General features: G+C 45.0%; 1 protein-coding gene across 1 annotated transcript; it reads left to right on the top strand.

The window, feature by feature from the left end:
- Positions 1 to 17,358: 17,358 nt before the first annotated feature.
- AQP3 (aquaporin 3 (Gill blood group)) lies at positions 17,359 to 90,796 on the top strand. Its single transcript, XM_082256900.1, has 6 exons — positions 17,359 to 17,521; positions 60,080 to 60,206; positions 60,387 to 60,524; positions 77,986 to 78,104; positions 84,415 to 84,632; positions 90,092 to 90,796. The coding sequence occupies exons 1-6, from the start codon at positions 17,414 to 17,416 to the stop codon at positions 90,258 to 90,260; spliced, it is 879 nt and encodes a 292-aa protein (XP_082113026.1). The 5' UTR covers positions 17,359 to 17,413; the 3' UTR covers positions 90,261 to 90,796.
- Positions 90,797 to 144,179: the final 53,383 nt, after the last annotated feature.

The raw sequence follows: 144,179 nt of genomic DNA on the forward strand, positions 1-144,179 counted from the left end.
TGACTGAAATTTTTGACACTTTTGGGGTTACCAGTGACATTACTACAGTAATCAGTGCTATACATATGCACTGTTACTGTAAAAATGACACTGGCAGGGAAGGGGTTAACTTTATTGGAGAAGGAGGGGTTAAGTGTGTCCCTAGGGGCGTGCTTCTGTTATGGGATGTGGCTGTTTGTGTAGCTACAGAGATATACGATCCTGCATAGCAGGACCGTATGATCTCTGCACTTACACAGGGGATAATGACAGGCGGCTTTGTTTACATTAGCCACCTGCCTTTCTCCCTCTGCAGTGGACGATCGCGGGTGGCCTACGGACATCGGGTCCGCCGGTCACACGCGCGGGGGGGTCCGTGAACGAGCAGGGGTGGGAGCTCGCCTCCAGGCGCGCACTCGCCCCCTAGAGCCTCACAGGCTAGCGACGTCACTTTGCCTGTGAGGGGCTGACTGCCGCAGTAAATGGACTGTGGGCGGTCGGCAAGTGGTTAAAGCGGAGTTCCGGCCTCAAAATTGAAAAAAAAACGATTTTGGGCCATCCGCTTGCTGAGTGCAACCTGAAAGAGAAATGGATGCTGACGATTTTTTTTTTGGTCACTTACCTTATTATAGAAGAAAATATACTCACCTTCCTTCCACTTCCTCCCTCTGCTCTGCGGCCGCGGCCCGCGCCGTCTCTTGCGGTTTGCGATGACTCCTGGGAGCTGAACGTCATCGCTCCCAGGAATCAATGCTCCTGCACCGGCCCCACTGGTCACTTCCGGTGCAGGTGCGGAATTCCCTGCTAAATAGCTTCTGGGCATGCCCAGAAGCTGTGCAGGGATGCCGCGCCTGCACCGGAAGTGACGAGCGGGGTTGGTGCAGTGCATTGTGGGACTCCGACGTCACGGAAGAGGACACGAAGAGGGACGCTGCGGCTTCAGCTGCCCACACCTGAGATGGCAGCGCTGGAGAAGAACTTTTCAAGGTAAGTATTTCTTCTTACAGGTAAGTGCAACCCGGGACAGTTCAGAGGCTATCCATTGTGGAATGCACTAGCCCTGACTGTCCCGGGGGTATTTTTAGCTAAAATTGGCCCCCAAGGCCGGAACTCCACTTTAACTCTTTACACTCTGGATAACAGTCCCTGATTAAGCTTCATAACACTTTTCTCTTTAGCGGTGGTGCAGCCAGTGCCACAAAGTTTCCACCGGACTCTACCTGGCTAGTTGATGTCACCTCATCCCAATGATATTGATTCATATATTAACCCTGGAATTCTAGGAAGCCCAACTTTGTACATAATCCATGCTTATCCTTCCCCTGAGGCCTCACTACATCTTCTGTGACTTCCAGGCTGGGTCCCTAGGATACCCCGTGCCACGAGTCAGACCTAGTATTGGGGTTCTGGTCACTAGGGATGGAGCCTAAGCCCACAAGCTCCTTCGCTACCAGGGTCCTTCATACCCTATGCCAAGTCACCACCGCTTCCTGACCGGCTGGCTACTTATGCCCATAGACACAAGTAATGTAGTCACTGGCAATGGCAATATAGCCTCCTCTGAATTGTCTCACAGCTAATGTACTGCACTTTCTCTATCTTGTCTTGTCCCCGGGTGTGAACCCTGTTCTGCTATATGCCAAGCATGCATGCACCACTGTACAGTTGTCCTCAAGTGACTTCAGACCAGGCAAAGTTATGTAACAACAAAGTTCTTTACTAAAAGCTATTTAGATATAACCAATGTACAAGGAATTCTTTATACATATCTTTCCTACCACAAAGTGCTTCTTGGTGCCCATTAGGTGTTTTTCTGCTGCCCCTAACCAGGCCCAGATTGGGACAATAATAGACCCGGGCATTTTAGACTGAGCAGCCCTGAGCCCTGGGGGCCCTTCCTTTGGAGCCTGATTCTGAAACGCCCAGTTTCACCACTGGTGTCAGTTATTTTTATTATTATTATTTTTTTTAGGAGGCCCCTTTGGTGAGATATCAGGGGTTTAAACAGACCAGGCCTTCTCATCCAACATCAGTGCCTGACCTCAAAAATGCGCTTCTGGAAGAACGGTCAAACATTCCCATAGACACACTCCTAACCCCTGTGGACAGCCTTACCAGAAGAGTTAAAGCTGTTATAGCTGCAAAGGGTGGGCCAACTCAATATTGCACCAGTGGCGGCTCGTTCATTAGGGGCGCAGGGGCGTCAACCCCCTATACATGCGTCCGGCCCCCTAATCTACATGCAGGGCGCCGGACGCATGAATTCCAATGGGGTTTTTTTTTTTTTTTGAAGCACGTGATTAGAGCCAGAGGCTCTAATAGGCTTCAAAAAAGGGTGGGCTCGGGCGCAGAGTACTGCGCCCTGAGCCCATCCAGTTGTGTGACAATAGCAAATTAATATTCGCTATTGCCACACTGATTCTCCTTCTGGCCAATCAGGAAGCGGGTCCTGAGACCCGTTTCCCGCTTAGCAGGAAAAAGAGGCCAAGCTATTGACTGAGGAGGAGGAGGGAGGAGATGCAGGGGAAGCCCACGGAGGAGACTGAGGGGGAAGCCTCCGCCGCCGCTGCTGTCTGCCCAGGGTGAGTGAGCCGGCAACCGGGGAGGTTAGGTGTGCGGGCTGGAGCTGGTGTGGTCGGGGGGTATGGTGTGGTCCGTCTTCCGCCCCCCCGGCCTATGGGGCACCAGCCGTCACTCTATTGAACCCTTCGGACTAAGACTGGGATGCCAAATAAAGTTAATGCGTGTGTAATAGCAGGTGTCCCAAAACTTTTGGTAATATAGTATATTTCAAATTTATACTTTATTGCTATCACAAGTGGGCTAAGAAGTCCCCTATTTGATAGCATTGGGTAGGTGATTGGTCTTCTTTATGAAGACATCAGTGGTCTATCAGACCCCCCTCATCTCTCCTGCCTTCCCCTTGAGCTAGTCAAGCATAGATTGGGCTTGATTAGCTATAACCTTAGTTACAGTAGCGTGAGGAGTAACAGCTGTGACCCCTGAAAGGATATAATACACAATATGCATATCAAAAAGGGGGGGGGGGGGGAAGATGTCCCATGGCACCTCCTGCCAGCTGGCTGAGCAAAAAAAAAAAAACTGAGTCACATATGGCCAGTCTTCCTTTATAGCAATGTTATGAGGATTGTATCTCGGATCCTTCTCTTTATATGCTATCAAGGATTGTAAACTTTACTGTATGTTTGTTGTATGGTGAAGCACTCGGGAAAACGTTGAGCAATGCGCTTTTATAAGGTTTTTTCCACTCTCATGTTGGCTTAGGAAGAATGTCAAGCACGGATCATTGCACAATGTAACAATTCAGAATAATGAATGTAAAGCAGCTTTATATGTTTGGGTCAATCCTTCTCTAAGATAGTACTAGTATGGCCAGCATTTACAAGTGTGCAAGGGGCACATCATAACGTATACGGAGCATGACAGCATGTACTTTATTATGTGCAGGACGGTCCCGAAATTTCTATTGTTCTATTATAAATATCTGACATATTATTTACACGTTGGATTTCTTTTAGATTAACCACTTCTGGACTGGGCCTTTTTCTGACACTTGTTGTTTACAAGTTAAAATCACTTTATTTTTGCTAGAAAACTGCTTAGAACCCTCAAAGATTATAGATTTTTTTTTTTTTTTTAAGAAGAGACCCTAAAGTCAGAATTCTGAGTTTCAAAGTCAGAATTCTGAGATTAACCACTTGCCGACCGCCGCAAGTACATATACTGCGACGGTCAGCCCCTCACAGGCAAAGTGACGTAGGGGTACGTCACTAGCCTGTGAGGCTCTGGGGAGCGAGCGCGCGCCGCCGGATGCGTGCTCCTGCTTGGTCACGGACCCCCCCCCCGCGCGTGTGCCCGGCGGACCTGATGTCCGCCGGGCACTCTCGATCATCCGTTACACCGGGAGAAAGGCAGGCGGCAAATGTAAACAAGCCGCCTGTCATTCTCCCCTGTGTAAGAATAGTGATCATACGGTTCTACTATGTAGGACCGTTGATCACTGTTCTTATAGCTCAAGCCACAGCCAATCACAGTTAGAAACACGCCCCTAGGGACACACTTAACCCCTCCCTCTCAAAAAAAAGTTAACTACTTCACTGCCAGTGTCATTTTTACAGTAACAGTGCATATGTATAGCACTGATTACTGTAGTAATGTCACTGGTAATCCCAAAAGTGTCAAAAATGTCAGTCAAGGGTCCGATCTGTCCGCCGCAATGTCGCAGTCCCGCAAAAAAAAATCGCAGATCGCCGCCATTACGCGTTAAAAAAAAAACAACAAAAATGACAAAAATCTTTCCCTTAGTTAGTAAATGCAATAACTTTTGCGCAAACCAATCAAAATACGCTTTTTGTGATTTTTTTTACCAAAAATATGTAGCATAAAACAAATTGGCCTAAAATGTTAAAACATTTTGATTTTTAATTTTTTTTTTTTGGGAATTTCATATAAAAAATGTGAAAAATATTGTTATTTTTGCAAAATTGACGCTCTTTTTTTGTTTATAGCGCATGATCAAATACATCCAAAAGAAAGCTCTGTTTGTGGGAAAAAAAGGACGTCAAATTCGTTTAGGTACAGCGTCGCACGACGGCGCAATTGTCCGTTAAATAGGCCCTGGTCAGGAAGAGGGTAAAATCTTCCGGGGCTTAAGTGGTTAAAAGTCAGAATTCTGACTTTTAAACTCAGAATTCTGACTTTCAAACTCAGAATTCTGTAAAAAATAAAAAAAAAATTTCAAACTTAGAAATCTTTGAAATGTTTTTTATGATGGCCCCAGGGCTCTTCCATAGAGAATAAAATGGAGATGATTGCAATATTTTTTTATCAAACCATATTTGCGCAGCGGTCTTACAAATGCAATTTTTTGGGAAAAAATACAGAAAACAGTAAAGTGAGCCTAATTTTTTTCTATAATTTGAAAGATAAATGATACACCGAGTAAATAGATACCCAACATGTCCAGCTTCAAAATTACGCATGCTCATGGAACAATTTCTACAGGTTACCAGTTTAGACTTAGGGCTCTTTCACACGGTCCGCCTCTGTAGGCGGATCCGTGCTGCTCAGCAGGGATCGATCCGCGATCCCCGCTGAGCCGGCGGATGACAGCTCCGTCTCCGCTTGCAGTGCGGAGAGGGAGGTGTCACAGCCCCTGCTGCTCTCTATGGGGGATCGGATGAGAGCGGACCGCCTGTCCGCTCTCATCCGATCCGATCCGATACCTGAACGGATGGAAAAATAGGGTTTCCATCCGTCCAGATTTCACGGACAGGATCGGATACGGGTGTCAGCGGGTGTCAGCGGAGGTGTCTCCACTGACATCGGCTGCCCCATAGAGCTGCACGGAGGATCCGATCAGATCCGCCTAAAAAACTGACAGGCGGATCTGATTGGACCGCCCGTGTGAAAGAGCCCTTACTGAGAAGGTCTAGGGCTCAAATTTTTTCTCTCACTCTAACGATCGCGGCGATACTTCACATGTGTGGTTTGAACACCGTTTAGATATGTGGGCGCGACTTGCGTATGCGTTCGCTTCTGCGCGCAAGCTAACGGGAACGGGGCATTTTAATTTTTTTTCCTATTTATTTTATCTTTTATTTTTTATTTTTACACTGTTTAAAAAAAAAAAAAAGTTCTAATCCCTTTTATTCCTGTTGCAAGGAATGTAAACATCCCTTGTAATAGAAATAAGCAGGACAGGACCTCTTTAATGTGAGATCTGGGGTCAAAAAGACCTCACATCTACACTTAGAAAGAAAAAAAAAAGTCATTTTTTTTTTCCATGATGAAAAAAAATGGGCTCTTTAAATCTGTTGCTAGGAAGCAACGTATGATGTCGCTTCGGTCCTCCAAGGCCATAGAGTTCAGTGGGGGCCATCTTTCCCTCCGTCGACTTCCACCCTTATGTTAAAGCGGACCGCCTCTCACTCTCTAAAGAACTAAAATCTAGTAGAACCAATTGGCTTTAAAAGTTACTTAATTAGTAAATAGAGTCCACCTGTGTGTAATGTAATCTCTGTATAATTACAGCTGTTCTGTGAAGTCCTCAGAGGTTTGTTAGAGAACCTTAGTGAACAAACTGCATCATGAAGGCCAAGGGACACACCAGGGATCAGGGATAAAGTTGTGGAGAAGTTTAAAGCAGGTTTAGGTTATAAAATAATATTCCAAGCTTTGAACATCTCACGGAGCACTGTTCTATCCATCATCTGAAAATGGAAAGAGTATGGCACAACTGCAAACCTACCAAGACATGGCCGTCCACCTAAACTGACAGGCCGTGCAAGGAGAGCATTCATCAGAGAAGCAGCCAAGAGGCCCATGGTAACTCTGGAGGAGCTGCAGAGATCCACAGCTCAGGTGGGAGAATCTGTCCACAGGACAACTATTAGTCGGCACTCCACAAATCTGCCCTTTATAGAAGAGTGGCAAGAAGAAAACCATTGTTGAAATAAAGCCATAATAAGTCCCATTTGCAGTTTACGAGAAGCCATGTGGGGGACACAGCAAACATGTGGAAGGTGCTCTGGTCAGATGAGACCAAAATTGAACTTTTTGGCCTAAAAGCAAAACGCTATGTGTGGAGGAAAACCAACACCACACATCACGCTGAACACACCATCCCCACCATGAAACATGGTGGTGGCAGCATCATGTTGTAGGGATTCTTTTCTTCCACAGGGACAGGGAAGCTGGTCAGAGTTAATGGGAAGATGGATGGAGCCAAATACAGGTCAATCTTAGCAGTGGCGTACCAAGGGGTTGGCCAGATTGGCGCCCGCCAGGGGCGTAGGCCGAGGCGCGGCGCAAAAAAATTGGAAATGTTAGCAGTGATTGTTGCGCCCTCCCCACAGCCTGCGCCCCCGGTGCCCCCAGGCAGCATGCGGCTCCAATCCCGGAGCCCTGTGTCCACTCCAGGCGGCGTCCGTGCGGGCTCTCCGGAGCTCTGTCTCCACCCACACATGAGGCCGGTCAGCGGTCACATGACCGTGACATCATCAATCGGCTCCAGCGCGCGGCAGGCTGGGGATGGAGATTACACTGAGGCTGTCAGAGGAGCCCATACCGCCGACCAGCACCTTCAACCTCCTTTCCACTCCCAGGACAAGCTGACCAGGGGACACCTCTCTTTCTCCCTGTCACCCCCACTCTCTCTATCTCTCCCTGTCACCCCCCTCTCTCTCTATCCCTGTCACCCCCCTCTCTATCTCTGTCACACCCCCCCTCTCTCTCTCTGTCACCCCCCCTCTCTCACTGTCACCCCCCCTCTCACTCTCCCTGTCACCCCCCCTCTCTCCCTGGATCCCCACTCTCTCCCTGGATCCCCCATCTCTCCCTGCCACCCCTTCTCTTTCTCTCCATGTCACCCCCTCTCTCTCTCTCTCTCCCTGTCACCCCCCTCTCTCCCTTTCACCCCCCCCTCTCTCGCTCTCCCTCTCTCTCTCCCTGTCACCCTCTCTCTCTTTCCGTCACCCTCCCCCTCTCTCTCCCTGTCAACCCCCTCTCTCTCCCTGTCACCACCCCTCTCTGTCACCCCCATCTCTGTCACCCCCTCTCTGTCACCCCCCATCTATGTCACCCCCTCTCTCTGTCACCCCCCCATCTCTGTCACCCCCCATCTCTGTCACCCCCTCTCTGTCTCTCTGTCACCCCCCTCTCTCTCTCTGTCACCCACCCCTATCTCTCTCTCTCTCTCTCTCTCTGTCTGTCACCCCCTCTCTCTCTCTGTCACCCTCCCTCTGTCTGTCTGTCACCCCCCTCTCTCTCTCTCTCTGTCACCCCCCTCTCTCTCTCTCTGTCACCCCTCTCTCTCTTTCACTACCCCTCTCTCTCTCCCTGTCACCCCTCTCTCTCTCTCACCCCCTCTCTCCCCCCTCTCTCTCTCCCTGTCACCCCCCTCTCTCTCTTTCCCTGTCACCCCCCCTCTCTATCTCCCTGTCACCCTCCCCCCCCCTCTCTCTCTCCCTGTCACCCCCCTCTCTCTCTTTCCCTGTCTGCCCCCCTCTCTCTCCCTGTCACCCTCCCCCTCTCTCTCTCTCCCTGTCACCCCCCTCTCTCTCTTTCCCTGTCTGCCCCCCTCTCTCTCCCTGTCACCCTCCCCCCTCTCTCTCTCTCTCCCTGTCACCCTCCCCCCTCTCTCTCTCTCTCCCTGTCACCCCCCCTCTCTCTCTCTCTGTCTGTCACCCCCTCTCTCTCTTTCCCTGTCTGCCCCCCTCTCTCTCCCTGTCACCCTCCCCCCCCTCTCTCTCTCTCTCTCTCCCTGTCACCCTCCCCCCTCTCTCTCTCTCTCCCTGTCACCCCCCCCCTCTCTCTCTCTGTCTGTCACCCCCCTCTCTCTCTCTGTCTGTCACCCCCCCTCTCTCTCTCACCCCCCTCTCTCTCTGTCACCCTCTCTCTCTGTCACCCCCCTCTCTCTACCTATCACCCTCCCCCCTCTGTGTCACCCCCCCTCTCCCTATCACCCTCCCCCCTCTCTCTCTCCCTGTCACCTCCCTCTCTCTCCCCGTCACCCCTCATCTCTGTCACCCCTCATCTCTGTCAAACCCCATCTCTGTCACCCCCCATCTCTGTCTCTCTGTCACCCCCCTCTCTGTCACCCCCCCTCTCTGTCACCCCCCCTCTGTCTCTCTGTCACCCCCCTCTCTGTCTCTCTGTCACCCCCTCTCTGTCTCTTTGTCACCCCCTCTCTGTCTCTCTGTCACCCCCCTCTCTCTCTGTGTCTGTCACCCCCCTTTCTGTCTCTCTGTCACCCCCCTCTCTCTCTGTGTCTGTCACCCCCCCTCTCTCTCTCTGTCTGTCACCCCCTCTCTCTCTGTGTCTGTCACCCCCCCTCTCTCTCTCTGTCTGTCACCCCCCTCTCTCTCTCTCTGTCTGTCACCCCCCTCTCTCTCTCTGTCACCCCCTCTATCTCTGTCAAACCCACTCTCGGGGGGGGGGGGGCAATACAGCTCCCTGCCAAGGGTGCTGGAGACCCTAGGTACGCCTCTGAATTTTAGAAAAAAACCTTTTAGAGTCTGCAAAAAGCTTGAGACTGGGGCGGAGATTCCTTCCAGCAGGACAGTGACCCTAAACATACAGTCAGATCTACAATGGAATGGTTTAGATCAGGGGTCTTCAAACTATGGCCTTTAAGTTGTTCAGGAACTACAATTCCCATCATGCCTAGTCATGTCTGGGGATGTCAGAGTTTTACAATGCCTCATGGGACGTGTAGTTCCGCAACAGCTGGAGGGCCGTAGTTTGAGGATTCCTGGTTTACATCAAAGCATATTCAGGTGTTAGAACGGTCCAGACAAAGTCCAGACCTAAATCAAATTGAGAATCTGTGGCAAGACTTGAAGATTGCTGTTCACAGACACTCTCCATCCAATTTGACAGAGCTTGAGCTATTTTGTAAAGAGGAACGGGCAGAAATATCACTCTCTAGATGTGCAAAGCTGGTAGAGACATCCCCAAAAATACTTGCAGCTGTAATTGCAGAGAAATGCGGTTCTACAAAGTATTGACTCCAGGGGGTGAATACAAATGCTCGCCACATTTTTCACATTTATTTGTACGAAATTTTGAAAACCATTTATCATTTTTCTTCCACTTCATAATTATGTGCCACTTTGTGTTGGTCTATCACATAAAATCCCAATAAAATACATTAACGTTTTTGGTTGTAACATGACAAAATGTGGAAAATTTCAAGGGGGTATGAATACTTTTTCAAGGCACTGTTCCTACATCGTCCACAGACTTTGAGTATTTCTACACGAAGGAATGTCTAATAAACCATCAGCTGCCCCCCCCACCAGAAACTGTCCGGGGGATGGGGACGAAATTGTCTTCATGTCAGGACAAGTGCGGTAGTCTTCAGAGTGGCGGTGAAGGAATTCCCAGTTGACACGTACGGTAGCAAGGTGCGATCGATGGTAATAAAAGCACTTGTGACAGATGGAACTGCTTTCACTTCTGTTCACTCCATGGAGGTGCGACTCAGCGAGTGTGCTTTTTTTGCGCATTCCTGCACGTCGTGTTTTAGGGCATCTCATCACTTTCAATGGCCTGCCCTATGTGCGAGATACATGTAAAAAAAGGGGCCTGCACCCATGCACGGACGTTAGCAAGAGGGGGGGGGGGGGGGCGGTTAGGGGTGTCATCAAGATAAAATGTCAGTGCCAAGTGTCTGTGAAAGCTCATTTTTGTGCGTTGCGGAGAAGCTCATGATTGTACGCACATTACCGCAATGCAAAAAGTGTAAACAAAGTCTCCATCCAGCCGGCCAAAATGGAAAATTAAAGACCCAGTTGGCTAAAAAAATGATATCCTATGTATGGATGAGTCAAGCTGTGGCTACTAATTTTGGATTCTCCAAGATTTCCCTGCCAAGCTGAACTCTGGTCAGAAAAAAAGACTTTTGTAGCACCCTCCTAGGTAGGTGCTAGGCAGTGAGTATAGTTTTGGCTCTGCCTGCCTATCAGAGGAGCAGCAGGGAAATCTATATTGCTTTCTGCTTACCAGAGAGCAGGATCTGTGATTTCGGTAGGCTCATGGTGCTCAGTGTGTGATTCATTTGGTCTGGGGAATGTTCCGCACTGGTCCAATGGGGAGGCACATTGGACAGTGGAGGAAACCCGACCAATGGGTACACAGGCTGCAGTGATTGGCACAGACTGGTGGTCTCTGTGCATTGTGGGGTGTGGTATAAAAGCGAGGAGCACGTCTTTGGCTGGTGAGCAGAGTTCCGGGGGCAGGGTAGCGGCTGCCTCCTCTTCTGCATTGGTGGCACGTGGTCACAGGCAGATGACCTGGGGACCAGTAGGAAAGGAGCTGAACTCGGGGGTCCAGAGGAGCTGACTGGAGGGGGTTGAGACACAGTAAACCCCCCCCCCCGAAAAACAGTATTGTGAGTACAGGGGATCGTGTCTAAGGGCCTGACCTGAGAGGGGGTCACCCAGGAGTAGGATAGTCAAAGCACGGGTGTCAGTCTGTGTCGAGTGGAAAGGGGAGACTAGGTGGGTATCCCGAAGATAGTCTTCCTTACAAGTGATCTTACAGAAACGTAATCCTGATATATCTAGTGATATGGTGGATCTGCAGCCTGGCTGCATCTTCAGACAGGAGTCCTCGTCCATTGTGTATAGTTCAATTTGAAATATCCCACTATTCCCTTCTTCCATCCCTAAATTAAATAAAAACCACAAAAACAACTACAACCCCCTAGACCAGTGATGGTGAACCTTGGCACCCCAGATGTTTTGGAACTACATTTCCCATGATGCTTAACTACACTGCAGAGTGCATGAGCATTATGGGAAATGTAGTTCCAAAACATCTGGGGTGCCAAGGTTCACCATCACTCCCCTAGACTGTTTATTGACTGAGCCAAGGAGTAAAGAGTTAAATGTGCATGCTGCAGTTGTTAAAGGTAACCCAGGGGGACCCAGAAGTGTAATATCCAGCAGTGGTCAAGGGGGCAGTGCTACACTTTTATTCAAATATATTCCTCAATAGCCAGAAAGGATATAAATCCACTTTGTATGCACCAGATACCTTTTCAAACCCAGATATTACCTTGTTAGGAGTAGCAGTGACATCATCAGTGTACTGTACAATAAAGAGAGGCAGTGCAGAGCTGTGCCAACAGGCTCCACCCACTACAGGCTGCCTGCAGAAAACTACAGGAGGGGGCGGAGACAAGACCAGTCACCCTGCACAAGGAGAGAGAGCAGCAGTAAGCGGTCTTTATTTCAGGAAGTCTCACACTGAATCTCTGCACAGATCTGGAAGAAATACACAAAGCACATCAAGACTCAAGAAGAATACAGCCGTTGCCAAAAGTTTTCAGAATGACACAAATATTAATTTTCAGAAAGTCTGCTACCTCAGTGCTTTTAGATCTTTTTGTCAGATAGTACTACGATATACTGAAGTATAATTACAAGCATTTCTTGAAGTAATTGTAAACGTTTGTTTGTTTTTTTATTTTTAAATAACAAACACGTTCTACTTACCTGCTCTGTGCAAGGGTTTTGCACAGAGCAGCCCCGTTCCTCCTCTTCTGGGGTGCCCCAGCGTCGCTGCTGGCTCTTCATTAGGTGCCCCCGAGAGTCATTTTCCATGGGGGCACACGTGCGGGCACGTTCACGAGTCCCGCTGCTGCATCCATTGACACAGAGGGCAGGACTCAGCCCCGCCCCCGCTCTTGTGTCACTGGATTTGATTGACAGCAGCAGGAGCCAATGGGTATCAATCTATCCTATGAGGACCCGAGACATGGCTGCTGGGCTCATGCTCATCGGGTTCAAGTAAGAATAACATCGGGGGGGGGGGGGGGGCAGCTGCAACCAAGAAAGTTTTTCACCTTAATGCAAAGAATGCATTAAGGTGCAAAAACCTTAAGACTTTACAATTACTTTAAGTGTCAAAAGCTTTTAAAGACAATTACATGAAATTTATGCAAAGAGTTAATATTTGCAGTGTTGACCCTTCTTTTTCAAGACCTCTGCAATTCTCCCTGGCATGCTGTGAATCAGCTTTTCGGCCACATCCTGACTGATGGCCGCCCATTCTTACACAATCAATGCTTGGGGTTTGTCAGAATCTGTGGGGTTTTTTTTTGTTCACCCGCCTCTTGAGGATTGACCACAAGTTCTCAATAGAATTAAGGTCTGGGGAGTTTGCTGGTCATGGACCCAAAATTTCAAGGTTCTGTTCCCCAAGCCACTTAGTTATCACTTTTACTTTATGGCAAGGTGCGCCATCATGCTGGAAAAGGCATTGTTCCTCACCAAACTGTTCTTGGGTGGTTGGGAGAAGTTGTTCTCGGAGGTTGTTTTTGTATCATTCTTTATTCATGGTGTTCTTAGGCAAAATTGTGAGTGAGTCCACTGTTATGTAACGGAATCAGCCAAATGATCAGACCAGTGGTGATATGCAATTTCTACTTTACTTAACAATGAAAATCAACTTAGATTACACAGGAGATCATGTGAACAGGGATTTGCAGTACAAAACGGTAATATGAGCAGTAGGAAAGCAGGGTTAGAACATATGAAAACAATTCTATTGCAGTTCTACTAATGGTCACTGGATGGCAGCAGAGTTCAGTTTGCTGATAGAATAGAGAGCTAAAGAAATCTCACGTGTCCAAGATAGTAATCGTTCATTCAACAGACTGTGAGCTGAGGGAATTTCCTGCTGGCACAGACTTCACACTGGCACTGCTGATGCTGACTTCAGTCAGGAGGCTCTGGGGGCTGCAGATAGGACAACCCCATTGCATGGACAGCTTCTCCGAATGGACTGTAACAGAGTCCTCTCCAGTGACTGGGGCTTGGACAGACACTGCATGCTCTTGTGCTCATTGCTGGTGGCCCGCACACCAGACTTAACAGGGGAGGACCCAGCACCTGGGGACACCTCACTTGCCCAGTCACTGCTGTCCCATTAGGCAGGATCTCTCTGAGCACAGGAAGCTGGGAGGAGCTGCCATTTATACCCCCTGGGGATGCTGGGAGCCCAGAGGATTGTGGGGAGTTGAGTTAAAGGGACTTGCACCTGAATCTGGATAAAGGGGCACCCCACTACACCACCACCTTGGTTGAGAAGCAACCCCACACATTAATGGTTTTAGGATGCTTTACTGTTGGCATGACACCGGACTGATGGTAGCGCTCACCTTTTCTTCTCCGGACAAGGTTTTTTCTGGATGCCCCAAACAATCGGAAAGGGGATTCATGAGAGAAAAATGTCCTCATCACTCCATTCCCTGTACCTATTGCAGATTATCAGTCTGCCCCTGATGTTTTCTCCTGGAGAGAAGTGTCTTCTTTGCTGCCCTTCCTGACACCAGGCTATCCTCCAAAAGTCCTATCCTCAAAGTACATGCAGATGCACTCACACCTGCCTGCTGCCATTCCTGAGCAAGCTCTGCACTGGTGGTGCCCCAATCCCATCAGCTGTAAAAGACGGTCCTGGCGCTTGCTGGAATTTCTTGGGCACCCTGAAGCCTTCTTCACAAATGCAGTGGGAATGTTTTTTGTGGGATTAAGTTCATTTTTATGGCAAAGAGGGACTTTTCAATTAATTCCAATTCATCTGAACACTCTTCATAACATTCTGGAGTATATGTAAATTGCCATCACAAAAAATGGAAGCAGCAGACTTTGTGAAAATTAAAATTTGTGTCATTCTCAAAATGTTTTGCTACGGCTGTACACATCATGTATAGATTTAGACCAGCGTTTCTCAACTAGTGTGCCGCAGCACCCTGGGGTTCTGTCTGAGGTTGTCAGGGGTGCCGCGGCATCCTGGTTGAGAGAGGCTGTCAGACTTGACTAAGCTCCCACTTGGCTGAACTGTACAATCGGCACAGCAGGCACTCGCAGCAGACAGTGCTGCAATGAAGGGCAGTGGAAGGGGGGGACGGCTTCCTGTGTCCTGAGATCTCTACCTACCCCCATAGGGCAGTATTCAGTGCCAGTGCAAGGCTGTATGAGTGAATGTAGGTCTGGTAAAGGGGTGGGGAGCAGCAGAGGTAAATGGTAAAAGCTCTGGGTTCTGATTCTGCAACCTGCTACTGATGCAGAGCTTCATCTGACAGCCAGCAATATGCCGTTGCAGTTCACTATCCTGGCCACATGCTCCTTACTCCAGCACTGCTCACATTCTTGTGGTTTGTAGTGAAAGAAATGGTCCTGCCCTGGGGCTCTGGTGAGAGGAAGTAGGGCACAGAGAGGATCTGAAGGAAGGGTGGGAATTGGCCTACAGAGGTTAGCAGAAAGAGTGGGGTACAAAGGTGTGCTGACATGGGATTTTGGGGTACAGAAGTGAGCAGAGAGGGGATTTGGGGTACAGAGGTGAGTAGGGGTCAGCAGTACAAGGGTGAATAGAGAGGAGGAATTTGAGGTGCAGAGATGAGCAGAGAGAGGTGTTTGGGGTACAGAGGTGAGCAGAGAGGAGGGATTTGGGGTACAGAGGTGAGCTTAGAGTACAGAAGTAGGGAGAGAGTGGGGAGCTTTAGGTACAGAGGTGAGCAGAGAGCATGGAGTTTGGGGTAAAGAGGTGAGCAGAGAGCGCAGAGTTTGGGGTACAGAGGTGAGCAGAGAGCGTGGAGTTTGGGGTACAGAGGTGAGCAGAGAGTGTGGAGTTTGGGGTACAGAGGTGAGCAGAGAGTGGGGAGTTTGGGGTACAGAGGTGAGCAGAGAGTGGGGGGGGGGGGGGTTGGGGTACAGAGGTGAGCAGACAGGATTCTGGAATAGAGGTGAGCAGAGGGGGTTTGAGGTGTGGAGGTGAGCAGAGATGGGGGTTTGAGGTGTGGAGGTATGCACCCCAAAGTGAACCTTCACAGGTGTGCTGCTGCATGTAGGCCAGTCCATTTTTTCAATGGATTTTCCCACCCACAGAATCACAGATGTTGAAAAATACGGATTTAGACAATATTTGATCATCTTTAAAGCTGAGCCCCGGTCTTATCTTATTTCCCACATTTGTAGCAGGGATTTGTGCTAGAAGGGGAAATTTGGGGGAGTATTTGTGTTAGGATGGGGTATTGGGGAGAGTTTGTGCTGGGGGGGGGGGTATTTGGATTGGGGGAGAGGATTTGTGTTTAGATGGGAGATTTGAGGGGTAGTAGATTTGTACTAGGAGGGGGGATTTTTTTATTGGGTGGGGGGGCGGATCTGTGCTGGGGGCATATGGAGAATGAGAGTATTTGAGAAGTGGGGGTTGGAGGGGGGGCAAGGATTCGGGCTGGGAGGGGGGATTTCAGTAGAAGGCGGATTTGTATTGGGAGGAGGGGGAATTTATGCTTATGGGGTAAGCATGCAAATTATTTCTCAATTATTTTTTTGGGGGGGGGGGGGACTTTTGCATATGTAGAGACAAGAACAATTGGCAGGACTTTAACAACTTTTGGACCGGAAGGTTTTACCCCGTAATGACCAGGCCATTTTTTTGCGATTCGGCACTGCGTTACTTTAACTGACAATTTTGCGGTCGTGCGACGCTGTACCTAAATAAAATTGATGCCCTTTTTTTCCAACAAATAGAGCTTTCTTTTGGTGGTATTTGATCACCTGTGATGCTAAAGATTTGCACTGTTACTGTAATAATGACACTGGCAGGGAAGGGGTTAACACCAGGGGCGATCAAAGGGTTAAATGTTTTCCTAGGGGGTGTTTTCTAACTGTGAGGGGGACGGGCTTATGGAATCAATACAGAGACCTGTGTTCCTAAATAGGAGGAACACAGGATCCCTGTGTTCATTACTGACATAACAGCTGTTCTGTCTCCATGGAGAGCAATCGCTGGTGCCCGGCGGCAACCGCAGCCGCAACCGCGGCCGCCGGACCCGCTGCTTGGACCCCCTATAGCCAATCGCCGCGTGCCCCCACTAGCGATTCTGCGAAATGAGGTACAGTTACGTCATTTCGTGGGACAAAGCCGACTTGTCGCAGTATATGTACTGCTGGCGGTCGCCAAGTGGTTAGAAACCCCTCCAGTGAGCACAAAAGTACAAATATGTATAAAAAAATACAACATTTTGGTATTTCCTACAAATAAAATATATCAAAACATACAAAATTGTGGTAAAGCTTGCATATAAATCCCAACAAACTTCAACTACTGCTAGAAATCCGCGATTTTTTATCGAGAGGGAAATTTCAGGTTTACGCGTTTCGCCAAAAAAGACCGCTTCTTCGGTACCTCCTATCCCGCCACTGACCATACAATTTGTTTTTAAGAGACCAAAAAAGCATAAAATAAAAATGTCAATGATTTACAACATACTCTATAAAATAATCATGTCTGCTCATGATATTCGTTATCATAAAAAAATGTCACTGAAAATAAATAATGTGTGGATACATTGTATAACTATTCCTTAAGGCGGAGATGGAAGAGGAGAACAAAGAGAAGAAATAGAAAAAAAAAAAAAAAAAACGATATATAATTTTGCTGACACATAATCCTCATACATCCTGGGGGGGGGGGGGGCAATTTTGGAGTGTTCACCCTGATGACCCTTCTGCCCTACTGCTGCAGTTTCTGTTGTGTAAGTGAAGGAAAATCCTCAACATTTATGTATCTAAAAAAAAAAAAATTGGGCTTTGGATACATTGTAAGAAAAGATCAGACAATGGATACAATTTCCATGGCTCAGTATTTGTCACCCAGGCGGAGTTCTCATTTATTTCATCCTTCTCAGGGATCCTTATAATTCCAGAGGCCAACAAGTGTATGGTGGAAAATCATTCTTGACGTGTGTGATAGAGAGGGAGGCTGGGTGGGGAGAGGAGTGTCAGTGTACAGTATATGGGAGGTGGCTGCCACTAAATTTATAAAGCTCACACACATGATCCCAGCACACTGACACTCCAGCATCTCATCTCCTCTCTGGACGCACAGCAGGCGCTTCACCATGGGACGACAGAAGGAATTTATCAACAGCATCAATTCTATGCTTAGACTCAGGAACAAACTGATGAGGCAAGCCCTTGCTGAATGCCTGGGAACGCTCATTTTGGTGGTAAGTGCTTTAAAAAAAAACTTTTTTTAACTTGCAAAAAAAAAAAAACAACTTTTTTTAAAACAACCAATTTGTAAAAAAAAAAAAAAATATTTAACATTTTTTTTATTGATATTGTATTCATTTGTGTAAAAATACTTATTTTTTTTCGATTTTTAATGGTTGATTAATATTATACAAATTTTTTAAAAATGGACTTACTACTTTTTTATTTTATTAATTCTTTAATTGATTTATTAATATTGTAAAAAAAAAAAATTGACTTACTACTTTTTAATTGTATTCATTTTTTTAAATTGATTTAATATTATTGTAAAAAATTGACTACTTTTTTATTTTATTCATTTTTTTAAATTGATTTATTAATATTGTAAAAAATGGACTTCCTATTTTTTTTATTTTATTCATTCTTTAATTGATTTATTAATATTGTAAAAAAATTGACTTACTACTTTTTTATTTTATTCATTGTTTTAATTGATTTATTAATATTGTAAAAAAAAAAATGGACTTACTCCTTTTTATTTTATTCTTTTTTTTAATTGATTTATTAATATTCTAAAAAATAGACTTTCTACTTTTTTATTTTATTCATTTTTTTAATTGAATTAATATTATTGTAAAAAAATTGACTACTTTTTTTATTTTATTCATTTTTTTTAAATTGATTTATTAATAATTTAAAAAATGGACTTCCTACTTTTTTATTTTATTAATTTTTATAATTGATTTATTAATATTGTAAAAAATGGACTTCCTACTTTTTTATTTTATTAATTTTTATAATTGATTTATTAATATTGTAAAAAATGGACTTACTCCTTTTTATTTTATTCATTTTTTTTATTGATTTATTAATATTGTAAAAAAATCAACTTACTACTTTTTTTATTTTATTCATTTTTATAATTGATTTATTAATATTGTAAAAAATGGACTTACTACTTTTTTATTTTATTCATTTTTATAATTGATTTATTAATATTGTAAAAAATGGACTTACTCCTTTTTATTTTATGAATTTTTTTAAATTGATTTACTATTATTTTAAAATTGACTACTTTTTTTATTGTATTCATTTTTTTTATTAATTTATTAATATTGTAAAAAATTGACTTCTTTTTTATTTTAGTCTCTTTTTTTAATTGATTTATTAATATTGTAAAAAAAACTTGATTTATTGTTTTTTATTTTATTCTTTTTTTATTGACTTAATCATTTTGTATTAACTTAAAAAAAAAAATTGAAACATTTTTTTTTATTATTGTTATTATTCTTCGATTATTTTATTTTATTGATTTCTTTTTTTTTTTTTTTTACCAATTTGTAAAAAATTGACTTATTAATGCACTGCAAGCAGCAGTAAGGTCTCGTTTCCACTGCGCTTAGTGTGGGGTTCCTCCTGCATGCGTTTGCAGTGCGTTCACATGCATTCCAGCGCAAAAAAATGCAGGATGCTGTACTTTGTTGTAAACTAAGCTCATTGACATTTTTTTTTTTTGCAAATGCATTAAACAGTGTTCAGCTGCATATGATGTAAACGAGCCCTAAAAGGGATGAAAAAAAAAAAATATTGGGGAAACAATGAATTCCAGCAAGGATATCTAGCATAGAAGTCCTTGGTGGAAGTGACAGCAGAGGAGCTTCTTGGCTTTGAGATTACTCCCAGGTGGATGGTGCAAATTTGGTTGGAGTCACTTCATGCAAATTAAACAACCGGTTTTTCGATCCTGTCTATAATCTGTGAATTACGGCCTGAACTGACCCTCTATAATTAAGGGGGTCTGTTCATTCCGGTAAGCATTTTTGTGCACACCGGGTGGTCCTGTGTCTTGGTGGAGGTGCTGGAGATTATAAGAAGTGCAACTATAGGATCTATCAGAGACTCTATCCCAACATTAGGACGGAGTTATTTGGACTGATTTTATTTTAGGATCCCATTTATCATCAGCTGTTTGGATTAAGAGCCGGTTCACATTGGAGCGACCCGACTTGCCGGGGCGATCTGTGAAGTCGCGGTGCACAGCGCGCACCGCGACCTCGGAGCGGCATGCACAGACTTCATATCATTGAAGTCAATGCAGGTCGCTCCAGGTCACCCCAAAGTAGTACAGGACCCTTTTTCTAAGTCGGAGCGACTTGTGTCGCTCCTATTAGAACGGGTCCTGTGCCAATCTATGGCAGGCGACCCACGGCGACTTGTCAGGCGAACTTTATTTATTTATTTACTTATTTATTTAGTTATTTACTCTGCACCTTAGGACCAATCATTTATTTTATTATTTGAACACACATCGTATGTGATTGATGTTATTTGAGTTTCTATAACTTTTTGCGCCTGATTTACTTATATGTGATAACGATATTAATTCTAGATATTCATATATTCAATTTCGTAATTTGCCCATACCATTTATGCACGTGCATAATTCCACATGCACTTGGTTATTAGTTTGTGTTAATGCATCACAAGGTTTAAACTTGTTAATTATTTGAGTATTAATTCACTTATTAAAGCAGTTGTAAACCCGAAAAAAAAAAAAAAAAACCTGCAAGACAAAGGCATAATGAGCTAGTACTAGCTCATTATGTATTACTTACCTTAGAACGAAGCCCCGACACGGACCCCCGGACACCGCTGCGGGCGCTGCCATGATCCGGGAGTGATGCGCGCACGGGAGTGATTTTCCGGCAAGCTCCCTGCAAGGAAAGCTGAAGGTCCCCCCGGACCTTCAGAGCGCATGCGCCGCTCACGTGAGCGGCTGCATGCGCTGCAAATATCTCCTAAACCGTGCCGGTTTAGGAGATATTAATTGTACCTACAGGTAAGTCTTATTATAGGCTTACCTGTAGTTAAAGGTTTCAAAAAGCGGGATACTACCGCTTTAATTAACTCTATATGAATCCACTAGATTGGTTGGACGCAGCCATTATATATTACTATATCATTTTTCGAAAAAAAAATATAAGGCATGTTGCATTTTTGCACAGCGAATAGAATTACATAGATATTTAACCACTTCAGCCCCTGAGGATTTGGCTGCTCAAAGACCAGGGCCAATTTTGCGATTTGGCGCTGCGTGACTTTAATGGACAATTGCGCGGTCGTGCGACGCTGTACCCAAATGAAATTGACATCCTTTTTTTTCCCCACAAACAGAACTTTCTTTTGGTGGTATTTGATCACCTGTGCGATTTTTGTTTTTTGCGCTATAATCAAAAAAAGAGCGACAATTCGGAAAAAATAACAATATTTTTCACATTTTTTTATATGAAATTCCCCCCAAAAAAAATGTAAAAATCAAAATTTTTTAACATTTTTGGCCAATTTGTTTTGTAAAAAAAAATTGCAATTAGCATATTTTGATTGGTTTGCGCAAAAGTTATTGCATTTACTAACTAAGGGAAAGATTTATGTCATTTTTTATTGTTTTTTTTTACTAGTAATGGCGGCGATCTGCGTTTTTTTTGCGGGACTGCGACATTGCGGCGGACAGATTGGACTCCTAACTGACATTTTTGACACTTTTGGGGGTACCAGTGACATTACTACAGTAATCAGTGCTATACATATGCACTGTTACTGTAAAAATGACACTGGCAGGGAAGGGGTTAACTTTATTGGTGATCAAGGGGTTAAATGTATCCCTAGGGGCGTGATTCTAACTGTGGGGGCGTGGCTTGTGATGTAACCACCGCAGAGACATACGATCCTACATAGCAGGATCGTATGATCTCTGCAGTTACACCAGGGAGAATGACAGGCGGCTTTGTTTATATCAGCCACTTGCCTTTCTCCCTCTCCAGTGGGAGATCGCGAGTGGCCGGTGGACATCGGAGCCGCTGGTCATTTGCGCGGGGATGTTAGTGAACGAGCAGGGGCGGGAGCGTGCCTCCGGCGGTGCGCACTCGTCCCCTAGAGGCTCATGGGCGAGCGACGTAGCCCTACGTCGTTTTGCCCAGTAGGGGCTGACTGCCGCAGTAAATTGTCGTGCGGCGGTCGGCAAGTGGTTAAAAAGTAAAAAAAAAAGAAAACAAGCACCTATGCATTTTGCTTTTGAGCGTTTCAGCGGCGCTTTTTGTGGTGCTTTCCGCGTTTTCGGACACACGTTTTTAACGCATTTCTCATGCGTTTTTGACGCGTTTCTCATGCGTTTTTGATTATTTATTTTTTTTAAATGGCCAATTTGTTGTTGGGCAGATTAAACAATGCAAAACACGTCCAAAACGCGTCAAAAATGTATCAAAAACGCAGGACCTGCATTTTTATTGCATGCCCCATGAAGTCTATTACATGCAAAATGTTGCATTTTGCAGGGGAAGAAATCTCCATCCCAAATCGAATGAAAAGGCCAAAAATCAATATTTCAGTGACAGGTGGTCCCTGGTCCCTAAGCTGGCTTTTTACATCCCTTAGGGATTCCAGCAATCAGATCTTCCAATAGGAGTTGTCCATTCTAACCAAGAGTCTCGCTCCTCCTGCTTAATTTTTTGTTGCAACATAAGATACATTACAGGTTCAGCGAGCCTCTGATATTAGCCAAGACAGGTGAGCTGACATTTAAAATAGGATCTCGGTGCACACATACCATAGCTGCCAGTGCACCTGCCCTATGTGCCCCACCCTGCAGTGTGCTGCAGTGCCCAAGTGGGCTGCAGTACAGGTGGAGTTCTTTGTACATTGAGGTGCATTGCCAGTCCATTCCAGTCCAGTCCACTAGTCCATTCCAGTATACGGACTGCCTTATCGCACCGCCCATCAATACGCAAGCAAGCCTGAACGCATTACCTGCAGGTTTGCTCATGCAGTGTTGTGTGTAGAGGAGTGAAGAGGTGCTTAAGTTTAAAATTACCTAAAATACCGAACAAAAAAATACCAGGAATGTACAGCTATAGTACATGGGGGGGGGGGGGGAGAGTAAACACTGTATATAGTGGTATATATTGCAGTTAAGTTTAGCATATAGCAGGGTTAAGTACAGTATATAGCGGAGTTCAATATAGTATATGGTGGGATTATGTATGGTATGGTATAGAATGGGGTTATGTATAGTATATAGTGGGGTTATATATAGTATACAGTTGGGTTATATATAGTATACGGTGGGGCTATGTATAGTATATAGTGGGGTTATGTATAGTATATAGTGGGGTTATGTATAGTATATAGTGGGGTTATATATAGTATACAGTTGGGTTATATATAGTATACGGTGGGGCTATGTATAGTATATAGTGGGGTTATGTATAGTATATAGTGGGGTTATGTATAGTATAGAGTGGGGTTATATATTGTATATAGTGGGGTCTGTATAATATAGAGTGGGGTTATATATAGTATACGGTGGGGTTAGTATATAGTGGGGTTATGTATAGTATATAGTGGGGTTATATATATATATATATATATATATATATATATATATATATATATATATATATATATATATATATATATACTATATGGTGGGGCTATGTGTAGTTTATAGTGGGATTATGTATAGTATATAGTGGGGTTATATATAGTATATAGTGGGGTTATGTATAGTATATATTGGGGTTATGTATAGTATATAGAGGGGTTATATATAGTATATAGTGGGGTTATGTATAGTATATATTGGGGTTAGGTATAGTATAGTACATAGTGGGGTTATGTATGGCATGGTATAGAGTGGGGTTAAGTATAGTATATGGTGGGGTTAAATAGAGTATAGTGGATTATAACATGGTATATAACAGGGTTAAAAAATAATATTTAGTGGGGTTAAATATAGTATATAGTGAGGTTATGTATAGTATATAGTGGGGTTATGTATAGTATATAGTGAGGTTATGTATAGTATATTGTGGGGTTATGTATGGTACATAATGAGGTTAATTATAGTATATAGTGGGGTTATATATAGTATATGGAGGGGTTAAGTATAGTATATAATTGGGTTATGTATGGTATATATAGGGGTTAAATGTAGTATATAGTGGGGTTATGTAGAGTATAGTATATAGTGGGGTTATGTAGAGTATAGTATATAGTGGGGTTATGTAGAGTATAGTATATAGTGGGGTTATGTATATTATATAGTGGGGTTATGTTTAAAATAAAGTGGGGTTATGTATAGTATATAGTGGGGTTATGTATATTATATAGTGGGGTTATGTATATTATATAGTGGGGTTATGTATATTATATAGTGGGGTTATGTATAGTATATAGTGGGGTTATGTATATTATATAGTGGGGTTATGTATGGTATGGTATAGAGTGGGGTTAAATAAAGTATATAGTGGGGTTATGTAGAGTATAGTATATAGTGAGGTTATATACAGTATACGGTGGGGTTATGTATAGTATATAGTGGGGTTATGTATAGTATATAGCGGGGTTATGTATGGTATATAGAGTGGGGTTAAATAAAGTATATAGTGGGGTTATGTAGAGTATAGTATATAGTGGGGTTATATACAGTATACGGTGGGGTTATGTATAGTATATAGCGGGGTTATGTATGGAATATAGAGTGGGGTTAAATAAAGTATATAGTGGGGTTATATACAGTATACGGTGGGGTTATATACAGTATATGGTGGGGTTATGTATGGTATGGTATAGAGTGGGGTTAAATAAAGTATATAGTGGGGTTATATACAGTATATGGTGGGGTTAAGTATAGTACTGTATATATTGGGGTTACATAAAGTATAGAGTGGGGTTAGGTTTAGTATATGGAGGGGTTAAACATAGTGAATAGCAGGGTTAATTTAAATAAGAATATAGCAGAGTGGGATAATCTAGTATATAATTGGTTTATATATAGTATATAGTGGGGATTAGTATAGTAAAGAATGGGGTTAAATATAGAATAAAGTGCAGTTAAATATGGGTACAAATATAGGTCACCCCACATTTAACCCTTGGAGTCCCAGGTGGCAGAAATTATTGTTGCTAAAAAAATTATCATCTATTATTATTATTATTATTATTATTGCTGTTATTGCTATTATTAAAAAATAAAAATTCAAACTCCTTAGAATAAAAAGTAAAGAGTGAACGGATGAACACAGAGCATACAGAGGATGTAACACCCAATGTATTGGGGGTTGTAATGTATTGGGGAGGGGGGGGGATTATCTTCCAATGGGGACACCTGTTCTGGTGACAACTTATGGGGGAAACTTTCCTGCTTTGCCTTATGAGGTCCCTTTAGTTAGATTTGCGCTGTGCGGTGGCGTGCTGATAGTTATGGCGGCGGCTCTGCGTGTGAATGGATCGCGTGCTTCCAGCCCGGCTCTGCTTATCAATGGGTTTATTTCCCGCTGGGTCAGAGCTGGCAGAGGACGGAGGAGATGGAACAGGAAACTTTGCATGGAAATGATTGATATTATGAAGGACAGGGAAAGGATTTTCCAGCTGTTGCGTTCCGGGATCTCCTAGCGCTGCCAATGTAAGCTAAAGCCGCCCTCCCTTCACTCTTCCTCTTCTGGACTAAAATCCCTTACTCTGATTGAGCTGCTCACATTGTGCATTAGAAGCTGCAGCAAGTCAGATAGAGCCCGCTTCATTCCCTGGCTGGAGGACGTCCAGCATCATCTAGTCCTTTCTTCCAGCCTGACTGTCCCTGGCCCGCCTCTTTTATGGCCCACCTCTTTTATGGCCCGCTTCTTTTATGGCCCACCTCTTTTATGGCCCACCTATTTTATGGCCCGAATCTTTTATGGCCCACCTCTTTTATGGCCCACCTATTTTATGGCCCGAATCTTTTATGGCCCCCCTTCTTTTATGGCCCACCTCTTTTATGGCCCACCTCTTTTATGGCCCACCTCTTTAATGGCCCACCTCTTTTTTGGCCCACCTCTTTTTTGCCCTGCCTCTTTTATGGCCCACCTCTTTTATGACCCACCTCTTTTATGGCCCGCTTCTTTTATGGCCCGCCACTTTTATGGCCCACCTCTTTTAGACCCACTTCTTTCATGGCCCGCCTCTTTTATGGCCCACCTCTTTTATGGCCTGAATCTTTTATGGCCCACCTCTTTTATGGCTCGCTTCTTTTATGGTCCTCCTTTTTTATGGCCCACCTCTTTTATGGCCCACCTCTTTTATGGCCCGAATCTTTTATGACCCGCTTCTTTCATGGCTCGCCTCTTTTATGGCCTGCTTCTTTTATGGCCCGTTTCTTTTATGGCCCACCTCTTTTATGGCCCGCCTATTTTATGGCCCACCTCTTTTATGGCCCAGCTCTTTTATGGCCCGCCTCTTTTATGGTCCACCTCTTTTATGGCCCACCTCTTTTATGGCCCACCTCTTTTATGGCTCGCTTCTTTTATGGTCCTCCTTTTTTATGGCCCACCTCTTTTATGGCCCACCTCTTTTATGGCCCACCTCTTTTATGGCCCACCTCTTTTATGGCCCGAATCTTTTATGACCCGCTTCTTTCATGGCTCGCCTCTTTTATGGCCTGCTTCTTTTATGGCCCGTTTCTTTTATGGCCCACCTCTTTTATGGCCCGCCTATTTTATGGCCCACCTCTTTTATGGCCCAGCTCTTTTATGGCCCGCCTCTTTTATGGTCCGCCTCTTTTATGGCCCACCTCTTTTATGGCTCGCTTCTTTTATGGTCCTCCTTTTTTATGGCCCACCTCTTTTATTGCCCACCTCTTTTATGGCCCACCTCTTTTATGACCCACCTCTTTTATGGCCCACCTCTTTTGTGGCCCGCTTCTTTTGTGGTCCGCCTCTTTTATGGCCCACCTCTTTTATGGCCCGCCTCTTTCATGGCCCACACCTTTTATTCATTGGATTTCAGTTTCTTCAATCATGGAGGCTCAGCATCACATGTGGGCATTGCCATGCAAATCCAGCCTGCCTAATAATGCCCACCCCTCCACACTCACATCTACCCAGGGGAGGACTGGGCCAGGGCGCAGGGGGGCATTTGCCCCCCTGGGCTGCTCTGACTCCCCATAAAATGACTGCACTGCTTCTGCCACAGACATTCCTAAACAATTCCTGGTGAAGGGAAGTAAAGTATGGAATGGGGGTCAGGAGGAGGCCAGGAAGTGGGAGAGTGGGGGGGGGGGGGCGAGTCGCTGCACCATGGGCCTATGGTTTGTACTTGCCCCCCTGGGCTGAAAGTTGCCAGTCAGCCCCTGAATCTACCCATCAAGGCATTTGCATAACTCCTCCCAAGAGCCAGCCCGACTTCTTGCACCTGGGCTGAGGGCTCCTGAGAGGAGTACGGAGGGAGAGTGCTGAGATGTTTTCTGGAATCTATGTACAGCACCCTGCCAGCCCCTCCCACCAGCCCCTCCCACCAGCCATGATCTGCCTTGATTGCATAGAGAAGCACAGAGACCCAGCGATGACATCACGGGCTCTAAAATAAGGTATATAATGAAACAGAAAGGTAATATTAAAAAAAAAAAAAAAAAAAAAAAAAAAAAAATTACCACATTGATAATGGGAGGAGCGAGGAACCAGAGAAGACTTCGGCTTTAAGGATAATGTAAAAGATAGCATAAAAAAAACGTTGGCAGTTACAATTTTTTCTCATTGAAGAAAAACAGATATCTCCAAATCCTGCAGTAAAAGATAAAAACATGCTGGTAACGGATACAGTTTTCACTGATTATACATCACCCTGCTCTGTCTATTTATCACACATCAGTTGTTATCAGCAGGGCTGGATTGTGAGACTCTTCATATGGCCAAAAACCTCTCCTTCTCTTTCTACCAAATACCCTTTCTACATTCGGTCTATCGTCACACCTTTCTTATAATAACTGCATGCTTGCTAAGCAATACCGACACAAATGTTCACAAATGTTTGACACAGATCAGCCCCTGCTGCAGCCTCTCACCTTGTGACTTCCTACAAAGTTACAATATACAGTCTGGGGAGAGCAGACAGAGGGAATGCTTCCTCCTGCCTGCAGCAGACTAATGATATCATCTCAGTCTAGCAAAGTCACTGAACTGGAGTTCATTTTTGGCAAACTAATGATAAACGGTGGCGTTTCTCTGACCTCCTCTGATCCCTGTTGCTGTATATTGTGACATTCCAAGAATGTATTCATGAGGACCTATTGAGTTGCTGAAAGCTCCTCTATAGGTTGTGTAATGCATGTTAGTTAATGGGTAAAAAGGAGTTATAGGGAATCCCTATGGTGCTCACACATCACAGGAAAGAGGGGGGGGGGTCAACTTCTCCAATTCAAAATCAACCAGACATATCCTGAACAGGGGTGCACAAACTGTAGCACACAACTGTATCATTAATTATTCCCCCCCCCCCGTCCCTTGGAAAAGGCGGTGCCCTAGGCAGGTGCCTAATTTGGCTGTTTGGCAAATCCTCCTAATCAGTCTGTGCCTGGGCGGAAAAAAAATGCAGCAACCGAGATATCAGTTTTTGACTCGGCGGCTCTGTGTCATATCAGTCTTATTTCAGGTCTGTATAACAGGGCAGTCAGCCAATGAAGGGGGCGTAGGTGTGGTTGTTGTTTAATATACAGGCAAGATAGACTTCAATGGCTTCCTTTTACAATTTTTGTAAACACACACACAAAAAATTGCCATTACATATAGAAATAATATTAAATATTAATTATAATAAATCTTAATAATATTTATTTACTATCTTATATACACTCATATATATACTGTAACTGTATATGTGTATATATATATATATATATATATATATATATATATACTGTGTGTGTATATATATATATATATTTATATACACACAGTATATGAGTATATAGAAAATAATTAAATATTAAATAATAATATTTAATAATAATATTTAATATAGTATAATATAGTATTAAATAATATATACAGTATATATATATATATATATATATATATATATATATATATATATATATTGCAAAAATAACAATATTTTTCACATTTTTTTATATGAAATTCCCCAAAAAAATGTAAAAATCAAAATTCTTTAACATTTTAGGCCAATTTGTTTTCTGCTACATATGTTTGGTAGAAAAAAATCGCAAAAAGCGTATTTTGATTGGTTTGCGCAAAAGTTATTGCGTTTACTAACTAAGGGAAAGATTTTTTTGCGGGACTAAGACATTGCGGCGGACAGATCGGACCCCTGACTGACATTTTTGACACTTTTGGGGGTACCAGTGACATTACTGCAGTAATCAGTGCTCTACATATGCACTGTTACTGTAAAAATGACACTGGCAGGGAAGGGGTTAACTTTATTAGAGATCCAGGGGTTAAGTGTGTCCCTAGGGGCGTGCTTCTAACTGTCAAGGGGCGTGGCTTTTGATGTAACCACAGAGATGTATGATCCTACATAGCAGGATCGTATTATCTCTGCTGTTACACCAGGGAGAATGACAGACGGCTTTGTTTACATCAGCCGCCTGCCTTTCTCCCTCTCCAGCGGGAGATCGCGAGTGACCGGCGGACATCGGAGCCACCAGTCACTTGTGCGGGGACCTCAGTGAGCGCGCTCGCCCCCTACAGGCTCCTGGGCGAGCGACGTAGTACTACGTCACTTTGCCCAGGAGGGGCTGACCGCCGCAGTAAATGTACTTGCGGCGGTCGGCAAGTGGTTAATGCACACCCGCCAACTTACGTCATGTCACGGATTAATGTATTTTGCTTTAAGGCAGCCCAGTCATTAAATCGTCCATGACCCTTTTTTTTAATGCAGCACACCACAATGTTTGTGCATTGCGGTGTGCTTCCATGTGGTCGCGTTGCCCACTACTGTTTTAGTAGGCTGGGCAACCTTTTCAAAAGTGAATGGCCCCACAATGCAGTGCGGTAGTCTAAATGGGCTCTCAGTAGGCTACGGAAGACTCGTGTACACGCGTTCCAAGGAGGTTTCACAACTTTGGGGACACAAGGAGCAGGTGACTGGTGGCTCTCCAGGACAAAGTCTCACCGCCAAGGTAAACAAGACTTCCCTCCACACTTTCCTAACTCATTCAGAGCGAGGAGAGTTTGCGTCTCCTTCCCGCTCTCACATGCTGCTACTGTAAAGAGAATACTGGCAGCATGCTTCTTCCAGATGGATGGATAGTGCTGGGACTTTAGGACTATCCTGTTGCCTATTGGAGTTTTCTGGATCTTCTTTGTGCCAAATGATTTCCACTGTTCCTTTGGTTTGAAACTGAGAAAGTCTAAAACTGAAGCAACAATTGGTGGTCCAAATGCAAATTTATTCCAAAACAGGATAAAAGACTTTGTTACAGAGCCAACGCGTTTTGGAGATCAGAAGAAACCACCTTCATCAGGGCTTAAAAATATAGATGTATGTACTATGCAGTATAGAGACTTTTTGAACTGGGCTGGTGTTGAAGCACAATATCTGGCAGTGGCCTTTTATTCGGTTGTGGGATAAATCTATATCTGGACAATCAACTTCCAGTTCAATAACTCGCTAGGTAGAAAATCCAGTGTTGTGTAGGTTCCCCTTTACATTGCATTGCCCTTCATATCTCAGTGCCCCTTTCAATGTAAGCCTCCCCTGCACTGTTCTACCTTCGGCAGGGTAGAGGCACAGTCAGCCGTGTGAGCTCTCCTGAGTATCCCACCCGGCCGCCGCTGTCATCCTCACAGCAGGTGGGGCGGGAGGAGCTGCAGATCTGGACTGAGGGCGGGAGCTGCCCAACTTACTATGTTACATCTGGGTGATAACCTGCTTGTTCATTTGAAAAGACTCCCACTCTATGTCCCCACTACTCCCACTCTACGTCCCCTCTACTCCCACTCTACGTCCCATCTACTCCCACTCTACGTCCCCTCTACTCCCACTCTACGTCCCCTCTACTCCCACTCTCTACGTCCCATCTACTCCCACTCTACGTGCCCTCTACTCCCACTCTACGTCCCCTCTACTCCCACTCTATGTCCCCTCTACTCCCACTCTCTACGTCCCATCTACTCCCACTCTACGTCCCCTCTACTCCCACTCTACGTCCCCTCTACTCCCACTCTACGTGCCCTCTACTCCCACTCTACGTCCCCTCTACTCCCACTCTATGTCCCCTCTACTCCCACTCTCTACGTCCCATCTACTCCCACTCTACGTCCCCTCTACTCCCACTCTACGTCGCCTCTACTCCCACTCTACGTCCCCTCTACTCCCACTCTACGTCCCCTCTACTCCCACTCTCTACATCCCATCTACTCCCACTCTACGTCCCCTCTACTCCCACTCTCTACGTCCCATCTACTCCCACTCTACGTCCCCTCTACTCCCACTCTCTACGTCCCATCTACTCCCACTCTACGTCCCCTCTACTCCCACTCTACGTCCCCTCTACTCCCATTCTACGTCCCCTCTACTCCCACTCTCTACGTCCCATCTACTCCCACTCTACGTCCCCTCTACTCCCACTCTCTACGTCCCATCTACTCCCACTCTACGTCCCCTCTACTCCCACTCTACGTCCCCTCTACTCCCACTCTACGTCCCCTCTACTCCCACTCTATGTCCCCTCTACTCCCACTCTACTCCACTCTGCATCACCTCCTGCCCCAGCTTGCTGTGAGGATGACAGTGGCGACCGGGTGGTAGACTCAGGATAGCTCAGACAGTGGATAAGTGGCGACCGTGGTCCAGACAGGACTGTCACTCGCTCCGGACCGCAGTCTACATTTAGTGATCCCTGCTCTAGAGGAACCCATGAAATAATTTTCAGGACTTATGGAACCGTAGCTAAAATTAATTCATGAGGACTGAGTGAGAATGACTCTTACATCGGTGGCAAGTACAAAAAATTCCCCCTGTTACAGTGGTGGTCAGAATGTTCCCGTTATGGACAGCTAAAAGATGGGCCATATGGCTTTGGCCCTGGAACTATGCTGGGCCCATCAGATGGCAGGGCAATCAGCCACAGCTCAAAGAATATGTAAAAAAATATACAAAGTATATTCCCCGCGCCAAGGATTAAAAAATATAATAAATGGATAATTACAGCAGCCGCTATAGGTAATACAGGAGATGGATAGAATTAGCTTTAAAGAAAGCTAACTACAGCGCTTGCCGGTGAATAGTATAGGAATGATACCAGGTGTATATTTCAATGATTCAGGTAGTGGTAAAAATAAATAAATATCATACAGTAATAAGGATATAGCAATATTAAAAATAACAAAAATAAATAAATAAATCGTGACTGTCGGTATAAAAAAGTCTAATATATATATAAAGTGACTTGGTGCTCAAGAAGATCAAAAATAAGTCCTTAAATAGTTCAAATGCAATTCAAGGTGCAGGTGCTTTAAACGTGATTGTCCTTAATATTCCTTGACATCAATCCATTTCGCAGTGATTTGTGGCTAGATAAAATCCCTTACCAGAACCAGTGGGTCCTATGTGTTTTACAGCACTAGGACCATTCGCGCTTAGGTGCCCCCTGGGCTGGGATGGATTTCCCCTTTTTTCCTCCTATAGGCTGGTCTGGATTAGTAAGCTGGTTCCTCCTCACATCATGGTAGTATGACCATTTTAAAGGAAACAAAAGGCTCCATATAGTGCAGTATGTTCAAAATAAGTTTATTACTACAATAGGTTAAAAGGCAAGGAATTTGTATAAAAAGTAAAACCGTGGTGGTCAGTGGTCGGCTTGTGCGGGCTGCGCGTCCCCTTTGCAGAGTGGCGAGCGGTGCTTCTGGCTTGCGTTCCAACTGACCCAACGTGATGACGCTATGCGTTCCAAACTGACGCGTTTCGTCACTTGCGGTGACGTCTTCGGGGAGTTAAAGAACCCCTAGAAACCTCTTGAGGAACCCTGGTTGAGAATGGCTGGCTTAGTATCTCCTAAACAACAGTTCAATTGAGTGTAAGCACTGGTGTGGTTGGTCAGGAATTGGTGCAGTTGGTCGAAAGTCATCAGTAGCATTTGGAACAGATTTAAGCTGTGACCGCTTATGCATTATATCACACTTGCCGGGAAAGTGGTTGGAACATAGGTCTACTGCCACTTCATCAACATGGACGTGGGAGGCTTCTTCTACATCTAGTGACCATTGTATTCAGCCTGTGAAAACCAGGCGAACACTATAGCTTATGGCACTTTTCCACTGCAAGTACTGGCTTGGCTCCACTCGGCCCTGCTTGGCCCTGCTTGGCTCTGTTTGGTTTTCCACTGCATGGTACCGCATGGTACGGTGTTGGAACAGTTTGGTACGGTTTGGTACGGTTTGGTACGGTTTGCTTTTCCACTAAGGTAAAGTGGGTGGGATAACAACGATTCTCTGACCAATCAGTGGCTAGTATTGACAAACAGTCAAGGCTGCATGCAAAGGATTGAGGGATATGGTACCGGTACGGCCCTCTTGGAACCACAACCGCGGTGGTACTGTTTAAGCCAGCCGTACCGTTTGGTTCCATGTAGTGGAAAAGCGCCGCCGTACCGTACCGAACCGTTCCAACACCGTACCATGCGGTACCAGCAGTGGAAAAGCGCAAAAGCGAGCCGAACCGTTCGGTTCCATGCAGCGGGAACGCGGGGGAACGCAGTTCCGGCACCTCCAGTCTGAATGTATGCAATGGCAATGGGGTGCTGGGGTCAGTGGGTGGAGCTGAATAGCCTATTAATGCTGGCTGCTGGGGGATCTATTGTTGCTGGGGGGAATCTATTGTTTCTGGAGGGCATTTTGTTGTTGGGGGGAGGGGCTATTTTTGCAGTGGAGGATTTATTGTTGCTTGGGGGAACTATTGTTGCTGGGGGGGGTCTATTGTTGCAGGGGAGGATTTATTGGAGGGGGGGAGACTGTTGCAGGGGAGGATTTATTGTTGCTGGGGGGCTATTGTTGTTGGGTGTCTATTGTTGCTGATTGCAGGGGATCTATTTGACTGTTTTTTCTATTGATGCAGGGGAAGATTTATTGTTGCTGGGGGGATCTGTTGTTGGGGGGTCTATTGTTGCTGATTCCAGGGGATCTATTTTACTGCTTTTCTATCATTATCATTAACAAATTCTATACAAATTACCAAGAACCACAACATGATACTTGGTTCTGTATTCTCTAAAAGGGGGGGGGGGGGGTACTGGGAGGTGGGTATAGGGTGGAACCAAAGGACAGTGCTCAGAGGTGGGTAGAGGGTGGAGAGAAGGGGTGACTCAGAAGAGGGGAGTACCTGCACCTATTCTCTGAAAAAAAAAGCCCTGGGCACAGCTATAGTGGAACAGAGAAGGACTTTCCCGAAACTGTTACCACAAGGTTAGCAAAGTACAATTGTCTACAATGTCTTTGTTTGCTTTGTGTAGGAGTCATTGTCAGATTTCCCAAACTTTCGGGCTCACAGAGTCCTTGGGTGACCTCACACTGCAATGACAATTCACTACTTCTAAGACACTTTCCGCGTCATTGTCCCATGGAGATCAATTGTGCAAACAACTTTCCAAACCTTTCTAAATCCACCATGAAGTAGAACTGTCACTTCGGAAATATTTTAATCATTGACCCATTGAAGGAAATATGATTCTGACTGTGTGTATACTTTGTTTTGCCAAAGTGTCTTCTAGTCACCGCTTCTGATGGCATCAATGAACCCATTGTACGGATAATAGCGTGAATGGTGCCCTCCTAAGTCACATTTCACAATACATTAGTTCCCGGTGCTGGGAGTCCCGTGCTGTGAACAAATTGTTTTTATATTATAAAACAGGATTTATATAGTGCCAACAGTTTGTGCGGCACTGTGCAATATAAAGGGATACTGTATAGACAGAATACATTCTAATACAAGAGTGTTTGGAGGGATCCTGGAATCAGGGCCATCTTAACGTACAGGTATTGCTGGGCACTGCCCCCGCAGCTTTCAGCACTTTTCTGGTGCTTTTCTGAGGTTAAGGGAGAACTCCAGAGGTGGAGCATTTTAAGAATTGCTGCTGCTGGTGTGGGCAAGATGTTGTGATCCTTGCCATCCCACCTCTCCTATTTATCCCATATAATCAGAGCAGTACACATCCTGCCCACACAAGCAAGAGCAGTAACATTATCCACCTCAAGGGTTCTCCCTTAACCCATGCAAAGTGCTAGAAGAGCGCCAAAAAGTTTGGGGGAAAGGTAAAATGGGAGATGTCAATTGTATTTCAGATTTAGCCCAGTGACAGAGTACCAGAACAAGTAAGATCTGTGACAGCTGCTTCCCTGTGCTGCTCTGCTTGATTAGACCATCTTTGTGTTACAAATTACTGCACCCTATACTGTACCCTCCTGTCCCTCATGCCCTTCTGCTCTCTGTACTATACCCTCCTGACCCCCCTGTACTTTACCCTCCTGACCCCCCCTGTACTGTACCCTTCTGCCCCCCCCGTACTGTGCTCTCCTGACCGCAGTACTGTGCCCTCCTGACCCCCCTGTACTATAACCGCCTACCCCACCCATAATGTGCCCCCTTGACTGCTGTATTGTACCCTCCTGTGCCCCTGTACTATACTCTCCTGTCCCCTGTACTGTGCCCTCCTGCTCCCTGTAATGTACCCTCCTGCCCCCCCTGTACTGTACCCTCCTGCCCCCTGTACTGTACCCTCCTGTCCCCTGTACTGTACCTTCCTGCCCCCTGCACTGTGCCCTCCTGTCCCCTGTACTGTACCCTCCTGCCCCCTGTACTTCACCCTCCTGTCCCATGTACTGTACCCTCCTGCCCCCTGTACTGTACCCTTCTGCCCCCTGTACTGTACCCTCCTGTTCTCTGTACTGTGCCCTCCTGCCCCCTGTACTGTACCCTCCTGCCCCCTGTACTGTGTCCTCCTGCCCCCCCGTACTGTACCCTCCTGTCCCCTGTACTGTCCCCCTCCTGTCCCCTGTACGGTACCCTCCTGCCCCCTGTACTGTACCCTCCTGCCCCCTGTACTGTGCCCTCCTGCCCCTTTGTACTGTACCCTCCTGCCCCCTGCACTGTGCCCTTGTGCCCCCTGTACTGTGCCCTCCTGCCCCCTGTACTGTGCCCTCCTGCCCCCTGTACTGTATCCTCCTGCCCTCTGTACTGTACCCTCCTGACCCCCCTGTACTGTTCCCTCCTGTACTCTCCTGCCCACTTGTATTTTGCCCCCCCCCCGACTACTGTAGTGTACCATCCTGATCCCCCCTGTACTGTACCATCCTGACCCATGTACTGTGCCTCTCTGACCGCTGTATACGAGATAGGGACTTTAGATCATAAGCTCCTTGACCTCAGGGACTGATGCGAATGTACAATATGGAATACATTGCATAAATTGTAGGCACTATAAAAGTTTGTAATAATAATAAAATTAATGATTCATTAATTTACTGTCATTTGCGTAAACGAGCTCCGTCAATAATCGTGTATTATACCGGAACCTGTAAATGTTTTATTGGTCCTTCCTTTGTATAAGAAATGGGATTAGACAGATTTACTGGGAAGTGATGACCGGCTCAGACTGCGGATGGGTTGGGTGGGTCACTCAGGTCTGTTTGTGACTGGTGGTGATGAGGACGGTGACTCAGTTTAGGGTTCTATATATAATTGTGTGACAATACAACCGCACAGAATAGATTGTGCAATTGGTGGAAGGGGTGGAGGGGGGGGGGTGATAATTTGTAAATTGTTGAATCTTAGGTTTTAGCCTGTTTACAAGACAATTTGTAAATTTTTATTCCATAGTTAAAAAAAAAAAAAAGAAAGCTAAACCTAAAGTTTAATCTGCTTATATTTTCCCTTTTTTGGTACATCCCTCATCAGCATTCCGATGAATTAAAAAAAAAATCTTTCTGTTTTTATCCTGATGCAAGCAGCAAGCTCCTCTTGGGAGGAGTTATGCAAATATCAAAATACCTTGATATCAATCTGGAGGGGTGGGTGCTCCTAGGCAGGGTGCATTTGCATGCAGACCACCCTAGGTAACTCCCACATCTGATGCTGAACCACAGCCCTGGGACATGTTCTTCTAGCGCCTAGGCCAAGGGTGCGGAGCTGCACCCTTTCCCCCCCCTGTTAATGCATGCTTTAGAATGGGTTTATTGCTCGGTGTCCATTCTCTGTCCCCTTGCTCTAGTGTGCCAAAGGCGGCCTCCCGGCTTTCCCCTTTTGTCCATCACTTGTCCTAGCTCTGTCTGTAGTAGGGTTGCCACCTCATCCCTTTAATCCAGGACACATATTAATTACTCAGGTTCTGAGGCTAATATAATGCACTTAAGGCATTAAGTGAGTTTAATTACCACCTTAATCAGCCACAGAACCTGTGTAATTAATATGTGTCCTGGTTTAAAGGGATAAGGGGGTAACCCTAGTCTGTAGTCAGTCTGCACATTAAACCAAGTAAGTGCCTATCTTGACCAAATTAAGGGTTACTGTCTTTCTTACCTTCATCCACTGGCCCTGGGACTGCATGAGAAGCAGGACACATGGGTCAAACTTGTTGAGCCCAGAGCACCTTCCCCTCCTGCCCACCCCTTGTCCCGGCCCTGTCTGTAGTCAGTGTACACATTAAACCAAGTAAGCTCCTATCTTGACCAAATTATAGGGTCACTGTTTCTCCTACCTCCATTCACTGGCCCTGAGACTGCATGAGAAGCAGGACACATGGGTCAAACTTGTTGAGCCCAGGGCAACTTCCTTTCCTGCCCACCCCTTGTCCTGACCCTGTCTGTAGTCAGTGTGCACATTAAAGCAAGTAAGCACCTATCTAGACTAAATTAAGGGTTAATGTCTCTCTTACCTCCACCCACTGGACCTGGGACTGCATGAGAAGCAGGACATATGGGTCAGACTTGTTGAGCCCCGAGCACCTGTCCCTCCTTCCCACCCCTTGTCCCGGCCCTGTCTGTAGTCCGTCTGCACATTAAACCAAGTGAGTTCCTACCCTGACCAAATTAAGGCTTAACGCCTCTCTGACCTCCATCCACTGCATGAGAAGCAGGATACATGGGTCAGACTTGTTGAGCCTTTCCTGCCCACCACTTGTCCTGTCCCTGTCTGTAGTCAGTGTGCACATTAAAGCAAGTAAGCACCTATCTAGACCAAATTAAGGGTTAATGTCTCTCTTACCTCCACCCACTGGACCTGGGACTGCATGAGAAGCAGGACATATGGGTCAGACTTGTTGAGCCCAGGCTAGCTTCCCTTCCTGCCCACCCCTTGTCCTGACCCTGTCTGTAGTCAGTGTGCCCATTAAACCAAGTAAGCTCCTATCTTGACCAAATCAGGGGTTACTGTCTCTCTTACCTCCATCCACTGGACCTTGGACTGCATAAGAAGCAGGACATATGGGTCAGACTTGTTGATCCCAGGGCAGCTGTCCCTCCTGCCCACCCCTTGTCCTGGCCCTGTCTGTGGTCAGTCTGCACATTAAACCAAGTGAGTTCCTACCCTGACCAAATTAAGGGTTAATGCCTCTCTGACCTCCATCCACTGCATGAGAAGCATGGGTCAGACTTGTTGAGCCTTTCCTGCCCACCGCTTGTCCTGGCCCTGTCTGGAGTCAGTGTGCCCATTAAACCAAGTAAGCTCCTATCTTGACCAAATTAGGGATTACTCTCTCTCTTACCTCCATCCACTGGACCTGAGACTGCATGAGAAGCAGGACACATGGGTCAGACTTGTTGAACCCAGGGCAGCCATCCCTCCTGCCCACCCCTTGTCCCGGCCCTGCTAAACCACTGTGTTTGAAAGGGATTAACTTCAAAGAATGAAAGGGCCAGACCAGGGACAGTCCAACTAGGGAGGAAAGATCTAGATCAAGGGTCTTCAAACTATGGCCCTCCAGTGGTTCAGGTACTACAATTCCCATCATGCCTAATCATGTCTGTGAAGGTCAGAGTTTTACAATGCCTCATGGGATGTGTAGTTTCGCAACAGCTGGAGGGCCGTAGTTTGAGGATCCCTGATCTAGATGGTGCTGGATGTCCTCTGGCCAGGAAATGAGGAGGGTTCTATCTGACTTGCACTGTGGTGTGTCATCAGGAGGCTGGCTGTCTCTTTTGAGTTCTTGCAGCCAGCCCCCTGGTATGTGCCATGATGCGTCCTCAGGAGGCAGGCTGCAAGAACCAGCAAGAGAGAGCCGGCCTCCTGATGGTGCAAAGTGGCGCATGCCTGGCAGGGTACTCTGAGTCCTCTCGGGATGCACAACTTCGGTACCCAAGGAGGCTGTGGGTGACTTGGACATCATTCTCAAAGATCCCAGAGTTACTGGGAGGGGACCAATATATATATATATATATATAAAAATATATATATATATATATACATATATATATTTATATATATATATATATATATATATATATATATATATATATATATATATAGAATAAACAAAAAATAATATATATAGAAGTACAGTATAATGATGGAAAGTGGGTGGAGGTCCGCTTTAAGATGACCTAATCAAGTGACACCTTGATAGCACATTTCACTTCTGTTTGACCTCCATGGTTTCCTAATTAGAGGTTCTGTTTCTTCGTTTTTATGTAATCCTCATCAGTGGTCTGTGAAAATCTATTGCTGGAAGTGATGGAATAAATAACCAGGAGGCACAAGTGAAACAATGTTGTGTATACAGGGAGTTCCTATTTATGGAACAATTTATTGTCAAGTACAGAGAAATTAAATGATGAATTATTACTATCCTGGGAATTACCCACAATCCTGTTCATGGTGGTTGCCCTGACCACAGCCTACCATAGAGTCATAAGATTATTTAATACGTAAGTGTAAAAAAAGTGCAGCGAGGGCGTGCAGCAACCCCCATAGCATTACAATCAGGTGACAGACTAAAAAAAAAGATTTTACTGCTAGACGTCTATATAATTATATTGAAGTACAGTACAGGGGGCAGGAGGGTACAGTACAGGGGGCACTGGGCAGTATGGTACAATACAGGGGCAGGAGGGTACAACACAGGGGGCCAGGAGGGTACAGTACAGGGGGCAGGATGGTACAATACAGAGGTGCAAAGGAGTACAATACAGGGGGCAGGAGGGTACAGTACAGGGGGCAGGAGGATATAATATAGGGGGCAAGAGAATACACTACAGGGGGGCATAAAAGTGCAGTACAGGGGGCAGTAGGGTACAGTAAAGGGGGGCAGGGGGTACAGTATAGGGGACAGGAGGGTACAATACAGGGGGCAGGAGAGTACAGTACAGGGGGGCAGGAGAGTACAGTACAAGGGGGCAGGAGGGTACAGTACAGGGGGGCAGGAGAATACAGTACAAGGGCCAGGAGGGTACAGTACAGGGGGTAGAAGGGCACAATACGGGGGGGAGGAGAGTACAGTAAAGGGTGCAGTGATGTATAACACAAAGATGGTCTAATCAAGCAGAGCAGCACAGGGAAGCTGCTGTCACAGATCTTACTTGTTGTGGCCCTCTGCCACCGGGCTAAATCTGCATTTTAGATACCAAAATTTTACCTGGTATCCACTCTTACAGTCCCTGTACAGCAAAGCTCGGAAAAACAGCAGTTGCAACCAAGCAATTGTGCTGCAGTGCAAAAAGCATGCTGATGGTAGGAGAGAGCAGAGGAATGAACTCATCATTCTGCTACTCCTCCTTTCACTGTCCAATCACATGCCGGGGGAAGGGGGGGGGGAGGGACAAGACCTGTAAGTGTTACTGAACTGCAGCAGAGAAAAATCATGTCCCGTCCTGTCCTACTTATGCTGTGTAAAGGTCAAAACCAGACAGCCAGAAATACAAATTCTTTGTCAGGAAACACGGCTCCCATGTATGTATTTCGTGGTTTGCCCGGAGTTCACCTTTAAGGTCACACAAGGTTTCTGTAGCTCAGACGGAGGGTCTCAATCAAGGGATTCCTCCACATTGGGATTCTGATAGCGGGGGGGGGAGTCTGGTGTGATCGGAGCCCTCTCCTGCCAAGGCGCGGTGTGTGGGGGCTGTGACGGCGGGGTGCCCAGGAAGTTTCTGTTTACACTGCGGAGGAAATGATAAGTCCAAAATCCTTCCTGCATCATACAGAGCGTGCCAGACCTACGGGGGGCCCCGGGGGCCACAGGCCAACCACATCTGCAATGCAAAGACTCTGCACTATGAAAGGGGGATTTATACAACAATAGACAGACTAACAGATAAAATTCCTCCTTTCTACTCCGTATAATAGAAGGCGAAAGAGTGAGGCCAGGCTTCAATACAAAAAGGATGTTTGTAATCTATTTTAATCTTCTATTTATACATCATATTATCTATTTATACATCATATTATCTATTTATACATCATATTGTACCTAAATGTATCAATTGTGTCAATTCATTTTTTTGATTACTGATGCGACCTAAGAATCACATGACAAGAGAAAACACATTATTATTATTATTATTATTTTTAAGGATTTCTATAGCGCCAGCAGTTTACGCAGCGCTTTACAATATTAGAGGGAGACAATACATATACAACACAATAAAATACAAGAGGATTAAGAGGGCCCTGCTCAGAAGAGCTTACAATCTAACATTATATTCAATGGTGTCCGTTCTCACCAATGCGATTCAGCATGGCAGGGCCAGGACAAGGGGTGGGCAGGAGGGACGGTTGCCCTGGGCACAATGGTTTATTGCAGGGATAAGGGGGGCACCTTGACCCTAAACCGAAGGAAGGGGGGGGGGGGGGGCGCAGTTTGGCATCCTTGCCCTGGGCGCTGAGTGACCTTGTCCCGGTGGTTCTTTGGAAAAGGTTCCTGTGTCACTTTGGTGGGATTTTAGTACGGTTTGGCCCAAAAGTTGCATCAATGTTGCACTAACATAATTGCACTGAAAATCCTATTAAAATCGCATCGCAGCAGTGTGAACTGAGCCTCAGTGATCAGACAGGAACATTGTAACTTTGCAGCAAGTCACAAGGGGAGAGGCTGCAGCAGGGGCTGATCTGTGTCAGACATTTGAGAACACAGCCAACCGCACATACACCAGGATATACATGACAGGTCATCTCTGAGCCGGCATCTCAGTCCAGGAAGGAGGTGGTGATCCTGGATGATGCCTGATCACAGATGACAGCATAGAGGAAAAAGCAGCGGAAGGCACACTGATACAATATTTATCATACACAGGGCCAGCACTGAATGGTAAAGGAGATGTAATAAGAGTGATCTCTAGCAGTCTTTTGCAATGTGTCTCAAGGCTATGGCTGTCGTCTAAAGCATGTCCACAGTCTCCAACAACTCTTCAGTCTTTGAACAGCTCTTTTAGCATTCTTGCAGTCTCTGACCATCTCCTGTAGCGTGTCTGCAGTCTCTGACCATCTCCTCTAATGCACCTGCAGTCTCTGACCATCTCCTGTACTGTGTCAGCAGTCTCTGACCATCTCCTGTACTGTGTCTGCAGTCTCTGACCATCTCCTGTACTGTGTCTGCAGTCTCTGACTATCTCCACTAATATATCTGCAGTCTCTGACCATCTCCTCTAATCAAGGCTGGGACAAGGGGTGAACAGGAGGGACGGCTGCCTTGGGTGCAATGGGTTATTGCAGGGATGGGGCACCTTGACCCTAACTCTAAGGATAGGGGGGGGGGGGGGGCGCAATTTGGTATATTTGCCCTTGGTGCTGGATGACCTTGTCCCAGCACTGCCTCTAATATAGCTGCAGTCTTTGACCATCTCCTGTAGTGTGTCTGCAGTCTGTAATCATCAGCTTTAGCATGTCTGCAGTCTCTGACCATCTCCTGTAGTGTGTCTGCAGTCTCTGACCATCTCCTGTAGTATGTCTGCAGTCTCTGACCATCTCTTGTATCATGTCTGCAGTCTCGGACCATCTCTTGTATCATGTCTGCAGTCTCTGACCATCTCCTGTATCATGTCTGCAGTCTCTGACCATCTCTTGTATCATGTCCTCAGTCTCTGACCATCTCTTGTATCATGTCCTCAGTCTCTGACCATCTCTTGTATCACGTCTGCAGTCTCTGACCATCTCCTATATCAGGTCTGCAGTCTCTGACCATCTCCTGTATCATGTCTGCAGTCTCTGACCATCTCTTGTATCATGTCTGCAGTCTCTGACCATCTCCTGTATCATGACTGCAGTCTCTGACCATCTCTTGTATCATGTCTGCAGTCTCTGACCATCTCTTGTATCATGTCTGCAGTCTCTGACCATCTCTTGTATCATGTCTGCAGTCTCTGACCATCTCCTGTATGATGTCTGCAGTCTCTGACCATCTCTTGTATCATGTCTGCAGTCTCTGACCATCTCTTGTATCATGTCTGCAGTCTCTGACCATTTCTTGTATCATGTCTGCAGTCTCTGACCATCTCTTGTATCATGTCTGCAGTCCCTGACCATCTCCTATATCATGTGTGCAGTCTCTGACCATCTCCTGTATCATGTCTGCAGTCTCTGACCACCTCCTGTATCATGTCTTCAGTCTTTGACCATCTCTTGTATCATGTCTTCAGTCTCTGACCATCTCCTGTATCATGTCTTCAGTCTCTGACCATCTCTTGTATCATGTCTTCAGTCTCTGACCATCTCCTGTATCATGTCTGCAGTCTCTGACCATCTCCTGTATCATGTCTGCAGTCTCTGACCATCTCCTGTATCATGTCTGCAGTCTCTGACCATCTCCTCTATCATGTCTGCAGTCTCTGACCACCTCCTGTATCATGTCTGCAGTCTCTGACCATCTCCTGTATAATCTCCTCAGTCTCTGACCATCTCCTGTATCATGTCTGCAGTCTCTGACCATCTAATGTATCATTCCTGCAATTTCCTCTCTCTGGGCAAAAAATCGAACCTTTAGGTGGAGTTCTCCTTTAAGGCTTGTCCCGATGTCTCCCCAGATTTGGACGGGCCGTGTGTATTGAACACCCAGCTATTTGTCTGTCCTGTGTGCACAGAGATGGGAATGGATTAAAAGATAATGGTGGCCATGTGCCCAGACCAAAAACAATTATAGGAATTAACTCTTCGTGGTCTCAGCGCTGTACATGACTAAACATGAGCAACCGCTGACTGCTGCCAGGTGCTGTAAAGGCCGGTATCACAATTATATCCCCCCCCTCCCATCCCTCATCGTCATGCTAATGTAACACGCTAACTTTTTAAAATAAAAACTTTCCATTATTATTGCATACCTTATTTTAGACCCAGCAATGTCACCACCAGGTCTCTGTGCTTCTCTAGGCAATACAAACAGTTCACGGCTGTTGGGAGGGGCCAGCAGGGGGCTCCACATAGCATCCTGAAGCCATCACAGCCCCCTGCCTCAGTACTCCTGTTTAGGAAAAAAAATGCATCCTACAGCTTTCAGAGTTGCACTGACAGAGAGGAACAGTAAAGTAAAGTCACTGTACTGCATAGGCATAAAGCCGTGACTGTAAATCTATTAGGCCAATATGGCTGCCCTTATGTATAGAGCGTATAGAGGGTGACACTGCTCCTCCAGAGATACAGTATGCTGAGCGAACGTTGTCACCCTAGGACAGGAAGTGCGTTACTGGCAGGATCACCAGGTGAACGCAAAAGGAAATAAGCCTAAAAAAATGAATAAAAACAATAAAATTATATATATAGTTGTTATATATGTCTTATATATATATATATATAACATATATAACTACAGAGGATAGCCCACAAATACAAAAGAAGCAACTTTAAAATATTACAAGGTTACTGAGTAGGGATGCACCGAATATTCGGCGGCTGAACATTATTCGGCCGAAAATAGAAAAAATAGCACTTTCGGTGTTCGGCCGAATAAGTCAAAAGGCCGAATAATTTTGTGCCGAACAATAGGGCTGAATGATAATCGATATGATATCGACTATCGTTCTGTGGCCGTAGGCGATATTCATATCGCCGAGGTCACGATATTTACATAGGCAGGGGGAAGGGACTCGGAGGAGGACAGGAGGACTCACAGACTTCCGTGAAGCCGGGACACTTCAGCGGTGAGCATACATACATTACTCACTCGTGCACTGCAGCCCGCCCCACACATTCAGTGAGTCTTACTCTCCTCCCTAGTTTTTTCAATGGCACCATAAGGGAGCCAATCACGCCGTGATTAGCTGCACAGCGAACCAATCACGCGTGCCTGCACACCTGATTGGTTCCGCTGTGCCGCTACTCACGGCGTGATTGGCTTCCTGAATGTGCCATTGAAAAAACTAGGGAGGAGAGTAAGACTCACTGAATGTGTGGGGCGGGCTGCAGTGCACGAGTGAGTAATGTATGTATGCGGCTGTGCTCCTTTCCAGGCTCCTACTAGTCCACCTCCAGCCTCCTACTACCACCACTATGAGAGACTGTCTGTCACTGTATAATCTGATCGAGTCCACACTGACACTGACTGACTGTCACTGAGTAATTGATGTTACCACATTAACCCTGACCTGCCCAGTGCCCTGTATCTGCAATTAAAATTTACAAGGCTGCCTGCATGCTTCCTGATTTCCATTCCCAGCATCCTTCCCAATCCCTACAGTGTCACTAACATTAACCCTATGGTACAAGGCTGCAGTGTGCACTGAATCCCATTCCCTACAGTAACATTTAGGGAGAGAGACATGAGAGGACAAGAGAGAGAGAGAGAGAGAGAGAGAGAGAGAGAGAGAGACATGAGAGGACAAGAGAGAGAGAGACATGAGAGGACAAGAGAGAGAGAGAGAGAGAGAGAGACATGAGAGGACAAGAGAGAGAGAGACATGAGAGGACAAGAGAGAGAGACATGAGAGGACAAAATAAATGGAAAAAATGCGAAACACTGCGTTCGGTATTCGGCCTTCGGCCAAACATTTCATTATTATTCGGCTTCGGCTTCGGCCAAGAATTTCATTTCGGTGCATCCCTATTACTGAGGAATGATCAAAATGAGTATAAATGAGGATTTGGTCACACCATAAGGCCATATATTGCTTAAGCCCACCACTGCGTCAAAGTACCCCATTATCAGGGGGTCCTACACTATCCATAAAATGAAGGATGAATAAAAAATAAGTTATAATGAATAAATTATAATAAATATATAATATAATAATATATAATTTTTATATATATATATATATATATATATATATATATCTTTTTTTCCCCTAATTTTTTAAATTATTTATTTATTTATCCTACACTATGCATAAAATGAAGGATAAATAAAAAATACATTATAATGAATAAATTATAATAAATATATAATATAATAATATATATATATATATATATATATATATATATATATATATATATTTTTTTTTTTTTTTTTCCCCTAATTTTTTAAATTATTTATTTATTTTATTCCCAGGACAGGATGAATTTTTCATTTCATGTAGTTTGTCTCTGAGAACATTTAAAGACCCCGCAGGGGCTTCCTAGTACAAGTAGAGGCCCGTCAGCCAGGCTCAGGAGTTATTGGCCTTTATCCCATCAACCTGAGTGTAAATATATCTTTGTGTCTGCCATACGTGGGATGTCAGAGTCACATTACGTGGGCTCAGGTTGTCTTCCATGGGGTGAAGGACACACGGAGGTCAGACAACATACACACTTCAGACAGACCCGCCACAGATGACAGGTCCCCTGATCAATCGTGGAAAGACTATAAATACCATCAGAACTGATGGAAAAACCCAACGCGTTCAGAAACCTCAAATTTCAACCTGTTGGCTTGGCTGGTAAATGGTATATTTAAAATATATAATTTTATACCCACTTTTAATTCATATTTATACTGCACTAACATACTGTGATTTCTGTAGTTTCACTGAACACATAGAATCAATGACATGAGCTTACGATCTAATGACTACCGCAACATTTTTTTTTCAAAGGACAATGTATATATTTTTATGCTAATTATTATTATATGCTTTGATTAAAAAAATAATTTTTTTTTGTTTTTTGTTTTCTAGACAAAGCACATACCAATAATTGACATAATATGAAAATAAAAAAGATAAAATAGCAGTCCAATTTTTTTTACTGAACATGTGTATACATGTGTATATACAAACTATATATATATATATATATATATAGTTTAATATATATATATATATTTATATATATATATATATATATATTAACATACATATAAGAAAGTCTTTATTTTTCAAATAAATTGTAATACAGGATACATCCATGACATTGGTTTTGTAAAGTCATCTGGGTTTTTTAAAGAGAGAGTACAGCAGTAGCTTTTCCAATGTTTTCCCTTTTTTTTAAAGCAGGCTGGCACTCAGTTGTGCGTGTAGAGTGAGCTTCAGGTATTTAGCCCATAGACATTTTTTTTTTTTCTTTAAGCCAATTAAATAAGATGGAGATCCTGATGTAAGGGAATACTCTGATAGGAACCCTGATGTAAGGGGACACTCTGTTGAGGATCCTGATGTAAGGGGGGACTCTAATAGGGACCCTGATGTAAGGGGGGACTCTGATAGGGACCCTGATATAAGGGGGCACTCTGATGGGAATTCTGATGTAAGGGGGGACTCTGATATGGACCCTGATATAAGGGGACACTCTGATGGGGATCCTGATGTAAGGGGGCAATCTGATGGAGACCCTGATGTAAGGGGAGACTCTGATAGGGACCCTGATGTAAGGGGACACTCTGATGGGGATCCTGATGTAAGAGGGAACTCTGATAGGCACCCTGATGTAAGGGGGAACTCTGATAGAGACCCTGATATAAGGGGGCACTCTGATGGGGATCCTGATGTAAGGGGGCACTCTGATGGGGATTGCGATGTAAGAGGGAACTCTGATAGGCACCCTGATGTAAGGGGGAACTCTGATAGAGACCCTGATATAAGAGGGCACTCTGATGGGGATCCTGATGTAAGGGGGAACTCTGATAGGGACCCTGATATAAGGGGACACTCTGATGGGGATCCTGATGTAAGGGGGAACTCTGATAGGGACCCTGATATAAGGGGGCACTCTGATTGGGATTCTGATGTAAGGGATGCTCTGATAAGGATTCTGATGTATGGGGGGGGGACTCTGATGGGGACCCTGATCCCTGATGTAAGGGACTCTGATTAGGACCCTGATGTAAGGGGGCACTCTGATGAGGATCCGGAAGTAAGGGGGGAACTCTGATAGGGACCCTGATGTAAGGGAGGACTATGATAGAGACCATGATGTAAGCGGGACTGTGATGGGGATTCTGATGTAAGGAAGGACTTTGATGGGGACCCAGATATAAGGGGGGGGGCTCTAAAGTAAGGGGGGCACAGATAGGGATTCCGGTGTAAAGGGGGACTCATTCATTTATAAAGGTTATTTTTTCATCCCCTGAACATTTGTAAAAGAAACAATGTGGTCCTCATACTGAGAAGTTTGGAGACCCCTGGTCTGGAGTACCGGTACTGATACACTGCGTCCTGTATACCACTATAGTCAGCCTATATATTCACAGAGAGACACGCCCCATTGCCCGCCCATAGATTGACAGCGACACCCCGCATCCTTTTCAGACTCCGCCCCCAGTCCTCAGAGCTTGGGGAAGAAGAAGGGAGATAGCGCTCACATGACTGCCACTAAAAACGAGTAAAAAAAAGGTGATTTTGGCCATTTTCTGGGATTTGTTTAATGCAGCGTGTTTAGGGAATGGAAGAAGAATATTCCTGTGCTTTCTTACACTCACACTGTACAGATCCTTGAAGGGTTCCTCTGTGTGGAGTCTGCCATCGGCCAGCTGTGAGCACTCCTGCGTTCATGTGAACCTTGTCCCAACAGGAACCTGGCAGTGTACGCCCAGACCGGATCCTCCGCCTGGCGCTGCCAGTTGGCCTGACAGCCAAGAAACGTTCCATTAAAAATTCACTTCAAACAAAGGAACCTCTCTGCAGACTTCATGTATAGCAGGCGGGAGAGGTCCGGGGACAGTTCACTCCTTATAATAACCTGAGCTGCCTGTACAGGGTTCAACTGAGGAAATGCTCCATGATGCCAAGTGCAGGGTATAAAAGGGTGACCATTCTTGCATTTATATTAGGTGCAGCATATTCTGCAGAACCCTGCCATAAAACCTTAAAGTGGTTGTAAACCCCCATCTCTGACTTGTACCTATAGGTTAGCCTATAATAAGACTTGCTGTACCTGTAGGTACTGTAAATATCTCCTAAACTTGCACCGTTTAGAATTTACTGATATTTATTATAATAGGCCTTACCTAGAAGTACTAAAAAGATCTTCTAAACTTGCACCATTTAGGAGATATTACTGTATAGTGGGCTGATGAAGTCATCAGCACATGCGCTCTGCAGGACCGGCGTCTCCTGCGCATGCGCGGGAGTGACGTCACGCGCTTCCGGCCTGTAGCACAGCCGGAGTCCGCGGACCCGGAAGGAAGACAGGCGAAGATGGATGCGGTCTCCAGCGGGGGCGACGAGGGCTTAGTGTGGAGGTAAGTGTCACGTAATGTGCTAGTATGTGATGCATACAAGCCATTATGCCTTTAGGCAAAAAAAAAAAAAAACACTGACTTTACTTCCTCTTTAAACTGACAAAAAAGTTCATTTAAAAAAAAAACAGAAAAAAAAAAAAACATTATATTTACCTGCTCTGTGCAGTGATTTTGCACAGAGCAGCCCCAATCCTCCTCTTTTCGGGTCCTCCCGCTGGAACTCTTGGCTCCTCCTCTTCAGCCAGTGCCCCCAAAAGCAAGCCGCTTGCTACGGGGGCACTGGTGCATGCTCACTCCTGAGCACTGCTCTAAGCGTCCATAAGACACAGAGAGCTGTGGCTAGGCTCCACCCCCACTCTCTCCTCATTGGCTCACTGACTGTGATTGAATGGCTCCCGCTGCTGTCTTAGCCAAAGAGGAATAAGAGGGGGGGGGGGCACTGCACACAGAAGTTTTTGTACCTTCATGCATACAATACATGAAGGTCAGGCCCGGACTGACCATAGGGCACACCAGGAATTTGCCCAGTGGGCCAGGCCACATGTCCTAACATTCTCAAGATTTTAGTCCCTGCTACGACCCGCCCACTACAGTCACATGATTGAGCATACCTCCCAGTATCATCGCATTGCTAAGTACAGGTCCCACCCCCTATGTGTACATGCCTGGCCGGTCACAGTTGGGGGGGGGGGGGGTATGGTGCTTTCAGTACAGATTATTAGGTTGGGCTGGGCGATCTGGGTATATACGGGAGTGTAAGATGAAGACCTGGCAACTCGTCCTCCTGATAAAAATACTTTATTGATAAAGAGTACAGTGTGCAAATTACAGCATCTTACGCATTTCTGCAAAATACCTTATTCAAAACCAGGTTTTTATTTGGGGGGGGGGGGGGGGTCTGTTCCCATTTAGTTTTGTCAAGGTTTTCAAATATAGAAAAATATAGAATATTATAGAATATTGAAAAAAACATTTACAAAGAAGTTTCATTACATATATATAAAAAAAAAAAAAAAAAACGGTTCCATAAATTTAAGATATCATGTCTACTCAATGATCACCGAGGGTATACAAAATACTATTAAAGTGAGTACACCCCTAAGTGAAAATGTCCAAATTGGGCCCAAAGTGTCAATATTTTGTGTGGGCACCATTATTTTCCAGCACTGCCTTAACCCTCTTGGGCATGGAGTTCACCAGAGCTTCACAGGTTGCCACTGGACTCCTCTTCCACTCCTCCATGATGACGTCACAGAGCTGGTGGATGTTAGAGACCTTGCGCTCTTCCACCTTCCATTTAAAGATGCACCACAGATGCTCAATAGGGTTTAGGTCTGGAGACATGCTTGGCCAGTCCATCACCTTTACCCTCAGTTTTTTTAATCAAGGCAGTGGTCATCTGATCTTGGAGGTGTGTTTGGGGTCTTTATCATGTTGGAATACTGCCCTGCGGCCCAATCTCTGAAGGGAGGGGATCATGCTCTGCTTCAGTATGTCACAGTACATGTTGGCATTCATGGTTCCCTCAATGAACTGTAGCGCCCCAGTGCCGGCAGCACTCATGCAGCCCCAGACCATGACACTCCCACCACCATGCTTGACTGTAGGCAAGACACGCTTGTCTTTGTACTCCTCACCTGGTTGCCGCCACACACGCTTGACACCATCTGAACCAAATAAGTTTATCTTGGTCTCATCAGACCACAGGACATGGTTTGAGTAATCCATCTCCTTAGTCTGCTTGTCTTCAGCAAACTGTTTGCAGGCTTTCTTTACATCATCTTTAGAAGAGGCTTCCTTCTGGGACGACAGCCATGCAGACCAATTTGATGCAGTGTGCGGCGTATGGTCTGAGCACTGACAGGCTGACCCCCCCCACCCCTTCAACCTCTGCAGCAATGCTGGCAGCACTCATTCATCTATTTCCCAAAGACAACCTCTGGACATGACGCTGAACACATGCACTCAACTTCTTTGGTCCCCAATGGCAAGGCCTGTTCTGAGTGGAACCTGTCCTGTTAAACCGCTGTATGGTCTTGGCCACCGTGCTGCAGCTCAGTTTCAGGATCTTGGCAATCGTCTTATAGCCTAGGCCATCTTTATGTAGAGCAACAATTCTTTTTTTCCAGATCCTCAGAGAGTTCATTGCCATGAGGTGCCATGTTGAACTTCCAGTGTGACCAGTATGAGAGAGTGAGAGCGATAACACCAAATTTAACACACCTGCTCCCTATTCACACCTGAGACCTTGTAACACTAATGAGTCACATGACACCGGGGAAGGGAAAATGGCTAGCTGGGCCACATTTGGACATTTTCACTTAGGGGTGTACTCACTTATGTTTCCAGCGATTTAGACATTAATGGCTGTGTGTTGAGTTATTTTGAGGGGACAGCAAATTTACACTGTTATACAAGCTGTACACTCACTACTTTACATTGTAGCAAAGTGTCATTTCTTCAGTGTTGTCACATGAAAAGTTAGAATAAAATATTTACAGAAATGTGAGGGGTGTACTCACTTTTGAGAGATACCGTGTATATATATGTATATATATATATATATATATATATATATATATATACACACACACCTTTTCTTTTTTCCCCCTCAACCAGGTTTTTTTTATCAAAACGCGTAAGCGGCTGTAACTTGCACTCTGTACCCTTTATCAGTAAAGTACATTTGTCGGGCGGACGAGTTCTTCAGTTCTGCAGATCTTTAGTTTATACTCTCATGTAGTTGTAAGTGCCAGGAAGACACCATGATCTTTGGAGCACTGTTGGCCTAACTCCAGGTTGATTTAACCTTGGCGTATGTCTTCGTTTGTGGGCTACGGGGGAAGTGGCTGCTTTATCCCATAGGTTTCCGGGCTCTACACATGCCGGCGGTCAACTTCCGGAGCAGAGCTGGCTTCTTGGCCCTGCTGTGGGTGGCGGTGGTGGCAAGGATAGGGTTGCAGAATTCTCTCAGCTACAGCGGGCGGAGATGACGGCCTTGGTGTCGGAGGAGAACCAGGTGGCCTGGAGGTGTCAGACGTTCATGGTGGCCCCGGTGCTGCAACTTCTAATGCACATTGTAAGGAGCTCACAGTGTGCAGGGAAATCAGTGTTCTTCACAGAGCTCTCTGGCCATGGCAGTGTAGGTACCTGACATTGTATTGTGCAATGCTCCAGGAACAGGACCTCACACATCATCTCATGTTTGCACTCTCCTGCTACGTACGGAATTTTCCACTATCCATTCTCTGACTCTATTTACCTACTTAAACTTTTGCACTTCTCAACCGGTTTGTGCAAACAATGCCTCCAAAACAATTCAATCTTTAGCCAGAAAGTGGACACAGGTCCGCATGTGATCCCCTCCCCCATCACCCACTGGTGGGAATCCCAATATTTTGCTGACTTGAAAAATAGGACCTATCATCGTATACAATTTGTTCCTATGTTAAGTGCATGGGCTGAGATGTCAGAGCAGGGATGACACAACCGGGTAAATCCTGGTCCCTGTGTTCTCAAACGTCTGACGCAGAACAGTCCTTGAAAATAAATACAATGTATCAATATATTGTTTTATTTTATTTTCTATTTTTTTTTTTTATATGTAGATCTGAGAGTCGGTTCACACTGAGACGACACGACTCCTTACTACTTCGTGGGCGACTTGTGCATTCCCATGCACCACGACTTCGGGGCGACTTGCAGGGACTTGACATGATGGAAGTCTATGCAAGTCGCTCCGAGGTCGCCCCGGAGTAGTACAGGACCCTTTTTCTAAGTCGGAGCGACTTGTGTCGCTCCTATTAGAACGGGTCCTGTAGCGGTCAATGGACCGCGAGGGAGCGCGACTTTTCAGGCTGACCAGTCGCCTGACAAGTCGCGCTAGTGTGAACCGACTCTTAGACCTGCATATGACATCAGTTAAAAAAATGTATATTATCATTTTTTTTTAAATTAAACATTTAATATATTAAACTATTAAATGTATTTATTAAATATTTTGTTAATAAATATATATATATTATAAAAATTAGATAGATAGATAGCTAGACAGACAGACAGACAGACAGACAGACAGACAGACAGATAGATAGATAGATAGATAGATAGACAGACAGACAGACAGACAGACAGACAGACAGACAGACAGACAGATAGACAGACAGACAGATAGATAGATAGATAGATAGATAGATAGATAGACAGACAGACAGACAGACAGACAGACAGACAGACAGACAGACAGATAGATAGACAGACAGATAGATAGATAGATAGATAGATAGATAGATAGATAGATAGATAGATAGATAGATAGATAGATAGATAGATAGATAGATAGATAGATAGATAGATAGATAGATAGATAGACAGATAGACAGATAGATAGATAGATAGATAGATAGATAGATAGATAGATAGATAGATAGATAGATAGATAGATAGATAGATAGATAGATAGATAGATAGACGGATAGACGGATAGACGGACAGACGGACAGACGGACAGACAGACAGATAGATAGACAGACAGACAGACAGACAGGCAGACAGACAGACAGACAGACAGACAGATAGACAGATAGATAGATAGATAGATAGATAGATAGATAGATAGATAGACAGACAGACAGACAGACAGACAGACAGACAGACAGACAGACAGACAGACAGACAGACAGACAGACAGACAGACAGACAGACAGATAGATAGATAGATAGATAGATAGATAGATAGATAGATAGATAGAAAATATTGTCAAACGTATTGGGACGCCTGCCTTTACACACACATTATTATTATTATTATGGATTTCTATAGCGCCAGCAATTTACGCAACTCTTTACAATATTAATATAAGAACTTTAATGGCATCCCAGTCTTAGTCCGTAGGGTTCAATATTGAGTTGGCCCACCCTTTGCAGCTATAACAGCTTCAACTCTTCTGGGAAGGCTGTCCACAAGGTTTAGGAGTGTCTATGGGAATGTTTGACCATTCTTCCAGAAGCACATTTGTGAGGTCAGGCACTGATCTTGGAGAGAAGACCTGGCTCACTGGTTCCCAAAAACACCCCAACACCAAATAATTTAGACCAGTGCACAAAGCAAGGTCCATAAAGGTCCGTTAAAGCAGTTGTATACTCATAAAAAAACAAAAAAAAAAAAAAAAAACCCTGCAGGACAAAGGCATAATGAGCTAGTATGCATTGCATACTAGCTCATTATGAAATACTTACCTTAGAACGAAGCCCCCGCACGGTCATCTGGACAACACTGAGGGAGCTGATATGCTCCCTCGGCGTCTCTTCCTGGTTCGGCGGCACCGGCGCTGTGAGTGGCCGGAGCCGCGATGACGTCACTCCCGCGAATGCGCTCAGGAATTTCACTTTCCGGCAAGATCTGGCAAGGAGCTCCGCCGGACCTTCAGAGCGCATGCTCCGCTGGTGTCAGCGGCTGCATGCAGGGTGAATATCTCCTAAACCTGTAATTCTCCAATCCCTAATTGTACCTACAGGTAGGCCTTATTATAGGCCTTATTATAGGCTTACCTGTAGGTAAAAGTCATATAGCGGAGTAAACTACCGCTTTAAGACATGGATGAGGGAGTTTGGGGTGGAGGAACTTGAGATAGAACACCTTTAGGATAAATTAGAGCGGAGACTGCGAGCCAGGGCTTCTCTCCAACTAGATAGATAGATAGACATATTATAGATAGATAGATAGATAGATAGATAGATAGATAGATAGATAGATAGATAGATAGATAGATAGATAGATAGATAGATAGATAGATAGATAGATAGATAGATAGATAGATTTACATTTTTTAAAAAAATGTATACTTATTTATCCCCTTATTAATAGATTTTTTTAAATAAAATGTTTTCCTATTTAACCCTAATCAGTCCTAATTAACTCCTTGTTCCCCTTCTCTCTTAAAGCGTTTGTTACCCCAACATTTCATATACGTGATATGTGTCTGCCGTACCATGTACTTCTATGATCGGTTACAATCACTTTAAGCCATTATTTTAAAAAAAAAGTTAAAAAAATATATACTTTTTATTTGCAAATATCTTTGCCATGCTTTGTACCAGAAACATCCTTTGAAACCAGACAAATTACAGAATTAATTATATTATTATATTATTATATATTACAGAATTAGATATATATATATTTTTTTACACTTTTTTTTTCATTTTAATTACTTTTATTTGTTAGTTTAGTGTCACGTATAAAAAAAAAAAAAAAAAAGTGCAAAAAATTTTTTTTTTTAAAATTTGTAAATATCTTTGCCATGCTTTGTACCAGAAACATACTTTGAAACCAGACAAATTACAGAACTGAATATATATATTTTTTAACTAACACTGGTCAAAATAGAAAAAAAAAAACACATCTTTGTAATGTCTTTTGGTCTATAGATTTCATAGAAAATAAAATATTTTTTTGCAAAGTATTGATATCTTAATAATCTGTTATCTTAATTGAGGAGGATGCTGAATGAACAAGCCCATACTGTAGTGAAAATGTAAAAAATTGTTCTGGGTCAGTGAGGGTTTACAAGCCTGCGATCTAAAGTGGGTAAACTTTTGACTTCTGCAAGATGCTGCTCCTTGGACGTCAGAAATTGATGTCATTAAATGGAAGGCAGCTGGGAAAGTGTAATAAAGATTTGCAATGCTCTATATATTTTATGAGCCCCATTGCATGTCGCTGTGTAGTGCACGGACCGCAGTGAATGTGCAGCAATTAGAGCGCAGTGTGTAAATACGATCCGGTCAGGGAAGTGGCTCCACACTTCATAAAACATGTTTCTCCTCCGAAACCTACATAACCCCGTATTTCTAAACAGAACCTGTGTCTTCAAAATCTGGGTCACAGAGCTTACACTCAATACACACTTTTAAAAAACCAGAATACTTTTTTTATTTTTATTAGTGAGCAAACAAAACAACAAACAAGTGAGTCAACTGTGCAGCTGTGAGCTATTAAATATGACAGATGTTAGCAGCAGATAAACATTCACCTAATATCAGAAACACCCAGATCCTCTGTGTATACAGGGCTGGAGGCTGTCTGTAATCAGAGGTAAAATAAGGAAACTGCGTTAAAAAGACAAATAAATAAATTCACAAAAACCATCTTACTTCTAAGCGCCGGTTCACATTACCGCGACGCTACTTGCAGGGGCGACCTCCGAGATCGCGGTGCGAGCAGCGCGCCGCGACCTCGGAGCGGCCGCCACGGACTTCATAACATTGAAGTCTATGGCGGTCGCCTCCTGGTCGCCCCAAAGAAGCTCCGGACCCTTTTTCTAGGTCGGAGCGACTTGTGTCGCTCCTATTAGAACGGGTCCGCAGCTTCCCTATGGGAGGCGACCTGCGGCGACCTGTGAGGTGACCAGGTCGCCTCACAGGTCGCCCCAGTGTGAACCGGCACTAAGTGTTTCAAGTAAATTGCTTGCTTACATTGATGCTCAGTGGAAAGGTTCCTCCTTACACTTGTGGTCACTAAGAGTTCCCAGTACATTGGTGATCAGAGAAATGCCCCTTTCATTGGTGGTAAGTGGGAAAACACCCCAATAAACCATTGATTAGTAAGCGAAGGGCCCCCATTACACTGGTAGTTAATGGGAGAATGCTCCTTACTTTGGGGGGTCCGTGGGAAGAATGTTCCTTGCATTGGTGATCAGTGGGAAGAATGTTCCTTACATTGGTGGTCAGTGGGAAGAATGTTCCTTACATTGGTGATCAGTGGGAAGAATGTTCCTTACATTGGTGGTCAGTGGGAAGAATGTTCCTTACATTGGTGATCAGTGGGGAGAATGTCTCCTTACATTGGTGGTCAGTGGGAAGAATGTTCCTTACATTGGTGGTCAGTGGGAAGAATGTTCCTTACATTGGTGGTCAGTGGGGAGAATGCTCCTTATATTGAACGTTATGCTGCCTGAAACATCGTTCAGCACGACCAGTTTGGTGGTGGGTCAGTGATGGTCTGGGGAGGCAAATCCATGGAGGGACTCACAGACCTCTACAGGCTAGACAATGGCACCCTGACTGCCATTAGGTATTGGGATGAAATCTTTGGACCCATTGTCAGACCCTACATTGGTGCAGTGGGTCCTGGGTTCCTCCTGGTGCACGACAATGCCCGGTCTCATGTGGTGAGAGTATGCAGCCAGTTCCTGGAGGATGAAGGAATTGATACCATTGAATGGTCCCCATGCTCGCCTGACCTAAATCCAATAGAACACCTCTGGGACATTATGTTTCAGTCCATCTGATGCCGCCAGGATGCACCTCAATCGGTTCAGGAGCTCAGTGATGCCCTGGTCCAGAACTGGGAGGAAATACCCCAGGACACCATCCGTCAACTCATTAGGAGCATGTCCCGACATTGTCAGGCATGCATACAAGCACATGGGGGCCATACAAACTACTGAGGACCATTCTGAGTTGCTGCAATGAAATTTCAGCAAAATAGACTCGCCTGCTGCATCATTTTTTCACTTTGATTTTCGGGGGGTCTTTGAATTCAGCCCTCTGTAGGGTGATAGTTTTTATTTCCATCAAACGATGTGGCATCCTTTCCCTCCTAACACATTACCCAGTTCATACCAGTATAGATCCTAACACATTACCCAGTTCATACCAGTATAGATCCTAACACATTACTCAGTCCATACCAGTATAGATCCTAACACATTACCCAGTTCATACCAGTATAGATCCTAACACATTACTCAGTCCATACCAGTATAGATCCTAACACATTACCCAGTCCATATCAGTATAGATCCTAACACATTACCCAGTCCATACCAGTATAGATCCTAACACATTACCCAGTCCATACCAGTATAGATCCTAACACATTACCCAGTCCATACCAGTATAGATCCTAACACATTACCCAGTCCATATCAGTATAGATCCTAACACATTACCCAGTCCATACCAGTATAGATCCTAACACATTACCCAGTCCATACCAGTATAGATCCTAACACATTACCCAGTCCATACCAGTATAGATCCTAACACATTACCCAGTCCATATCAGTATAGATCCTAACACATTACCCAGTCCATACCAGTATAGATATCCAGCATGATATTTTTCCCCATTCAGATCTGATGTGTTTTCAAAGTGTTCCTTTAATTTTTTTGAGCAGTGTATGTGTATATACTGTATATATATGTATATATATATATATATATATATATATATATATATATATATACATATATATAATTTGGTATGTTGTAGTTTTAAAAGTTTGTGCTATATGTTGGATTTGGCATTTAAATTCTAGCAGACCCCAAATTTAGGTGGATTCTGGAAGCCATTTTGGATCATTATTCATTGTTTCAACTAAACCTAAACGATATCTCACAGTTTTTCTGAGATGTCCTTTAGGACCAAACTTTTTAGACCAAGAAAACATCCTCAACCCAAACCCCAAACACATTGCCATCCTTTCATCACTTGGGAGACGTATTTTTATGTGTTTTATATACCAGCAATGTTCAATATAAAAAAAAAAAAAGTTCTACAAAAAATATAAAAGACAATAATTTAACACATTAATGCTTGCTCTAAGATAAATGTACTGCCTATAACAGCCAAATTAGTCTTTCATGGTGTCACTAACAATGGTCATATTAAAAAAACATACAAAAAATATTAACCACTTGCCGACCGCCGCACGACTATTTACTGCGGCGGTCAGCCCCTCACAGGCAGAGTGATGTAGTACTACGTTACTCGCCTGTGAGGGTCTAGGGAGCGAGCGCGCGCTGCCGGAGGCGCGCTCCCGCGTGGTCACGGACCCCCCCCCCCGCGTGTGTGACCGGCGGACCCGAAATCCGCCGGTCACTCGTGATCGTCGGGTGGAGAGGGAGAAAGGCAGGCGGCCGATGTAAACAAGCCGCCTGTCATTCTCCCCGGTGTAGAAACAGTGATCATACAGTTCTACTATGTAGGACCGTTGATCACTGTTCCTACACCTCAAGCCACAGCCAATCACAGTTAGAATCACGCCCCTAGGGACACACATAACCCCTCCATCTCAAAAAAAAGTTAACCCCTTCACTGCCACTGATTACTGTAGAAATGTCACTGGTAACCCCAAAAGTGTCAAAAATGTCAGTCAAGGGTCCGATCTGTCCGCCGCAAAGTCGCAGTCCCGCAAAACAAATCGCAGATCGCCGCCATTACGTGTTAAAAAAAAAAACAACAAAAATGACAAAAATCTTTCCCTTTGTTAGTAACTTTTGCGCAAACCAATCAAAATATGCTTTTTGCGATTTTTTTTACCAAACATATGTAGCATAAAACAAATTGGCCGAAAATGTTAAAAAATTTTGATTTTTACATTTTTTTTTGGGGAATTTCATATAAAAAATGTGAAAAATATTGTTATTTTTGCAAAATTGACGCTCTTTTTTTGTTTATAGCGCATGATCAAAAAAATCGCACAGGTGATCAAATACCACCAAAAGAAAGCTCTGTTTGTGGGAAAAAAAAGGAAGTCAAATTCTTTTAGGTACAGCATCGCACGACCGCGCAATTGTCCGTTAAAGTCACGCAGTGCCGAATCGCAAAATAGGCCCTGGTCAGGAAGGGGGTAAAATCTTCCGGGGGTTTAAGTGGTTAACATACCGGTGCTACAAATATACTGTTTAGGTATCATTACATGGGTTGGTGTAAATAAGAGAAAACAAACATTTGGATGGTATGGAACGCTTTGTCTTTAGACTTTGGTTTGGAAAACAGAAACACAATGATTTATACACAGGGTTAAAATGGACATTACGTTAAAATTGCCTTAGCAGAACACATTTTGGAGAAAAAAAGTGCCCCTTTCTTGCCATGAATAGAAAGGTGTTGTTCTTGATCACCCTATCCAAGGTGGGGGTTTAGTGTCTTTAAAGACTGGAGAGAGTCTGCTCGGTTTTTTGTTAGATATAACATAACATTTTAAAGGTTTGGAAGACCTCAATTTGAGTGATCTTTCTTTTAAAAATACATTTTGCCAGAAAAAAATCCTTTTGTAACGCATTTTTTGGCCATTTTTATTTATTTATTTATTTATTTATTTTATGGCTTTTTGTCCATCTTGAGATAATTTCTTGCATATAATAATTATGTGTGTACAGATTTGTAAGCACAGGTTGTATAGCTCCTTGAACATCTCTAATAACAACTCCTCTTCTTCCTCTGCAGATGTTTGGTTGTGGCTCCGTGGCTCAGGTGGTCCTTAGTAAAGGCTCTCATGGTCAGTTCTTGACTGTTAATCTGGCTTTTGGTTTCGCTGTCATGCTGGGTATTCTGATTGCCGGACAAGTTTCAGGTAAGGTTGAACCCTTTTAAAATACGATAGGCAGGAACAGAGTATGTACCATAAAATATTTCCAGTGAAACAGAATGAACTTAGCTTGAATATAAAATAAAAAAAAAAATCCCCACCATGCTACATTTAAAAGAATTAATAATAATTATATTGTTTTATCATGTCACTTTTAATTTATAGGTGGGCATTTGAACCCAGCTGTGACCTTTGCCCTGTGTATCATAGCACGGGAACCGTGGATCAAGTTTCCTGTATACACCTTGGCACAGACCCTAGGTGCCTTCCTTGGAGCGGGCATAGTTTATGGCTTGTATTATGGTAGGTACCTTTAAGCATGTTTTTGTTTTCCAAAAAGATTTGTGTTTTAGACTTAGACCCCATTCACACTAGCGCGACTTGTCAGGCGACTTGGTCGCCTGCCATAGATTAGCACAGGACCCGTTCTAATAGGAGCGACACAAGTAGCTCCGACTTAGAAAAAGGGTCCTGTACTACTTTGGGGCGACCTGGAGGCGACTTGCATTGACTTCAATTATATGAAGTCCGTGCATGTCGCGCCGAGGTCACGGTGCACGCTGTGCACCGCGACTTCACAGGTCGCCCCAGCAAGTCGTGTCGCCCCTGTGTGAATGGGCGCTGAAGCTCAATGTGGGACTGTTGTTTCTCTGAATTAAATCATCATCAATCTTCAGAAAGTATCTTCATATATAATAGGACATTGACAGTTCAAGGATTCGGTATTTATTGTGTTTTGAAAACAAATTATACAGCGCTTAATACAATCAATCTCAGCCAAAGCTTAAGATAAATGCAAATCCATATGGACAATATTATCATACATAAAAGTCCATGAAGAGAGGAGTCCTATAAAAAGAGCCCATAGACCAGGTGATGAAATAAAGAGACAGCCTCCACCAAACACCAATGAGTGTGGCCTCTTACCAAGAGCAAATGATCCCCATTACAGGGATCTAAATTTGCGTCAATGGAAATCCTCACAACTAGGGTTGAGCGAACACCTAGATGTCCGTGTTCGACGGGTTCGGCCGAACTTTAAAAAAAAGTCCGGGTCCGTGTCCCGGACTTTTACCGAACTTTTCCCGGACACCGAACCCCATTGAAGTCAATGGGGACCCGAACTTTAAGGCACTAAAATGGCTCTAAAACACCAAAGGAAAGGGCTAGAGTGCTGCAAATGGCAGCAAAACGTAATTAAGAGCATGGCAAGTGCTCTGCAAACAAATGTGGATAGGGAAATAACTTAAAACAACAACAAAAAAAACAGAAAAATAAAACAATGTTCTTCTTCATCTCTGAAGGACGAGGCCCATATGGAGTAGGAGGGAGGTTGAGGTGGTGGTGGATGTGGCGGTGACATAGGCGTGCGCACAGGGTGTGCTGGGTGTGCCTGGGCACACCCTAATCACCTAGGGCACATAGCATTGCCAGTGAGGAGATGGGAAAGATCTCCCTGGGACCTGCTCTGCTCTATTTCTCCTTGCCTACAGGTACATGGCCCCGATACATTACTCTCCCTGCTGGCAAACACATGCATGTGTATTTCAACTTTGGGGTGCACACCTTAATGCAATAGGCTGCGCACACCTATGGGCGGTGTAGGTGGAAGCGGCGGTGGAGGAGGACCAGGGCCGGATTAACAGCATCATGGGCTTGGTGCTGAGGATTTTGAAGGGCCTTAAGGGCCGTGCCTTGCCATGCACCCAGAGGAGGAAGGGTGCAGCCATGCATGCCTAATTCAACATGGGATGCTGTCTCTGAAGCCCATAAACACATCCATGCATCGCCAACTGTCCCTCCTTGTCCGGCCTTCACGCTGTGTGGGGAGGTTCTGAGGGTGCTGCCTGGGGAAGCGAGCATAGAAGCCAGACTTCTGTGTTTACAAGTGACAGAAGAGCGGTAACAGTGAATATGGCCAACCCGGGGCCTATATAAAAGGTAGGGGCCTGGAGCTGCAGCTCCAATAGCCCCTACATTAATCTGGCCCTGAGGAGGAGGACGAGGTAGCCAACACTGCTTCTTTTCAAAAATTTTAAATGAGGGTACACCCCAAAAGAGTGAGAAAGAGCAAAAATGGAACAATGGGTGGGTAAGGTCGGTATCCATTGCTATTCTGCATAAGGTACGGAAAAGTCCCGTGGGATCCATGCCTGGTTCATTTTAATGAACGTGAGCTTGTCCACATTGTCTCTGGACAGGCGGCTGCGCTTGTCTGTTATAACGCCCCCAGCCGTGCTAAATACCCGTTCAGATAATACACTGGCTGCAGGGCACGCCAGCACCTCCAAGGCGTAAAGGGCAAGCTCAGGCCATGTGCCCAATTTGGAGACCCAGAAGTTGAAGGGGGCAGACCCGTCATTCACTACATGTAGGCGTGTGCACACATACTGCTCCACCATGTTGGTAAAATGCTGCCTCCTGCTAAGACGTTCCATCTGAGCTGCTGGTGCTGCTGTTTGTTGTGGCGTGCTGACAAAGCTTTTCCACATTTCGGCCATGCTAACCCTGCCTTCTGAGGTGCTGGCGGTGCCCTGGTTGCGTTGGCGACCTCCTCCTCCTCCTCCTCTGCCTTGTGCTTCCACTGTGGCCCCGCTGTCAGATGGGAATGCCAGCAGCATGGCGTCTACCAGCGTGCGCTTGTACTTGCGCATCTTGCGATCGCGCTCGAGTGAGTGAATTAAGGACGGTACGTTGTCCTTGTAACGGGGATCCAGCAGCGTGGCCACCCAGTAATCAGCACAAGTTAGAATGTGGGCAACTCGGCGGTCGTTGTGGAGACACTGCAGCATGTAATCGCTCATGTGTGCCAGGCTGCCCAGAGGCAACGAAAGGCTGTCCTCTGTGGGAGGTGTATCGTCCGTGTCCTCTGTATCCCCCCAGCCACGCACCAGTGATGGCCATGAGCTGGCCTGGGTGCCACCCTGCTGTGAACATGGTTCCATCTCCTCCTCCAGCTCCTCCTCCTCCTCATCCTCCTCATCCTCCAGAACTGTGCCCCTGCTGGACAATTGCGTCCCTGGCGTTTGCGTGTGCAGGAACCCACCCTCGGAGCCCCTTGCGAATGACTGCCCTGAAAGCCTTGGAAATGTTACCTCTTCATCCTCCTCCTCCTCCTCATCCTGTGCCACATCCTCTTCCATCATCGCCCGAATTGTTTTTTCAAGGAGGCATAGAAGTGGGATAGTTAAGCTGAGAACGGCGTCATTGCCACTGGCCATGTTGGTGGAGTACTCAAAACAGCGCAACAAGGCACACAGGTCTCGCATGGAGGCCCAGTTAAATTAAATAGCGGAATAGAAAATATGATCCAAAAAAAGTGTATGTATATCACACGTACACAACCACACTGGGCCCCAATTACTATTGTTTGTACCCCTAAAAGGCTAGATGAGGAGTAGGGGGGGTATGGAACAGGCAGCACCCTCAAACCTTCAGAAGTATGAGATGAACCCCAACAACTTGGAAAGGTGGATCTCTCTCACACGTACCGACACAGACTATCCCGCAATTCAATTGATCCTCAAAGGTTTTTATTGAATAGCGGAATAGGAAATATGATCAAAAAAAGTGTATGTATCTCGCACGTACACAACCACACTAGGCCCCAATTACTATTGTTTGTACCCCTAAAAGGCTAGATGAGGAGTAGGGGGGGTATGGAACAGGCAGCACCCTCAAACCTTCAGAAGTATGAGATGAACCCCAACAACTTGGAAAGGTGGATCTCTCTCACACGTACCGACACAGACTATCCCCCAATTTAACTGATCCCCAAAGGTTTTTGATTAAATAGCGGAATAGAAAATATGATCCCAAAAAAGTGTTTGTATATCACACGTACACAACCACACTGGGCCCCAATTACTATTGTTTGTACCCCTAAAAGGCTAGATGAGGAGTAGGGGGAGTATGGAACAGGCAGCACCCTCAAACCTTCAGAAGTATGAGATGAACCCCAACAACTTGGAAAGGTGGATCTCTCTCACACGTACCAACACAGACTATCCCCCAATTTAACTGATCCCCAAAGGTTTTTGATTAAATAGCGGAATAGAAAATATGATCCAAAAAAAGTGTATGTATATCACACGTACACAACCACACTAGGCCCCAATTACTATTGTTTGTACCCCTAAAAGGCTAGATGAGGAGTAGGGGGAGTATGGAACAGGCAGCACCCTCAAACCTTCAGAAGTATGAGATGAACCCCAACAACTTGGAAAGGTGGATCTCTCTCACACGTACCGACACAGACTATCCCGCAATTCAATTGATCCTCAAAGGTTTTTATTGAATAGCGGAATAGGAAATATGATCAAAAAAAGTGTATGTATCTCGCACGTACACAACCACACTAGGCCCCAATTACTATTGTTTGTACCCCTAAAAGGCTAGATGAGGAGTAGGGGGGGTATGGAACAGGCAGCACCCTCAAACCTTCAGAAGTATGAGATGAACCCCAACAACTTGGAAAGGTGGATCTCTCTCACACGTACCGACACAGACTATCCCCCAATTTAACTGATCCCCAAAGGTTTTTGATTAAATAGCGGAATAGAAAATATGATCCAAAAAAAGTGTATGTATATCACACGTACACAACCACACTGGGCCCCAATTACTATTGTTTGTACCCCTAAAAGGCTAGATGAGGAGTAGGGGGAGTATGGAACAGGCAGCACCCTCAAACCTTCAGAAGTATGAGATGAACCCCAACAACTTGGAAAGGTGGATCTCTCTCACACGTACCGACACAGACTATCCCGCAATTCAATTGATCCTCAAAGGTTTTTATTGAATAGCGGAATAGGAAATATGATCAAAAAAAGTGTATGTATCTCGCACGTACACAACCACACTAGGCCCCAATTACTATTGTTTGTACCCCTAAAAGGCTAGATGAGGAGTAGGGGGGGTATGGAACAGGCAGCACCCTCAAACCTTCAGAAGTATGAGATGAACCCCAACAACTTGGAAAGGTGGATCTCTCTCACACGTACCGACACAGACTATCCCCCAATTTAACTGATCCCCAAAGGTTTTTGATTAAATAGCGGAATAGAAAATATGATCCCAAAAAAGTGTATGTATATCACACGTACACAACCACACTGGGCCCCAATTACTATTGTTTGTACCCCTAAAAGGCTAGATGAGGAGTAGGGGGAGTATGGAACAGGCAGCACCCTCAAACCTTCAGAAGTATGAGATGAACCCCAACAACTTGGAAAGGTGGATCTCTCTCACACGTACCAACACAGACTATCCCCCAATTTAACTGATCCCCAAAGGTTTTTGATTAAATAGCGGAATAGAAAATATGATCCAAAAAAAGTGTATGTATATCACACGTACACAACCACACTAGGCCCCAATTACTATTGTTTGTACCCCTAAAAGGCTAGGAGTAGGGGGAGTATGGAACAGGCAGCACCCTCAAACCTTCAGAAGTATGAGATGAACCCCAACAACTTGGAAAGGTGGATCTCTCTCACACGTACCAACACAGACTATCCCCCAATTTAACTGATCCCCAAAGGTTTTTGATTAAATAGCGGAATAGAAAATATGATCCCAAAAAAGTGTATGTATATCACACGTACACAACCACACTAGGCCCCAATTACTATTGTTTGTACCCCTAAAAGGCTAGGAGTAGGGGGAGTATGGAACAGGCAGCACCCTCAAACCTTCAGAAGTATGAGATGAACCCCAACAACTTGGAAAGGTGGATCTCTCTCACACGTACCAACACAGACTATCCCCCAATTTAACTGATCCCCAAAGGTTTTTGATTAAATAGCGGAATAGAAAATATGATCCCAAAAAAGTGTATGTATATCACACGTACACAACCACACTAGGCCCCAATTACTATTGTTTGTACCCCTAAAAGGCTAGGAGTAGGGGGAGTATGGAACAGGCAGCACCCTCAAACCTTCAGAAGTATGAGATGAACCCCAACAACTTGGAAAGGTGGATCTCTCTCACACGTACCAACACAGACTATCCCCCAATTTAACTGATCCCCAAAGGTTTTTGATTAAATAGCGGAATAGAAAATATGATCCCAAAAAAGTGTATGTATATCACACGTACACAACCACACTAGGCCCCAATTACTATTGTTTGTACCCCTAAAAGGCTAGGAGTAGGGGGAGTATGGAACAGGCAGCACCCTCAAACCTTCAGAAGTATGAGATGAACCCCAACAACTTGGAAAGGTGGATCTCTCTCACACGTACCAACACAGACTATCCCCCAATTTAACTGATCCCCAAAGGTTTTTGATTAAATAGCGGAATAGAAAATATGATCCCAAAAAAGTGTATGTATATCACACGTACACAACCACACTAGGCCCCAATTACTATTGTTTGTACCCCTAAAAGGCTAGATGAGGAGTAGGGGGAGTATGGAACAGGCAGCACCCTCAAACCTTCAGAAGTATGAGATGAACCCCAACAACTTGGAAAGGTGGATCTCTCTCACACGTACCAACACAGACTATCCCCCAATTTAACTGATCCCCAAAGGTTTTTGATTAAATAGCGGAATAGAAAATATGATCCCAAAAAAGTGTATGTATATCACACGTACACAACCACACTAGGCCCCAATTACTATTGTTTGTACCCCTAAAAGGCTAGGAGTAGGGGGAGTATGGAACAGGCAGCACCCTCAAACCTTCAGAAGTATGAGATGAACCCCAACAACTTGGAAAGGTGGATCTCTCTCACACGTACCAACACAGACTATCCCCCAATTTAACTGATCCCCAAAGGTTTTTGATTAAATAGCGGAATAGAAAATATGATCCCAAAAAAGTGTATGTATATCACACGTACACAACCACACTAGGCCCCAATTACTATTGTTTGTACCCCTAAAAGGCTAGGAGTAGGGGGAGTATGGAACAGGCAGCACCCTCAAACCTTCAGAAGTATGAGATGAACCCCAACAACTTGGAAAGGTGGATCTCTCTCACACGTACCAACACAGACTATCCCCCAATTTAACTGATCCCCAAAGGTTTTTGATTAAATAGCGGAATAGAAAATATGATCCCAAAAAAGTGTATGTATATCACACGTACACAACCACACTAGGCCCCAATTACTATTGTTTGTACCCCTAAAAGGCTAGATGAGGAGTAGGGGGAGTATGGAACAGGCAGCACCCTCAAACCTTCAGAAGTATGAGATTGTGTTCACTGTACCCCACAAAGATTGAGTTCACTGCACCCCACAATGATTGTGTTCACTGCACCCCACAAAGATTGTGTTCACTGCACCTCACAAAGATTGTGTTCACTGTACCCCCCAAAGATTGTGTTCACTGCACCCCACAAAGATTCTGTTCACTGTACCCCACAAAGATTGTGTTCACTGCACCCCAAAAAGATTGTGTTCACTGCACCCCAAAAAGGATGTTGTTCACTGCACCCCAAAAAGGATGTTGTTCACTCCACCCCAAAAAGATTGTGTTCACTGCACCCCACAAAGATTGTGTTCACTGCACCCCAAAAAGATTGTGTTCACTGCACCCCAAAAATGATTTTGTTCACTGCACCCCAAAAAGGATTTTGTTCACTGCACCCCAAAAAGGATGTTGTTCACTCCACCCCAAAAAGATTGTGTTCACTGCACCCCACAAAGGATTTTGTTCACTGCACCCCAAAAAGATTGTGTTCACTGCACCCCAAAAAGGATGTTGTTCACTGCACCCCAAAAAGGATTTTGTTCACTGCACCCCAAAAAGATTGTGTTCACTGCACCCCACAAAGGATTTTGTTCACTGCACCCCACAAAGATTGTGTTCACTGCACACCAAAAAGGATTGTGTTCACTGCACCCCAAAAAGATTTTGTTCACTGCACCCCAAAAAGATTGTGTTCACTGCAGCCCAAAAAGATTGTGTTCACTGCAGCCCAAAAAGATTGTGTTCACTGCAGCCCAAAAAGATTGTGTTCACTGCAGCCCAAAAAGATTGTGTTCACTGCAGCTCACACACAGAAAAATGGATGTGGATCACTGACACCTGCCTATCTCCAATCCCACACCACACAGCAATATCGATTGTAGTTTGTAGAACACAGTTTCCCTAAAATTCAGCAGACTCTGTCCCTAACAGGATTGAGAAGAGATCGTAGATCAGGATTGAGTGCAGATTCACCCCACCCCCCACACAGCAATATCGATTGTAGTTTGTAGAAGACACTGACCCTATAATTCAGCAGACTCTATCCCTAAAATGCCTACAACTCGCCCTGCCTAAACACTCCGACCTGTCCCTCAATTCTATCCGGACACAAATGGTTTTTTCCTGCCTATCTTTCCCTAATCAGCAGCCAGCACATTGATGTGTGCTCTGTCCCTTAGCTAAGCAGCAGAATGACGCCGCTGCGGCTGCCTCGAACTTATAAAGACTTGGTCACATGCTTCAGACGGCCAATCACAGCTACTAAGACATTTGCAGGCATGGCTGGGATGGCTTAAGGCACACCAGTTAAACGATTGTTGATTGGCTGTTGAAAGCCCGCCATGAAAAGAGCGCCAAAGCATGCAAAACCCGGAAATAAAACGACCGAACACGGATTTTTACCCGAACATACAGTAAAGTGTCCGTGTCCGTGTTCGGGTACAAAAAATCCAATTATTCGGTACGAACACGAATAATACAGTCCGTGTTCGCTCAACACTACTTGCTACGTGTCCATCTCATTTGGCTTTATAACATTTTATAGGGATTTATATCTAGATGGATAACTTCCTCTAACTCTAGAATACTTCCTATTATATTTTGACAATAACGTTTCTGAATGTGTGACATGTCAGGAGGGGCAGTTTTATGAGCAATTTTCCCATCATGAAAATCCAGGAAGACAACTTTACAAACTCCCCACAATTAGATAAGTGTAGAAGACTAATAAGAAGCTTAGCGACTCGATTTTCCACTATAAACCTGTAATTTAGGTTGCCAGATAGACAGGATTCCACCCAAAAGGTGGGTATCGCTGAATGAAATATTAGATGGAACATAACAGGAAATGATGACAATAACTTTCTGATGGCATTTCGAAGCCTCTTGTTTTTTTGTCACGGGTCCCAATTGGATGTAAACCCTGTAAAACAGGTTACGCCAAAACTTCTAACAAATAGACTCACTTCAGTCCCTTCATTGCTTGGAAGCCAACCAAAGTACTAACAGGACTTAATAAATATAAAGTGCAAACAGCAGAAGAACAATATAAAAGATCGTATCATTGTTTCATGGATTTGTCCTATTAAATAATTTGTGTTAACTCCATACTTTCTGGAGGACAACATTTTTTTAGCATCCATAATTCCTTCTATTATCTGATACTACAGTGCCATTATTTAGATCAACCACTGAACAATCCCAGATTAGCCTTTACTTGCGGTTGTCTATATTTTTTCAAAATGGCTTAATGCCCTTTAAATTCCCACAATGCTTTTGGCAAATACACTATATCGTCAAAAGTATTGGGACACCTTCCTTTACACCATGGGTGTCCAACCTTTTGGCTTCTCTGGGCCACATTGAGTGTAGAGACATTTTTTCGGGCCGCATATAAAATATATACAGGCATACCCCGTTTTAAAGTGGAGTTCCACCCTATTTTTATACTTACCTCCATCTTCTCGCTCCGGGTCACCTGAAAAAGAAATGGATAATCGCATATTTTTTTTTTTTTTACTTACCTCGTAGCGAAGAAAATATACTTACCTTACTTCCTTCTTCCTCCTTCCTCGGCCGCGGCCCGTCGTCACTTCCTGGCTCTGCAATGATTCCTGGGAGCTGGACGTCATAGCTCCCAGGAATCATTGCGCCTGCACCGGCCCCGACGTCAGTTCCGGGTCGCGCGCGTCATCCCCTTCTAAACAGCTTCTGGGCATGCCCAGAAGCTGTGGAGGGGTGACGCGCGCGACCCGGAAGTGACGTCGGGCCGGCGCAGAGCATCGTGGGACCACAGAAGGCGGAAGAAGACGCCGAAGAGGACGCGCTGGCTTCAAGCTGCCCACATCTGAGATGGCAGCGCTGGACAAGACGTTTGCAAGGTAAGTATTTCGTCTTGCAGGTAAGTGCAACCCGGGACAGATCAGAGGCTAGCCATTGTGGAATGCACTAGCCCTGACTGTCCCGGGGGTATTAAAAAAAACAAAAACAAATCCAGGGTGGAACTCCGCTTTAAGTACACTCACTTTACGTACACTCGCGAGTTCGGACACCACTTGGTCAGCTTGGAATGGTACTACTCCCGGTTTTTAACATTGGCGTCTATGGGAAATCTTGGTCAGCTTGACATGGCACTGCTCCCAAACCATAAGTGACAAGGATACCAAACTTAGGGAGCACCGAGAGGGGACCCAGGACTACAACATATCCTATGTTTGTGGCCGGCCAGCTTGCCTGGGTAATCTACCATGTCATAGTCCTGGATCCCCTTAACATGCTCCCCAAGCTTGGTGTCCTTGTCACTTATGGTTTGGGAGCAGTGCCATGTGAAGCTGACCAAGATTTCCTATGGAGCTAGTGTATTCACATGCATTGAGAAATGGAAAAAGGTATTGCTTCACTTTAAGTACATTTTCGTTTTACATACATGCTCTGGTCCCATTGTGTACTTAAAAGTGGGGTATGCCTGTACTATAGTTAAGGTATATAAGTAATAAAACGCCGCAGCTCCCCACCCACGCTGGGCTTCGTATGGCCCCACCCTCCCCTACCCTCCCCTGTGAGGCAGCCTCTGCCTACAGTTAGTTTGAAGCTGCTGTGGCCATGCCTTGACTTGACTTCCTTCCTCCCCAGCAGAAAAAACAAATTGTCAGGTGGCAGTGGGCCGCATTGCTTGTGGTTCCGGGCCACATGCGGCCCCCGGGCCGCAGGTTGGACATGCCTGCTTTACACGCACATGAACTTTAACCACTTGCCGACCGCCGCAAGTACATATACTGCGGCGGTCAGCACCGGCCAGGCAAAGTGACGTATGGGTACGTCACTAGCCTGTGAGCCAATAGCAGGCGGGCGCGCGCCCCTGGAGGCGCGCTCCCGCCCCAGCTCGTTCCCTAACAAGTCCGCGCGTGTGACCGGCGGACCCGATGTCCGCCGGTCACTCGCGATCGCCCGCCGTGAAGGGAGAAAGGCAGGCGGCTAATGTAAACAAAGCCGCCTGTCATGCTTCCCTGGGTAACAGCAGTGATCTAACGGTCCTGCTATGTAGGACCGTGGATCTCTGCAGTTACATGTAAAGCCACATCCCTGCACAGTTAGAAACACGCCCCTAGGGACACACTTAGCCCCTCCTTCCCCAATAAAGTTAACCCCTTCCCTGCCAGTGTTGTTTTTACAGTAACAGTGCATATGTATAGCACTGATTACTGTAGTGATGTCACTGGTACCCCCAAAAGTGTCAAAAATGTCAGTCAAGGGTCCGATCTGTCTGTCGCAAAGTCGCAGTTCCGCAAAAAAAATCGCAGATCGCCGCCATTACTAGTTTAAAAAAAAAAACAACAAAAATGACAAAAATCTTTCCCTTAGTTAGTAAATGCAATAACTTTTGCGAAAACCAATCAAAATACGCTTTTTGCAATTTTTTTTACCAAAAATATGTAGCAGAAAACAAATTGGCCAAAAATGTTAATTTTTTGATTTTTACATTTTTTTTGGGGAATTTCATATAAAAAAAATGTGAAAATATTGTTATTTTTGCTAAATTGTCGCACTTTTTTTGTTTATAGCGCATGATCAAAAAATCGCACAGGTGATCAAATACCACCAAAAGTTTTTTGTGGGAAAAAAAGGACGTCAAATTCATTTTGGTACAGCGTCGCATGACCGCGCAATCGTCCGTTAAAATCACGCAGTGCCGAATCGCAAAATAGGGCCTGGTCAGGAAGGGGGTAAAATCTTCTGGGGCTTAAGTGGTTAATGGCATTCCCGTCTTAGTCTGTAGGGTTCAATGTTTATTGACACACTCCTAAACCTTGTGGACGGCCTTCCCAGAAGAGTTGAAGCTGTTATAGCTGCAAAGGGTGGGCCAACTCAATATTGAACCCTACGGACTAAGACTGGGATGTAAAGGCAGGCGTCCCAATACTTTTGACAATATAATGCAGGTTTAAGCACCTTAGGAATTTTGAGTGCATTCACAATGTGTGAAGAGTCTCCACACAGTACAATGAGTGAGCGTTGTCCCCTAAGACAGGAAGTGTGTAACTTGCAGAATCTCTTAGGACTTTCAAACATGTTAAAATGTACATTATTGAATGAGGCTACTCTATACAAGTCACTGTGATCGGTGGGTGTGGCCAGATTGGGCTAACAGTGGGAGGGGCACAGACTGCAGGAGGTAGAAATACTTAATGTATAAAATACAGGGGTCAGGAGTGAATAACACACAGAGTGCAGGGGTCAGGAGTACATAACACACAGAGTGCATGGGTCAGGAGTAAGTAATGCACAGTGCGCTGGGGTCAGGACTGTGTAATGCACAGATTGAGCGTTCAGGAGTAAGTAACGCACAGTGTGCAGAGGTCCGGACTGCGTTACACACATGTACAAGTGCAGGGATCAGGAGTAATTAAGGTACAGGGTGAACAGGACAGGACTATGAAATTGCACAGAGTGAATGGGTCAGGCATTGAGTAACATACAGTGTGCTGGGGTCAGGACTGCATAACGCACATAGTGTAGAGGTCATAAGTAAGTCATGTACGGGGCGCAGGGGTCAGGACTATCTAAAGCACAGATTGCAAGGTCAGGAGTAAGTAATGCACAGTGTGCAGGGGTCAGGACTGCATAATACACATAGTTCAGAGGTCAGGGGTAAGTTATGCAGAGTGTGCAGGGTTCAGCACTGTGTGATGCACAGATTGCGAGGTTAGAAGTATGTAATGCAGACAGTGCAGGGGTCAGGACTGCATAACACACACAGTGCAGCAAAGAGTAAGTTTTGTACAGGGTGAAGGGGTCAGGATTATGTAATGCACAGAATGCAGAGGTCAGAAGTAAGTAACATACAGTGGGCCGGGGTTAGGGATGCATAATGTACATGGTGCAGAGGTCAGGAGTAAGTAATGTACAGGGTGCAGGGGTCAGGCCTATCTAAAGTAAAGAGTGCAGGGGTCATGAATAAGTAATGTAGAGTTTGCAAGGGTAAGATGAAGGAAGTACACTTGGAAGTGCAGTCTCTGTAGATCTGAGGGGAAGATCTGACATGAGGGGAAGCTCTGCTGATTTCTCTCATCCAATCATGTGCAAGCAAAAATGCTGTTTTTTATTTTCCTTGCATGTCCCCCTCAGGTCTGCAACGACTTCACTTCCAAGTGCACTTGCAGTGTACTTATAGTGCACAGTGGATTTGCCTTGAGTAAATAAACCCCTTAGTGTAGAGGTCAGGAGTTAGTAATGCACAGGGTGCAGTGGTCAGGAGTAAGTAATGCACAGAGTGCAGGGGTCAGGAGTAAGTAACGTAGAGTGTGCAAGGATCTAGAATAACACATAGTATTGCGAGATCAGGAGTAAGGGTCTAGACTGGACCCCATAGTGCAGAGGTCAAGAGAAGGTAACATACAGTGTGCAGGGGTCAGGAATAACACATAGGTATGCCCTAAGAAAATGTCATCAAAGTTTTTAGGGTGTATCTCCTACATATTTATGCTGCAAAGAGCACCCAATGAGGTCCTCAGTTTTATTATTCTCTCATATTTTTACTTAAAAAGATTATACCTAATATCTAGTTCTGCAGGAAGCACTGATAAAATGATTTTAGACTCATTTGAATTCTGTTGTAGAGGCCTAAATAGGTATTTTCCATATGTAAATCCGATACCTGTTGGCAGGTCCCCTTGGGCACAGTCCCATGACTTGAGCGCACAACCCACAAAAGTAGACCCAAACCTCATATAAAACATATCTGTCACTATCGGGAGGTCATGGAATTTTCTTCTCTGGACTTAGACTACCCAACTAGTGCACAATTGGACGCCCATGTTTGAGTTGCATTTTCTAATGACAAATAATTATAATATATTCTGGTCATAAGAAACAGGACTACCATTCTCCGTAATGCAAAGTTCAGAAATTTGTGTTTGTCAGGAACAGGAAATTCACACTTTATTACCAAACGTCTTTGCCGGATCAGCGCTGATCCCACACAGGAAACTAAAAGGGAAGAAATCCGTCTGTTTAGATTTTCAGTTAGAGAGAACAAACTGACAATTTTTATACTGTGGCAATACTTAAAGAGACATTTTACCTTACAACATTTCAATCAAATACAGAATTGGAATACACATTTATACAATGTGTAGCACCCTCTTAGGTAGGTGCTAGGTAGGTAAAGCCTAGTAGCTTATCAGGGGAGCCTGATCATTAGTTAGGCCTGCTCATGTGTTCCATGTGTGATTCATTTGGGCTGAGGGAGTGTCCCCACTGCATCCAATGAAAAGATACGTTGGACAGTGGAGGAAACCCAGCCAATGACACACAGGCTTAGATACTGTCCTATGGGTTTGGCATAGAATGTGGTGCATTATGGGATAGGGTATAAAAGCCAGGAGCACATGAGGCTGTCTCTCCTTCTACTGCTATGGATGGTGGCCACAGGCGGTCGGCCTGGTGAACCTGGAGTGTGGAGCTGAGCCAGGAGGTCCATGAAAACTGACTGGCGGAGTTGGAGGCAGAGTAACTTTGGGAAAAACAGTGTCCGTGAGTACCAGGAAGCTTGCCGGGGGTCTGCCCAGGAAGGGGACAGCTCCAGTGGAGAGTTAGTGGACGGGTATCAGCATACACAGCAAGTGAGAAAGGGGGTGCCAAGTTAGAACCCTGAAGAGTAATTCATCAGGAACACTTTGTCTATCTTCACTTCAGTGGCAGGGTGAAGCAGCGGCCTTGCCGCATTCCAAAGTCAGTTGTCCTCATCATTGTGAATAGTCGTCACTCATCCCTTCTCCTATCCCAGTTCTCAATAAAACCACAAAACCAACATCCCCTGGATTGATTATTGACTGAGCCAAGAACTTTCATTGCTGTTTATCTACCGTCAGTTGCTAAGGGTAACCCAGGGGAATCCAGAAAGCGTAATTCTCAGCAGTCCTCTAGGGGGCAGTGCTACACAATGTAATAACCAATATTAGCACCTCTGTTAGATCCAATCTATGCTCTGTTGCGGAGTCTGAGGTGCAACAGACTCTGTGGGAACTTTTGGAGTCTGACACTTCCAGGTATGTTGAATGCCTACACGCCCCCACCCAACTTTAGCTCCTCCTTTCTCTCACGTGAATAGTTTCACTTCAGAGCTGTAGAGACACACTAGTGATGTACTGGTTGGGGAATGAGGTAGGGAGAAATAGGGAGTGGTGGGGATATGTAGGCATCTGAAGTGTGGGATACTAAGAATTTAATTGACACCCCTAGCACTGCAACAAAGCAAACATTGGATGCAATGGAGGGATAATAGTATTATAAATGTATATTACATTTTTTATGTATTGACAGTGATTATTTTAAGAAAACCCATAAATATATAAAGTTGGGACCGGTCTTTGCTGATCACATTTAAAACCTGACGTACTGATCCTGGTCTACCAACATATCAGGGGAACCTTACATATTACATACAGGCTCACTAAACCGTTGTCAAAATGATACCTGGAAAATGTAAGGGGACCAGGAATTTTGTATATTATTTTCTTTCCTCCCAGCTCAGGCAAAGCACAAGGCACTTGTCATGAGGGCCCACCAGGGTACTCACAGTTACTAGACGGAAACCAAATTACCTATCCCCTCTGGGTGGCCCTGTAGGCAGGGCCGCTGATAAGGCAGTACAGCCATTCCTGTTGTACTGGGCCCGGCCCTATCAGTTCAAAAGGGGGGCCCGGGCAGCTTTACATTACATTTCTGAGAAATAAAAAAGCAGGTCTTTCTAAAGCCCTGTAGGGGTAGCAATCTCAGTTTGATCAGATGCTTTGGAGGCTAGAGGAGAGATCTGAGGTCTAACAGAGGACCTGTCATGGCTCATGCTATTAAACAAGCAAAAAATTGGGGGAGCAAACCCTGAACATGTATATCTAAAGCCGGTGCAGCTATGGACCAAGCGACATGTATATTAAAAAAGAATAGCGCACACATGCAAAAGAAATGACTATCAAATATGGAGACAATCCATAAATAAAAATGGGGATTATCAGTGGGTCCTACACTATCCATAAAAAAGGGGTGAATCCAGCCTGTATCGATAAAAAAGGGGTGAATCCAGCCTTTTTTATGGATAGTGTAGGACCCACTAATAATGGGGTACTTTGACGCAGTGGTGGGCTTGAGCACGATATGGCCATATGGTGGGACTAAATCCCCATTTTTATTTATGGATTGTCTCCATATTTGATAGTCATTTCTTTTGCATGTGCGCTATTCTTTTTTAATATACATGTTGCTTGGTCCATAGCTGCACCGGCTTTAGATATACATGTTCAGGGTTTGCTCCCCCAATTTTTTGCTTGTTTATTATGGCTCATGCTATTACATGTTCAAAGCCGGGATGGGAGAGGGGCCAGGGGTGGGGTCAAGTGTGGGTCAAAGAGGGCCCCAAAATGTAGACTGTATGGGGCCCCATGATTTCTAACAGCGGCCCTGCCTGTAGGCAACCCAACTTGGCTTGACCAGAATCTAAGACTTGCCCAGCAAGCACGCTCTAGTCCTGACCACTTATCTCGGGGCACAAGTCCAGGTCCAGCGGTAGTTTCCTATAAGGCAGAATAAAAAGGATCTACACCAAGCTTGTTTTAGAAAAGTGCAAGAGCTTTACTGTACATGGATAAGACAGTGAAAAACATTAGTGAGAGAGACCATGCCAACAGTCATCCCAGTTTTCCTCCCAGTTGGAAATTATCTAGTGCCCAGCGGGGTACATGTCTACTGGGGTGCCCTGTCCCTATATGACCACACCAACAGTCATCCCAGTTTTCCTCCCAGTTGGAAATTATCCTAATGCCCAGCGGGGTACATGTCTACTGGGGTGCCCTGTCCCTATATGACCACGCCAACAGTCATCCCAGTTTTCCTCCCAGTTGGAAATTATCCTAATGCCCAGCGGGGTACATGTCTACTGGGGTGCCCTGTCCCTATATGACCACGCCAACAGTCATCCCAGTTTTTCTCCCAGTTGGAAATGATCCTAATGCCCAGCGGGGTACATGTCTACTGGGGTGCCCTGTCCCTATATGATGTCCTCTGGAGGGTCCCAAAATAACGAAACTCTCGCTAATGAAAAGGGCCTGCTTCCCCACCTTGGAAGCAGCCACTTACCTATTATATCTACTCCCCTAGACTAAGGGACAGCCGAGTGTATGACTCTTGGCCTAAAAGGGCCTGCACCCTGTTACAAGACTAACCCTAGTCCCAGCTAAACTGTGCTGGAGAGCCTTCTTTTTCTTACAGGATTTAGGATTCTTAGCTTTCGAAGGATCTCAGTAGAAGGATTGTGACATCATTCTTCCCTGCAGGCAGAATCCAGGTGTTAGGTGATTTATCATTTTTACCCAGATGTGTTTTTATTTAACAGGCACAATGCAGCATTTTGACAAGGGAGGGTGGGTAGGCCAGTATGTGATAGGCAGACTGTGCAATTTAGTGTAAGGTCTGCATTAAGTTTATAATTCAGTGATTGAAGTCAACATCAGACATTGACAGTTTTATCAGAATTTAAGTAACCATCTTCTTTTTGTTTCGATTTCAGATGCCATCTGGTATTTTGCCAATGACCAACTCTATGTAATGGGACCTAACGGCACTGCTGGGATTTTCGCCACCTTCCCAACAGAGCATCTTACCCTCATGAATGGTTTCTTTGACCAGGTGAGTGAAACTGCACTTTAAACTCTGATAAAACCAAACAGAAAGCTCAGAACTCTTGAGTCATTGCCAGTGTTGGGGGTAACGAGTTACAAAGTAACGGATTACAGTAACTACATTACTTTTTTTGGTAACGAAGTAACGTAACTAGTTACAATACTAATATTGGTAACTACACTACATTACTAGGCTATAGGAGGTAACTACACTACTTTACTAGGCTATAGGAGGTAACTACACTACTTTACTAGACTATAGGAACGCGCTTTCCTGCGTTACCCAAGCCGTGCGATACAATCGTTATTTCGAAGAATAGAGAGAAAAAAACAGAATAAAACATTGCACTTTATGATTTATTCTGTTTTTTCAGGTTTTGTTCTCATGTTTCCCAAAGCCTGTGTTTATACAATAAACTCTATGCAGAAAGAGTGTCATGTATCTTCTTCTACACGGTCAATTAAGAAAGAGGAAAGTAAAGTAATAAGTAGTGAAGTTACTTTTCAAATGCAGTAACTAGTAAAGTAATCTCATTACAATTTACAGAAGTAACTAGTAACTAGTTAAATTTTTTGAGTAACTACCCCAACACTGGTCATTGCTGGCTGTTTATATAGCTCCTGCATACTGCTATATCCAAATCTACACAGCTGCAGATACGCCTTTTCGAACATTAGTAAGAAGCAGTAGAGTTTTAAGTGGGGTGCAGCTGTCCAAGGGAGAGAACGTATGGGGGTCTCTGCCTTGTTGAAGAAAATCCATCTAAAAAAAAAAAATAGGTAATTTTACTAAAAATTATATTTCTATTAAATATCTGTACTGGGAGAAATATGGTAGCTTTTATTGACCTTCTGAACTTCTAAAAACGCTATTTTTTTGACCGCCATGCCATTTCCGTGTCTTCAATACACTCAGATCTACTGACCCAGAACAAGCATGCAGAGGATGCATTTTGAATTAAATTGACTTTATGTATGTTTAATGTTTATGTTCAAGCTCAAAAAGTATTAGAGCCAAAGATAGCCATAAAAATAGTAATTTCAGAGGGAGGCCAGCCGTGGCAGCCTTCTTTTTTTCGGTGCAGATTTGCTATGAATCCATTTCCTTGCAACCATGGCAACAATATGCAATTCTTAAATTGGATTTCTTTTAATGTTTATCCGCCTGCTCCTTCTCCAAGAAGTCTGCATAAAACTGGATGTCACATTCAACCACTTACCGCAAAGTAACGTATATTTACGTCGGCAGACTTCGCGGGGTTATACCGGGGTCACCCGGTATTTGCTCTAGCTAGAGGCATCTCCCAGGTACCGTTGTTTAGAACGGTCGGCTTTCCGGCGCTAATGACCGATGCGGCTTGGGAGGTTCCCCCCCTCCCGCCGCCTTCCAAGGCTTTGCCTGGGTCTCCCGTCCCACCGGGAGACCCGTGCACACAACTGGATGGAGTCCTGATCTAAGCCGGATGCGGCTTTGATCGGGTCTCCGATGACGTAACCTGGAGGCGGCGTCCATGACGTCACGTCCGGGTTACTCTGCTGCTAAAGGCGGCAGATTAAAAAAACGAGTGTATTCAAAAATGCAGTTCTCGGCGTTTTGAATACATGGAAGTGCAGAGGAGAGGTTTGGGGTCTTTTAGACCCTCGATCCCCCCATAAAGAGTACCTGTCACTGCATGTTGGTGTCACAAGGGATGTTTACATTGCTTGTGACAGCAATAAAAGTGATCAGGTTTTTTTTTTTAAAAAAAACCTGTGATAAAGTTAAAAAAAATAAAATAAATAGGAAAAAAAAAAATGTAGCCGCCCCCCGTCGCCGTTAGCTCGCGCACGAAAGAAAATGTATATATGGAAGTCGAGCTGCGAATGAAATCGATGTTCAAACCACACATATGAGGTATCACCGCGATCGCCAGGGTGTGAGCAATAATTTAAAAAAAAGAGCTACACTCCAACTCTAGACTGGTAACCGTTAAAAATGTTTAAAGCGTCGCCTACTGAGATTTCAATTGACCGTAGTTTGTCGCTATTCCACAGGTGTGCGCAATTTTAAACCGTAACATGTTTGGTATCTATTTACTCGGCGTGACATCCTCTTTCACAATATACAAAAAAATGGGCTAACTTTACTGCTTAGTATTTTTTAAATGCAGTGAAATGTGATTTTTTTTTATTTTTCCAAAAAAAAGGCGTTTTAAAGACCGCTGCGCAAATACCGGGTGACAAAAAATATTGCAATGACCGCCATTTTATTCTCCAGAGTCTTTGCTAAAAATATATATATAATGCTAAAAAATATATATATAATGTTTGGGGGTTGTAAGTAGTTTTCTTGGAAAAAAATACTGGTTTTGTAAACAAAAAGTGTCCGAAATAGTCCTGGGGCTAAAGTGGTTAAGGAATTCCCCGCAAAGTCCATCATTAAGCCTTTTTTGTTTTTCCTGGTGAGATCTGCCCAAAAGATACCAAGTGATTAAAGGAATAACAAGACGTTGCATTGCTTCCAGCACATTTTTAATGTTTTTGCTCAAATTCTTGTAGTGTTTAGAGTTGGCCTGAAGGGGATTTTGTTCGCCAAAACTGGACTTTTGTTTTGAAAAGAAATATGTTGGCGCTATATAAATCCTGTATAATAATAATGTTGAAATATTTTCAAAGGGGGTAAAATAACACACAAAAAGCAGCACAATTGGCTGTAGCATAGCTAAAGTGGGGTGCTGTAAACATCTCAGGAAAAAAAAAAAAAGTTACTACTTTAAGAAGTATTCAGGAGCTCCCGAAGAAACATACAATGTACATAATTTTGGGATATAATTAGTTTACTAGGAATTTTTACCTAGTTCTTTCGTTTTCAATGCAAAGTCTTCTTGGATGACATGTTGTTCCATTAACCGTTGCGAAGTGTCTCTTTATAGCTGTCGTCAGTAAGCTGCTGTCATCCTTTACTACGTTATCTGAATGGCCTTCAGTGACCTTGACACATGTCTCTGCTACCTAATATCCACCCTCACATGTCTTGAATAGCTGGCCTTGGAGCCAGACCAGATGCTCCTCTTCCTTTTCCTTCTTCAATACGTTCTTTGTTCATGAGAACAAACTTCCAATAAATTCTCCAGTCCCAAGTAAGCCAATGGTACTATTGTGATGGAGGCACGTTGAACTTTATCTATGTCAAGGGTAACTCATAAGACTCAAAAGATCATTAAGATAAGCCTTAGGGTTCCAGGAGTGCTAGGGTTCCTCCATGGGTTGCTAGGGCTTCATTGAGTTTTATGCAAATTTCTGACTCTCAGAGAGTAACCGCTGACCAACAATTACCTTTTAAAGTGCAGGTAAACTCCACTTTAAACTTTTACCTACAAGTAGGCCTATAATAAAGCTTAACCACTTTACCACCGGAGGATTTTGCGGTCTTACGTCCAGGCCACTTTTTGCGATTCGGCGCTGTGCGAATTTAAGGGACAATTGCGCGGTCGTGCGACGCTGTACCCAAATTAAATTGACGTCCTTTTTTTCCCAACAAACAGAGCTTTCTTTTGGTGGTATTTGATCACCTGTGCGATTTTTACTTTTTGCGCTATAAACAAAAAAATGCGTTTATTTTGAAAAAATAACAATATTTTTAACATTTTTTTATATGAAATTCCCCCTCCAAAAAAATGTAAAAATCAAAAGTTTTTCAAATTTTTGGCCAATTTGTTTTCTGCTACCTATGTTTGGTAAAAAAAAATCACAATAAGCGTATTTTGATTGGTTTGTGCAAAAGTTATTGCGTTTACTAACTAAGGGAAAGATTTCTGTCATTTTTGGTGTTTTTTTTTTAACGAGTAATGGCGGCGAGCTGCAATTTTTTTTTGCGGGACTGCGACATTGTGGCAGACAGATCGGACCCTTGACTGACATTTTTGACACTTTTGGGGGTACCAGTGACATTACTACAGTAATCAGTGTTATACATATGCACTGTTACTGTAAAAATGACACTGGCTGGGAAGGGGTTATCTTTATTAGAGAAGGAGGGGTTAAGTGTGTCCCTAGGGGCGTGTTTCTAACTGTGAAGGGATGTGGCCGTTTGTGTAACTACAGAGATATACGATCCTGCATAGCAGGACTGTATGATCTCTGCACTTACACAGTGGAGAATGACAGGTGGCTTTGTTTACATCAGCCGCCTGCCTTTCTCCCTCTGTAACGGACGATCGCGAGCGACCGGCGGACATCGGGTCCGCCGGTCACACGCGCGGGGGGGGGGGGGTCCGTGAACAAGCGGGGGCGGAAGCGCGCCTCCGGCAGCGCGCGCTCGCCCCCTAGAGCCTCACAGGCTAGCGACGTAGTACTACGCCACTTTGCCCGTGAGGGGCTGACTGCCGCCGTAAATAGTAGTGCAGCGGTCGGCAAGTGGTTAAAGTGCAGGTAAACTCCACTTTGAACTTATACCTACAGGTAAGCCTATGATAAAGCTTACCTGTAGGTAAAGTGAATATTTCCTAAACTTGCACTGTTTAGAAAATGTTCACACAGCATGCAGCCAGTGAAGTCAATGGTGCATGCACTCTGAAGGGACAGCATGCCATGCCGGAGCTTCAGGGCTCAGTGCCGGATACGAAGGCTCCTGCTCACATGCGCAGAAGTGACATCACCGCGGCTCCGGCCATTCATACAGCCACAGACTGTGAACCCGGAAGGAAGATCGGGTGATCCGTGACAGCACTGTTTGGGAGGGATTTGCTTCACAGGCAAGTCTGTCATAATGTGCTAAAATGAGGTGCATACTAGTGCATTAAGATTCAACCCTGCAGGGGGGGCCACTTTATTTTTATTTTATTTGCGGTTTGCTATCGCTTTAAGGTGCCTGTAAGGGGAGCATTCTTCCCATTGACCAAGCACCACCAATGTAAAGAGCGTTCTTCCCACTGATTATTAGTATAATAGTGACCTTCTTCCAACTGACCGACCAACAATGGGGGGGATCCTCTTCCCACATACCACCAATTAAAAGGAACATTTCACAGACCACAAAAGTAAAAGGGGACCTTCAATAACCACCAGAGTAATGGAGGGGCACTGAGCATCAATATAAACAGGCATTTCTCCATCGGCCACCAATGTTGGGGACACTACAATTTTCACTGTCTTTTTTTTTAATTAATTTTTATTACTCTACTTATAATTACTGAAATTAATTGAATCATATAGAGCATCTCTGGATGTCAAATAGGCTATCTCAGCTTACTGTTCCCACTAAAGTACCGTGAACTGTATACATAGTAATTATTAGTAGGGGTTCCCTGAGACCTGAAAGTTATTTCAAGGGTGCCTCCATATAAAAAGGTTGAGAAAGGCTGATTTCTGACTTAGAGAGATGTTAGATTCATCATGCTGAAAGGGTAAAGGAGAAGTCCAGGCAAACCCTAACTAACGCTAAACCTGCTCTGTGCCACATTCTAAACCTAATCTATCTAACACTGTAAAGAAAAAATCGTTGTACTTACCTTTTCTGCACCCGATCCGGTCCGGTCTCCAGCGGCGGAAGCTTTGTGCATAAGAGGGCCGACAATGGCTGTGAAATACCTGGGAAGTGACGTCACCCATAGACTTACTATGGGGCTTCAGTTGTCAGATGCCTCTCCTGCACCAGCCTCCATGCTGAAGCCGCCACTGACATCTGATGCTGGGACCGGACCGGATCAGATTGGGTACAGAATAGGTAAGTACAGTGCCATCTTAAGAGCATTATAGGCCCCTGGGCAATGCAGTGCACTGGGGCCCGCCTACACAATCACCCACCAGAATAAAAATGCAAATCATCGATAAGGCGATATTTATTGGTACAGCAGTGCCAGGCCAATGACAGCTTCCAAGTTGGGAGGCTGGGTCCGGGGAACACACACACGGACAGAAGTCAGACTCGACTGTCCTGTGTGTGCCTGTTCCAGTGGAGGCGGACGGGCATTCCTGCAGTTGTTGGCTGCCCCTCCAGGGCCGACAGGAGCTTGCCACCCAGTTCGATGGTGGGATGCACACAGGAATCGGGAATAATGCTTGGCTGAGGCTGGGTCGCTGGGCAGGTGGGGCCCCTCCGGGCAAGTGGGGCCCCCGGGCCACTGCCCAGCGTGCCCATTTGGTAAGATGGCCCTGGGTAAGTACAGTGATTTTTGCTTTTACAGGGTTAGATAGATTAGGTTTAGAATGTGGCACTGAAAAAGTTAAGCGTTGGATAGGTTTTGCCTGGACTGCTACTTTAATTTTAGTTCTAACCTTTGTTTAAAGTTGTACAATGACCACATAAAATGATCTTTTTTTAAAATTTTATTTTCCAGTTTATTGGTACAGCTGCCTTGGTGGTTTGTGTCCTGGCCATCGTTGACCCTTACAATAACCCCATCCCCCGTGGTTTGGAGGCCTTCACTGTTGGCTTTGTTGTCCTCGTCATTGGATTGTCCATGGGCTTCAACTCTGGATATGCTGTCAACCCCGCCAGGGACTTTGGACCACGTCTGTTTACATCTATAGCTGGATGGGGTTCAGAAGTCTTCTGGTAAGTCTACAGTACTTTCTGTACTAAGAAACCCTTCCTGTGCTATGGCATAAAATGTATCTTGTGTAAGCTAACATAGTGTAAGACCTGGTCCACACTAGCGCGACTTGTCAGCCTGACAAGTCGCACTCCCTCGCAGTCCATTGACTGCTACAGGACCCGTTCTAATAGGAGCGACACAAGTTGCTCCGACTTAGAATAAGGGTCCTGTACTACTTCGGGGCGACCTCGGAGCGACTTGCATAGACTTCCATTATGTGAAGTCCATGCAAGTCGCTCCGAAGTCGTGGTGCATGGGAATGCACAAGTCGCCCCCGAAGTAGTACAGAGTCGTGTCGCCCCAGTGTGAACCGACTCTAATGGCTTTGTAATGGCTAACATGTGCTTTTTGCCGGTACACATATACACAATAACTCTAGCAAGGTCTAACTAAAATTTACCATCACATGTCTATGAGTGTGCCAAAAGACATGAAGCATATAATATGAGGATAACAATTTTTTTTATCTGCTTTAATTTTCCTGTTGTCATGGTTGGAACCGGAATATTTTCTGGTTGTTAAAGCAGACCTTGCATGTCAACGTGATATACTAAACGTATTCTCTACATAGCACAGTGTTATCAAGTAACTAAACTATGTAACAAATGACCTCTGTTACTCCATGCCGTCGACTTAGTTCAGCATTCAGAGAATGCCGAATTGTAAAGATGGCCTAGACCAGGACGGGGAAAAAGGTACTTCACAGATGGTTGTCCCATGTGGTTTTAGAAGATAGTGGAGGCATAAAACCACAAAAGCAACTCTGTTTCATGCTCAGTGGAATTTAAAAATTAGAAACCACACAGAGGAAGCAATGCAAATGTGGAGACAGGAGCAAACTCTAATAGGTTACTATATTTATTAAAACTTTACTGTATGTAAAGCCCACTTTTTTTTTTTTTTTTTTTAGTTTTAGAAACAGTATGGAGGGGTTAAGTCCCTATCAAATTATTTTTTGCTGTCAATCTTAGTAGATTTCCATTTACTTCCTGCCCTGAAGATGCAACAGGAAATGAGGGGAAATCTCCTAAAGTGAACAGAATTCTCATCCTAGAGAGTTTTCCTAGAATATCTGACCACATTGGAGGATCTCCCTTACCTCTTGCTCTGACGATAACTCAAAATGTTTGGATTTCTTGCCAGTATTGTTTCTGTGGCTGTGGTCTTGTCACAAATTGACGGGTGAACCTATATGGCAAAAAAAGGGGATCAGGCGCCAACAATATCATTGGCTACAAAAAGGAATCTAAAAATATGTAAGGCTCCTTTCACACAGGTTTTCTGATCCGGTCCACCTGTCAGTTTTTCAGGCGGACCAGATTGAATGCTTTATGCAGCCCTACGGAGTGGCAAATGTCAGTGCAGACTTCTCCGTTGACACCCACTGCTATCCAATTTGATCTTGTCCGTGAAATCTGCACGGATGGAAACCCTATTTTCCATCCGTCTGGGGGATCGGATAAGATTGGATGAAATCGGACAGGTGGTCCATTCTCATCCGATCTCCCCATAGAGGAGAGCAGGGCTCTGACAGCTCCATCTCTGCACACAAAGTGGAGACAGAGCTGTCATCCGCCTGCTCAGCGGGGATCGGCGGAACGATCCCCGCTGAGCAAAACTAACTTCGTTGGGTGCACCGCCCGTGTGAAAGGAGCCTAAATGCAGCTGATGATCTGCAGATTTATGCAGTATAAAATGGGTCAACAAACTGTAAATCAGCGCAAAACTACCTACCCATCATATAGATCCTATATTATAAAGTGCAAGTGCCAAAGTCCTACTCCATAATATAGTGAAATATTATAGTGAGATATAAAAACTTTCTCTAAAAATCAATACCACAATATGTTAAAAAATATAAAGAAAAGAATTCATATCTGTGAAAGAAATAGTGAAATCAATGTGAAGTAACCAAACAATTCATATCATAAAAAATATTGAGCATAGATAAATATATAAAAATCACAAAAATTCATAAGCAATGTCCAAAAAAATATTCGTATTAAAGTCCCAAAAAATAAAAGTGCAAAACAAGTCCCAAAAATTCAATAAAGGTGCAGGAAAGAAAAAATATTCTGTGCAACAAATCTTCTGTGCTTCTTTCACCAATCACCCCAAACCGACTCACCAGATCGAGTGGCTGGTAAAATTATAAACCAGCTTTTAAACCTTTAGGTATATTATCCAACAAGCAGGTCCGCACCAGGGTCATCTTACCGAATGGGCAGGCTAGGCAGTTGCCTGGGGGGCCCCACTTGCCCGGGGGGCCCCACCTGCCCAGCGACCCAGCCCCAGTCAAGCATTATTCCCGATTCTCGTGTGCATCCCGCCACCGAACTCAGCAGGTGGCAAGCGCCTGTCGGCCCTGCGCTGCTGTCAGGCCACTTGGGCCGTGGAGGGGGAGCCCACAATTGCAGGAATGGCTGTCTGCCTCCACGGGAACAGGCACACACAGGACAGTCCAGTCTGGTTCCTGTCTGTGTGTGTATTCATGACCCAGCCGCCGAACTTGGAAGCTGTCATTAGCCTGACACTGCTGTACCAAGAAATATAGCCTTATCCATAATTTGCATTTTTATTCTCGTGGGAGATTGTGTAGGCGGGGCCCCGGTGCACTGCATTGCCCGGGGCCCTTTAATGCTCTTTAGATAGCACTGGGTCCGCAGTCCAATATGTGTTAAGGTGCAAGTGATTGGTCTAAAAGACCAAATACAGCGCTTGCTGTGGTGATATATAAATGTACTGGTAACAAATGATGGATATAAAGTGCAATAGTGTTGAATATAATAATAATAAATTAATTAAAATTTGATCAGTTAATACAATTCCTATAGGTCATCAATTCACAGTGAATATAAAGTGCAACAGTGTTGGATAAAATTGAATATTTCAGAACATTACATTTAAATACAACAGTGACTTTGAGTGCTCAGATAATTATATAAAAAATATAAAAAAATACAGTATATACATAAAAAAGTCCTTGGTGAGAGTGATTATTAAATATTCAGAAAGTGCTCGTGCTCAGGCTTGATTGATATAGTCTCAGCAGTATCCAATCCCAAGTAGGAAATAAGTTGGGTCACTTACCGAATGTAATGGGTCCTGAATGCCATACGGCACCAGGACCAAACGAACTTTGTAAGCCCCCTGGGCTCGATGGGTCCCCTCTGGACGGTATCCCGTGGGCTGACAACAACTCCTCTGGGCTCCAATATATATAATCCGGTCCAATAGATGGGGAGAAAGAATGCTCCAAATAGTGTAGTATTATAGATAGTTTATTTAACCATATAATTGGGTACAAGACATTTAAAATCATGCAGGCAATAGCGTTGGTGGTCAGCGGTGCGGGCTGCACGTTCTCCTCACTGAGCTGGCTTCCGGCTTCCGGTTTACGTTCCACCAACTTAAACGTAACGACGCCATGCGTTCCAAGCTGATGCGTTTCGTCACTTCCGGTGACGTTCTCAGAGCCAATATGTGTTAACCCCGTCACGCAGGCACTCTCATAGGAGCAGATAGGGATAAGTCACATTGGAGGGAGGAAGAAAAAGGTCCACATAGCGTAATTCCATAAAAAAATTCCTCATTTGCTGTATTTAAAAGTTTATATACGCTATAACTCACTCAAAGCAAATGTAGCAAAATATATTTTGGCCTAAATCTATGAAGAAATTTTATTTTATTGGATATGAAAAGGAAAAAATATTGGTGTCTTTTTTTCCAATTTTCTGGCCTTTTTTTATTTACAAATTAAAAAATAAAAAAAAAAATGCAGTGGTGATCAAATGCCACCAAAAGAAATCTCTGTTTGTGTTAAATTTTTTTTATGAATTTCCTTTGGGTACAGTGTTGCATGGCCAAACAATTGTCAGTTAAAGTAGCGCAGTGCTGAATAAAATGGTCGTGAAGGGGGTAAAACTTTCTGGAGGTCAAGTGGGTAATCATTCTAGCCAAAACGAAAATAATTGCCTTTATGTCAATTTAAATTGAATTTTTCAAAGTTGAACCGCAGGGAAACAACGAATTGCAGAATTTGTGTTCAGTCAATCTTGTAATCCAGACAGCAAGATCAGGAGAATGGTGACACTACAGCTTTCTGTGTGACCTCTCTGCTAATAGAACAACAAGTCCGCTTTATTGCACTGTCTATTCACCAATCAGTGAAGAGGCAGGTGGTAGTATGTACGGTGTGTAAATTTTGGTGTCCTCTGCCTGGATTGGCAGTGGGATGGGAAGGTGATGTGGTGGACTGCTGGACCCCAGTATAGGTAAATACTCCAGCCTGGTGTGAAGGCTCTTTTGGAGGCATGAAGTGCTCTAATTGGTGTGGCCCCCAAGGTAATAAGATATATATGAAAATAGAGTGCCATGGTATCGTTGACAGTTCAGATAAAGTTTAGGTGCAATAAACATGCTCTTGGGTTCCTAATAGGTTAACTACTGTATATCAGGGCTTGACTGCAGCATAAGGTCTTCTCCAGTCGCTGGTTTAGCAACTTAAATTTGCATCCACTAAACCGGCAACCTAATCAGACCCTATGACCTGATGAATCCCTTCATGAAGCCATTTCAAGCTCTGATGAAAGGGACTGATTGGCAGGTCCGGTGCTACCACTAGGCAAACTAGGCAGCCGCCTAGGGTTCACTGCTGCCTAGGGTGCAGCCACAGCCAGGTGGACTCTGGGGACCCTGGTATAAGTGGGGGCTATGGGGACCCTGATGTAAGAAGGCACTTTGGGATGCTAATGTAAGGAAAGACCTAATGGATCCTAATAAAGGGGTGTCTCTGTTGTAAGGGTGAACTCTGGGGACCCTGATTAAAGGAGAGGGGACTTTGGGGACTCTAATGAAAGTGGTAAACTATGTTGTAAGGGGGTCAGGCCCAGGGGGACCCAGGCCTAAACCTGCGTAAGTGGCCCCGCAATTTCAGATGGCTGCTCAATTCCCCACACACTGACGTTCTGCATACTGCTGCAGGATTGGATGAAGTTTGCAGGAGACAAAGCTGTCTCCTGCAAACTTCAGCTAATTAATGAAGAAGAGGTATCCAGCCAATGAGGTGGTGGTGGGGGAGGGTGCAAGTAGCTGGTCTTGCCTAGGGCGCAAAATAGTCTAGCACCGGCCCTGCTCATTGGACCCTCCAAAACGCTATGGATGATTTTAAAAGATTACTAAAATTACTATATCTGAACTATGATTCATTCCTTGGTGACCTTTTTTTCTAAAAACCACGAGGCTTTTTTGGAATTGCAATCGTTAAATTCTTGACTGGTAGAAAAATGTACACATAAATATTACAAATGTCTGAGTTCATGTGTTTAGACTATAAGGTCTACATTAGGTCCCTGTTAACTTTTTGTCATACTGTGGCACATTCCCTCTAAAGATTTTTTTAATTTACCTCTATTTTCAGGGCCGGCGGTCAGTGGTGGTGGGTCCCCATTGTGTCACCTTTACTGGGTGCCTTTGCCGGAGTCTTAGTCTATCAGCTGATGATTGGTTGTCACCTCGAACCCGCACCCGAGTCCACCGAACAAGAAAACGTCAAACTGGCCAACGTCAAACACAAAGAGAGAATCTAAATAACCAGCAGCCAACATGGGACTAAAAATATTCACTTGGGCTGCAACCGACCAAGAACAAGATGGAGGATGATCCCCACGTGTTTTAGACCTTAGAAATGTGTTGTATAATCTTAGTTGCTTGTTGGATATGTAGAATTGCCCCCCTTCCCACAATGTAAATAGCAGACCTGTCAACCTTCGTATTCATCCGCATTTCCAATTCCAGTTCAGTTTTTCCTTTTTTTTTTATATCTGTTCCATTTTTATAAAAAAAAATCAAGTTCAGGTATTTAGCTTTAAGAAGATTAATCATTATTACATAAGTCAGTATTGTCCTGGGCTTTTTACAATCTTTTTGACTTTTCAAAGGTCTGTGAAAATATTACTAGGAGTTTAAGGTTGGGTTGTCTATGTACATGTATATAATGCAGCAGTAAAGCTTCAAGCCAATGTATTCATTGTCTTAGGATGCTTAAACTATGCTAATTAAAGAGGACTATTGCACAAAAATGCAAGGTCTACTTATGTTGCTCCCCCACCCCCAAAAATGCAATGCTCAGTGAAAGTAATTAAAAAAAAACACTAGAAACTAAAATGTAAAAGATACTTACCTTATAACCTGACTTTCGGTGCCGTGACCTAGGTGTGGGTGACATCATTGGGCCTTCTTGCAGGAGCCTGGGATAGCTTGTTGCAGAGTATGATCACTGGGTGCAGCGGAGTCCATTCAGATCAGACATTGTGGAGTAAACAGGAACTGGCTCCTTTATTGGAACATAACACAGAAATCAAAGATGTCACCTCATTGTAATAAGAACAACAGAACAGGAAGAGATAACCAACAAGTTCGGTACAGTGTACAGGATATTACAACACATCATAGAAATGCATAGCATATCACTGAGCATTAGCGACACCTAGTGTCCTATTTATGAACTGCAGTTAATCTGCTAAGCTGAAAGCTGTTGTATCTCCAACATAGCTGAGGAGCCCAAATCCCAGGAGAAAACACTCCAGGATTGTGTAGGTGTGCATTCTTCCAAGATATGAGGTTCCTAGCTTTCTCAGTATCCCCTAAGAAAGCCCAATGATGCCACCCTTGCCAAGGCGAGGGCCCCAAAAGTCAGGTTGTGAAGTAAGAATATTTTACATTTATTTTCTTCCAATGTTTTGTGCTTTATTGCTTTAACTGCACATTTTACATTCAGGGGTTGGGGGGCTGCAATATAAGCGAGTAATACATTTTAATGCAAAGTCTGCTTTAAGGGAGGCTGTCCACAAAAAAAAATAAATCCTACTAACCAGGTTACCGTTATTATACAGGATTTATATAGCAACAACAGTTTTCTTTACAAAATAAAGGAAGACAGTAGGAGAGGGATAGGAGGGCCTTGGTCACAAGAGCTTACAATCTACAAGAGAATGGCAAGTGAAACAGAAGGTAATAACTGTATGGGGATGAGTTGTTCAAGAATTACAATTCCAGTTGTTAGTACATAGAGAAAGAAGATGGTTTTTCAGAGATCACCTAAAGGCAGGTAAAGTAGGAGATAGCTGGCAGGCTGAGGTAGGGCATTCCAGAGGAGGGAAGAGGCTCTTTAGAAATCCTGGAAGCAAGCATGATAAGAGGTGATGGGGGGAGCTCGAGAGAAGAAGGTCTTTGGAGAAGTGCATTGGATGGTTTGGTTGACATTTTGAGATGGGGTTAGTGATGTCGCTGAGGCAGAGTTGTGGATGGCTTTATATAATGTCGGTAATATTTTGAATTTCAAACATTGGGAGATTGGAAGCCAGTGGAGAGATTGGCAGAGGCGGGTAGCAGACACTGAGTGGTTGGTAGGGTGGATGAGTCTTGCAGCAGAGATAGGCCAATGCGTAGGGGGTAGCAATAGTTGAGGTGAGGCACAAGTGAGTGAATTATTAGCGTGGGGGTATCATTGGTTAAAACATCATAAAGATTATTCAAAGGAGACCTCAAATACCTTAATAATTGAATCCGACAATTTTGCCCAGTAAGATACAAGGCGATTGCCAACACAATGGTCATGTGGTCTCTTCAGGTCGCGGTTTGGCTGCTGATTGACCATCTCTGCCTAATCTTATTCCCCCAAGCTTCTCACGTGTTTGACATCCCTCGAAGGTGAATATTTTGGATTACAATTATAAAGCCTTGGGAGAATAATGTGGTGAAGAGGATTTTATGTGGATGGTAAAGGTCCTCTACAATGGATATGGGCTGAAATATTATTAGCATACACTCACCGCTTCAAGGGCATTTTCATTGTTACAATTATTTCACATCACTTAAAAATTGCTAGAAAACATAATTTGGATGATGAATTATGTTAACACTATTCCTGGGGGTTGGGGTGGGAGGGTTATGTATGGGATTCTTTTTCTATATGGATATAATGCCTGCAATTCTGTTTTCCACACAAAAGGTCATACATTTTGTATATATTCTTGATTGCATCTGCCTTGGATGTATTTTATGTGCCATTAAATACAAATTTGTTATTAAAAAAAAAAGTGTATTTTGTTCTTTTATTACAACCCAAATACCCATATGATACATTTTAACTCAGGAAAGGTAAGACCCCGTTCACTCACAGGTCGCGGCGCGCAGCTCGCACCGCGACCTCGGAGCGGCCCGGCACGGACTTCATAACATTGAAGTCAATGCAGGTCACTCCAGGTCGCCCCAAAGAAGCTCCGGACCCTTTTTCTAAGTCAGGGCGACTTGTGTCACTCCTATTAGAACGGGTCCACAGCTTCTCTATGGCAGGCGACCTACGGCAACCAGGTCGCCTGACAGGTCGCCCCAGTGTGAACGGGGTCTCAATAAAGCTTTACAGTTCTCGATATTGTAAAAGTAGCAAAAGTTGTTCGGTGAGTATGTTTATGTGTACAGATTATTTTTTTTAATTCATCTTTTAATTTTAATTCAATTTCGATTTTAATTCATCTAATTGGTAGTTTCTTCATATCAAATTTATAAATGTACATCTAAAAGGTGGGTACACACTGTAAGAAAATCGGGTGAATGATGGTCAGTTTTTCCTCGATGTTTCACAGCTAGTCGAAGCTGAGGATGGAATTAAAGTACAAAAATTCTCGTACGACAAAGGCTTTTTTTCATTGCTGTTTATTGTCTCTGATTATGCGCAGTCTTTCGTATCTGCCTTTTCTCGTTCGAAAACAGTACACATTACCCCTTGGTGCTAGCTCCTGCCAGGCTCTCTAAGGGGTTTAGAATGCCAGGAGGCGAGGTGGGGCTTATGGTCATGTGACCGCTGTGATTGGCTGTCACGGCGGTCACAGGATCGGAAAGCTCCCAATCACAAGCAGCAATTGTGAGCTTTCCATTAGCCGCCGGTAACTGTGTCGGGAGCGCACAGCGTGTGAGCTCTCGGCGCAGCTCTATTTGCAGTAATGATTGACCAATATCGTTTTTTTATGTGCCGATAACAAAATTTTGGTCATCGGATATCGGTATCGGCTGATATTGGCTGATATTTTCGGACATTTAAAAAATATATATTTTTTTATTTTTTACAAGTACAGTTGTGGAGGGATGTGAGGGTCTAAAAGACCCCAAACCCCTCCTCTGCACTTAAAAGCATTCAAAACAGCCAAGTTTGGCTGTTTTGAATGCTGTAATTTTTTTTAAATCTGGCGCCGAATACCTGGAAGTGATGTCATGACATCACTTCCGGGTATTTACATGGAGACCTGATCAGAACTGAACGCGGCTTTGATCAGGTCTTCTCTTCGGCGGCCGCGGAGGTAGGATGCCCGGGTCTCCCGGTGGGGTAATACACACATATATGTGGCTGCTCGGTGCCAAGGCCTAGCCACCGAGAGGCCGCCTATATGCGTACACTCACTCTCAAGAGGTTAGATGAAAATTGTTATTACTGTTCACGTATGAGAAAATGTCTCTTCAGAAATTTCTGTTTGAAAAGTCTGAATCGGATGTCGAAAGTTGTTTACACACTATACAAAAATTGGACATACATGTCTCTTACGGAATTTTTTTTCCGATTTTCTTATAGTGTGTACCCTACTTAAAGTGTTAGTAAACCCAAGACCCTGTGTTCACTAAATCAGGTCTCCCAGAGTACACAGAACATGGAAATGTAATTGTTTTAGTAAATATAAACTGCTAAATACCTTTTCATATCAGCAGTATATAGAAGTCTTATGACTTCTATCAGTGTCTGGTTAAAGCTTGTAAGAGAAGTTTTCATACTGCACTGGTCGTCCTATCAGGATGCAGCACCCCTGACCCTCTGTCTGGAAAATGCTGATTGGCCCTGTTCTGATCCCATGAACTCTCCCAAGAAAAAAACTCTTTAGCAATACACACCAAACTGAGCATGTGCAGCCTGACTCCAGTAACTCTGTCTTATCCAGACATGTTATGGGGACAAGGCAAGAAGATGAGGATCTGTGCATAGAGGATAAAACAGCCTTTTTACACAATGCAGAGGATTAACCCCTTAGGTTCCACACTGAGTATAACAAGCATGCTTCACTGCATATACAGACTGATTTTACTGTTATGGGTTTTTTTTTTTTATTATACAGGACTTATATAGCCCCAACAGTTTGCACAGCACTTTACAATATGAGGGAAGACAATACAGTTACAATACAATTCAATACAGGAGGAATTAGAGGGCCTTGCTCGTTAGAGCTTACAATCTAGAAGGTAGGGTCAAGTGAAACAGAAGGCATTTACCTCGGGGGGATGAGCTGTTGGAGAAAATGGAAGGGATGGTTGTTAGGTGTGGGTAGGATAGGCTTCTCTAAAGAAGAGGGTTTTCAGGGATCGTCTAAAAGCTAATAGAGTAGGAGATAATCGGACAGATTGGGGTAAGGAGTTCCATAAGATTGGAGAGGCTCTGCAAAAGTCCTGGAGCATGGAAGGAGGTGGCGAGGGAGCTAGAGAGAGCAGGAGGTTTTGAGAGGAACAAAGAGAGCGATTAGGTTGGTATTTTGAGACTAAGCTAGTGATGTAGCTGAGGAATAAATTGTGGATGGCTTTGTAAGATGTTATTAGTATTTTAAATCTAATTCGTTGGGTGAGCGGAAGTCAGTGGAGGGCTTGAAAGAGAGGAGCAGCGGACAATGAGCGATTGGTAAGGTGAATGAGTCTGGCGGCAGCATTCATTATGGATTGAAGGGGGGGGATAGCCTATGTAGAGGTATGCCAATGAGAATGGCATTGCAGTAGTCGAGGCGTGAGCTGACCAGGGAGTGAACTAGGAGTTTTGTTGTGTTATTGGTTAGAAAGGGGCATATTTTGGAGATGTTACACGGGTTGAGGTGGCAAGATTTGGAGAAGTGATTGGATGTGGGGCTTGAAGGAGGGTTCAGAGTTCAGGACTACATCTAAGACCTTGGCATGCAGGGATGGGCTCATAGTTGTGCCATCGATTTTGACAGAGAGATTGGGGGAAGGGGCAAGTGGTGGAGGAAAAATTATAAGTTTGGTTTTGAATAGATTGAGTTTGAGGAAGTGGTGTGACATCCAGACTGATACATCTGCTAGTAAATGTGAGGAGACTGAGGGAGTGGGCTGAGGGGTGGATAAATAGATTTGGGTATCGTGAGCGTAGAGATGGTATTTAGAGATAGGTTTAGTAACACTTACTCAAAACACATGTGAGTTATAAAAACTGGAGCAAAAAAGCAACAACAAAGGTGGAGTGTTGCCTCAGGCAATCAACAGACTGTACCAGAAAAATGAATTGGGCAATCTGATTGTTTGCTCTTGGCAAATGTTCCAGTTTTGCTCCAAGTCTCTTTGAGCAGGTTCTCATTTATCCGGGTCCTATAAGTATAGATAATAGTAGTTACTCCCATCCAACTGGCTTTGATTTGTAATGTTGAGGTTGTTTCACTATTCAACCAGAGGATCTTCAGCTGGCATGTCAAGAACATACCCTATTAAGGTGACTGAGTTATCCTTGTGGATATAAATGCTGAGGTATCTTCTTAACGGACATTGGTGGTGAAGAAGCCGCTGTGTAAGTGGCATAATGTTTTTGACATTAAAGAACAGGTCCAGTTGAATGTGACAACTACTAGCAACTCTGAGTCACTTTGAGTTTCCATACTTTATATGGAACTAAACCATCCTATATTTTATGGCCAGAGAAACTACCAACTTAGCTTCCATTAGTTGCCATGGTGCTGCACATGTGATCAGCTATGACACCAGCCATTTGATGGCTTGAGAGCACAAGCAACTATAATGGCACTTTTCCACTGCAAGTACCGGCTAGTACTGGCTCGGCTCTACTCGGCCCTGCTTGGCCCGGTTTGCTTTTCCACTGCTGGTACCGCATGGTATAGTGTCGGAACGGTTCGGTATGGTACGGTATAGGTTTGCTTTTCCACTAAAGTAGTACTAAAGTTAAGTGGGTGGGATAACAACGGGGGGGGTGGGATTCTCTGACCAATCAGTGGCTAGTAGTGACTGCATGCAAAGGATTGTGGGATATGGTACCAGTATGGTACCTGTTGGAACCACAATCGAGTAGGTACTGTTTTTTCAGAGCCGTACCGTACCGTTCGGTTCCATGCAATGGAAAAGCAAACCTATACCGTACCGTACCGAACCGTTCCGACCCTATACCATGCGATACCAGCAGTGGAAAGGCACAAAAGCGTGCCGAACCGGTACGGTTCCATGCAGTGGAAAAGCGCCATAAGTGCCTGTTCACACTAACGCGGCACGACTTCGGGGGCGACCTGGGAAGTCGGGTGCACCGCGACTTCGGCGCGACTTGCACGGACCTCATATAATGAATGTTCGCTCCGATGTCGCCCCGAAGTAGTACAGGAACTTTTTTCTAAGTTGGAACGACTTGAGTCGTTCCTATTAGAACGGTTCCTGTAGCACACAATGGACCGCGACATGTCAGGCTGACCAGTCGACTGACAAGTCGCGGTAGTGTGAATGGACACTAACAGTTATCGTTCACAGTTTGCCTTGAGCATAATTGTTTCAAGAAACAGTTAAATTGATGTGTACAGTTCCACTTTGATTGCATAATGCAAAGGTCACATAGAAATGAACCTACTTTGCGTACTCCTCTTTATTTTCATATAATTAATAAATATAAACAATTACTGAAATCTGAGGCACTTTAATAATGAAATCTTAACTTATTCTAAGAAAGTCTGTCTCCTCCAACCTCCCTATTGTTCTTTAAAGTGATGGTCAGTGTAGAATAGGGAATAGAAAGAAGTAGGACCCTCAACTTTTTCACCCTGCACTGAGATCCAAGCTCTGCAAGCCATTTGAATTTATTTTATGTTATTGAGAATCTGGAAACACCCACAATTCTCAGGAAAACAGTGAGGAATTATGGCAGGGAGATCTTACTGCTGGAGCTTCCAAGACATATAAGAAGCCGGGGCTGACTCAGTACACCAGGCCACACCTATAACTAAAGTAACATCTATGGATGGACTGACTCATTTTAATAAAAGGCACAGTGAAACAAAGGATGTGCTTTAATAGACATGCAAAATGATCTTCCCACCAAATATTTTTTTGAAAACAAGACAATTATGGACAAGGATGCTGGAATCGTATGAGTACATGTATTTATGAGCAAAGATGGGTTCTTAATTACTCTTTATTTTGTGGAGAATAATGACCTATCAAAATAATCCAACCCAGATATTATACCTACCACCCCTACCACCCCTGAGAAAATGACATGACATTCAGACTGATATGTTGATCAGTAAATTAGGGAGGATCTATATACAGTGCCTTGCGAAAGTATTCGCCCCCCTTGGACTTTTCGACCTTTTGCCACATTTCAGGCTTCAAACATAAAAAGATATAAAACTGTAATTTTTTGTGAAGAATCAACAACAAGTGGGACACAATCATGAAGTGGAACGAAATTTATTGGATATTTCAAACTTTGTTAACAAATAAAAAACTGAAAAATTGGGCGGGCAAAATTATTCAGCCCCCTTAAGTTAATACTTTGTAGCGCCACCTTTTGCTGCGATTACAGCTGTAAGTCGCTTGGGGTATGTCTCTATCAGTTTTGCACATCGAGAGACTGAAATTTTTGCCCATTCCTCCTTGCAAAACAGCTCGAGCTCAGTGAGGTTGGATGGAGAGCGTTTGTGAACAGCAGTTTTCAGTTCTTTCCACAGATTCTCGATTGGATTCAGGTCTGGACTTTGACTTGGCCATTCTAACACCTGGATATGTTTATTTGTGAACCATTCCATTGTAGATTTTGCTTTATGTTTTGGATCATTGTCTTGTTGGAAGACAAATCTCCGTCCCAGTCTCAGGTTTTTTGCAGACTCCATCAGGTTTTCTTCCAGAATGGTCCTGTATTTGGCTCCATCCATCTTCCCATCAATTTTAACCATCTTCCCTGTCGCTGCTGAAGAAAAGCAGGCCCAAACCATGATGCTGCCACCACCATGTTTGACAGTGGAGATGGTGTGTTCAGGGTGATGAGCTGTGTTGCTTTTACACCAAACATAACGTTTTGCATTGTTGCCAAAAAGTTCGATTTTGGTTTCATCTGACCAGAGCACCTTCTTCCACATGTTTGGTGTCTCCCAGGTGGCTTGTGGCAAACTTTAAACAACACTTTTTATGGATATCTTTAAGAAATGGCTTTCTTCTTGCCACTCTTCCATAAAGGCCAGATGTGTGCAGTATACGACTGATTGTTGTCCTATGCAGTCTCCCACCTCAGCTGCAGATCTCTGCAGTTCATCCAGAGTGATCATGGGCCTCTTGGCTGCATCTCTGATCAGTCTTCTCCTTGTATATGCTAAAAATGGGACGGCCAGGTCTGCATAGATTTGCAGTGGTCTGATACTCCTTCCATTTCAATATTATTGCTTGCACAGTGCTCCTTGGGTTGTTTAAAGCTTGGGAAATCTTTTTGTATCCAAATCCAGCTTTAAACTTCTCCACAACAGTATCTCGGACCTGCCTGGTGTGTTCCTTGTTCTTCATGATGCTCTCTGCGCTTTAAACGGACCTCTGAGACTATCACAGTGCAGGTGAATTTATACGGAGACTTGATTACACACAGGTGGATTCTATTTGTCATCATTAGTCATTTAGGTCAACATTGGATCATTCAGAGATCCTCACTGAACTTGTGGAGAGAGTTTGCTGCACTGAAAGTAAAGCGGCTGAATAATTTTGCACGCCCAATTTTTCAGTTTTTTATTTGTTAAAGTTTGAAATATCCAATAAATTTCGTTCCACTTCATGATTGTGTCCCCACTTGTTGTTGATTCTTCACAAAAAATTACAGTTTTATATCTTTATGTTTGAAGCCTGAAATGTGGCAAAAGGTCGCAAAGTTCAAGGGGGCCGAATACTTTCGCAAGGCACTGTAGACATTACATACTGTAAACTTCTACCAGTCAAGAAGAGCCGTTACTATGAGTACTAAACCCTCCACTCTAACAGCACAATGGTCTGAGAGGCACCTTGATCCATTCTCATGTCTAGTTTCAGCACTCTGTGATCAAGAACTAAAGCTGTCATTACTTGGAGGACTTGCTCTTCCAACCCGGTATTTCCAGGGATATTGACCACCACACATGACTCCAAGCAGCAACCACTTTGCTCCTCACACTACTGGCCTTATCGGCTGTTTCTGGCTGGTTTCTTGGCAATTTGCTTGCCTGTTCTGCACCTGTACTCGAAGAACACCCTCAGCCCCTCTGACACTTGAATGAAAGTTACTACTGGCACTATGAGAACATGAGTATAGATATCTTTAACTTGGCTGTGAAATAACACAAGGAAATCAATCTAAGACCATTCAGTGGTAAATTAACTCAATGTATAATGTATATTAGAAAAAATGGTGGTTTGAGCATAAGTGAACACACAGAAGTTAGGTTCAGACACAGACTGCTAGACAGTATATTCATTATGCCAAGGTAACTTAGAATAGAGTTCAGTACCACTAGATTGGGATCAACTCATGAATCAGCAGTCTGCAATAAACAGTGCATATAAGCCTTAACTGCAATGTGAATAATAATACTATTACTGGTAAGGGGTGCACTCAAGGAGAATATATAGTATATGGTGCAACATCTCCTTAGAGATACCTCTTATCACAATAGGTGAAAGTCTGTGTGGCAGCTGTAAAGGGAAAGTCTATAGTCCTAACTCTTCAGCCGGTTAGTGTTGGGGCTCAGTTGTGCCATTGGTGGACATGACAATTGTCCCCGTCAAGCCTGCAGGCAGCAAAAAAGCTACTAGTCGCCATATGATCATTTCCCAAATGGGTCAGTCCCTCTAGCAGCAGATAATAAATCCCCACAGCAGTAGCTTACCAGTCCCAGTTATATTGTAGCTCACTATTCGGTCACACACAGGGATTGGTCCACTCTCTGCTCTGTACCCAGGTGACTCTGGCTCTTGACACACCTGGGCTCAGCACTCCTGAGATCCTGCTCAGGCTACCGTTATGCAACAGTGGTGGTGCACACTGGACAGTGATGTGCACTCTCTGGGCTCCCTCATGGCAAGAGGAATCTGTGTCCTGTACAGCCTGAGAAAATGCCCCACCTCCTGGCAATCTCCCTCTGGGAAATGCAGTTCAAAAGCTCTTGATTACAGTAGAGTCTCTTTCCTCTGGACTGCAGTTCCCACAGTGCAGTTCTGCCTGACTCAGTCTATTGAGCTCTTCTTGCTCAGGAGAACCATCCTCTTGCTTATACAGCTTTAACCAGTTCGGCACTGCAGAGCAGCAGCTATAATAAGTAACTGCAACCAGTGTTTCTCTTACTCTTACTCCCCACCTGGCTACATGTGCTTCCTGGTTTTCTTGCTGCCTCACTACCCGTTGCTGACTCAGCTTGTTCCTGGATATCTCTCCTGATCGTGACCCCGGCTTGCTGCTTGACCCCGCTTCTGTCCGATCTCCCACATATGACCTGGCTTGTCTCCAAACCCTGCTTCCGTTATCGACTTATTACCTGTAACAAAAAGTCCAACAGAAGCTGAATTCAAAATACAGGCCAAGATAAATTCCCAGAAAATAGTACTAATGCAGTGTAACCAGACCTGTGAGTGTCTAGTGCCAACAATGGTAATATCCAGGGTGTCTGCTGTTCATTCTAGGGCATTCCCTAGATTTCTCTGTGGCCTATTGGCCTGTTCCTCTACTAGTGCCATTTTGCATTTCCCCAACAGACTACTGTATCTATGTATAATTTTTGGATATATAAGCTGTTTTAGGGTTATATACCTCTTAACGTTTTTAACAGGTTTTGTAAATAAAGTTGGTTATTTGATTAAGATGTGCGTGCCTCTCCAGTCCTGTTATAATTAGGGATAGACCGATTATTGGTGGGGCTGATAATCAGAGGCCGATATTCCCTTTTTTTTTTTTTAAGTATCTGTATCGGCCACAAACTTGCATATATGACCAATATTTTTTCAGCAGCAAGAGGCATCACCCCGGTACCATTGATCAGAGCCAATGGTCGGCTTTCTTGTAATGACAACTGATGCGGCTGAGCAGCCGCTCGATTGTCATTGTCACCTTCCTTGGCTCTCCCGGGTCCCCTGTCCCACCAGGAGACCTGAGCAACCAGCCGACATGTCCGCCGGCTGGCCGAAGACCCAAACAAAGCCACATTCAGCTTTGATCGGGTCTCCGATGTAAAAACCCGGAAGCGATTTCATGACATCTCTTTCGGTACTGGAGCCTTAACCACTTAAGCCCCGGAAGATTTTACCCCCATTCCGACCAGGGTTTTTTTTGCGATTCGGCTCTGCGTGACTTTAATGGACAATTGCGCGGTCGTGCGACCCTGTACCTAAACGAATTTGACGTCCTTTTTTTCCCACAAACAGAGCTTTCTTTTGATGGTATTTGACCGCCTGTGCGATTTTTTGATGATGCGTTATAAACAAAAAAAAAGGGCGTCAATTTCGCAAAAATAACAATATTTTTCACATTTTTTTATATGAAATTCCCCCCAAAAAAATTTAAAAATCAAAATTATTTAACATTTTCGGGCAATTTGTTTTATGCTACATATGTTTGGTAAAAAAAATAGCAAAAAGCGTATCTTGATTGGTTTGCGCAAATGTTATCGCGTTTACTAACAAAGGGAAAGATTTTTGTAATTTTTGTTGTTTTTTTTTTAACGCGTAATGGCGGCGATCTGCGATTTTTTTGCGGTACTGCGACATTGCGGCGGACAGATCGGACCCTTGACTGACATTTTTGACACTTTTGGGGTTACCAGTGACATTTGTACAGTAATCAGTGCTATATATATGCACTGTTACTGTAAAATTACACTGGCAGTGAAGGGTTTAACTTTTTTTTGAGAGGGAGGGGCTATGTGTGTCCCTAGGGGCGTGATTCTAACTGTGATTGGCTCTGGCTTGATGTGTAGGAACAATGATCAACGGTCCTACATAGTAGAACCGTATGATCACTGTTTCTACACAGGGGAGAATGACAGGAGGCTTGTTTACATTAGCCGCCTGCCTTTCTCCCGCTGTACCGACGATCGCCGAGTGACTGGCCGACATCGGGTCTGCCGGTCACACGCGCGGGGGGGCGTGACCGGCGGCGCACGCTCACTCACTAGACCCTCACAGGCTAGCGACGTAGACCTACGTCGCTCTGCCTGTGAGGGGCTGACTGCCACAGTAAATAGTCGTGCGGCGGTCGGCAAGCGATTAAATGCGCCAGTTTTAAAAAAAAAATGACAGCATTCAAAACAGCCAAACTTGGCGTTTTGAATGCTTTTAAGTGCAGAGGAGGGGATTGGTGTCTTTTAGACCCCAGTTTGCCGGGCCGCTTCCGCGTTCCACCGGCTCAAACCACCATTCCCGGAAGTGACGTATTGACGTAAACAAGCCACGCCCTACGCGTTTCGTCATACGTTGTCATCTGGAGCGTCCAACGTTTCTTGCATTTTTCCTAATCTACTACCTCAGAGGTAGGTTGGAGGCAGCTTACACCACTAATTGATTTTGTACTGAAACTCCATAGCGCTGGTACACAACCCCCTTTTCAATTTTGAAAAAATAACAACATTTTTCACATTTTTTTATATGAAATTCCCCCCCTACGGGAAATTTATGTCATTTTTATTGTTTTTTTTTAACTAGTATTGGCGGCGATCTGTGGTTTTTTTTGCAGGACTACGACATTGCGGCGGACAGATCGGACCCTTGTCTGACATTTTTGACACTTTTGGGGGTACCAGTGACATTACTACAGTAATCAGTGCTATAAATATGCACTGTTACTGTAAAAATGACACTGGCAGGGAAGGGGTTAATTTTTATTGGTGATCAAGGGGTTAATGTATGCCTGGTGCTTACTGACATGTGTGGGGGGAGGTGACTGAGTGACACAGGGACAGATCGCAGGTTCAGCTATGCTCAACCCTGCAATCTGACCCTGCCTGTCACTTAGGAGATCTGCCCGCTTTGTTTACACAAGCGGGCGGATCTCCACACTCGATCCCCGACGATCGGGGAAGAGACAAGGGGAGGAGTCCAGCGACGTTGGTCTACATTGCTGGTTGATAACGAGCAACATTGCCGCAGTAGCAGCAATGGGAGCGGTCGTAAAGTGGTTAAATTTCATTAAAATTTAAATAAATGAGGTTTAACTTGCAACCCAAGAGGGATCTTTCTGGTACAGCTGTACAGTTCTGAAAACCAGGAACACTTCTGGGTGTAATGAAGTTCCAGGAACACATCCTAAGACGGTCTCAGAATCAGCTCTGACACTGTAATTGTCTTTTTAATCTCCTTTTGAATAGATGTTGTATTTACTTTACACGGAATATCCTCATAGAAACATGAAAGATGAGTATGGGACTTAGTGGTGACAGACCAGAAAGGTGGAGGAGGTGGTAGAGTAATTATGCACTACACAAAATACCCCTCAATACATTTACTGGGGACCAATTATGTGTCATCACATGTCACTATCCAGCCAGCGCCTCTCATTGTGAACAGATTCAGTAAAGCTATTAGATATTTCTAGAAACATGACATCAGCGTGTCTCATCTTTAAAGTGCTTTTAATGACTGAAGGTTTTTTACCTTCATGCAGTGCCCAACCAATAGTGTTAGTGGAAAGAATAGTGTTCCAATGCTGGTGTCAGTGGGAGGAATAGTGCCCCATCATTGGTGTCAGTGGAAGGAATAGTGTCCCATCATTGGTGTCAGTGGAAGGAATAGTGTCCCATCATTGGTATCAGTGGGAAGAATAGTGTCCCATCATTGGTGTCAGTGGGAGGAATAGTGCCCCATAATTGGTGTCAGTGGGAGGAATAGCACCCCATCATTGGTGTCAGTGGGAGGAATAGTGCCCCATCATTGGTGTCAGTGGGAGGAATAGTGTCCCATCATTGGTATCAGTGGAAGGAATAGTGTCCCATCATTGGTGTCAGTGGAAGGAATAGTGTCCCATCATTGGTGTCAGTGGGAGGAATAGTGCCCCATCATTGGTGTCAGTGGAAGGAATAGAGCCCCATCATTGGTGTCAGTGGAAGGAATAGTGCCCCATCATTGGTGTCAGTGGGAGGAATAGTGCCCCATCATTGGTGTCAGTGGGAGGAATAGTGCCCCATCATTGCTGTCAGTGGGAGGAGTAGTTTCCCATCATTCAGCTTCGGGTGTGGCTGCTGGAAGGTTCTCTGGCTGTGTGTCTGTTGCTGCTCCAGGTGATCTGTGTAAGAGGGTGTGAGGTGAAATCCCTCCCAGCTCTCCTGGCCCCCTTCTGGGGAAGCCATGGAGGCCAGCAGGGCCTCTCCTGCTGGAGGCTCTCAGACATCCCCTGGGCGGATGGATGGCACCCCTGCTCCTGTGCAGCCCGTGGTTGGTGATCTCTCTGCACCTGGTGAGGATGAAGATGCTGGATCCATTCGGGAGCGAGTGGTGGCCGGGATCAAAGTCCTCAATAAGGAGAGAGACAAGCTCTACAAGCTTAGAGCGGATTTAAAGCGCCTGAGAAAGCAGCGTGAAGGCTTGTTCAGCAAGAACCGTGGATCAATGGATTCAGAGGTCCAATTAGCGAAAGTCCGTGTGGATCATCAAGAAACTATCGTGGCCATGATGGAAGGCAGGGATGGTCCCTTCAGGGAGAAGTTTTGCAATGAACGGAGGTTTGCAAAGATGGAGGTGGAGGAGGAGACCCCCGGTTCTGACCCCCTTCCCCCTCAAGGTGAGGTAAGCAGCCCATTGCCATCTCAGGGCTCAGGAGGCATGTTGAAAGTTATACAGGTAATGGAGTCTCCAATGCAGGAAGATCAGCTGGTGTTTGGTGATGTGGAGGACTTACCTGAGAGTGTGCCTGATAAAGTAAAGTATATAAAGCCCCAGCTTACAGATAAAACAGTTTTTGTGCCTTTTAGCACCTTGCTTAATGATGGGTTTCCTAATGACACTCCGGGTGATTCCCCTATGCTCAGCAATGTTGTGCCTGCTGCTGATGTCTCTAAACAGGAAAAGTTGTGTTTAAAAAATGACATTTCTGCTGAAGAACCACAAAACCCAGAAGAGCCGATTAACCCCCCTTCTGCTGAGCTTAAAACTATTTCAGTCACTGTTGAACAGGACTCTACAGCGCAGCAGCAGGAAACATCTGGTACTGCATCAGAAACAGTTATCCCTAATAACATTGCAGGCATGGTGGATCCCACCATTATATGTGGAACTGATAATGCTGCTTGTTTAGGCCAAGCTGGTAAAAATAATAATAGTAGTGTACCTGATAATGTGACATCAGTGTGGGGTCTTGGCCCTAATAAGCCTACATTTGCACAGGTGGTAAGCTGTGCTCCTGGCAATATCACCAAGCCAGGGTTACAATCAAGGAGGAGCTCTGCTTCTAATCAGGGTTTTCCCTCGCGGGCTGCCACTATGAGCACCATTGGATCTGGTATTGGATCTATGGCTTCTGCTGGGGGTCCAAGGCGGAACGTAGTCCTCCTTAAATGGGAAGGTGGTGCAGTCCCTCTAGCAAGGCGTATGGTGGTGGACCTGATCTTAGATATGGGTTTTGGGGCTAATGACCTATATGCCCTGATACATGTGGCTGGAAGCCGGGAATACACAGTTAGTTTCACCAGACCAGAGGGTCTTGACTTGTTCTGGGAACGATATATGGCTCGGTGCAGGTCAAGACCCGAATGGGAAGGTCTGGTGCCAGTGGCAGTTTCCCAAAGGTCAACAGTGAAGAAAATTACTATTGTCCTTACAAATGAGAGTGTTCCTGCTCGGGACTTAGAGGTCTGGTTGAGAAATTATGGGGATGTTTTGACCAGGCCGGATAAAATTCATGATGAGCGTGGCATCTGGACCGGGGGTTGGTCGGTAACGGTCAGGTTGGCTAGGGATGGGAATGTTGTCCGTCACCTGCCCTCCTCTGCCTTTATAGGGAGGGATAGGATGACCATTTTTTATCCCGGTCAGCCAAAACTGTGTCACCGCTGTGGAGAAAAGGGGCATTTTAGCTCCTCTTGTTCAGCTCTGATCTGTTCAGTGTGTCGGGGGCAGGGTCATGTGGCCAGGGACTGCACCCAGGCGATAAGGTGCAACCTGTGCCTGCGCCTTGGCCACCCCTACAGCCGATGTCCTGAAGCCTGGCATAATATGGATAGAGAGGTGATAGATGATCTGTTAAGGCTGGACAGGATGGAGGATGAGGCCCCTGTTGTACCACCCTCCTCTGCGGTGACTGACCCCCCTGGTCTTGTGCAGGATCCCTCCCTAGTCCCTGTGCCCACCCCTCCTGTATCTGTAAGTTTTCCTTCTGTGTCTGTCCCTGTGTCCCCCCAGCCTACTGTACCGGCTCCTCTTGTGTCAGAATCTGCCAAGTCTGTGCCCCCCAAGTCAGTTATTCCCGATAAAGCTTCCCTTCCTAAGTGTGACCTTAAAGAAGCCCCCCACCCACCAGGAGTGGTAGAGGGTACCAAAAAGGGTGCTGCTGCGGCTTCCTCTGTAAAGAAGTCTTCTGTGAAGACTTCAAAGAAGAAGAAGAAAACAAGAGATGAAAGCATCTCTGAATCTGACCTTCAGTACCTGGAGGAGAGAAGGAAGGTTGTGAGGCGGAAGAGACAGACGGTGAGGACGGAACAGGGACAGGATGCCTCAGTGACTGTCTCCAACCGTTCTAGGGCTTCTGCTTGGGATATCTCCTCATCTGGGGATTCTTCTGAGCAGAATTCAGAAATTGAAATGGAGTTGGAGGAGGCTTCAAGAAAGAGAGAGGCTTCTGGTGATGAGCAGCAGAGGGGAGCTAAGAAGCAATCCACCCAATAACCCAAATGGCGGTTCCCCCTCCGTTAAAAGTGGTGACAATAAATGTCGCCAGCATTAAGTCGGTAAGAGCTCGTTCTATGGCCTTCTTTTTGTTCAGCCAATTAGATGCTGAAATTTTATTTTTGCAGGAGACTAGGCTCACCTCCTTGGCAGATATTCATATGGCCAAGAGAGAGTGGAGGTATGGTCCATCTTACTGGTCTCTTGCGGCCGAGCCTTACGGCGGGGTGGCGGTGTTGTTTAAAACCGGCATGGTAACTGTCCGGCGGGTTATTGAGGTGGAGATTGGGAGATGTATGGTCTTAGACGTTCTTGTGGGAGGGCAGGACCTGCGCCTAATTAATATCTATGGGCCGCACACAAAGTGGGACAGGAAATGCCTTTTTACAAGGATCAAGCCATTTCTTTTTACATCCCGGCAAGTGGTTTTTGGAGGTGACTTTAATACTGTGACTAGGCCCAAGGACAGGAAGGACTTCAATGACCGGCTGGGATATGATAGCGTTTTTTTAAATAGTATGGTTAGGGATGCTGGTCTTGTGGATGTGCACATTAAGCACCTCCCGGATGACACAGGGTTCACCTTTCATCGAGGTAATAGTCAGAGTAGGATAGATAGGTTTTTTTTGAAGGAGGCCTCTGCTTTCTCACCCCCAGTGGTGCAGGCGGTGGAGTTCTCTGATCACTGTATGCTATCTGTGGTCTTGAATGCTTCAGATTTCCCTCAGAGGGGCAAAGGCATCTGGAGATTAAATTCGACTCTCCTTGAGGAAGAACATGTTAGACAATCCTTTGAGGAATTCTTTCAGGCACAGGTGACCATCCTGGACTTTTGTAGCAGCAAGGCTGAGTGGTGGGAGCTGACCAAAAAGAGGATTGCTGGATTCTTCAGGGGCCTAGCCAATAAAAAACAGTTTAATAGATACATGACCTACCAACGTTTGCGGAGGAAGCTGGATATTCTTGTCTCGAGAGGAGGAGATCCTGGGGCAATCTCTGAAGTGAAAATCCTCCTCAGGAAGTGTCAATATGACCGGCATACCTCTTTGGTTCTGGAGCGGGACTATGGGAAATACCACTCGCCTGACCCTTACCAGAACTGCAAACAGGGTGTAGCTGTTAAGATGGTCGTTGGCCTTAAGGATAGTACAGGTTCCTTGACAAAGTCCAGGTCAGGGATCCTGGAGGTCGTGAGGTCTTTTTATGCTGAACTTCTTGGGAGGAAGGAGCTTGACCGAGACAAGATGGAAAGCTTTTTGGACTCTATTCCAGGTCTAAATGGTGGAGATGTCCCTTTGATGAATTTGACAGAAGAGATCACAGTTGAAGAGGTGACGAGGGCAATTGAACAGCTTGCCATCAAGAAGTCACCTGGACCGGATGGTCTGACGGCTGAGTTTTACAAAGCCTTTAAGTCTATTCTGGCCCCACATTTGGTAGAGATTTTTAACAGTTGTCTTGCTGAGGGGGTGCTTCCCCCTTCCATGAGACACTCAGCTGTGATTCTTCTTTCAAAAGGTAAAGATCCTTCGATGATTGAGAATTGGCGCCCCATCAGCCTTCTCAATGTCGATAGAAAGGTGCTGGCGAAGATACTTTTCTGGCGCCTATCGGCAGTAGCAGAGTCTTTGCTTTCTCGCCATCAGCACTGTTCGATCCAGGGTAGGAGCACCTTCACAGCGGTTTTAGCTGTCCGGGAGGCCTTGGAGCAGTGCAGGGCTGCAGGCTGGGGAAAGTATCTACTGGCATTGGATCAGGCAAAGGCTTTCGATCGTGTCAACCATGAGTACCTGTGGTTGCTCTTTAGTAAGTACGGTCTGCCGGGTGGTTTTGTCGATTGGTTAAAAGTTTTGTATAAGGGGGCAGAAAGCTTCCCTCTTGTTAATGGTTGGGTTGGACAGTCCTTTGAGGTTGGTTCTGGGGTGCGCCAGGGTTGTCCGCTGAGTCCCCTGCTCTATGTGTTTGCAATCGACCCCTTCATCAGGAGGCTAGAGAGCAGCATGTTGTGTGGGGTACCAGTGGGAATCCCGGGTGAGCCGCCTTTGAGGGTTGTTGCCTATGCGGATGATGTGTCAGTGATTGTCACTGGGACAGATGAAGCGGAGGAGGTGGTCTCTCTGACATCACGGTACTCTGAAGCATCAGGCTCCAAGATCAATCAGGAAAAGAGTGAAGTTTTTTGGATGGGAAAGGAAGGTGAGGGGTTTGATCTCCCGGACACTTTTCCAGTGCCCCAGGAAAAAATTAAGATATTAGGCATTGAATTTGGACCTGGCGATTATGGCCTCAAAAACTGGGAGGGCAGGCTGGAAGTTGCCAATACTAAGGTGGTCAGCTGGAAGAGATGGAAGTTATCTCTGAGGGAAAGGGTTGATCTGATTAAGACTTACCTGATACCGATCTTCTTGTATGTCAGCCCTGTCTGCATCTTGCCAGTGTCTCTCTATGCTAGGATCTATAGTGTGTTCTTCCAGATGCTGTGGGGGAACAGACTGAACCCCATCAAGAGGAATGTCACCTATCTATCCAGGAGGGAGGGTGGCTTAGGTATGGTCAACCCCGTTCTTTTCTTTTCACTGCTATTTCTCAAGTTTAACATTGGTAGTATGCTTGCAGTGGAACCTCCTGGATGGGCAGGCATGTTTAGATCTTGGTTTAGGCCTTTTCTGCGACTTTGGGAAGAAGGTGGCCAAGTGAAGAATCTCAGGGGTCATCGTGGTCAGCTCCCAGCCTATGTCGCTCCGTGTCTGAAGTTGCTGCGGCAGTGGCGACTGTCGGCTGAAGATCTCAGATCCGCTCCGAGGAAAGTCCTTATGAGCCGAGTCTTGAGTGAAGTCTTTCATGACCCACTGGCCTTAAGGGATTGCCCAGGCCCAATTTTGAGGGAAGGGTTAAGATTGATTAATTTGGCTAGAGTCCCCCTTAAATTCAGGGATCTGGCCTGGTTGTGCTTCCACGGGAGGCTCTATGTTCGGGGCAATTTGAAATTCCGCAGTGGGATGGATCGTGGTTGTCCTCGGGAGGAATGTGCAGGTGAGGAGGAGACTATGGACCATTTTCTGCTTCGTTGCCCTTTTAACATAGAGGTATACAAACAGGTTGGGCGGGCCCTCGGTGTTCCTTTCCTCTCCAGGCTGGGTTATGCTGAGTGGGTGTACGGAGCATTCAATACTGGTGGGGGCTTTTGTTTGGATACACTTTTTTTAGTTAGTTTAGTAGTCCGTTATTACACATGGAACGCACGGTGTCAGGTCACCCTTCGGCGTAAAATCCTTCCTGTTCAGGTGGTGGTGTGTGACATTCTGCATGAGGTGGGGAAGATTCGGGCGCTTGAGAGAGACAAGTGGGGTCAGAGGGCTTGGCTGAAGGCGTGGAGGGGTTTCAAGCCTCCCTGACTGCCAGGAGTCTCTTTCCCGGGTGTGGCTTTCTGTCTCTTATCACCCTAGATTTTTTCTTAATGCTCAGTTTTTGATAAATGGCTGCATACATAGGTGATGGGTTGTGCCTCTTAGGCCCTCTCTGCTGCTTTATGTAAATAGTTTTCTAAGAATGTTGGAAGTGGATTATGTATATATTGTATATATTCTGCACATGGATGTGAATTCCTTTGTTTTTTTTTTGTTGGAATATTGTACTATAGTTCTGTTTTTTACTTTTGTATAAAATATGTTGCTTGATTCTTTTCAATAAAAGATCAATAGTGCCCCATCATTGGTGTCAGTGGAAGGAATAGAGCCCCATCATTGGTGTCGGTGGAAGGAATAGTGCCCCATCATTGGTGTCAGTGGGAGGAATAGTGCCTCATCATTGGTGTCAGTGGAAGGAATAGTGCCCCATCATTGGTGTCAGTGGAAGGAATAGTGCCCCATCATTGGTGTCAGTGGAAGGAATAGAGCCCCATCATTGGTGTCAGTGGAAGGAATAGTGTCCCATCATTTCTTTGGTGTCAGTGGGAGGAATAGTGCCCCATCATTGCTGTCAGTTGGAGGAATAGTGCTCCATCATTGGTATCAGTGGGAGAAATAGTGCCCCATCATTGGTGTCAGTGACAGGAACATTACGCCATTGTTAGTGTTAATGGGATGAATAGTGCCCCATCATTTCTTTGGTGTCAGTGGGAGGAATAGTGCCCCATCATTGGTGTCAGTGGAAGGAATAGTGCCCCAACAGTGGTGTCAGTGGAAGGAATAGTGCCCCATTATTGGTGTCAGTGGGAGGAATAGTGCCTCATCATTGGTGTCAGTGACAGGAATATTACGCCATTGTTAGTGTTAATGGGAAGAATAGTGCCCCATCATTTCTTTGGTGTCAGTGGGAGGAATAGTGCCCCATCATTGGTGTCAGTGGAAGGAATAGTGCTCCATCATTGGTGTCAGTGGGAGGAATAGTGCTCCATCATTGGTGTCAGTGGAAGGAATAGTGCCCCCAACATTGGTGTCAGTGGAAGGAATAGTGCCCCAACATTGGTGTCAGTGGAAGGAATAGTGTCCCATCATTGGTGTCAGTGGAAGGAATAGTGTCCCACTATTGGTGTCAGTGAGAGGAATATTACGCCATTGTTAGTGTTAATGGGAAGAATAGTGCCCCATCATTTCTTTGGTGTCAGTGGGAGGAATAGTGCCCCATCATTGGTGTCAGTGGAAGGAATAGTGCTCCATCATTGGTGTCAGTGGGAGGAATAGTGCTCCATCATTGGTGTCAGTGGGAGGAATTGTGTCCCATCATTGGTGTCAGTGGGAGGAATAGTGCCCCATCATTGGTGTCAATGGGAGGAATAGTGTCCCATCATTGGTGTCAGTGGGAGGAATAGTGCCCCATCATTGGTGTCAGTGGAAGGAATAGTGCCCCATCATTGGTGTCAGTGGAAGGAATAGTGCCTCATCATTGGTATCAGTGGGAGGAATAGTGCACTATAATTGGTATCAGTGAGAGGAATAGTGCCTCATCATTGGTGTCAGTGGAAGGAATAGTGCCTCATCATTGGTGTCAGTGGGAGGAATAGTGCCCCAACATTGGTGTCAGTGGAAGGAATAGTTCCCCAACAGTGGTGTCAGTGAAAGGAATAGTGCCTCATCATTGGTGTCAGTGGGAGGAACAGTGTGTGGGTGGGGCCTACGCGCCCTGCACGCAGGGGTACCTTATCAATGACCAGAACCAGGCAGGGACTGCAGTCATGTGAAGACTTTAACATTAAGGCAGTTCCCCGACTTAGAGATGAACCTTCGCTGTGTGTAGCAATTAAACTACAGAGTTCCTCGGAAAATCGACTTGTCATGTGTCTCTGCACACTGTAACTGAATGTAGGTTGCATTAGGAGGGACGTGCTTAGCCTGCTTCCACTCCACCAATCCAGCATACCTCTGTCACCTCACTTGCAGTAACAGAATGAGTTCCCGTAGGGCACATAAAGTGGACCTCATGCATGCTCTCACTACACTCTTTTACTTCTGGACCATGACTAGGCTGTGGATCTCCGTAATGTAGGTCCAGTTCCAGTTGATATTGGATACTGACTGCTAAAGAGGGAGCCAGACACCGACTCCCTCGCTACCGAAGTCCCTGTTACCTTACCAGGTACCACGCCTAATGACTGGTTGCTTGATGTCTTGAGCTCGTGTTTTGTTAATCCTAGCAATGGCATTCTTTCTCCTTGTCTTGCTGAGTTGGCCATTTTTGTAGGACTGATCTTCATACCCCTTTGTGCTTTACAGACCCTGGTTCTTTAGGTATGCAAAAACCAACATGCACCCCTTTTGTGTAACTTCAGACCTAGGTGTGCAGGTTAATACCAAGTGCTATACACAGAAAAGGGGGAATACCTCGATATATTATGTTATTGAAATTATTATGTACACCCAAATCACGGAAAAGGGGATAATACACTATACCTGTGTTACACCTGTGAAAAACTAAGACAGAAAAGGAAAAATAAAAAGTCAAAGGAAAAAAATAAGAAAAGTGTGCAGTACGAAAGTGATAAAAACAACCACTTGAACACCAATAAATTACTTGCTAACACAAAAACTTACCCCATATGAGTAGTGTTGGTGAAAGAAAGAGCCACCAGAGTCGCATATTCACCAAATACTTGAAAAATGTGGATAATAGCTCTCCAACTGCAGAGGCTTTGGATTACAAATCAAGAGGAACCGCCCTCTATCTGCCCACTTCAATCTATCCTAAGAGGGAAACGAAGCCCATCCCAACACCATGTATGCCCAAAGCTAAACAGGGATCAAAGTCCCACCATCCATGCCCCACACCAGAGGCGTAACTAGAACCTTCAGGGCCCCGGTGCAAGAAACCATGAAGGGCCCCGCTGGACCCCTGGCTGGGGCCCTTCCCTTTAAGCCTGGGGCTCTTCCCACTGATCCTGGGGCCCTTTACTCTCGTTGCGGGGCCCTTTATTACGGTCCCATAGCGGGACCCTTACACAAGTTCTGCAGTGGGCCCCCTTCCTGCCATCTTGGGGCCTCCCCATGGTGGTGGAATGCCAGGGCCCGGTCGCAAGTGTGACCTTTGCGATCCTGGAAGTTCACCCACTGGTGTCAGTAGTTTTTATTTTTTGGTATTTTAATTGTATTATTTTTTATCATTTTATTTTATTTTTTACAATGTGACTGACTATGACTCTGTCCATTCAGAAAAGGAAGGAGCTGGTAAATTACATATTTACCGACCCCTTCCTAGTTCTCTATTGTGACACATCCCCTGCAGCAGCCAGCAGGAGAAGGGAGGGAGCACAGTAGGGGGGGACTAGGGGAGCACACAGGGGCCCAGAGACAGCAGAACACAAGTGAACTGGATAGGAGGAGTGGCGGGGGCAGCATACAGAGGAACCAATCTCCTCCATTTTCCTCTTGTAGCCTCAGGAGGAAAAAGGAGGACAGTGTTTTCTCTAAATGCTGCCCCCACCCCCCTCCTATCCAGGTGTACAGGGGAGCCGCACAGGCCCCCTGGAGCATGGGGCCCGGATGCAATTGCTACCCCTGAAACCCCTGTAGTCACACCCCTGCCCCACACAATGTGGACAAAATGGCATCAGGGCCTACTATGCTGGCGTGATAATCTCAAGTGCACCATATGCACGTCAAAGTCATACGTTGGCAAGACATGGTGCCGATGCTCTTGGATCCCACTGCCTTACTGCCTGACACATCACCAGTGGTGGAAGGGAGGCACAATCCCCCACCCCACCCACAAATAATGGGAGAGTTTTGTTATGTGTGAATCAAGCTTAATGTTTATAAAAAGAAAAGTGATACACTGGGGTCTCAGAACACGCATGCTTTATACATTCTGGGAGGAGAACAGCTGGCGAAGTCAATGGCAGAGAAGAGTTTGGGTTTCCTGGTAGATGATAGGCTTAATAATGGCATACAATGGCAAGCTGCGGTTTATAAATATAGAAAAATCCTTCCTTTAATATTATTATTATTATACAGGATTTACAGTATCTCACAAAAGTGACTACAACCCTCACATTTTTTAAAATATTTTATTATACCTTTTAATATGACAACACTGAAGAAATGACACTTTGCTAAAATGTATAGTAGTGAGTGTACAGCTTGTATAACAGTGTAAATTTGCTGTCTCCCCAAAATAACTCAACACACAGCCATTAATGTCTAAACCACTGGCAACAAAAGTGAGTACACCCCCAAGTGCAAATGTCCAAATTGGGCCCAAAGTGTCAATATTTTGTGTAGCCACAATTATTTTCCAGCACTGCCTTAACCATCTTGGGCATGAAGTTCACCAGAGCTTCACAGGTTGTCACTGGAGTCCTCTTCCACTCCTCCATGAAGACATCACGGAGCTGGTGGATGTTAGAGACCTTGCGCTCCTCCCCCTGCTGTTTGAGAATGCCCCACAGATGCTCAATAGGGTTTAGGTCTGCAGACATGCTTGACCAGTCCATCACCTTTACCCTCATCTTCTTTAGCAAGGCAGTGGTCGTCTTGGAGGTTTGTTTGTAGTCGTTATCATGTTGGAACACTGCCCTGCGGCCCAGTTCTTGAAGGGAGGGGATCATGCTCTGCTTCAGTGTGTCACAGTACATGTTGGCATTCTTGGTTCCCTCAATGAACTGTAGCTCCCCAGTGCCGGCAGCACTCATGCAACCCCAGACCATGACACTCCCACCACCATGCTTGACTGTAGGCAAGACAAACTTGTCTTTGTGCTCCTCACCTGGTTTCCGCCACACACGCTTGACACCATCTGAACCAAATAAGTTTATCTTGGTCTCATCAGACCACAGGACATGGTTCCAGTAATCCATGTCCTTAGTCTGCTTGTCTTCAGCAAACTGTTTGCGGGCTTTCTTGTGCATCATCTTTATAAGAGGCTTCCTTCTGGGACGACAACCCTGCAGACCAATTTGATGCAGTGTGCGGTTTATGGTCTGAGCACTGACAGGCTGACCCCCCACCCCTTCAACCTCTGCAGCAAAGCTGGCAGCACTCATACATCTATTTCCCAAAGACCTCTGGATATGACGCTGAGCACGTGCACTCAACTTCTTTGGTCGAACATGGCAAGTGGAACCTGTCCTGTTAAACTGCTGTATGGTCTTGGCCACCATGCTGCAGCTCAGTTTCAGGGTCTTGGCAATCTTTTTATAGCCTAGGCCATCTTTATGTAGGGCAACAAACCTTTTTTTCAGATACTCACAGAGTATGCTCCCCATTCACACCTGAGACCTTTTAACACTTACGAGTCACATTGTACCGGAGAGGGAAAATGGCTAATTGGTTTACTCACTTTCGTTGCTAGCGGTTTAGGCATTAATGGTGTGTTGGGTTATTTTGAGGGGACAGCAAATGTTCACACTGTTATACAAACTGTACACTCACTACTTTACATTGTAGCAAAGTGTAATTTCTTCAGTGTTGTCACATGAAAAGATAGAATGAAATATTTACAAAAATGTGAGGGGCATACTCACTTTTGAGAGATACTGTATAAACTATATATATTTATATTTTGCATTTTTTATTCACCCCAACACATTGGCCAAAAAAAAGCATAAAAAAATGCAAAATGCACCAAAAAACACATGAAAAATGTGCGTGCAAAAATGCAAAATACAATGCAAAAATGTACTGCAGAAATAGATCAAAAGAAAACTGCATAGGTGTTAACCAGGCCTAAGGGGATCTCTTTTACATTTTAATTTGTGCAATACTTGCCATTTCAATTTTTTCACATAACCCCCCCTTACAAAAGGCTCAGATATGGCAATGTGCCTGCTATCGAGCAGAACGATAGAGAAGCTAAACTGTGATGGCTGCCAGCTCTGCACACTTTCCTTGTCATTGCCCATTATGTGGTATGACAGGATGTATTTTCATAGAGCTGCACCTTTTTATTTGATCTATTCTCAATATTTGTTTAGTAATCCTGGGGAGAAACTTCACTAGTAAATTTGTTACTGCATGGCTGGAGTATCTGCTAGTTTATCATATGTAATTACAGCCCAGCCTAAATTTGGGTGCTAACGTCAATATATCATGAGTCACTAACGGGTTTGCATGAGGTCAGATAATTATTGCAAAATGCAAGCATGCCACTCACTTTTATTGTCCAATTTTTTAAATTTGCTATGGGTAAACAAGTAACATGAGTAGTATAATTGTCTCAGAAAAGTTGGAAGTCTGAGAATCAACACTACAGTCAGAGACCGAACATCTTCAGAAGGTCTGCAATTCCAGTCTACAATTTCTCTATTATAAGGGTCTAATGCTCATTTAATCGAAGGTACATGTAATAAACACAAATACCTATCTTATTCCTTGTGCTGCAGAATTCCTTTCTATTGAACGACTGGTCCTCCAATCTTCATGGGTCATTAGCCTTGCCAATAGCATCACTTATGGTGCAGGGCCATTGATCCCCCATTGTACATGAGCATGTTGAGAACCCATACACAATTCAGGGCTGGAGTGAGAGCACAGAAGAGCACTAGAGGAAAGAGGAATAAGGTGAGCATTTCTCTCTGCTATATGCTTTCAGTCTATGAAAAAGGGGGATAAGACATTCTTCAGATATATAAATGAAAAAAGGAAATTAAAACAAGGAATAACTAAATTAAAAACAAAGGACGGAAGGTATGTAGAAGAGAATAAAGGGCTAGCCGACTGCCTTAATGAATACTTCTGTTCAGTTTTTACAGAAGAAAAAGAAGGAGAAGGACCTCCACTTGAAAGGATGACTAATGAATCGTTTGATGCACGTGTCTTTACAGAGGAAGACGTTCTAAGATTGCTGTCTAAAGTGAAGACAAATAAGTCACAGGGTCCTGATGAGATACACCCAAAATTATTAAAAGAGCTTAGTGGTGAGCTGGCAAAACCATTAACAGATTTATTTAACCAATCATTAGTAACAGGAGTCGTCCCGGAAGATTGCAAATTGGCAAATGTCGTGCCCATTCACAAGAAAGGTAGTAGGGAGGAATCGAGCAACTATAGACCAGTGAGTCTGACATCAATAGTAGGCAAATGAATGGAAACCCTATTAAAGGATAGGATTGTGGAACATCTTAAATCCCATGGATTGCAAGATGAAAAACAACATGGGTTTACTTCAGGGAGATCATGTCAAACAAATCTTATAGATTTTTTTGACTGGGTGACTAAAATAATAGACGGGGGAGGTGCCGTAGACATTGCATATCTAGATTTTAGTAAGGCTTTTGACATTGTCGCACATAGAAGACTTATCAATAAACTGCAGTCATTGAGCATGGACTAGGCAGTGGCTGAGTGACAGACAACAGAGGGTTGTAGTCAATGGAGAACATTCAGAACAAGGTCATGTTACCAGTGGGGTACCTCAGGGATCTGTACTGGGACCAATTTTGTTAAATATCTTCATAAGTGATATTACAAAAGGCCTCGATGGTAAGGTTTGTCTTTTTGCTGATGACACAAAGATATGTAACAGGGTTGATGTTCCTGGAGGGAAACGCCAAATGGAAAAGGATTTAGGAAAACTAGAAGAATGGTCAGAACTCTGGCAACTGAAATTTAATGTGGATAAGTGCAAGATAATGCACCTGGGGCGTAAAAACCCAAGGGCAGAATATAGAATATTTGACACAGTCCTGACCTCAGTATCTGAGGAAAGGGATTTAGGAGTAATTATTTCAGAAGACTTAAAGGTGGGAAGACAATGTAATAGAGCAGCACGAAATGCCAGCAGAATGCTTGGATGTATAGGGAGAGGTATAAGCAGTAGAAAGAGGGAAGTGCTTATGCCGCTGTACAGAACACTGGTGAGACCTCACTTGGAGTATTGTGCGCAGTACTGGAGGCCATATCTCCAGAAGGATATAGATACTCTAGAGAGAGTTCAGAGAAGAGCTACTAAACTAGTACGTGGATTGCAGGAAAAAACTTACCAGGAAAGGTTAAAGGACCTTAACATGTATAGCTTGGAAGAAAGAAGAGACAGAGGGGATATGATAGAAACTTTTAAATACATAAAGGGAATCAACTCGGTAAAGGAGGAGAGCATATTTAAAAGAAGAAAAACTACCACAAGAGGACACAGTTTTAAATTAGAGGGGCAAAGGTTTAAAAGTAATATGAGGAAGTATTACTTTACTGAGAGAGTAGTGGATGCATGGAATAACCTTCCTGCAGAAGTGGTAGCTGCAAATACAGTGAAGGAGTTTAAGCATGCATGGGATAGGAATAAGGCTATCCTTCATATAAGATAGGGCCAGGGACTATTCATAGGATTCAGATATATTGGGCAGACTAGATGGGCCAAATGGTTCTTATCTGCCGACACATTCTATGTTTCTATGTTTCTATGTTTCTAACCCAGTGGTCTCCAAAGTGCTGCCTGTGGGCCAGATGCAGCCCTTTGCTTGCATTTATCCAGCCCTTGGGGCAATATTCCTCTCAATGACACCAAGGATGAAGCATCATTCCTTCCAATAACACCAACAGTGAGGCATAATTATTCCCACTGACACCAACGATGGAGTACTATTCATCCCACTGATATAAAGAATGGAATTCTATTCCTCCCCATGATACCAAATATTGTATTTAATCAACATGTACATGAGCCTCAAAGAGTCATTGCAGCCAACACAGATGTTTTAGTGTTGAGTAGACCCTAGAGAGTGAAACCACCTTTTAGTATCTTCTGTCTCTTAGGAACACTGTTGGTGAGAGTTCCCAGCTCCTGCGTGCCCATTATGAGGGGTTGCCACCATCCCTGTGCTGAACATGTTCTCACCAAACCCAGTGGTATCTGCCTTAGTCAATGGGCAAGAAGTCCCATATCTGATTGCATACCTCCCAACTTTTTAGGATAGGAACTAGGGATACCAATTAGCAAAAGTATGTAGGCATAGGACACACCCCCATGCCACACCCCCCTAAAGAAGAATTATACAAAAAAATAATTTGTTAAACCCACAAGTGCTTTTTTTTACCTCTACTATTCCTCTGTACTGGCTTTTGAAATTTCCTAAAGCAGAAATTTAGAAACTGAATGAAAGGTTTAGCACTGGTAAACACTTTTTGAAAGATAAATACTGTATTTTATATACAGCTATATAGATCAGACCAAAATGAGGGACAAATGAGGAGGAAAGTGGGACAGAGGGACTTTGTTCCAAGTCAGAGACAGTCCCTCAAAATCAGGGACAGTTGGGAGATATGGGATTGACAGCGGGTCAGAGATCACTGTCATAGAGTATGATTTTTATGTGCAGAGATTTGGCACACAGGAACAACTGGACCCCCACTGGCTGTTCCTCAGAGTGGCTAATAATTGACCTATTTTGGGTGAAAGCATCACCTGGGTCAGGATTCAAATTGAGGACCAGGTGGTGGAGCAGGTAGAAGTAGTGGTGACCTAAGGCCCACTTAACCTGGCAGCGCCTGTGGTGCTGAATATGAATGTTTTGAAAGACCTGAACTTACCCCATCAGTTGGCCAAGTATGAGCACTCTGGCTGGTGAGCAGTGTGGCTCAGAGTGCTCCAGGCCTATGAGGCCTAGCGGAGTGCCACCAAGCAACAGCTGGAGCAAATAGGGGTGGTCCGTACACTCCCCAAACAAAAATTACTCTTGGCACCCCTGCAGGAGGTGGTCTGGTCACACCCTGTTGGGGTTTACAAGAGACTACAGGGGGCCATATATGAGACATTATATAAGGCACTAATGGAACAGCTGGACATCCCCTTCAAAGTCTTTCGCCTAACTCGAAAAAAATTGCTTCACCAGCTGTTGGAGTAACACCTGCTAGTGTTTGCCACCACTCCAGAGGATTACGGGCTCACCAAAGCCATAGACCACCCAATCTACATGGGGGAAACACCGCCCAGTACAGACACATCCCCCCAGAGCTGTGCGAAGAGGTTAAGGATCTGCTGTGCAGCATACTACAGACTGAAGTGATCTGGGTGACCCACAGTCCTTGGGCTGCCCCAATCAGTGCACAAATTGGATGGCAGTCTACGGTTCTGTGTGGACAGATGGTAAACTCAATGCATGCACCCACCGGGATGCCTACCTACTGCCTCAGGTTGAGGAATGCCTTATGGTCCTTGGACAAGCCCAGTTCTTCTCCACCCTGGACCTGGTAAGTGGCTACTGGCAAGTCCCAGTGTAGGACCAGGACCAGGAGAAGACCACCCTTATCACACCCCTGAGATTGTTTGAGTTTAATCGTATGCCACGCAACGTCTCCAGCACCTTTCAGCACCTAATTGAGAGATGTCTCGGAGAAATCAATTTCAGGTCTGTGTTGGTTTACCTTGAAAATATCATCATCTTCTCCAAGACATTCAAGTGTCACATCAAACATCTGGACTGGGTGTTTTCCCGATTGACACAATACGGACTAAAGCTTAAACCCAAGTGCCACATGATGAGGCAAAAGATACAGTACTTAGGGCATGTGGTTGAGACTGGTGGTGTGTCTCTAGACAAGGTACAAGCTGTCCAGTCTCTTGCACCCTCCAAAAACTGTCATAGAGCTGCGCTCCTTCTTAGGACTAGTGTGATACTACTGCCGATTCATTCTGAAGTTTGCCCAAATAGCTGCTCCGGTTACATAGTTGTTGAGTGGCACAGCACCCATAAAAAGAGCAGGGGAATGGACCCCAACAACAGGCCTTTGAAACTCTAAAACAGAGACTGACCTCTGCCCTGTTGCTGGCCTATGCAGACTACACTCAGCCCTTCTGGGTGTATAGGGATGGGAGCATCAATGATTTGGGGGCCATCCTGGGCCAAGCGCAGGATTGCCAAGAGAGGGTGATTGCTTTTCCCAGCCAGAGCCTTTGGCCCACTGAAAAGACCCACATAACTACCATTCTTTTAAGCTTAAGTTGCTCTCCCTGGTCTGGGCTATTACTGAGAAATTTGAAGAATATCTCACAGGGGATGACATCGAAGTCTTCACAGACAACCACCCCCTGGTGTAGCACTGGAACAGAGATGGCCTGCCCAGCACGGTTCAAGCTCAAGATCCATCACCGGCCAGGGAAGCTTAACGGGCACGCTGACACTCTGTCTAGATTTCCAGTGGAAACCCCTGGGGAAGATGTGGATGCTGACCAGGAGGATATAGAGGTTGCTCCTGTTCTGCCTGAACCACCAACTGTACACACCATCGAGGGGCAGGAGCTGCTCCTGCAGGCCAAGGCTGCCTAACTTATGGTCGAATGGAATAGGCGCTGATTCCGCAAAAAGACCCAGACCTGATGCAGGCACAGTGCTATCTCTCCTGTAAGTATAAACTGACCTCCTGGGAGTGCCAGTTGTCCCCGGTTGCTCAGGCCATCCTAAGACAAAAGGTTTGGCTGGAATTATTGCGGGACAAGATACTCTACTGTTAGGCAGGCATCCCCACCGAGAAGTGGGATATCTTTTAAGTTGCGGTCCCCTAGTGGCACATTCTGCAAATATGTCAGGTGCTCTATGCAGCAGGTGGCCATTTCAGGAGTCACTTGTCTGGAATTACTTCTTCTGCCCCCATCTGTTGGACTGGGTACACAAAGCTTGCCAAGAGTGCGAAAGTTGCATCATACACAAGGCTCCCTCTGAGAAGACAGCTCCCATGAAAATCACCACCTCTAAACCTTTCAAGTTGGTGACTAAGGGGGACTTCCTGACCTGACTACCTGATCTCCAGTTTTCAACTTGGGCTTTCATTGATTACTTTACCAAATCTGCAGTAGTTTTGCCAACTATGGACCAAACAGCTGCCACCACTGCCAAACACTTCTGGGAGCACATTGTCCAACCTTATAGTTGCCTGAAGCGGATCCTGTCAGACCAAGGCCCGAACTTTGATTCAGTAATCATGACAGAACTCTGCCGTCTCAGAGGCATCCAGAAGTCCCACACTATATCCTATCAACCCCAGGGTAATAGCACCTGTGAGAGGTTAAACGGCACCCTGCTGGTAATGCAATGGACCTTAGAACCAAGGTACTGAGATCAGTGGCACCAATATGTGGGAGCTGTGGTGCGGGCCTAAAACAGCACTGTCCACAGGTCTACCGGGCACACACTCTTCTTCCTAAGGTTCAAGCGATACGGCCAGATGACCTCCTTTTGGGGACACCAGAATACCTTCTACAATGAATGCCCAGTTCTTGGGTACAGGAGCATTGGGAGCGGATGCAAAAAGCCAAGCAGCTGGTGTTGGACAGGCACAAGGGGATGGCACCCAACCCTGCTCTGAAAGAGTTACCACTGCATCTGGGGGATCGGATGTTGATAAAGAATACCAAATGCAACAGAGTAGGTAAGCTGGATCCCAAGTGGGAGCACACCCTGTATGTGGGGTAGACTTTCCCACCTACCCCCGTCTATGACCTGGTCTCAGATGGGCCCGACCCTGTGAAGAAGTGACTACACCAAAATTTGCTGAGACCTTGTGTGCTGGGAAGTGACAGCTTGAGGAAGCCTGCCAATGACTGGGAGGTGTTTGACTCCACAGATCTTCTCCCCGTACACAAAGCCCCTCGCTGACTGGTTTCTGCCCCCACTGATGGCTCTCGTGTCGGGAGCTTGGGAGACCCAACAACTTCATCCAGTAGCACAAACTGTACTGATTTGTCTGAGGATTCTACCTTGGGGCCAGGTGATCGGAAAGTGGAAGACCGGTGTGACCCCTTGCTGCCTGCGGCCTTGAGTCACTTCCTGAAGATGAACCTCTACCAAGTGACCCTGCTGAAAGTCAGGAGGATTGTCGACCTTTGCGGTCCAATCAGAGGCAACTTCCTGCAAGATATTCTGACTACGTTGTTTGATCTTGTTTTATTGTTCTGACTTTACCATGCTCTTATTACACTTTCATTACTGTTGTTGTTGTGCAATGCCAAGGGCAGCAACTGTCAAAGTGGGGTGGAGTGTAGGCAGGTGCAGTCTGCTGTCTCCGCTGCAGGTGGCACTCAACTGCAGAGGCAATTCAGAGGGAGAGGAAGTCATGAGGAACATGGTTCTTCTTTGGTTTCCTGAGTCACATGGGCAGTGATCCAAATGGATGCTGGACACCCATGTGACTCTGGTGGCCTTCTTAGGTGTGGCAGTGTCTATTTAAGACCCTGGCTACTGGGATTGGTGTGCATTCCTGCAAGTGGACAGGTTAGGGACAGATCCCCCATCTGTCAGGGAAAGTGGCTAGTGGCAGGGAGAGCATTACAGGCTAGGTATATGCCATCCTTCTGTGAAAGCCTCCCCTCTGGGTCTGGACCAGCCAGGCCACATTCCACCCTCCAAGACAGACACTGTCGGTGCATCTGAATCCACTGTGAGTGTTTCCCTGACGTGATGCTCTCCTGCTGGGTTATCTGTTCAGTTCACCTTTTTTTTTTTTCAATACGAAGTTCTTCTTTCTACAACTGGACTCTGTGTCATCACTTCTCGCACCACGCTGCATCTACCCACAAATGGAAATCCATGTGGACTAGGCCTGGAACCACAGGTATATAAGAGAATGTTTACTGACATGACCTGAGGGCCAAAATGAGTGAGGATCCTAAAAAGTTTTGATCTTGAAGGATGGATAATGGGGTCTCGGACCCTCCATTGCTGAAATGTTAGCTGTATGCCTTGACGCAGCAACTGGCAACTTTGCAAACATGGCCACCATAGTTCACAATGCACAAAGTGGTCACCGCCTCCACCTATAACTGGTCTTAGTGGTAAGGAGCACTGGAAGGGCGGACGCAGATCAAAAACAACCAAACCCCTGTTTTTAACGCATACTGTTAGACAGGTCAATTCGGTTGGTCGCTGGCTGGTTGATAAGTTGTGACTGGAAATCTCTTTGTTTTTTTGATCACCATAGTTCACAACCTGTAGACTCATTTTATCTCATACTGTAGCTTCTCTAACCTGTACCTATTAACCGCTTGCCGACCGCCGCACGACTATTTACTGTGGCAGTCAGCCCCCTACAGGCAAACCGACGTAGGGCTACATCGCTCGCCTACGAGCCTCTAGGGGGGCGAGCATGCGCCGCCGGAGGCGCGCTTCAGCCCCCGCTCGTTCACTAACATCCCCGTGCAAGTGACTGGCGGCTCCGATGTCCGCCAGTCACTCGCGATCTCCCGCTGGAGAGGGAGAAAGGCAGGCGGCTAATATAAACAAAGCCGCCTGTCATTTTACCTGATGTAACTGCAGAGATCATACGATCCTGCTATGTAGTTACATCACAAGCCATGCCCCCCCATAGAATCACGCCCCTAGGGATACATTTAACCCACTGATCACCAATAAAGTTATCCCCTTCCCTGCCAGTGTCATTTTTACAGTAACAGTGCATATTTATAGCACTGATTACTGTAGTAATGTCACTGGTACCCCCAAATGTGTAAAAAATGTCAGTCAAGGGTCCGATCTGTCCTCGCAGTCCCGCAAAAAAAATCGCAGATCACCGCCATTACTAGTAAGAAAAAAAAAACAATAAAAATGACATAAATCTTTCCCGTAGTTAGTAGACGCAATAACTTTTGCGCAAACCAATCAAAATACGCTTATTGTGATTTTTTTTTACCAAACATATGTAGCAGAAAACAAATTGGCCTAAAATGTTAAAAAAATTAGATTTTTACATTTTTTGGGGGAATTTCATATAAAAAAATGTGAAAAATATTGTTATTTTTTCAAAATTGTTGCTATTTTTTTGTTTATAGCGCAAAAAGTAAAAATCGCACAGGTGATCAAATACCACCAGAAGAAAGCTCTGTTTGTGGGAAAAAAAGGACGTAAATTTCATTTGGGTACAGCGCCGCACGACCGCGCAATTGTCTGTTAAATTCACACAGTGCCGAATCGCAAAATAGGCCCTGGTCTTTGAGCAGGAAAATCCTCCGGGGCTTAAGTGGTTAATGGTCTAAGAAGCCTAAGAGAGTCCTGTACACTCCTGTACAAGAGTTACCATACATTGCCCATAAAAACAATGACATTGGCAAAATAAGATAACATTAGATAAGATAATAAGATAATTTTTGTCCACTATGGAATGTTTGCCCAATGTACACTATCAGACTTATATGTCTGAAACAAAATTAAATATTGGATGTTTTACCATTACAGATGAATGAGGCGCATGAGAACGATGGGTGGATCTCTTACACAGAGTCACTTTTGGGAGGGATACAAGCTCAAACATTTTACACGAGTTACCAAAGAACCAGCAGATGCCAACTCCCAGGGTTCTGTCTGATTTTCTGCAATGAGATGAAGATGTGAGTATGGGAAATTATCTCTTGATCGGCCTGGAGAGATAAACAAATAATGCTTTGGATTGGCAAAGTAAACTCCCTCATCTTTGTCAGGGCAGGTTTTTGCATTCATAGGTCATAGGAAGCCAAGTGTATGCATATTGGTTCAACACAAGTTTATGGGTAGCCACGAGTTCGGCATTCTTTTAACATTACTGCAGAGGACTGAGTGTTCTTTTGTACTCATACATTCATGGGAACAGGGCCAATTTTTGACAAAGGTTGGCCCTGGGCCCTATAGGGGCCCTGTATGCACAGCATTCCAGCTACCCACACCCGCCACCATTCTACCAACTGAAGCTTTATAAAGGGTAAGGGTCCTGAGCAATTGATCACTTTTGCCCCCTATCTTCAACTCCTGCCCAGTATGTGAATCTTTACCTAAGAAAAGAATGCAGGCTCCTTCTGGGGCACCATTGGGCCTTGGCCTGAACAGCATACAAGGGCTAGTTGAGCACCTTAAACTTTTCCACATGTGAGCACCACAGCACCTGTCTTGGCACCTGACTTTTTGACAGGTATGTACGTTCGTTCGTTTTCTTACAATTCTGGAACTGTAACCAAAATGGCGGATTTTGTCATCCTCCATTGAAATGCCATATGTTTGTATTTTGTTATACCATTTCTTTGGAACTTTTATCTGCAAAACTAAGTTTGTTCACCTTGTAATGCAAGTTTACCTCTAGTAAAGAAGTTAAAAGATAGGAAACGCCACATCATTATTTTACACAACTGAAATACAGTAGGTCCCAGCAGGTCAAGAGCACAGAGCTGTGTGGTCAGGAACAGGTGGTGGTCTGGTGAGTCCAGCTCTGGTAGTGGAGTGGTTGGGCAGGTTCCTTATTTTGTGACTGGACCTTAGACAGGGTGCAGGCCTCACCTATCAACCAGACATGGAACCAATGGGAAAGCAATGCTTTACAAGGTGTAAAGTGAAGTGTACTCATAATCAGTCCTTACTGGGGATTGGCTGAGGACCTCATAAATATTCCAAGCAGCTCCTCCTAACCTCCACCCACTATGTCTAGAACATTCTCCAATGTCCCAGAAACAGGGGGAGGCACCAGAGAGGCTGCTAGGATGAGTCATCTAGCCCTGACTCACTGAACCCTGACCCAGATTAATTACAGTTGATAATTAAAAGATAGGAAATGCCACATCATTATTTTACACAACTGAAATACAGTAGGTCCCAGCAGGTCAAGAGCACAGAGCTGTGTGGTCAGGAACAGGTGGTGGTCTGGTGAGTCCAGCTCTGGTAGTGGAGTGGTTGGGCAGGTTCCTCATTTTGTGACTGGACCTTAGACATGGTGCAGGCCTCACCTATCGACCAGACATGGAACCAATGGGAAAGCAATGCTTTACAAGGTGTAAAGTGAAGTGTACTCATAATCAGTAATAATGTGATAGAACTTGAAAGTGAAATAGAGCTGGTGGGATGGGGGTTGAGCTATGCCATTCCTTTCCTTCAAAGCTGAATTTGGCTCCTGGGTTAAAAACTGTCTAAACAACTGGGCTGGTGGGTTAACCATCAAATATGTTTAGATGGACTTCACTGTAGGCCACCAGTTACGGACTTGGCCATGACTCCCAACTAGGGGGTGCTACATGTATACTTATTCTGGGTTAGCAATTTATACTATTGAAGCCAGAGTATTAGCCTGACATAAAGGCAACCAGAATTTTTAAAATAAGAGGTCAGCAAATAAACACAACGTGTCTCTCAAAAAGGGGTCTTTTAAGGTTGTCTCCAGTTTTTCTTGATTCCTATATCACCCTTTAGTGTGTGCTAGATGTAGTGTAGGTAAATTTAAGTTTGGGAATCTGGGTCAGGGTTTAGTGAGTCAGGGCTGGATGACTCATCCTAGCAGCCTCTCTGGTGCCTCCCCCTGTTTCTGGGACATTGGAGAATGTTCTAGACATAGTGGGTGGAGGTTAGGAGGAGCTGCTTGGAATATTTATTAGGTCCTCAGCCAATCCCCAGTAAAGGACTGGCAGGGGACAGACCACCTTTTTAGCTAGGATGAGTCATGCTAAAAGGGGCAGTCGGGTGAAAGATGGAGATGCAATACTAAGGAGGCTGTCGGTGGCCCTAAGGGGTTACCCTAGTCTGGGGGGGGGGGGTAACTTTAGGCCATGGAGGAAGTCTTCCTTGAGGCACGGGAGCAAGAGAGGACAGAGTGAATAGCACTGTGGGGACTACAAAGGGGGGAGACTGCCACATGTAGTCAGTCTCCCTTGAAGACAGCGGTGTGCTTAAGTCTTCTACCTTTCCCTGGAGATCTCCTGAGAATCAGTCTGGTGGGCTGATGAAGAGTCAGTCGGGTAGGCTGGTGTAAAGGGGCAGATGCAGCCAGGTGGGTTGGCATTGCCTAAAGATGTGGTGCTGGGCTCAGTGACCATAGGGAGGAAGTGAAGTGGAAGGCCAAGCTGTTTCACTCCTGTTGGCTAATATCAAGGGACTGCGAGTTCCTGCCTGTAATGGGCTATTGCTGAGATGACAGTTAGGCCCTGTCAGCTCCCCTAAAGTAGTGAGCCAGCTGGAAACAAGTGTAGGAGGCTGAAGAAGAGGAGGCTGTATTTAAAGACTGTATATAGAGACTGTTTATAGGAAGTTGTCCTTGAAGTTATTGAAGTTAAGTGGGCACCCCATACTTTCCCATCCCTGTCCAAGTTGAAACTCCCTAATGTAGCACTGTCCCCCTAGAGCTTGCTGTATGATGACTTCTTGGCCCTCATCTGATTACCTGCAGACAGTCACTAGGGACAGTTCACACATCCATCCTTACTCCCAATGGCTCATTACTCAATAAACAATTCAGGGGTTAAGGTTTTATATTTATTGTGGAACTTGGATGGGAGAAGGAAATAGTGGGATACTCCAACTGGAACTATTTACAGTTGATAAGGACAACTCTCACTTAGCCTCACCAGGTTATTTGTGGAAGCAGACACACTGCTTTAACCATACTGCCACTTGTATGGAGGAAATAAGTCTTCTTGCTCTCTCTAGCAGCAGACTTGATTCAACTACATTATCTTCAGGACACTCTCTAGCGTCCCCTTGACTGACACCCATCCACTGACTCTTCTAGCTGAAGGGCTTGCCCTCTCAGGGCAGACCCCATGACACAGATCTGTATTATTCACTATATGCAGAATCAGATCCTTTCCAGTGTCTCCCTTCCAGTCAGCTCTGTAGGTCCTCCGGGTTCAGCTCCTCTCTGACTCTTAGGCCCTCAGGTTGACCACCTGAGGCCGCATGGCAACCTCTACAGAGGAAAGGCAGCAGCCCCCTCCCTCCAGCTGAAAGTCCCGAGCACATGTGACATTGACACTTATACAGTATCTCAGCATGCACCAAGGCACATTCCTCTGCCAATCACCAGGGCTGTATTAAATGCCTGTTCACTCATTTGTCAGGTTTCCTCCCACTGTCCAATATGCCTCCCTATTGGACCAGTGTGAAACACTTCAGACAAACTGAGCAGCATCTGAGCACCATGAGCAGACCTCACAAACAGATCCTACTCTCTGGTAGGCAGAGAACAATATAGATTTACCTGGCAATCTCTTTGGTAAGCAGAAAAGATCCAAAACTATACTCTCTCCCTAGCACCTACCTAGGAGGGTGCTACACTAAAAAGCATAAAAACTAAGCTATGGACTGTTCTCTGTCTCTGAAATGCTGGTGATGATTTGGTGTGCCTGGCTGTGCAATAGTGGGGGATCCCTTTAAACTGCAGCTCCTACGTGGGGTGAAAAAAAATGCAAGTCTTGTGGCTGACGCATGAGCACCAGTACAATGAGCCCAAGCTGTGTAATGTCCTCTCTGTAGGAGGTATGTACATGGCAACCTGGGCTCACCGGACGTGGCTTAACTTATACTGGTTGTCATTCAAGCCAGAAGAGGTGTGCCGTCTGGTGGGAAAGAGCTCTGGATTAACGCTTTTTACATTTATTTTATATTTATATTTCAGGGCTACTTATTCCTGGAGCTCTGTTTTAACCACATATCATTTCCTCCAGGGTGTTGATGGATATCATGACATGTTTAATGTCTGTGGTGTAATGTAACTTTGTCCTCTGCAAGGCACCCTACTCGGACAGAGAGTCAGCTGCCTGAACCTAACACCAGGAAGGTGTCACCAGCGACTAATATCTACCAGCCCAGCGAATGCCTGAGACGCGGGTTGGCTGCTGAATGTAAAGACGTATTTCGATATCCATAGAACACGACCCAGGAATCTGCATCTTCAGGGATTTGTAGAATGGAAGTCCTTACTATATATAACTGTGTTGTACTTACTATAGATATTTACAAAGAAATGACATGGATGGAATGGGCTTTTATTTAGCTTGCACCATCTATACTAATTACCTTACCATGTACTAATAGATCTAATTGAATCCGTGAAAAGCTTTGCTAGCTGTGTAATGTTAGTTATATGGCATATGTACAAAGTGGTGGATGTAGCATTCACTGAACATTCATTAAAGCTGAACTATGGTCCCACAGAGGATTTAATGGTTGTTTAGAATAGGGGGATGTAATAGTAAGTATTACCCAATCCTATAGGGTTCTTGCTCCCTACGTCCAGGTTGGACGACCGACCGGTCTTACAAAGCCTCTCCTCTATTCTGGTCATGTGGCCGCCCACTCGCTGACCTTATTTTGTACCATGTCAAATCAGCGGCCAGCACTAGGGGGCCTAGAGTGGGGCCAAGAAATAAAGCAATTATTCCTCTGTATTTAGTGCACATTAACTGAACCTTTATTGTGTATTGAAAAGAAAAGCTCAATGTTCATTCAATGAACATTCATAAAACATTCACTCTGCATTTACGCCACATTTTTTGAACATTTATTGCACATTCACTGAGCACTTACTAAACATTCACGCAATCTGAACATTTGCCACAGATTGGCCCCAAAAATGCACCTACAGTATTATAGATCTACATTCGAGTACACACCAGCAACATTCACCACATTTATAGCACAGTGAATGTTGCTGGTGAATGTGTGGTGAATGTCATTCAGTCCAGCTTGATGTAATGGTACTAAGCAAATTAAAGATTTAATTAGAAGTAACGTAGGCGCTTATGAGCTTATATATTTATGTGGATGTTTTATACATTAAAAAAAAAAAAAAATATATATATATATACATATATATATATATATATACTGCTCAAAAAAATTTAAGGAACACTTTTTAATCAAAGTAAAGCATCAAATCAATTAATCTTCTGGGATATTTATCTGGTCAGTTAAGTAGCAGAGGGGGTTGTTAATCAGTTTCAGCTGTTTTGGTGTTAATGAAATTAACAACAGGTGCACTAGATGGGCACTGGATGGGCACTAGATGGGCAATGAGACAACCTCCAAAACAGCAATGGTTTTACAGGTGGAGGCCACTGACATCTTTTTCTCCTACTCATCTTTTCTGACTGTTTCATTAGTTTTGCATTTGGCTAGGGTCAGTGTCACTACTGGTAGCATGAGGCGATACCTGGACCCTATAGAGGTTACATAGGCAGTCCAACTCCTTCAGGATGGCACATCAATACGTGCCATTGCCAGAAGGTTTGCTGTGTCTCCCAGCACAGTCTCAGGAGCATTGTCAGGGTTACCTGATCCGAGGCCGAGATGCTGAGAGGGCTCCCCTTGTGGCTTAGTGCGGCACACCACTGGGGATGATACAGAGGGTGTGGCGCCCAAAGTGGCACGGGTTACCAGCTGCAGGCAGGTAGGTAGATCCAGGAGCAATCCGAGAGCATACTGGAACAGACTTGGACAACAGCAGGGTAGGAGTCTTCAAGGAATCTGGAGCAGGCGGGCTACCTTGTGCCGAGGAATAGTCTCTGGTAGCGGAGACAGGAACTGGCCGAAGTCTGGGACTGGAGCAGGAAGCGGGAACCGTGGTACAAGCCGAGGTCATGCACAGGAGACAAGCAGAATAGCCAAGGTCTTTAAGCAAGCCGGGGTCGTACACGGTAGGTAACAGAAGCAAGGTCAGTGGAGGAAGCCAAGGGTCAAGCCAGGAGTAGGAGATCAAACGGAGTCAGGAACAAGCTGAGGTCACAACAGGAAATCCAAGCAGAATACAGGAAGCACAGGAACACAGGGAAGCTGAGAGATAATCCAGCAATGATTCTGATCCTATGGCCACCTTTTATAGGCCAGCAGAGAGCTGTGTCAATTGTGCATTGTGCAGGCGCGTTCGCGCTGATTTGTCTTCACGCATGCGCGTTCGCCATTATAACGCCAAGGCGGCCAGGTGTGCGCCGAATGCGCCAGGAGCATCCATTGCTATTACTGCCAATGTTGCCAGTTCTCCTACAGCCATTTCCCTGACAGTGCCCCCCCAAGGGGCAGCCTCCGGATGCCCAGACGTGCCAGTCTCTCTGAGTGTCTGTTGTGGAACTCCCGAATCAGTCTAGGAGCATGTACAATATCTGCAGGCTCCCAGGAATTCTCCTCTGCAGAATACCCCTTCCACTTGATGAGGTACTGGGTTTGTCTACCCCTCTTTCTGCAGTCCATTATGGCCTCCACTTCGTACTCCGCTTCCACCAGGACTGGAGGAGGAGGCAATTCATTGCTACCCGAAAAAGGGCTGGGTACAACTGGTTTTAGCAGAGATACGTGGAATACAGGGTGAATTTTGTAGGAGTTGGGTAAAACCAATTCGAAAACCACAGGATTGACCTCCCTTTTGATCTCAAAGGGCCCAACGATCTTGGACCCAGTTTCCGGAATGGGCAGGAAAGTTTGAGATTAGCTGAGGAGAGCCACACTTTGTCCCCTCTTTTAAAGGTAGGTTTGTTTCTTTTCTTTTTATCATAGAACCTCTTGTAATCCGTTTGTGCTTTCCTGGATGGCCTCCTGAAGGAATAAGTAGTTAGTCTGGATAGAATCAATCCAGTCTTCAGGAAGCGTATTGGGCAAAAAGGAGAGATGGAACCCATAATTTGCCCAAAATGGGGACTGGTTGATGGCAGCATGTACCGATTTATTGTATGAAAATTCCGCACATGGGAGAAGGGATATCCAGTGATTCTGGGCAAAAGTACAGAAAGAACGAAGATACTGTTCCAGAGTCTGGTTTGTTCTTTCTGTCTGGCCATTGCTCTGGGGATGGTAAGCGGAAGAAAGACATATTTTAATGGACAAAGTCTTACAAAGATCCTTCCAGAATCTGGAGGTGAACTGTACTCCTCTATCAGAAACAATGTTATCCGGAAGCCCATGTAGTCTGATTACTTCCTTGATGAATATTTTTGCTGTTTCTGGGGCTGATGGAGTGCCGGTCATGGGCAGGAAGTGGGCCATTTTGGTCAGACGATCCACTACCACTAAGATGGTAGTAAAACCCCCAGAAGAAAGTAGGTCAACAATAAAGTCCAAGGAGATCATCTTCCAGGGTTTCTCAGGGATGGGTAGAGGCCTTAACAGACCCTAGAACTTGGTGTTGGACCCCTTGTTACGCTGACAGACAACACAGGAGCTAACGTAAGACTGGCAATCCTTCCTTAAACTGGGCCACCAGAAGGAGCATTGGATAAGCTCAAGGGTCTTCCATACACCAAAATGTCCGGCCAGCTGGTGGTCATGGAAAGTCTTTAGAACTTGGAGCCTGACTGGTTGGGGAACGAAGACTTTGTTCTGGTGCCAAAGAAACCCATCTCGACTCCCCAAGGGGGGTATTCCCATGTCCGCACACTGGGTGGATACCTGTTTAATTGAAGATTTTAATTCTGGGTGGATCAGGAAAAAATTTTGTGCTGACAGAATGGTACTTGGTTCCACAGACTCGGGGGTATCAGGGAACATTGGGGAGAGGGCGTCTGTTTTTCCATTTTTGGAGCCTGGTCTGTAAGTTATGTGGAAATTAAACATTGAGAAAAACAAAGCCCACCGGGCCTGTCTGTGAAGATCATAATTGGGTGGGCGGCACCTTCCAATAAATATCTCCACTCCTCCAAGGCGGTTTTAATGGCCAACAGTCACCCACGTCATAATTTTTCTCTGAGGGGCTCATCTTTTGAGAGAAAAAGGCAATAGGGTGGAGTAGGGCCTTAGGTCCTTGGCACTGAGACAAGATGGCTCCTGTTGCTATTTCTGAAGCGTCTACCTCTAATACAAAGGGTAAAACCGGATCTGGGTGCTGTAAGACTGGTGCAGAGGTGAACAGTCCTTTGAGTTTGTCAAATGCTGCCTGAGCTTCCGGGGACCATTTGACTCTAGTCTACTGACGAGTCAGCTGAGTAATCAGTGAAATGATAGCTAAGAAGCCTTTTACAAATCTTCGGTATAAAAAATAGCAAATCCTATGAATCGTGGAACACCCTTTTTGTCTGAAGGGGGTGGCCATTCAAGGATAGCTTTCACCTTTTGTGGGTCCATTGCGATTCCCTCGGTAGAGATGATAAGACCCAGGAATTGGATGGAAGTCTTTTCAAATTCGCACTTTTCTGCCTTAATGTATAAACCGTGCTTCCTTAGAGTCGCAAGGACATTTTTCACGTGAGCTCTGTGGAGATCCAGGGTAGCAGAGAAGATGAGGATGTCATCCAGGTAAACGATTACGAAATAGTCCAGAAATTCCCGGAAAATATAGTCTACAAAGTGCTGAAATGTGGCTGGGGCGTTACATAAACCGAATGGCATAACTAAAATTTCAAAATGTCGGAGCCGGGTCCTGAAGGCTGTTTTCCATTCGTCCCCCTCCCGGATACGAACAAGATTTTAAGCGCCCCGTAGGTCAAGTTTAGTAAAGAGCTGGGCGGTTCGGAACCTTTGGAAAAGTTCAGGGATGAAAGGAAGTGGATATCGGTTTTTAATTGTAATTTTGTTGAGTTCCCTGTAGTTCACACACAGCCTTAGTGAACCATCCTTCTTCCCGACAAAACAATTTCCAGCTCCAGCGGGGGGAGGAAAAAGGGCGGATGAATTCCTTTTCAAGTTTCTCATTAATATATATTCATAAAGTCTCTAGCTCAACCTCGGATAACGGAAATATACGCCCGAAGGGGATCTCGGGAACCGGGAAGCAGCTCAATGGGGCAGTCATAAGGCCGATGAGGTGGTAGAACATTAGCCTTCTTCTCATCAAAAACATCCAAAAGCTTGTGATAGACTATAGGTATAGTCTGACAGACATCTGGAATTGGTTGGATGGTTGAACAACTGGTGGGACTGCTAACCCCGGGAACGGAACAGTGTTGCAGGCAGTAGGAAGAGGAAAAGGAAATCTTCTTCTTGGTCCAGTTGATCTGTGGATTATGGGCCTGCAACCAGGGAATTCCCAGGATGATGGGGAACATGGGAGAGTCAAGGATGTAAAAATAAATGAATTCCTGTTGGCCAAAGTCTGTCATCGGGAGGATGGGCTTGGTTTCCTGGGTGACAAGCCCAGAGCTGGGCAAAGAGCCATCAGCCAGATGCACCTCAAGTTTTATTGACTTTTATTGCAGAGGTAACACGAAGTCTTCTTGCCAAGGTTAAGTCCATAAAACAGCTGCAAGCCCCAGAATCAACTATGGCTAGGAGCCGGACCTCCTCTTCCGCCACCTGTAGTGAGACAGGAAGAACAAGATGAGACGGAGAAGATCCAGAAACCTGGAAGTAGGAAGAACTTTGTGGGAGGAACTTACGGGGTCTAACAGGGCAGTTTTGTAGAAAGTTTACGGACCCTCAGCAATAGAGACAAAGATTGGCTTGTCGGCGGCATTGTCTTTCATCTGCACTCAATAAAGAACACACCAGGCTAATCTGCATTGGTTCATCCTCTGCATGTGTAGTGGGGGAAGGTGCTGGTGCTGGAGTTGGAGTGAAGTGGTAAGGGGCCTTAGGCAACATCCAGGTTGGGCAAGAAGTCTGTGAGTGCTCAGACCGATGCCCCCGGAGGCGCCTATCGAGCTGGATAGTAAGTTGGATTAGTCCCTCCAGAGTAGTGGGAGTCTCTAGCCTGGCCAGCTCATCCTTAAGAGATTCGGATAATCCCAGACGGTATTGGTACCTGAGGGCCGCCTCATTCCAGCACGTATCTGCGGACCACTTGCGGAACTCCACTGTGTAATCTTCGGCAGGACGTTTTCCCTGCTGGAGGGAATGCAAGGTAGCCCCAGCCATAGCCACATGCTGGGGATCATCATAAAGTTGGGCCATTAGATCAAAAAAGGTGTCCTTAGAATTGAAAGCAGGGTCCTTTTGCTCCAGCAGGCCCAGGCCTGGGGCTCCTCCAACAGTAACTAAATCACAAACCAAACCTTTACAGTCTCTGAGGTGAAAGTCCTAGGCTGGAGGGCCAGGTACAGTTGGCAAGCGTTTCTGAAGGCCTTGAATTTTTTCTGATCACCTGAGAAGCACTCAGGTATTGGCACCCGTGGCTCAGGAGGAGGAACCATCATAGTGTGGGAGGAAACTGGCTGTCCCGGTAGGGATGGAGCAGAAACTGTACTGGTGGATGGAGGACTGAGATCCGCATGAGTAAGAGAAGTCATCAGATGCTGCAGTCGACTTTCCAGTTGGAAGTACCCCTCCTGCAGCGCTGTACTGCCTGGGTGAGAGCAGTGACCTGCTGGCACAGCACCTTGAGCGGGGAAGTACCTCTGTCGGCCTCTGACATGGCTGGATTATGCTGTCAGGGTTACCTGATCCAAGCATGGAGGAGATTCCAGGAGACAGGCAGCTACTCTAGGAGAGCTGGACAGGGCCGTAGAAGGTCCTTAACTCATCAGCAGGACCGGTATCTGCTCCTTTGTGCAAGGAGGAACAGGATGAGCACTGCCAGAGCTCTACAAAATGACCTCCAGCAGGCCACTGGTGTGAATGTCTCTGACCAAACAATCAGAAACAGACTTCATGAGTCCTGACGTCCTCTAGTGGGCCATGTGCTCACTGCCTTGCACCATGGGGCTCGATTGGTATTTGCAGCTGAACACCAGAACTGGCAAGTCTGCTACTGGCGCCCTTTTTTTTTTCACAGATGAGAACAGGGTCACCCTGAGCAGGTGACAGACGTGAAAGGGTCTGGAGAAAAAAAAAAGGGTTTTTTTTTTGTTTTTTTTTTCTTTCAATGTCCTCAAATTTTATGTTCTCATACTGTAAATCTTTATATATTTTTTCTAAATATAAAATGGTCCATTTTTCTTTGTAACCTGCTAAGATATACTGTATAAAGTTTGGCAGAATGTTACTTAGTAAACCATGTACTCTATATTTCTTGTCTAAATAACATTCATGTGTTGTATACTAATTTATATATATTGTGATTTTTAGAGAATGTGATTATACACAACTACATTGAGATACTACTGTTGGGTCCTGAGGAAGCTGTTGATCCACCAGTAAACCCGACTAGAGATTGTTTATATGTATCTGTACATTTTGTTTTTTTTCCCAAAAAAAAAAAGTACATTTTGCACTACAAACCCGATTCCAAAAAAGTTGGGACACTGTACAAATTGTGAATAAAAACAGAATGCAATGATGTGGAAGTTTCAAATTTCAATATTTTATTCAGAATACAACATAGATGACATATCAAATGTTTAAACTGAGAAAATGTATCATTTTAAGGGAAAAATAAGTTCATTTTAAATTTCATGGCATCAACACATCTCAAAACAGTTGGGACAAGGCCATGTTTACCACTGTGTGGCCTCCCCTCTTCTTTTTATAACAGTCTGCAAATGTCTGGGGACTGAGGAGAAGTTGCTGAAGTTTAGGAATAGGAATGTTGTCCCATTCTTGTCTAATACAGGCTTCTAGCTGCTCAACTGTCTTAGGTCTTCTTTGTCACATCTTCCTCTTTATGATGCGCCAAATGTTTTCTATGGGTGAAAGATCTGGACTGCAGGCTGGCCATTTCAGTACCCGGATCCTTCTTCTACGCAGCCATGATGTTGTAATTGATGCAGTATGTGGTCTGGCATTGTCATGTTGGAAAATGCAAGGTCTTCCCAGAAAGAGACAATGTCTGGATGGGAGCATATGTTGTTCTAGAACTTGGATATACCTTTCAGCATTGATGGTGCCTTTCCAGATGTGTAAGCTGCCCATGCCACACGCACTCAAACAAACCCCCATACCATCAGAGATGCAGGCTTCTGAACTGAGCGCTGATAACGACTTGGGTTGTCCTTGTCCTCTTTAGTCCGGATGACATGGCGTCCCAGTTTTCCAAAAAGAACTTCAAATTTAGATTCGTCTGACCACACAGTTTTCCCCTTTGCCATTTTAAATGAGCCTTGGCCCAGAGAAAATACCTGCGCTTCTGGATCATGTTTAGATTTGGCTTCTTTTTTTGCCTATAGAGTTTTAGCCGGCAACGGTGAATGGCACGGTAGATTGTGTTCACCGACAATGTTTTCTGGAAGTATTCCTGAGCCCATGATGTGATTGCCATTACAGAAGCATTCCTGTATGTGATGCAGTGCCATCTAAGGGCCCGAAGATCACCGCCATCCAGTATGGTTTTCCAGCCTTGACCCTTACTCACAGAGATTGTTCCAGATTCTCTGAATCTTTGGATGATATTATGTACTGTAGATGATGATAACTTCAAACTCTTTGCAATTTTTCTCTCAGAAACTCCTTTCTGATATTGCTCCACTATTTTTCGCCGCTGTATTGGGGGAATTGGTGATCCTCTGCCCATTTTGACTTCTGAGAGACACTGCCACTCTGAGAGGCTCTTTTTTTACCCAATCATGTTGCCAATTGACCTAATAAGTTGCAAATTGGTCCTCCAGCTGTTCCTTATATGTACATTTAACTTTTCCGGCCTCTTATTGCTACCTATCCCAACTTTTTTGGAATGTGTGGCTCTCATGAAATCCAAAATGAGCCAATATTTGGCATGACATTTCAAAATGTCTCACTTTCAAAATTTGATATGTTATCTATATTATATTGTGAATAAAATATAAGATTATGAGATTTGTAAATTAGTCCATTCCTTTTTTTACTCACAATTTGTACAGTGTCCCAACTTTTTTGGATTTGGGTTTGTATTTTCCGAATATCTTCTGTGTTTGCTTTTTAAAAAAAAAAATAAAATACTGTGACTCTTTTAATATAAAATACTATTTTTTGTGTCTGAATGAGTAGATGGCACAACTAAATCCACTGCTGCCCAGGTGTGCTTGATCACTTTCCCCTTTCTATGCCCTTGTTCCCTTACCCCGTACATTCCACTTGCACATCTGGACCCTACTTATTTGCTGCAAGAGTAATAATCAACTAGGCCCTGGCTAAACAGCCAGGGCTTGGTTGATACAACACTAAAGAACAGTGAATAACTAGTTATAATAACAAGTAAATACACCAAATATACACAGTATCTTAGAGTAAGTGAATGAATCTCTCAGGAAGCTATAAATTGCTATCAGAAATGCTTTTACTAAAGAGGAACCCTGGGCCAGCCTATATTACCTGTATCTTAATGAGAGATGAGGCAATCTAGATACCAGTAACGTGTCCCCTTTAGGAGCAATGATATAGCAATGTTCAGTATGCAAGGCCTTGCTAAGATCTTCATCAGGAGTTGGAGCTCAAAGAACAAATGATTCCCCAGTGTAGCACAGTGTGAAACAGGCAATGCAGGATAGCTGGTTCTCAATAATGATGATCCACTAACTGATCCCAGTGTAGAATATGTGTGTTCAGTGTTTAGGAGAAACTGTAGCAACTGGTAACTGAACTCTGAGCAGGTGCTCTCTCGCCAATCCTTATGTCCCTCTAATGAGTTCTGGAAGAACAGGCAATGGCAACTCTCCACGCTGTGAGACATTGAGATGCTGTGCTTTGCTGTTTCAGTGAGTCCCACCGGGATGTCCCCGATGTAGCGATTGTCATCCATCCTGCCTGAGCTGAGTCTGCAGACAGCTGGGTGGTGTGCAGTAGGCCACAGTCCTCTCTCTCTGCAGCAGGCCGATGCACACACAATGGATCCCAGGAAGCAAGAGAGTGTGGGCCTGTTCAGCAGATCCCTTTATAGTTTCTCCCACAATTCTCTCCTGGAGCAAATGGCCTGCTGGGAGGTGTAGTACCTAAACAGTTCAGCAGTACAGTAAAATCCTTTTAGAAGACTACAGTTCCCACAATTCTTTTCTTCCAGTCTCAGGAGTATGATGCATGAAATCCGAGACCAACACTAGGGGAGCATAGAGACAGTCTGAGAGAGCAGAGAATAAGTCTGCAGTGTCAGATAATGGTAGTCCGCTCCGGGCTACATCCTCCTCCCAACTTGAAAGTCTTTGGTCCTTGAAGACAGAATATAACTTCATTAAAAAAATTGTAAATGATAGTTCTGCTAACCAGAATCTACGGTAGCAAATAGCTGACTAATAGAGGGATTTTCCAACAGTAAACTATACAAGTCATCAGACAAAGTTAAATTGTTTTAATAACAGGCCAATAATAGATTATTGGCCCACCCAGGAGTGTCAGAGGGTAGAACAGGGTCATCCTCCACTAAAGATTCGTTGGAGGAGGCTGGCACTTCACTAGAATGCTGAGCGGTAGAAATAAGTTCATCTGAACTTCCTCTGAGGGTGTCGTATGTTAGTCTCTTGGGTAGGTGGGTGGGTGGATTTCCCACCTAAGCCTGGAATACATGTTTTTTATGGTTTGAGGCTCACGTCCCAGGCCCCAAAAGCTAAAACCAGGCTCTGGTACTTCTAAGCTATTGACAGCTGTTTTTTCTCCATCTTGGGGGGGAGGGGATTGGATTTTCTCCAATATTTGGCATTTCAGCGGATATCAGAGTTGTCAGCTGGCTCTAGCTTAACCCCTTCAGTCCCTCTTTCAGGAGATGTTGCAGGTCTCTCTGTGTCAACAGGCTGCTGTTCTACCCTCTCAGGTGGAGACACGACGCATACATCTTCCATCGAAGGCCGAAAAACTCTGGTGGTGTCTTCGGATAGAGGAATCCACAACCAGTCAAGCGCCAGTTCTTCTTCATCACTCTCCTCTCCCTCATCCTCTTGGAATATAGGTTTGGGTGTTCTAGGCCTCAAATTAGGGGAGCAAGGTGTATCAGTACAAGGGGGCGAAGACACCCGAATGGCCTCAGATGAGGGCAAAAGATGGTTTTGATGCCAAGTCTTTCCCTCTGGGCGGATCTGGTATACAGGAAGTCCAGGTAACCATTTGCAGAAGACGTAAGGTTGTGAATACCGTTGATCGGCTAGTTTGTGTTTGCCAGGCACTCCCAGATATCGTAATAGTACTCGATCTCCTAGTTGCAAGTCCTGTACTCCCACTCTAAGATCAAAATGTATTTTGTTCTGTTGCTCCCTTGCAGTGGATGCCTCCAAGGCTTTCTCATAAGCAAGCTTCAAATTCCTTCTAAGTCTATCGACATAGCCTCGATAAGAAACCTGAGCGGTGTGATCTGGAGATGTTCCAAAAGCTAAATCTACTAACAGATGGGCCTCCCTCCTGAACATCAGGTGGTAGGGGGAGTACCCAGTAGAGCCATTCCTCGCACTCCCCACTTTTGTGATGTCCTGGCTGTGATTGGTCCAGACTCCAGCCTGGACCAATCATCATTCAGGACATCCTGACCCTGCTGACGTCGTTGGGGGCGGTGCCGGTGCGTGCGTCAGTCACTCACCATCACCGTCCGATCTCCTTCCCGCCGGACCGGTGTGGTTTGCCTGCCCACCACCGTCAAGAGTCCCCACACTCTGCACTGTCTGGGCTGGCAGCCGGGCTGATGGCTGCTCACTGTGGCCGGCCCCGCAGGCAGCCATCCAGTAGCTCAGGAGGGGTGGACCAGAGCGGTGACTGACCGTGACTCACTAGGGGGTGGAGCTGCTTGTTGGGATGGGAAGAAGCGGCGGGCTGCTCCAGGGCTCCAGCCTCCAGGTAAGTGCAATGCTCTCAGTCGGGGGGAAGCACGCTGAACTCTGCATTGATGGGGGCATGTGTACGCTGTTCATTGCATTGAAGGGGGCACGCACGCTGAACTCTGCATTGGGGGCATGTGTACGCTGTTCATTGCATTGAAGGGGGCACGCACGCTGAACTCTGCATTGGGGGCATGTGTACGCTGTTCATTGCATTGAAGGGGGCACGCACGCTGAACTCTGCATTGGGGGCATGTATGCTGGTCACTACATTGGGGGCATGTATGCTGGTCACTACATTGGGGGCATGTATGCTGGTCACTACATTGGGGGCACGCACGCTGATCTCTGCATTGGGGGCATGTATGCTGGTCACTACATTGGGGGCACGCACGCTGATCTCTGCATTGGGGGCATGTATGCTGGTCACTACATTGGGGGCACGCACACTGAACTCTGCATTGGGGGTATGTATGCTGGTCACTACATTGAAGGGGCACGCACGCTGAACTCTGCATTGGGGGCATGTATGCTGGTCACTACATTGGGGGCACACACGCTGATCTCTGCATTGGGGGAATGTATGCTAGTCACTATATTGGGGGCACGCACGCTGATCTCTGCATTGGGGGCATGTATGCTGGTCACTACATTGGGGGCACGCACGCTGAACTCTGCATTGGGGGCATGTATGCTGGTCACTACATTGGGGGCATGTATGCTGGTCACTGCATTGGGGGCACGCACGCTGATCTCTGCATTGGGGGCATGTATGCTGATCTCTGTATTGGGGGCATGTATGCTGGTCACTGCATTGGGGGCATGTATGCTGGTCACTGCATTGGGGGCATGTATGCTGGTCACTGCATTGAAGGGGGCACACATGCTGATCTCTGCATTTGGGGCATGTATGCTGGTCACTGCATTGAAGGGGGCACACATGCTGATCTCTGCATTGGGGGCATGTATGCTGGTCACTGCATTGGGGGCATGTACGCTGGTCACTGCATTGGGGGAATGGTATGCTGGTCACTGCATTGGGGGCATGTATGCTGGTCACTGCATTGGGGGCATGTACGCTGGTCGCTGCATTGGGTGCATGTATGCTGGTCACTGCATTGAAGGGGCACACACGCTGATCTTTGCATTGGAGGCATGTATGCTGGTCACTGCATTGGGGGCATGTACGCTGGTCACTGCATTGGGGGCATGTACGCTGGTCACTGCATTGGTGGAATGGTATGCTGGTCACTGCATTGGGGGCATGTACGCTGATCTTTGCGTTGGGGGAATGGTATGCTGGTCACTGCATTGGGGGAATGGTATGCTGGTCACTGCATTGAAGGGGGCATGTATGCTGGGTTCTGCATTGGGGGCATGTACGCTGATCTCTGCATTGAAGGGGGCATGTACACTGGTCACTGCATTGAAAGGGGGCACGCTGGTCACTCTGCATTGAAAAGATGGAGAGGGAGGGAGGGAGAGAGAGGGGGAGGGAAGAGAGAGATAGGGGGAGGAAGGGAGGGAGAGGGGGAGGGGAGAGAGAGAGGGAAAGAGATGGAGAGGAAGAGCGATAGGGGGAGAGATGGAGAGGGAGTGAGAGAGAGTTGTTTTACCGGTAAAATTATTTGTACCCCTGTCCATCCAGTTCTGAGATTTACACAGAGCTGCCACATAGTGCAGCCTTGCCTGGCAGGACAGGGGACCTGATCCCCCCCCCCCCCCCTGCAGTTTAGTAACACTTAGAGTTCTTGTCCGGTTCCCCAGCCTGTGATTGGACAGTGAAATTAGAAGCACCAGGCTGATAAGCTCATCTCCTTGTCACTCTGCTCTCTCCTCCTATCAGCATGTCTCTTATACACACATGAGCACTGCAGCACAGCTGACTGATGTCTTGTGCTGCTCTTTCCTTCTCCAGTCTGAGCTCTGCTGTGCAAGGACTACAGGAAGCTGAGACC

This window comes from Pelophylax lessonae (genome assembly GCF_965119305.1).
Source record: "Pelophylax lessonae genome assembly, chromosome: 1".
Classification (NCBI taxonomy): domain Eukaryota; kingdom Metazoa; phylum Chordata; class Amphibia; order Anura; family Ranidae; genus Pelophylax; species Pelophylax lessonae.

Coding starts and splice junctions, on each gene's coding strand:
- AQP3 (XM_082256900.1), top strand. CDS start 17,414: ATGGGACGACAGAAGGAATTTATCAACAGCATCAATTCTATGCTTAGA. Junction 60,207..60,386: donor GATTGCCGGACAAGTTTCAG/GTAAGGTTGAAC, acceptor TTTAATTTATAG/GTGGGCATTTGAACCCAGCT. Junction 84,633..90,091: donor TGGGGTTCAGAAGTCTTCTG/GTAAGTCTACAG, acceptor CTCTATTTTCAG/GGCCGGCGGTCAGTGGTGGT.